Source organism: Chroicocephalus ridibundus, chromosome 1 (assembly GCF_963924245.1).
Source record: "Chroicocephalus ridibundus chromosome 1, bChrRid1.1, whole genome shotgun sequence".
Lineage (NCBI taxonomy): Eukaryota > Metazoa > Chordata > Aves > Charadriiformes > Laridae > Chroicocephalus > Chroicocephalus ridibundus.
In genome coordinates, this window is record NC_086284.1 from 181,500,562 (window position 1) to 181,644,740 (window position 144,179).

Genomic DNA, 144,179 nt, shown 5'->3' on the forward strand with positions numbered 1-144,179 from the left:
AGAAATACCACAAAATTAAAAAAATTGGTCCTCCTCTTGACATCAATTTGAGAAAAAAAAAATCCCAACATAACCAACAGATTAAATTCTAACTAACTGTATTTTTAGTACAATCTTTATTCTGTACTTTTGGTCGCTGTTTCATCTGTTTTATCAACTCCGTTTCCTTGTTTAAAAGGTACACTAATGTATGTCTTTCCCAAATCATTGCATTAAAGGAATACCTACAGTTAAAGGCTTTCCCTTGTCAAATGGGCTTGAAGAGTAGCAGCCAACTGCATGTTATGGATGAAAAGGAGAACTGATGGAGATGCTGCCATTTTTGCAGGACCTAGTTTATGTAAACTTAACATGTCTCTGTTACTAAAGAAAATGGTTACATATTTGTAGTTTATCAGTCTATACACCTGTGGGCCCAAAATAAATATGATCTAAATACTGTGGAGAGATTTCAGCTGAAAACTGAATCCTAGATTACAGACACTAAATCTAACATCACAGTCTTTAAAAGAGACCGAATTGAAAAAAAAATATTTACCAAGTCTCAATGGGTAAAGTGCATTGCAACTACATCTACTTCAAAGGGCAGAAAATAAGGAATGCTAAAGACAAGTAGCGTGAGTAACAGGGACTACCCAGTATGATCACAGCGTACACAAAACGAGAAAGCATTATCCCACCTGTAAAATGTAAGTGGGTAAAAAAATAGTCCTGGAGAATATATTGTCAGACTTATTAATATCATTAAGGCTACAGAAAGTTGAAATTTCAGTATGTTCTCAATTCTGGGGACCAGAGCTAAGAAAACACCCCTTATGAAGTACTGTGAAACTTGCAACAACATTAAAAATTACTCAGACCATCCCTTGTATCTGAGACCATTCAGGAAAAACCGGAATTAAGAAGGGATATGTTTGGTGGTTGTAATTTCAGCAGGTCACTTAGGATCTATCTTAAGCCTCTGTTTCCCTATTTGTCAGTTGGGAATATTACTTTCCTGCCTCACAAGGTGTGTTTTAAGGGTCAAATTAATTAGTAGTTCTGAAATAACCATACTATACAGATGAGGACCAAATATGTCTAGGCAGCCAGCTAGATCAAACACGTTTGCCTCAAAACACATGCTGAAGCATTAGCTCAGCTTACAAATTGAAGTGAGCTATAAGGTAAGAACAAGAATCACACCAGTATCATTAACCCAGTAATTATTTCACAATATCTGGTACTTTCACTTCAGTACAGACCAAGACTAGGCCGCAGCACAAGGTGAAGCAATGGCAAAGAAGTGAAGGAGCACTAACACTGCAGACCTGTAAGATGTCCAACTCTAGGTAGTCATCACCTTCTTGAGTACCAAGGTCTCCCCACAAGTCAACGAGTCTATCACAAGAGTATGCATATGTTGACCGTGAAATCATTAATGAGGGTTTTTTTAATCTCATTTAAGTTCCTCATAATGGTCTCAAGGACTCCCATCTTTTACTTCTGCAAATTATGTTCTTTGTGCATCTGGTCTTTCAGTACCATACAATCTGTAAGGAAGAATGAAAGGCAGAGTGAAAAGGTTGTCTGATATCCCTTAACGGTGTGGCCAGACACACCTATGTCAGGCGCTACTACTGCTGCCACTACTAAACTGAGAGAAGACCAAAGAAAAAGTTAACAAAGGAACAGGAATACACTCCAATTTAACTGAAAATAATTGTAGTTTGTTTTTTTACAAAACTTCAATTCAAATATTGCATGAAGACCCTTAATTCTTTTTCAGATCTCCAAATGGCTTTTCTTGCGTGTTTTTCCTCACTCACAGTTCAAGGGTTATTTTACATCACATCAGTTCACACAAGCGTCAGTTCATTTGCAATCACAGGCTCAAGAGTAATCTCTTCTGCTGCTAGTACCAAGGTGCACCTGCAATACTGCCAGAATTCTAAAATTATTCAGAGTATTAAAAAAAAAAAAAAACACTAAAAAAAAACCCCCAAAACAAAATAAACACAAAAACTTCTGCTAAGGGTGCATCTGGCATATTTGACAAACAACATTCTACCTGGATGTACCTGTAACACTGAGCAGCCATCATTGTAACCAAGTTCACCAACTGCAAAAGGAAAAGAAGTATGCTCGTAGATAATACTACCTTCAGATAATTTACTACATATCTTTCTAAATTAAAGTATACTATCAACTATGGATACACATTGCTAGAATGTGCAATTTTCTATAAAGAACTAAGTCCAGTACCCTGCCTCCCATGTAACCTGTGTCTGATGCTTTAGAGGAAGACAATAACTGCATAATAAGCCTTTCCAGTTGTGCAATAATGCATGCTGCTGGAGAGCTGGGATATTTCTGTCAGGCATAAAAAAAGTAGAACACTGGACAAAGACAACCATTTGACCTTCAAGAGATTTTCTTTGTCAAATGCAGAGAGTAAGACAAACACATAAATGACCCTGAACAATAATTAAAGCTATGTACAAAATTTTTACTTTTAAAACAAGACTTTATGGAACAGATAAAGAAACAGACAAATGCAAAGAAAGGAAGGCACATTGAACTAAGAAATTACAAGAGAACCTTAATTCATTCAGCCAACCTGTGAATTCCTTCACAAAAAAAACCCCAAAACTCTAATTAGAGATTAAAATTCTGTCAGATTTCACAGGGAACTTGATACGCCACTCAGAATTCTCTTCTAGCGGAAGGAGCTTAAGGCTGGGTTTAGATGCATTTATAGCTCTGATCGCCAAACTTCAATGTGACCTCTCTAATATCACACAAGTTAAGAAAATTATTGGGAAGTAGAGGCCTTCTTGCCCATATGGTCTTAAAAAAAAAAAAACAAAAAAACAAACCACACACACAACACAACAAACTAACAACCAAAAAACAGACAAAAAAGGTATGGTGTTTATATCCCTTGAGATGAACCAATACATCTTGTGTACGTCAAACTGAGTGAATTAATGCATTACATACATTTCATTCTGGAGGAGCCACTTCAATGAGGAATGAACATAAGATGGGTATCTTGAAAGATTAGGTTTACCTGCTAATAATGCACATATCAAGAGGCTTTAAAAAGTGTTATAAATGCCATTAACAAGTATAGGCACCAGACCAGAATATTTATAAATTCAAAACTGGCATGTCACTCAAACTCTAATCAATTTAAAGAGGCACTGTGAAAGGTGGTGATGCTGCTATGCAGTAATTACTACTACTGTAGAATGAAATAGTGTTACCTAAATGAATACTTGCTCTACATTAATTCCCTTTAGTTAGACAAGTACATGAAGTATGCAGAAAAAGTTCTATTAGTCTATAAAAGGCGTTAGTGTTAAGAAATGCAAAGTACTTGCATCTTCCATTTTATAAACTTCACAAAAGGTGCAAATGATTTAATGCTTCCCAGGCTCACATAGGCAGGTCAGTACTGTTATGTCTAGTTTTCCTAGAAGTACCATCATCTCGGGGCAGTGCTTTTTGCAAGCTTGACATAGCAGCAGTTCTTTCAATGTCTATCACAGCATACAGCTCTGTGCGCCTGGTTGGAGTTTGCGGAAGTGGAGTGGTGGGGGTTTTTGGAGTCTGAGGGTTGTCGGAGTCACTACCACCTTCCAAGTCAACCTGTATATAGTTGAGCTGCCTGTGTTCTAAACTTGGACGCCTAATGTCAAAGTTAAAGACTGTTGGGGTACAGTCCCGACGTCGTGAAAATTCTACTTTATGAGCACTTGCTGGTACTGTTACATTCTCTGTATTGACATAATTATGCATTGGATCTAGGTTATTGTGGTAGCCATTCAGAGATGGGGTCTTTGGTCCTAAACTGTCATCTTCGTCTCTACTCAGCTTGCGGGCTTCCCAAACAGGAGGCAAGGATGGCAAGTTCTCATAGTTCAACAGCGCAGTTCTCCTCTGAGCAGAGTTGTTAATGTTCTGGGTGTCTGAGGTACTGGTTGATGTCAAACGACCTCTCCTGACCCCTGAGGCACTAGGGATTGATAACCTATTTATATTTTCATACACAAATTTATTACCAGATGGTGTTTCTCTACGTTCATCACTGTCGTACCCAGTGTCCCATTCAGTGTTGTTTGTGCTGCTGCCGCCGCTAACTTGGTCTCTCCCAAGTTGCTCCAGTTTCTCTCTTTCCATTAACTGCCTTTGAACAGGTGTTGGTCCTAAAACAAACTTAACTCCTTCAGGCTCCAGGAGAACCTGAGCATCTCTGTCATCAGTACACATCTGATCATCTTTCATTTTAGTTGTTTCAGTGTTTGAAAGCTTTGATTCCAGTGGCGCATGCACACTTGATCGATTTTTTCTTTCTTCTTGTACCCCAGTAGTGTTGACGTAAGTGTGCACCTAAAAGGGGAAGAAAAAAAGAAAAAGGAAATTCAAATGCTATTTGTGCTTTTTCTTTTCCTCCAAACTTCTTTCCTTCTTATCTCCCTGCTTTTCTAATCAAAATACCTGAAAACCAAATCTTGTGATAGCAGCTGTTTAAGAGCAAAGGTCATCTCTCACGTTTTGCTGAACTGTGCTCAGTTTGGGGTTTTTACCTGAAATTTTGTTGTTGGTTTTGCTAATGTTATTCTAACAAAAGAATAGAACTTACATCCTACATTAATAATTATTTTGATTTGATGTTTTATCTTAGTTGTGCTCTAGTTACAGTTTTTCAGGTTCCATTCCAGCTTTGCTCTGGTGAGGGCAACCTTGGGCTGCTACAATTTAGCTCATTAGTCCACTTGGACAAATCAGCGAAGCAGAGCTCTACTTCATTGCCCCTTACCATGACAGTGACCAACAGTTAAATAAGCAAGGCGTTTGACACAGTCTCCCACAGCATCCTCGTAGGGAAGCTTAGGAAAAGTGGGCTTGATGAATGGACAGTAAGGTGGATAGATAACTGGTTGAAAGACAGAGCTCAGAGGGTAGTGATTAGGGGCACAGAGTCTAGTTGGAGGTCAGTGATGAGTGGTGTTCCCCAGGGGTCAGTACTGGGTCCAGTCCTCTTCAATATATTCATCAATGACCTGGATGAGGGGATAGAGTGCACCCTCAGCAAGTTCGCCGATGACACAAAGCTGCGGGGGTTGGCTGACACACCGGAAGGCTGTGCCACCATACAGAGAGACCTGGGCAGGCTGGAGAGTTGGGCAGAGAGGAATCTTATGAAATTCAATAAGGGCAAGAGTAGGGTGCTGCACCTGGGGAGGAATAACCCCATGCACCAGTACAGGTTGGGGGCTGACCTGCTGGAGAGCAGCTTGGTGAAAAGAGACCTGGGAGTCCTGGTGGACAACAGGAAGACCATGAGCCAGCAATGTGCCCTTGTGGCCAAGAAGGCCAATGGCATCCTGGGCTGCATCCAGAAGAGTGTGGCCAGCAGGTCGAGGGAGGTCATCCTCCCCCTCTACTCTGCCTTGGTGAGGCCGCATCTGGAGTACTGTGTTCTGGGCTCCCCGGTTCAAGAGGGACAAGGAACTGCTGGAGAGGGTGCAGCAGAGAGCTACCAAGATGATTAGGGGACTCAAACACCTCTCTTATGAGGAAAGGCTGAGGGATTTGGGTCTCTTCAGTCTGGAAAAAAAGACAACTGAGGGGGGACCTTATCAACACTTATAAATACTTAAAGGGTGGGTGTCAGGAGGATGGGGCCAGGATCTTTTCAGTGGTGCCCGGGGACAGGACAAGAGGTAACGGGCACAAACTTGAGCATAGGAAGTTCCACCTAAACATGAGGAGGAACTTCTTTACTTTGAGGGTGGCGGAGCACTGGCACAGGCTGCCCAGAGAGGTGGTGGAGTCTCTGTCTCTGGAGACAGTCAAAACACCTGGACGCGTTCCTGTGCAACCTGCTCTAGGTGACCCTGCTGTGGCAGGGCGGTTGGACTAGGTGATCTCCAGAGGCCCCTTCCAACCCTATGATTCTATGAATAGTTGCTTCAGCTAAATATATCTTTGTAATTTCCACGCTACAATGGAAATCTACTGTACATTTAAAAAAAATCCCCAAAAACAAAACACCGCAAAAAAAACCCCACGATCTCACCTTGTGTATGACTTAAGCAGTAAGAAGAGAGGTTGGCTCTACTGAAAGAATAGTCTGTTCTTTCTCCAAGAGCCACCAGCCTCCTAATACCAGAAACTGAAGTAGAAAAATATATAATTCCATACAAACTATGGCACTCAGAATTAAAAAGGAGCAGGAGCTGGCACCAGGTGCCACTAAGAAAGGCAGGAATACACCACTGGATTGTCCCTGTGGTGGATCAACATATGGCTGAATAGGAATGACTGGAGTAATGGATTCCTTCTTTAAATTTTAATTCTGTCTGGATACCCAAACAGCAAAAGCAGTACTTTCCAGCAGCAGGCACCTAGCCTTCCCAACTTTTCTGTCAAGCTCTACAAGCTGAAGTGTTATTTACAGCTCACTGGACTCCTACAATGACTCCGTAAACTCATTTACTCTTCAATAACTCCAACAATAACACTTGGGATTCTTCTTTGGGGACTCCTAACAAATCCTCTCCCACAAGACAGTTCACTGCACTTTGCCCTGGTTACCTTCTCTGGTTTCCAACACTGTTTCTTGTCACACATGGGAGTCTTCCTAAACCACATTATATTTTATTAAACTTGACTAACATTTTCATCAGAAATCTGAATGATGAGATAGAACACACCCTCTAAAAGTTTTCAGTCTATCCCAGATTGGTTGTGTTTCCACTGAAAGGGATTCTCAGCAGCCTGGAGAATTGACCTCATAGAAATCTTACGGATTTCAGCAACACCAGATGCAAAGTCCAGTGTCTGGTGTGGAACAAACCCAACAGTACAGGCTAGGCACCAACTGACTTGAAAACAGCCTTGCAGAAAAGCACCAGGGGTCCAGGTGTATGGTAAGTTGAATATGAACCAGCAGTGCGCCCTTGCAGCAATGAAAACCAAACGTGCACTGGTTTGTGTTAGCAAAAGCACAACCAGTAGATTAAGGAAAGTGATGGTCCCATCAATTCAGCACTTGTGAGACTGAATCTGAATTCCCCAGTACAAGACAGACATCACCATACTGGATTAAGTCCAGTAGAGGGCGATGATTAGAGGGGCTGGAGCATGTGACATACAAGAAGTTGAGAGCCCTATCCTTGTTCAGTCTCAAGAGGAGGGCAGGAAACCACCTAATAGTTGTTTTCAACTACCTGAAAGATAAAGAAAATATAGAGACAGACCCTTTTTGGAGATGCTCAGCAAAAGGATATGGGTCAACAGACACCAGCTGCAACAGGAAAAAATCCAATTACATCTTAAGGAGAAATGCTTTCCCTGCAAAGGTGGTGAAACACTGCAACACATGGCTCAGAGACACTGCGGAATCCCCTTGTTTGGAGTATTCAAAGCATGAAAGGACAAGGCTCTGTGCAGCCACCATCTAACTTTGAAATTTGACCTGGAGGACTCTAGAGGTCCCTTCTAACCTAAGTTATTCTATGATTTCTATTCACCAAATAGAAGATTTACATGTAAAGAAGCTTTTTGACCAGGATCTCTCATTATAAAGTACAATTTATGCATTTAAAAATAATAACATTTTTGAAAAGAGTATGTGCAAATACATACTTTCTATGTCTTTATTTTCATATAAATATGAAGAGCAACTTAGTTACTTTTCCTCAACAAGCTACACCATGAAGTACCATTTCAAAGAGACGAGGCAAACACTTTTCTGAGGTAGTTAACGTAACAGTAGAAATACATTACACCTGATACTGAAAAACACAAATGAAAGCCTACAGAACAAGCATCATGAAAATCTGAACTAACATAGAACTGAAGCTATATGAGGGGAAAAAAAAATACCCACTTGCTCCTCTGGTACAAGTAAAGGATGTGTTGATTCTTCACCAACAGAGGGGAGCCGTGCACTTCCGACAGAAGGATGTCTGCTGGAAGGATGCGATGAAGCATCTCCAAAAGATGGATATCTGGGATAGCCATTAGGTAAACTTTGTGCATTGAACCCAGGAGCTGATTCAATTAGAAAACAAGCAAAACCATATTAAAATAGAACATTTTACTGTATATGAATAAGATGCTTTATATCTTCGTTTTCAATTTTCAAAAGAGAAATTACAATATGTAAAACAGTATTAAATATTCACAAGACTCAATTTTGCTGGGGGGAAAGAAAGGGAAAGCAAATTGCAGAATATAGCATCCCAGTATTTACTGGGAAACATGTCTGAAGCAACCACTGAAATCTAGGTTGTAGTACACAGCATAGTCCTCCCAGAAAACTCGCTATCCAACTTCTCTTTCTACCATTAACAACATGTCTCCCTAACAAACAGGGTCTTAATTTACTTAAGCTTCCATTTCTCTGAAATCAACAACCTGGAATTCCTAGTTTCAACTATCAAGCCATCTGCCTGAGATTACCTAAAATTCTCCAGTATTTTTGAAAGGACTTCACTCTACTCATCCATCTACTCACAGCAAAAGAAAGATTCCAAATCCACTGTCGATGTGGTATCACCATTACTTTTCCCCCCCCCTTAAAAAGTCTGGAACATTGCCCAACATTAACATTTCTCAGAAATGCTACAAGTAAAACATGATAATATATTACAAAGCAATTCAATTGGTGTATTCCTAAGTGTTCATAAGAACAGTGCTTCACTGAAGCACTGTTCTTATGCAACAACTAAGTTCCCAGAACTTATTTCTTAAAGCTGAAGAACTTGACTATGGCAGTTTTGCTCCCAGGATTTAGTATCTCAAGTATCTTTAGTATTCAAGAGAATGCATTACTGTAATTAGCCTCTTAGCTTTAAATTAGCTTTCTTTTTAATTACCTAAAGATTTAATGCAAATTAAATGCTATTTTCAGCTAAGTACCACATTACATTCAGGTATGTCATCTAACAGTGTAACCATTACTTACTGGTAGGTGTTCGAGGGGTTCTTGGAGCTTCCAATTCAGTTTGATGATTATTCCTTTCTACTACTGGTTCTTCTACCACATTTATGCTATTATTCTGCATTATCTCTTGCAACATATTAAATAGCTCTTCTGCACGGGCACATTTAAAGGCAAAGATTCCTATAAATACACAAGAAAAAAATCAAAATCCTTTAACATAAGAAACATGCCTTACAGTGTATGTAACTTTCAAAAAATAGAACTGGAATCCACGTAATGAATACCTGTTAAAGAAGCAAAAATGTTAAGAAATTTTTATTGTGCCAAAAACCACAAAATTACTGTGAGAACCTTTAAAGTGTTTATCTAATAGAAGAATAAGATTCCCATGCACCGAAAGTGAAATTAGAACAGCAAATTGGTTCAGTTAAGAGCAAAACTAAGTTTTGAGTGGTAAATGAGGGGTAAAAAAAAAAACAAACAACAATCAAACCACAAAACAAGGCAAGAGTTGGGGTTTTTTTTAAGCTGATCAAAAGGAAACCTGTTAAATAAATATATTTTTTAAAAATCAGAAAACACTACATGAAACTACTCTGGTGCTACAAGGTCATATTTTTTAAACCAGATTTCTATTAAATTACCAGAAAAATAAGATACCTGCACAACAAGAAAGAAGGATTTAAACACTGGGTAAAAGTTTAGTTTCTTTAAGAAGATTAAAACGAAAAGCTAGTGAGACAAACTGTGTGAAACGGACAGTAACGAACCACTTGCTTTAGGCTAAAGGATAGACACAGAACACAAAGTTAGCAGCAATACCATGTATTTTGCGTGTGTATTGTGCCACTTTGCCTTTAAACAGCAGGGAGCGCCCCAACTTACCCTCACCAGCAAAGTCGCAGCTTTGGATTATTCTTCCATTGAAAGCATGAAGTTAAAGTTGACATGCTTGTTAAACGTGGGTGCAGGTGCTCATTTTTTAAAGTGAGTATTACAGTCTTAAAACACTCTTTACTAAAAACTACCTACCTATATAGCTAGTTCTGTAAGTGCAATTATGTTAATATGCTGGCAATTACTATCATCATATATTTATTTAAGGACGCAGAACTGTGACACATCAGAACTACCAGAAATACTCCACACGGCAGAAGTTCACAAAAACCCAGCTGGGAATATACCAAACGGGCTAAGAGGAAGGACACTCAACAATTAATATTCAGCTGGTGCAGTGAATAAGCTTCATGCTTGCAACACAGCAGCTGTAGAGCTGCTTCTACTACATTTCCCCAACCCACAATCCAGCTCAAGTACAATAGTCCATGTTTAATTTTTTGTGTATTTCTAAAAATTTACATTAGACACTTAAATCTTAGCAGACAAAAATAAAATAATTAGGTTCAAAAGCTTTAAAAAGCTCCCAGTATGTTTCTGAGAAATTCAGCTGCCTTTGTCCCTTTGTTTAAGAAAGGCGCTTCCAATTGCTGATTCCTTAAAAGATGAGGTGAACTAAATTGGCACTGAAACCTCAAGCAAAACCAACTTGATGAAACCTTGATTTTTGTTAAATACACATTAAATACAGTGTTATCTGTCACTAACACAATACGGTGACACGTCAGCTCCTTCAAGCATTCAATCCTAATTACCTATTAGCTTTGCTCCCAAAACACGTCTTCAGGATTTTTAAAACCTAGCACAAACTCAATGTTTCACCATCACTGCATTCTGACAACTTATCAATAGATATCATTTGAGATTAAACAGAAAACACAAACAAGAATACTGACTAATGTAATCAGTAAAAGTTGCTGGGCAGTATTCAGGGTATTCTCAAATGAAAAATTCTTGGTCATCTCGCCAAGTGAAGATGAAGTTTTGCAACTGTGCCCACAAAACCCAGTGTAGGTCTCAGGAACAATGCTCCATTGCAAAATGGCAGCAGGGAGAACATATTCTGCCAGATTTCTTTTTTCCTCAATATTTGCAGTATTTTAGTATTACGTAAGGAAGGCAAGAAACAAAAGAGGGAGGAAAGGGTTGCTGCTCACACAGCCTGCTTAATCTTCTCTATTAAAAAAAAAATAAATTAGGAGGGAAGCAGAGAAGTCAATTAGACTTAGACTCAGTAGACAATTTTGCAGACTTGCTAATAGGCCATGGAAAAGAACCTCCAAAATAATATTTTCAATCGAATTTTATTAGTATTTCTTTTACATGTTTAGAAGAAGCAGTAAATTAAACCTGCAAAATCAATTAAAGTGTTTTTCTTCAAAACAAAGTTTATTACTTTCTTCTCAGAATTCTGAAAATTTAGTTTAGTATGGAATATACTGTAACATTTGAAAACATCTCTATTTCTCATTAGGAGATGAGCTGAGAATGCCTTCTAAACTTTTATAACAACAACAACAAAAAAAAACCTGTCTGCCCTTACCTCTGCTTGGACAATGAAGATTGTCCAGCTTTATGATCAAGTTCATTCATCTTCGTGATTTTTTACAGTGAAAAAAAATATGAATTAAGAATTGCAACTGCTAAATAGCATTATTGATAAAAACAGTAGTAAATGCTAAAAATCCACAAGAAAAATAAAAATGCAACTTAATTTCACAGTATATGAATATGTAAGAACACACACAGCTATATCACAGTAGAAAGGTGCAAAATAAGGCTGAAACCTCAAACAAAACAGCTATTCCCTCGGGGACTGCTGCAGTGAAGAGAAAGAGAAAAGCCTGCATCTTTTCATGGGGAGCCAACCTTGGCTAAGGCAGGCGTGATCTGGGAAGTGGAAAGGTAACCATGTTTTTCCAATTAAAGCCACACAGAAAATAACTGAGCAGAGCTGGAGTTTACACGCTTCATATAAAAATGTGTCAAAATTTGAGAATGATGTCATTGATATAAATGAAAGTGGTATTTGTTTTAGGAAAAGGATGAAACACAAATGCGTTACTGAAGACAATAACAGGGTAGGAATATTCAGTTCATACCAGTGCTCCAGTCTTTTAATAATCTGAAAGTAGAGAATTCTTTGAATTCTGAGAAGATTCTCCACAGTTTCTGGTTTCACTGCCCCTCCCTGAAAGTCAAGTCAACCTCTGAGGCAGGAGAGTTTCCCTGTCAAAACCACCTCCTAAGTTGACCCAGAAGTATCCACACATGCAAGCATGAAGTGCTCCAGACCTACAATCCCAGAAACTATGTGCAACTCAAATCCTCATTTTACCATAAAACCATCGCTCATGCTTTTTTTTCCAGAAGCCACATTCACATAGCCTTTACAATCCTTGCCAAAGGACAGGCAAATATATATATATATATATATATTTATTTATTTATTTTTAAAACAAAATTGTCTTCCAACATCAAATAAATTTCCACAAAGCTTTATATACAAAAATTCCACATACCTTGTCCAGTTTGACACCTTCGGCCACTTTCAAAAGAGAAAAGATTTGAGTCATAGCCATAGCGACGGAGACAGAGGTAGTGCCATTTTACAGAGTCCCTTTTACGGGTGTACAAAATTAGTTCTGTATCTGTAAGTTCCATTATGCCAGAACCCAGTTCATTACCATCATCATCCACGTTAATAACCTATAAAAAAGGCAGTTCAACAGCATTAGGTAAGTACTCTTTTCAGCACCAATACCACTTCTGATAATGCTTCACTGATGTGCTCCATCTGCTCTGCCATATGAGTTACGATCCTGAAAGGTTTTTTTTTAAAAAAAAACCAAAAACTAAACCTTTCCAAACCAGTTCCTTTGCTCCCCCAACCCAGAATTAAAATAATACATATTTAAAATCAATATGAATGAGATTGCATAACATTATTGTAAAATCTGAGGAGAAATTTTAAAATAGATTTGTAAGTTTAATTTTATTTTTTTAAAACTGGCTTTATGTACATATTCTAGTATTTCCACACAGATAAGGCATACCTCAAATAATGGAATCTTTCAGAGCCCCATTTCTAAAAAAAAAAATATTTGCTTTGTCATATAACTCCACTTACAGTTGGGAAAAGGAATGAAAAAGGATAAGGGGCTCCAAGATAAAGCTTCCTTCACATACCTGTATAGCCTTGCACTGTGCTGAATCACCAGACTGTTTTAGATTTTTTTTCTGCCTTTTTAAAGCCAACAAATAGTTCAAATACCCTATGGTCACCTTGCATGAAAACATGTGTATAAAGCTTAAACTCTTAGTCTTTCTGCTTTTAAACCAGTTGGTCATCTGCATCCTTTATGGAAATCAGACAATGTATATTTTCCTCCGCATATATTTTACCTCACGATACTGCTTTTAGTGGGATTCCTTCTTACTCAATAAAAAGGCTACCAAAAAAATCCTCCCTATGGTATCAATTAATGTTACTCCTTAAAGAGGCATTTTCAACTTGAAATCTAGTCAATCAAAAAGAATTAGGAATAGCTTCATCTGCCACCGAGGCTTATGCCAACTTTTTTCATTTTGCAAATTACATTCTTTCATCTTCTCCCCCCTGCTGCTAAATCAGCAACCCACACAAACAATAGAGAAATTCTACAATGAGAAAAATAGGAACTAGTTACACAAAGTGATGTCAAATTCATAAAAAGCAAGAAAACAGAAAAATATTTTATCCTTCAGCTTTTTGTACTGATAATATTAAACATTTCCAGAAATTCCCATGGCTTTAAAGCTCATTTCAGTGTTGCCCTAAGGCAACGCATGAATCATTTTTCACTATGGAAGCATTACGTTCCTTTGCCAACTCACGAAGACAGTTTGGAGCACAGAAGCAAATCTGACTTGTGTGACTATGCAAAGGTATGTTTACTTAAAGTCACTGACTTCAGCAGCTTCGTGCTAAGCATGTTAAGCGCATGAACAAGTGTTCACAAGCTTAGAAATTCCAGGCATATAAGGGACAGAAGCTTATTTATAAATAAAATTCCTTCAAGTAAAGGACGAAAGTTCTCAAAATGCTACAATCAGTTGTGATCTTCAAGTAAAATCCTCCATTGGTGACCCCGCACATCCAGGTTTGTAATCACACTTCTCCAATAGCTCTTCCCTTACCCTTACAACTCCCTTCCTAACTTCCATAATCTCCCAGAAGCAACAACACTTACTTGGGCCCTACCAGCTGAAATGCAGACAGACCAAAACCACAGGGCTTTTTCCTCCTTCCTTAAGATCAAAACTGTCATAAAGAAGCCTACCCTGTCTAGAGAATTCCTGTCACTGCTGGTAAGAGAGATTTCTAAAGGGGCAAGAGAAACCTGTAGCCACAGACACGTGCAACTGTGCAATGTTTGACCCGTTCAGTAATTCTCACCCTATTTTCATATAAATTTTTTCTATCGCAGACCTACTCTGCAAGAAAGCAACAAAATAATTCACAGCACACCGCGTCAGTTGCTTACCTTAAACTTGTTTCGATGGTTATCTGGGACAGTTTCTTTATCTGGACAGCTACAACAGCTACCCATGACTTCTTTAGAAGACCATGTGATCTCTAAAGGAGAAAAAACCACCCAACAAAACGATCATTTAGTTGAAGCAAAAACAGTATCATCAACAAAACAATGCAACACAAATTGCTCTCTGAAATTACAGTTCTTCGTGATGAACTTTGCAGTCATAAGTAATAAAAAAATCAACATAAATAACACAAATATTTTTAAATATTTAAGTTAAGAGAAGTTAGATTTGGCATTAAGGAGCGGCAACACCAAGCTCTTGAAGTCCTACCAATAACTCAACTTGAGGTTACTACCAAACAGACCCACTGGATTTGCCACCTTTATTCCCATGGTAGCAGCTTGGGGGAAAACAAAACCCAACAACTTACTGGGTGCGATTCTCATCTCCTAAACCAGGGCCCTTTACACAAGGCAACTACCTGGATACCAGTTCCATCTAAATGAGCACTCCCCAGCTTAGACTGCTGAGCACAGCCCTGCCCTAGTGACGCCCACACAAGCCCTGGGCTGTAGGAGGTTACCAGGCAGAGGCAACACAAAGAGCCCACATGGCGATGATCCTGAAAGGCTGCCCTGGCTCCGGCAGCTCCAGGGCTGGCTGGCAAGAGAGGGTGGAGGTGTCCCAGGCCTGCAGGCAGCCCTGTGCTGGCACCCATGCGGTGAGGCTTTCTCTGTGCTTCCACTTTTAAATACTTCCCATATAGCAATGTATATAAGACTATGTAATTGAAGTCAAGGGAAGGAAAAAAAAAAACCACGCTCAACACTAATATTTTAAAACTTGGGTTTTTTTTTAATTTCTGTTAAGTTCCATTTGGATTAAATTGTATTACACAGTCTACTTAATTTGCTATAAAACAGGAATTCAACTAACACTGAACAGCATGGCTAAATGAAGGAACCCAAGAATAACTATTTGATATTTTGATACTTTCATTTAAAGACTTTTGTATATATGGTAAAACTTTCTTAAAACAGTATGATAAAATATTAATAGAATCAAGTCTCACAACTTGTTTCTCCTCCTTCTACCACCTTGCAGAGGGTTGTAAGTCTCATGTTTCTTAAATACACGGAAGTCAGATAAAAGAAAACTTAACCCATTTACATCGTCTTTATATTGGATAAGAACTAAAATTTCCACTACACAAATGAGAAGTGAGGCAAAATCCTGGAAGACAGCTACTAAGGCAACAAGAGATATGATATTAGGAATCGCAAAGAAGGAAGACAAAACTGGTTGGTAACTTGTCCTGACCAAAGGGGGAAAATATCTGACGTCACCTTAAGAAAACCAGGACTTGCTTTCTAGACAGGCATTTGTATTAGCATACGGCAGAAGTATCCAAGTAGCACTTCAGTCTGCCAAGAAATAAGGTGCAAGGAATACAATGAAGAGCAGCTAACTCTTCCCCTCTTCTTGACCAGAAAAGCCACTCAAAAGAGATACTGCTACCCTGGAGACTGTATAAATCTGTGTAAATTTTTTTTGCTTATACATTCTGCTCTTTTTGTTTAGAAAGGGAGATACAGGTAATAACACTTATTACTAATTTCCTAGCCTGGCACCCCACAATGCCTCACTACAGTAATGTTCAGATGTTGGTCTTGTTAGCCTACTGATGCTACCCTATTTATTCTGAGAATCCACTGCTAAAAAGAGCAACAGGTAACAATAGCTGTAATGCAGATTAACAATGAATATATAAGTTTGCAGCAAACACTTTCAGGCTCTGGTCCACACAGTAGTCTAGCTGCAGACGCTTCTAGCAGCCTTCAAGAACAGATGCTTGCACTTAATAAAGCACAGTTGTAGACCTCCCCAAACAAAGTGGAAACAGAACTAGAGAGCAACATGCTGTTATAGTATCATGACTTCCTTTGCATTCAGCATAAAATAACTGATCAAATCTGTTGGAGGCAGATGCCTACAAACTTAAAAAATAATAATTAAAAAAAACCTTAACTGCAAAGTAGTTTGGGAAAAATCACTAGAGTTGCAAGTAGAAAGCTGTAGTATATGAAGATGTATGAAGTATAGCCACTGTATCTCAGAAATGACAAAGAAAGGATATGTAATCAATAATCATACAAGCTTGTTATTTTGTCTCCACTATATTTTAATGTTAATACTTCAGAAAACCAAGAACTGCAATGCCGCTTCAAAGGAGAGATGTGAACCAAGGCTACAAGGAAGAAATGAAACAGCTAGGGAACTGGCAGAATTAAAAATCACTCACCTAGATTTGGCCATTAATATTCCCAGCCTTTCCTGCAGCATCAGGGCTTCTGTCATACTCAAAGTGTCATGCTGTCTTGTCACAGAACTAATCATTTGACCTAGAACTAGAAGAGCACACAAAAACATAATTTTTCTTGTTTTTGTAATTCCAGGTAGTAAACTAACAAAAATACTTTTTTTTTTTTTTTGGCAGCATTATGCCAAGTGAGATCTTCATGGCTAGGCTGCATCTTGAGTGGAGTTTTAGAAGAGAGACTGATCTATTAGAGCTTCCCCATCACTTCAGTGCCTACTCGTAAGAAAATAATCTAGTGTCCCTTTCTGCCATGTAGCCTGTCACACTGGGGACTTCACTCATTTCCCCACTCACTCTTTACCCAATTTGGTGTGTGGAAACGACAGACGCAAAGCTCCCATTATCCTTAGCACATACCGAACCAAACCACAGCAGACAAGCAGAAGAACACATACAACTTACTCTGCTTAACTCCCTCTTGCTTATCCCACTGAACATATACAAATGCTGACTTGTATGGCTAACACATTGCCCTTTCTCTACTTCCCTCATGATTCTTGCTCCATGACATTAACCATAAATTGCTTGCTTTCACTTCCCCCGCCCTCCAGATTACTCTCATACTAACTATCCACTCACATAACACCGAAAACTCAACTGCTGCTTCCATCAGGCTAACAGTTGGCAGCCTCCATCCCCTGTTTGTAAAATTGCCAAATGAGCACTTGATGTTTCCTTTGACGCTGCTTCTTGAACTCAAGAGAAGGGCTAAATTCTCAGAAAAATACTTTATTATTAGCCTTTCTTATCAGCCTCTTGGAATGTCTATGCAAACTTGTTTAAGACCACTGCAGCTCTGCTTATCCATACTGCTGCAATTCTTTGTATTCATCTGCTGTACTCTGCCTTACGCCTGGATTAAAAGCGTTTTGGGAACCCAAAGCACTCTACTTTTTTTGCATAGTATCAAACGTAACATAGTCCCAAACTCATCCCAGGTCCTAGGCATCATGATAACAGCTGCAGAGCACTCTTACCACTCCACCACTACTGTGGAGGTAACGTGCAAGGGAACAGCAGAAATTCAATACTGGTAAATACAAAATAACACACCTAGCAGAAGAGCTCCATCTGTTAGGAAAGATCACTCATGTAGTCATGCAGTTCAATGAAAACACTAGCTCAAAAGCTATCATAAAGCAAACAAAACAGAATTGCTCAGAAAGAACCAAAAGAGCCAAAACAAAAATTCAGTTCTATTGTATGAATCCACAGTGCACCCACAGATATAGCAATGTATGCAATCGTGCCTCCCCCATCAAAAAAAAGGCAGAGCAAAACCAGAAATATGCTACTTGGACTGCTCAGCCTGTAAAAACGGACCACACAGGACAGAAAAGATGAGTATAGAAGTATAGGTGACATGAAGAAGATAAATAAAGCACAACGATTTTCCAAATGCAAGCATGAGGGAGCAGCAGTTGATATTATTAAGGGGCAAGTTCAAAAAAACTACACAGAAGTACTTTTTGCACATAGTATGTAGTTAAACTTTGTGACCTACATCTTGTGGGAACAAGTTCCAAAAATTTAAAGATTCAGGAAGTAATTGGACAAATGCAAGCTCCATGAAGGGCTTTTAAACTCATGGGTGTTACATCTGGCTCAAAAAGTCTCCAAGCTGCAGATATTTAGAAGGGTCTTAGGGAATGAGCATAAAATGCTCCTTCTTACTATTCCCTTCCCTAGAGATTTACTATTGGCTGTCAGAATTTACTCTTTACTGTCAGAAACAGGAGACTGTACAAACCAGTACTTCAAGTCTGACCCAATAAAGCCATTCTGGTTAACCTAAAAGGATGACATGGATGCCACATAAGTTTTTGAGCGCACTGTCATAAGACATTAAAAAAGGAAATAATTAACAACTTGTATTTAACTTGAAACTAAAATCTAGATTTCACAAAGCTACAGAAGGATAAACTTATTGAACTGCTTGATAGATAGGTATATTTGTATACACATACTAAACATAAACATTCTCTGCTGTGCATAAATGGTATTTAGTATCAGGAACTTGCTACAAGTCACACAACCTTCCTGTAATTTATTTACTTGCCCTTTAGCCAAAAGCTTTCTCGATCTAGGACAAAATTGTACACAGTTGTATTCAAGATCTATCCATCTGCACAGGCTCTGGTTCTATGATGGCCCTACCCAATCTACCTGGCATTATTTAACTATGTTTTTTGGTCAGGTTAGGTTTTTGTTGGCTTAGTACACCACACCAGCTCAGCAGAGAGTCTAGCAAGTGCCAGAGCCAGTGGGGGACAGAATCCCAGCCTTAGGCACCTCTGCTCAGTTTTTAGCAAACTTAGCCCCTTCACTAAGTACTGAGATTTACTTAGTTTACCAAATTAACTACTAAAATCTTCAGGATGGGAGATAGGGAGCAGAAAGTCTGACCCACCCACTCTCGTGGAATCTTAGATACTCATTAGAAAAATAAGAAAATTAAAAATTTTCACAGGCAAGTTACACTAATGCAGGTGTGTTTGCACTGGTATTTACCCTGATATTTTTCTAGTAAAGTTTTAAAGCCTTCCTATGGTTTGGCTACCTAAAGCAGACTAGCCTGTTTCAGTTACCTAAGGATGTTTCTTCATTCATCTAAACAGAGTTTTAATGGATAAAAGAAAGCATATAAATTTACACCACCTAACTTCTTTTAAATGTAAAGCAATAATAAAATTCTCCAACCAGTTGTTTCCAGTTACAAGTTGGCGATTTACTCTGTTTGGGATTTTCTTAAATCTTCCCAGATTGCAAAATATTTACCCAAACTTAAACATACAAGCAGAAGTAGACATTTTCACAGTCACAACCCTAAGTGTTAATCTTTCCAGTTATTTCTAAAATGTCAAATTTAGGAGCTGTAATTTCCCGTTCGTGAAGCATCAGTGGTGGCTGGATGCAGTCATGCAAGGAGGGGAAGGGGACAAAGAGTATTTTCTGCTTTTCCCTGACACTGCAAGGTAAAAATCCCAGGCAAGACAAACCAGGACCAGCCCTTATCTAAACCTTGTTAACAGGCGTGAAAGTTAGGAACTGCCATAACTTCACTGAGATTTATTACATGGCTTTGTAAAGTAAAACATCTCTCTTTCCGTCATAGACTAAGCAGTGGCGACAAATTATGCTAATATCAAAAGTCAAGGATCTTGACTGTGTGCAAACACAGCAGATGCTCTTTTAAAAAAAAAAAGTCACACTCAAAAGCTTACAGAAATTCCAACATTTGCAATTCTCCAATTTCCCCAGGTTGGGAACGGTCTGAACAAGAGATGCTTTCCCCTTGTGTAAGAAAGGCCACATGGACAAGCTGCAATTGTACTTCTTTGGCACATGATAACTGGTCACCCCATTAAAGTCAGCTCACGGTTGCAAAGCTGATCTAAATACTGGCATTAATTTAGTTCTGCATGCTCTGGTTGCAAAATCAAACATTAACTTTGAGGGATATTTTCTGTACGCATTAATTCCTAGTACACACCTTTTAAAAACCAGGGAAGGAAAAGCCCCAAATGATAGCACGCCTCAGAAGAGGTCGGGAGAAGCAAAAGGTGCCTTGTCTGTAAGCCAATCTTTTGCACATATTATTTTCAAATGAAAAAGTGGCATTGCAAACCACCAGCTGCCACAGTGCTACATCCTCTCTATGCCTTGCTCTTAGACCTACAAGTAGAGAGCACAAAACATAACTACAGTGCATCAACATAATTTTAAGGTTTTTGATACCACAAAATTGCGGTTTAAAAATAAATAAATAATAAGAAAAGATGACATGGGCTTTTCCCTCCTTCAGAAATTTTAACATGTAGAAAGCCCAATAAATACAATTGAATAACTGGAGAAAGGTGCCTGTGTACAGGCTGTTAGCACTCAAGCTGACAAACACTTGAACCTATTCGTTCACATATTATCAAGCACTCAATAATATTTTGATCCCAGCTAAGTGATATAAACACATACTTACACTGTCATTTCTGCCTATTACATTCTAAATTGCCCAATGTAGAAGACTACATCTACTTTTAAAGTGTCAGCATCAACCATTTTCAAAGACTGTTTCTTGTACGGCCTATGCTGTTGGGGTGAGGGAGAAAGACATAATCCCAACCACTAGAACATCGAACTCCTCTGCACTTTTATTTCCTACTTGTATTTAAAATATTTGCTTTAAAAGGTAAAGAGAAGTATTCTCAAACCCTCTACAAGTAACACCAGTTTCTGTGGATAATAAAGCAGTTATAATAAAAACCAAGCCAACAGAAATGCTGTGAAGTATATTAAAATTGCAAACGCATTGACACATGGATAAAATAAAAATCAGGAGTATTTCACCTTCTTCTTTAATTTCTTTAAATAATTCTATTTAGCACCGTGAGTAGAATAACATTTTTCAAATTGTTAAATATTTTTAAAACTTGAAACTGCCTGGCACGTCATATTTCTTTTTTCTTCAGGAACAAAACAAGGATGTAACCCTCATAGTTTAGACATTTCTCAAAATGGGTTCCATAACCATAAAGGGTTAGCCATGGTTTACCTAAATTTGAAATATGTTATTAGCCACCGTGTTTTATACCAACACTGAAATCAATCATTACAAAAAATTAAGTCCATTTAAGATATTTTTTTTCAGCTGCACCAGCACTATTTGAGTATTTCAAATAGTATACTATTTGAGTATTTCAGAACTACAGAATTGCGTTCTCCCAGCTATTTACTATCAAAGAAGGATCAAAAAGACTATATTCAATTTCAAGTTTTATTAACACACTCTTTAAATGCAAGTTATATGAATGGCGTCAATACCTGCTCCTTTCTTAACTTCATAGTTAATGCTCATATCAATCAAGTAAACAAACAAATAAAAAGATGGAAATGAATTGTACTTGACAGCTTCAGGAGAAATTCAGTTTTTTAAAGGGAAAAGCCTAATACTTGGGAGAAGAGTGGAGGGAACAGACAATGTAGTGGTTGTCATCTGTACCAAGGTTAGGAAGGTTTCAATATCATAGCTGCCTTCTGTGACATAAATTCAAGTTGCTGTCTAGTGGGAAGACAGTCAGCATGACAAGCATGTATTTATTTTTAAAAAACCAAGTTCTCCGATATTTTCATGTTCACTTTTTCAAATTGTTCTTTTAGCTGCAGAGTTTTGTTTAGTAGCTCTTTTCAATTTAATGTTACCTGATCATAACAGTGACAAAGCAGGAGACTAACCATTTCTTTTCCTCCCCATTTCGGGTCCTCTTTAAAAGTTAAAAGTTTTTGGGAACATTAGATACATGTATGAAAAGACAACTGTTACTTAAAAAAAAATACATATTCTGCTGAAACCAGCATTTGTGGGAGCAAGAAAATTTAAAAGTGACTAGCATGTCTTCTTCCTAAGTTCTTAAAACTTTGAAAGAACGGACTTTACAAGCTATTTCAAATTCAGATTGTGCCATTTCAATTTACATCTACCATGTAAAAGACACTTTACCACAAAAGAAGTAGTTTTTAACTTGCACACTACTCTCCATCCTAGAGTCATCAGTGTTGGGCACTTCTCGTCATGAAGCATTCTCATCGCAAGAACAAGTGGCAACAGCCCACACAATAGAAATACACAAGTTTACTTAATACCTAACAAAAATAGTACCTTTCACAGAAACCGTGACTTTGCAGATAGAACAACTCGTGTGAAGTGATGCACATTTGGCTGAGAGCCAAATTTCGTCCTTCTGTTTGATGGCCCTAAGAGCACTAGGGGGACCAGACCTCCTAGGAAAATCAGAAGGTTCCTGGAAAGCCTTCCTGAAGCCTTCAGAATTGCCTTGTTGTGGACCTAAACTGTATGTCAGATTGGAGCCATATTTTCCTGCAACATAGCTGAATCTCTCGACATTAACTGTAGCACAGGGAAGCTACGAGCAGGTTTTTTGTTCCTTGACTTCCGTTGTATGAGCCTCTTTGAAATGGGAGAACTTGAGTGTGCCCCTCCTTAACCTCCTTTCAGGTAAGAGAATGTAGCCTCAAATTACAAACTACAGAAGCAAGTGGGAGACAACAAAATATTTTTTTTTTCTGAAAACCCATAAAGTCTCTGCTAAGAGACACGAAGGCTGCTGTATCTGCAGCTTAAAGGTAGAATTAGCTCTCCACAAAGGATTGTCCCAAGCCCAGAAAGGGCTCTTTCTCCTGATGCCTTGGAGTTCAAGAATTATCAGATGTGCTGACAATGGGAAATTATTTGTATTTGTACAAAAGTATTCACAAATTGCTTAGTATTAAGTAAAACTCCCCCTTCTCCTTTCCTCCAAGCATGTTAATGTTGTCATCTCTTACAAAACTCCTTAAAAACAAACACAATTCTCCTCAAAACTATTACTTAAGAGAGATAACGCTTAAAATACTTTGTGCAGGAACAGACCCATCACATTTCAAGATTTTCCCTCTTACAGACACATTTTTTATTCCTCTCTCACCTTTTTACAGAATGATGCTGAATATAAAGTGATTTACTTCAGATTTGACATCTTTCAATACTTCATATTTCATTATTTCCACCTTTGCATACAATGTTAAATATTTCTTGATATTTGATTTTAGCTGGTGCATTTAGATTTAACAGTGAATTTTCACTTTGCAAAAATCTAAGCAGCATGGATGGGATGCAATTTATAAAGCAACCTATTTTGCTCAGGATACTGAGGACATAATATGTTAAAAGCAAAACATGCTTTAAGAGTTACTGCATGAATTGTGGATTAAATCCTCTATTTAAAAATTCACCCCAAACAATGGCAAAACTTCCATTGCCTTTACCAGCCCAAAATCTGCCTGTGACAGAACCTGAAGCTTACATACTTGATTCCTTCGAATGCTAGCAACTCCATTTAACTTCTGTTTTCTGTTTTTCAGTTTGCCCTATGATGAGCCACACAGCATAGAACCTGCCCCTCCCTGAAGCTCATTCCAGTACATCTTTCTCCTCTTTTAAACTCTCACAATGGGAAATATTTGAAGAAAGCACAGCCAAATCCCTACGGATACATTATGATAAGTAATTTTCTCAGCTCAAAGTTTTTGAGCACTCTTGATGCTAATGGTTATTCTACAGCATGGAAAAACCTCCCCTGGATACTGTCACCTCAGAGATTAAGTACAAACTGAGAGTATAAACCTGAGCATTTCAGGTTATATATACATAATTTCTAAGTAACTCATTACATCCTCTGCTCATTAACCAGAGTTGTCACTACAGCAAAGCAGCTTTAATTTTTCTGCACAAAAAAAAATTTTGGATGAAAGTGGAAGTCCTACAGGCATTTGAAACAGCAAACAGACTAATAAACAGAGGAACCAACTTACCATGCAAGAAAAATGTTACTGAGTAAAATAATGGTTGTTTTATTGCCATGTCATTCCTTCTAGAATACAGGTGAAGGCGGCTGAAATGATACTGCAGTCAGTCCTTTTAGTTTTGCTGGTAGCCGAACACTATTTCATAACTGGCTAATACAACGGATTAAATGGATAACCTACTCATCTGATGTGGCAAATCCTGCGTCTTCAGAGTCATGATGTAATCCATGGTGGCAAATTCTATATGATTTAAGAATTCTGGTATCCTACTTAGGACTTAAAATAGCCCATGCTTTGACCTTCTATTTATTTTGGCTAGTGTATCTTCGCTACCATGAAGCCAAGTTCTTTGAATTGGAAAACAAAACTTAGGTTTCTGGAACATGGGACTCCCACGTACCAGACCTCACATGCACATAAGAGATGCAGCACCAAAATAAAGCATTTGCCCTGAACTAGTAATTACTGAGTGTGGTCAGCTCCAAGGGCCTCGTTCCCCCAATGGTCACAAAAAGGACCTCTTCGCTTTATAATTAGTTGGAAAAAAAATAAAAGATTTTGGTACATCAGCAAAGACTGACTAATTCACTTTAATGTTTGGAGACAGAAAGACGTAAGAGGTGCCAGAGCTGGAATGTTGTCCCATGGAAACACAGGGGTTTAAAGGGATACGAGTGTTCAGCAGAACAGGATGAAGGGAAGAAGAAATACAGCAAAAGAAAGGGCACAGAACTCCTTGCCTGCCCATACATGTGGCCATCCTTCAAACCAACTCCTTTCAGGTGTCCTGGAAGGCCCTTACCTTGCACAATCTGACAAACAACAACGTAACAATTCACCCCCAAACAGCGAATGTATTTTGGGGAGATGGCATTTTAGTAGTAAAGCAAGCTGAACTAAGGTCAGACATAATCCTTGCCCTTCATCCACTTGGCAATGATTACTAAGAAAATGAATATTGAAGGTGCCTCAGTAGTAGAAGGATGAAAAAGCAGCAGGGCTAACAAACCATAACAGAGTTAAAAACGACAGTGAAGGAGAAAGGAGATCCAAGAAGAAACTAAACATGCTGAGAAAGAGTTTGGTGCTGCTGGCTGCAATTATGGAAAACAAAGTATGAATGGTAGAGGTGAAGTTGCAGAATCTAGTTTCTAACTTCACTTATGCTAACAGGTGGAGTTTTACCTTGAGATTTTTATTAAATGAGCATGTTGTCAGACTTATGGTTAAAACACAGTAATAAGTGTATGCTGGTTTTCTCTCTTTAGCCCTTTGGGGGTGTGTGTGTGCGTGTGTGTTAAAAAAAAAAAAAAACAACAAATGCAAAACCAAAACACAAAACTGGCAAAACCCAAGCTAAACTGTAAAGCCTTCTGGCTCCTGTGAAAACAACATTATTGCAACCACACACAAGCTCCAGCACACAAGCTTGCTGTTTCGGCGCGCCGCCCTCGGAGCCCTATTTGAACAGGCGGCAAGGAGGCTGATGCAGGATCGCGCCGAACTCGCCCGTCTCAGCAGCATTCCTCCACCAGCACCTCCTGCCCCTGCCAGCCGCCTGCTCCTCAAACTCACGGGAGACTCCCTTTGCTTTTCTTACTCCTCCTTTTTAACACCCAGATCCTCAGGACTCAAGCTGGTTTGCTGTATATGTTTCAGTATATTTGGATTCAAAGTGGTCAGCAACTTTTTACTTCTTCCCCCTTTTTACTTCACCCCACTTCGGTCTTGGTGCTATACAAAAATACCCAATAAAAATACCCAATTGAAGAGTCACGTAAAATTTTTGAAATGGCATGTTAGTATTAAATTTATTCTCTCTGGGTCTCCTTAGAAGTGATCATTTTAGCAAAAAGCTCAAATTTAGGTAAGTTAGTTAAACATTTGTTGGAACACTGTTCATCAGAAATTCCTTTAAAAAAACCATGCTCCTTCTGACAGAGAAGCTCTTGTATTCGCCACAATTACAGTAGGACTGAAGATTAAAGACCAACTCAAACAGCTGAGTTAGATGAGCAGAGAGAACTGCAGCAGGCAGCGATGCCATGCCAACACTGGAATACTTTATGACGTTTAAGACTGATTTATGTGACACTGATCCCACACCTCTCCACTTTGCTCTAACCTGACATTTTAAGACCCGCATTCTCTTATCATCCTGGGGTGTGGCACCCCCTATTTTGGCCTATCCTAAGGCAATATAAAAGACACATTTCATCCAAGTATTAGGTTGACACAACTGTTCCATTCAATAGGTTCATAAACATATATATATATATATACACACACACACAGGGCATTAAATGGAGTTTCAAATCTTCAGCTCAGCACATTTTGGAAACTCTAGGTCTTTAATGAACATGCACCTTGAACAGGAGCACACAAGCTGTTTGCTCCACCATCCCCATTAATCTTTCTGAGGATGTGGGACAACGTTCCTTATTCTATTCTTTAATCGCTCTCCAAAAAACGTTCCTCTTACTCTAAACTTCCAGGGAAACAAGACTTATATTTTACTTGGTATCGTTTTTAAAACAACTTACACACATGTAAATATTTTTCAATTTCTTACTAAAACAATTTCTCCAGATCCACACCACCATATTGTTTTCTGTGAATGTCTGCCAGATTAACTACATCCTTTTAAAAGAAACAGCCAGAACATCAAACTCCAAACCGCGACATTAGGTTAAATAAGCAAGCACTACTAAATTATTTCATTCTTGGAAATTCTCAATCTCTTTAAAAATGTCCTCTGAGGAACAGCTTATACAAAAAGCATCATTTTTACAATGAAACTGAAGACACGAAACTGAAGTTTTAAGCATTTTAAAGTTTTCTGTGTTATGTAAAAGCTTTTTGGGTATAGGATCAAGGAGAAAGGCAAGGGCTACAACAAGTCAGTCAAGTAATGGGGTCTAAGAGGAAGAGAGAATCTAGCATAATTCTTGAAAAGGATGCCTGGCTTGAAACTGTTTAAGTAGTGAGTCAGCTCTCCAATATTTAACCACAAATGCCTCCTAAAACTTGAGGCCCACAGCTCTTGCCAAGTCTTCAAAGCCAGCAAAGTGCCAAATTTTGTAATTAAGTAAGTGGCATTGAGTTTATATTTTGTAATATTTTAATCTCTGAAATATTGTTCATTCAGACATTTCAGGAAAGGTTAAGTTTTGCTTTTATGGTTTTGACACATTTTGCACACAGTCTTCTAATACATTAATAGAAACAACACTGAAATGCCTGCAAGGTCTTTCTTACCGAAATGTTAGGCAGTTTCTGTAAGATGTTATCAAAACCAAGCCCATGCCACTGTGCTTTATAAAAATAAATAAATAGATAAATACAGTTTCAGTATGTATTGTCAATATGTGCCCTTCTTCATCCATCCATTGGTTCCTCTTTCACTATCTGCAAGTTCTTAGCACTTGAATACAAGGAACCTGGCCTTACTGAACATTTAGCTTTTATACATGGTTTTTGTTTCTTGGAAAACTGACAATCCCATCATTATCCCAAGATATCATTAAATCTAGGTTCTTTTAAAAATAGTTTGTCTTCTGTATTTATTATTTGTCCCTTTTCCGTACGGAACTCTTGTCATCACATTTAAAAGACTTCTTAATTCTGTTTGCATGCCTCCTCACATGCTTCTTGTACATTTTTTCTTCCCACTTTAAGAATAAATTCTAATAATCATTTAACTTTTCCTCCCCTGTGATCCCAATTCGTTGTATAAAAGAGGAAGATTAGCAATAGCTATTTACTATCTATAGTATCTATATATATATCTATATATAGTTTATACTAGCTATAAATCAAAACTACATAAACTCTTCACTGGTATCTGATACGAAGTGAGATCCACAATCTTTTGGGTACCTTTTGTCACCACTGAATTGGATCTGCCAAAAAGCAGGTTTAGGTTAAATTTTTTTTCTTTGCATTTGCAATGAAAAAAAGCATAAGCACATTTAGTTAATGTGGCTGATTTGTTAAACCATGGTAACCTGACTGTGTAGATGCCTGTCTGTGCTTCAGGCTACACCAACTCATTAAAATTCTGATTATCAGGATCTGCCTAGTACATTTAAGTAAAACCCAAGTATAATCATATTTCTGCACCCAAGAAACCATTTTCTTCTTTTCACTGCTGAATCTCTTACAGTTAATTTCTATGCAATTAAATAACTTGTCACCCCCGCTACAATATCTTTAGTTTTGATTACTCCTTTGTTAGTGGTTTAACAAGCTCCCCAGTAGTCTAGCTGATCCATGCCCTAAAAAGTGGAATGGCATGGATCAGCTAGAAATGGGAATGAAAGTTTCCAAAAAACATAGTTTGACCTACCTGTACAGTAGAGAGCAAAGTTCCATTAACTGAAAAATTTCTTACTGCTTTACAACTAACACAGCAAAAAGGTCCATTTCCTTGTATTAGATTTCCATTTTTTAAAAGAGCTCCTTTCTGGGTCTTATAAAATGTTTATTTCTTGACCATTGGTGAAACACTACAGAAATTTCTGTAGCAACCCAGATCTCTCAATATAGAGCCCTGCAAAACATTATTCTGTTGGATGACTATTATACCACATTACACAACTGCTGTCCCATGTTAACATCATGCAGCATTTTATTTTAGCAAAAATAAACATACCTTTCTACAGAACCCATTACAAATTGCCCGCTTTTATAAATCTCTTCCTAATATTGTAAAGATCTGTAAAAGTAATATTAGGAGGATATTCAACATGAATGGAAACGTGGGTGTTTGTGTGTGAGAGTGTCAGTGCTTACACACCAGAAGAAGGATTAAAGCTTAGCTTGTCCTGATAAGAGCGAGCACTGTTCCCACCACAGTTGCCACAGCAGTAAGGCTTGTCCTCTGATCAAACCACAGCACAGACAATTTGACAGTAGTAAAGCCTGCAGACTAACACAAGGAAGATAGCACTGAGGTTGCATCACATTGCATATACCATTCCTTTTCCTCTTAGCCCATCCTTAAAACAGACTACTGGCACATACTTAGAACATATATTAAAAAAATAATTTAAAAACAGACAATGAACAGCTGCATGTCCTAAGATTTATGGAAGCTGAAGATTGAGACAACCACACCACAACACCTAGTGACAGTCAAAAGATATAAAAAAAAAAAATCAAAAAATTAGTTTGGCATTACCAGTCGAGAGGAACAACAGAGATGTAATGAGGATTTGATGGATTTTGTCTTGTCCTGTGTCATTCACAAGGGATGCTGGCTAAACCAGTTGGGCACAAGTCTTTCTTCTTGTTGAGCAAGTGGACACAAGAGACACATGCAAATTAAAACTGTCAGAGAACAAGTGTCAAGTAACCAAAGAGATCAGAGAAACAAATACCACTTTTGCTCCTCCATAGAATCGTGCACTGAATTTTGTTATATCATTCTTCCTAAAAAGATAAACTAATTTTATCTTTAATTAGGATTGTAAAGTAATTGTGACAGAAGCACTGGTGTCATTACAAAGCTAGCCTGAGTAACCATTTGCTCTCTCTTACTTTTCAAAATAACAGATTGCAAACCCATGGCTTGCAAACCCAGCCACATTTTAAAATTCCTCAATAACATCAGTTGTGGACCTCATGATTTGCTACTATTTACATAATTACTTTTTCCCTGGGACACTTTTCTAAATCTCTATTACCAACTATATCTTTATTACCTGGAAGAGTATTATCTGGGGTGAGATGATTGAGATGGTGGGAAATGAAAAAAAATCTGATTTTATTCCTCTTTTTGCAAGACTTTACTCTTCCCAAGACATTACTGAAGGCTATTCTTCAGGCATTTTATTGTCCCAAATTTGTAATTTGAAAGACTGTTTGTACAGTGAAGGTACGCATTTTGAAGAACAGAAGTTTACAGTAAAATGAAGCTTCCCTCACCAAAAAAGTGATACATACTTTCATTTAAACAAGTCCTTCCATAAGATTCCTTCCATTAACAAGTTTGATTAAGTATCATTTAGAAAATAATTTCTGTGGAAGGTTTTCAGGATTAAACTGTCAACTTTGTGTGTCACATGATATTTATAAGCACTGGTAGCTTCAACTACACAGAAAAGTCATAGTCACTTTATTGTACTGAAATTATCACCTGTTATCTTAAGTGGCAGATCGTCTTTAAGGATAAAAAAAAAAATCCTTTCTGGCTTCTTGTCTTGATAACACATGCATGTTTTCTGACCAACAACTATGATGCCTGAATATGTGCAGCACATGCTCTCACACAGCAGTCATCCCAAGACTGGGATTCATACGTACATACAAAGACAGCTGTAATCCCCTCTGAATGAGCAAGAGAGTGACACAACTCATAAAAAAAAAAAATCCTAAATGAAAGGCCTAAGAAGTGCACTGAACTTCTCTGGTGGTGGCACAGTAGCCTTAAGTTTCAGCCTCAGACTTCACACACCCTCACCCCTCCTTGGCTATGGGGAATTCTGAGTACTGTACAGTGTCAAATATTACCTGAAATACTGCAGCCCTCAAAGCCTTCATATAGGTCTTTTGTTTGTCTACCAACTGCATTCAGTTGTATTCTCTACAGATGAGTTCACACTGGCTTTATGTTTCTGTATTATTTTGTGAGCGAATTTTTTGTGATGAAACTTCTGCAACTCCTAGATACTAAGAATGAGGTTGATGTGGTTTAAAATAAAACTTGCATATGGAAAACAAGCTGATTCGGTTTATAGCTAGCATGGACAAGCTGGCCCTTGCCCATCCATTTTGCTAGCATCTGATGGCTATATTGAGTGCTCGTTTTCTCCTATAAAGGAGTAATTCGAAAGGCTGCTGAAGATCCAAGACTTTATTACCATTTCTAGCCATGACTATGTCAAAGCAGCACCCATAGCACCCTTTGAAAGTGGTATCAGTTCCACAACAGGGTTTCGTCTCTACTTGGGACTAAAGCCTCCAAACTTTATCCTCTACAGCTACACAATTTATTTTTTTCTGATGAACTTCCACAGTGGAAAACATGTACATTGAAGGCCGGGGGGACACACCACATCAACCAACACGTGTGCTCCTAGGGTGCACTACATTAATTCTTCATTTCTTTCATTAATAACATTACCCAAACAGATCACACTCTTGTTATTCTGTGCCAGCTGTGCTATTTAATGGATATTGAAGTACTACCACTTGGTAGAGTACATTAGCTTAAAAGGTACAAACAGTAGCTCTTCTATTACATTTTTTATTATTAAACTTCAAAAATGTACTACTGATGTTCTGAAAGCCCTGCAGACCTCCGTGGGAGTTGCCGATCCTGAAGTATTCTTGACATTAACTGCTTTATTGGCTAAAGCAGACAAGTCGTCTCTTTTATGAAGAGTCACTATTCATACACCAGCCACCATATATCTCCTAAACCAGCATTCCTCTAACTGAACTCCACAAGCGCAAGGCTCATTTCACCTTCCCATCCCTCCTCCTCTCCCCTCCAGTCTGAGCGGCACTTTGCAGGAAGCGATGGAGAACTGCAAGGGTGTCAGGGGAGCAGAAGGGAGAGGTGACTGCCAACACCAGGCAGGGGTCATGCAATGGTAGTGTGGAGGGACAGACCGGCAGTGCACAGAGCAGGACAGCAGGGCTGCTTAGAAATACGTGCAACCACTTTTCAGGAGGTCACACTCCCGCTGTCCCAAGGCTACACCATAACATAAGTCTGAGGTACAGCGATGGGCTCTCCTGCTGCTCCCGGCCACAGGTGAGCTCTGGCTCTCATTGGTCTCCATGATGAGCTGCTTCATGGAGTAAGGCCAGCAGAAAATATATTTTTGGAAGGTTACATTTCAGCCAGTTTAGCTTCCTGAGCTGCCTTCCTGCTGGCCTGCTGACAAAGCTGGCACAACCTAGAGAAGGCAGGAATGTGCAGAGGGGAGCAGGACCACAACCAGCTGCGTGCTTAGCTCAACTGGGACTTCAAGCCATACCCAGATCACAGCTTCGTTCCCACAACTTGACCAGAGATAAACTGACTTACGTTCCTCCTCCAGCTCATATGTACATCTCCACCTAAATGTATGCAAAATATCATTTATTGCTGCTGAGAAATAAAATACAAACAAAAAACTAATAAGAAAACCCCATACCCACCTGAATTCCAGCTATCTCAGGTTTCGCTTTCTAGAAATGTTTCCTCAGTTACCCATCACTTCCAGACACCAGTATGTCACTCCTAGCTGTTCTGGGTTAAAAATAATCATTATTTTCCTTGCACAGTTCTTTTTTTTAATCTGGACCAGCTTCCTGATCAGGTTCACCACATGAACACCCAAACACAAATAAGGGGGTGGCACCATTTATACCAGTGGCATCACAAAGAGAAATGCTCTTTGAAACTACACCCACGGGTACACTTTTGCAGTTACTCTATTCTCTGCTGCAGTTAAATAATCAATCACACCTTATTGTCAATGAAAAGTCACAGAAAACCTGAAAGGACAGAACACAGAAGAATTCAGATTTAGGAAGGTTTATTTAAACAGAAACGTTTTTTTAAAAAATGAATCTGACCCATCCATGGGACTTGCAGCTCAATTTTAAAGCAGGTGCAGTGATACCACCGCAATGCAACAATTTTCTAGAAGAGGAGAGAGCTCTTTAGTTAGATCCTTTAAACAGCCAGTTTGCTGCTTCAGGGTGTTAGAAGCCTGCTGAAAGATGACACAAAAAACAATCGTTCGCAGATTCTACAACTACAGCATTTTGTGGGTGAAAACTCAGTGGTCTCTAGCAGAAGAGCACAATTTGTTTAAAAACATCAGCTGTAAAATGTTTTGGCATAAAACTCATTTAAATAACAAGTCCATAAAGCTTGCTGGCACTTACTTAGACAAGAATGAAAAGAAAACAAATATCTATTCTAATTCACTCCATTCTAAGAACTAGATTTGTATTTTAAATTTCGTATTAATTTATATGATTCAACATCCTAAACTAGAGACAGTGTGTACAAGTGCAAGTTAAAAAACAATTCCAACGCATATTTAAATTCACTTACAAAGTCCCTTCTAGATTTACTCTGTAGGCGAAAACTCAAAGGAGAAAAATATCTGTATTATGTGCTGACTTCCCTTGTTTCTCTACTCCAGCTTATTAGCATTTCTGCAGTGAACTATCCATTTTAACAATTTTTTTTTTTTTTTAAGTAAAGGAAACTGCTTGTTACCATTGTTAATATTCAAATTCCTGTAAAAAAGTTAAAAGATCTTCTCACTCCCTACAACACATTTCAGCTGCTCAGGAAAGGACAGGGAATGATACACCTAAAGTCTAAACCAGATAAACTAAACCACCACTGTCCACAGAGAGGATTTGTTTTTACTGGTTATCATAACAAAATACAGCAGTTTAAAACTAACTTCTGAGGAGCTATTTTTTATATATTTTATTAGCTGAACACTGTCACCTGAGATCCCTGTCCGGTGTTTTTTTCTGTGAAGAAATGCACGAGTGATTTTTGAGGTGCTCTCTTGTGTTCGAGAGATGTGGGGTATTGCCAGATAACCTGAGCTGTTCTATCCTAAGCAAGTAAATTAATTACAAATGGATTAAGATGGGAATTCTAGGTTTAGAAGTTAGTTTAATAAATATTCACACCCAAAAATCATTGGTCAAATGGGAGGGGAAAAAAAGCTTACACATCAAGATGAGATAACTTAATAGAACCTTTGAGAATTAAAAAAAAAAGTTCTTAAAAACCATTAAGTAACCACCAAATAATTAAACATATAATAAATACATCGTAATTAATGTCTGTAATAAGCTGACAAGAAAACCAGTGGAGCTTTGATGTCTTGAGTAGATCCAAAATCAAGGTCAGAAAACTTTCTGGAATACATTATTTAGGTAGAAAGTTAACTGCTTTCAGTTCAAGAGTAAATGGGTGAGATGTAGTATCTTATCAGAACACAAAGGAGTCAGACTAGGTTCCTCCATTCTAGCCTTAAGCAACTTATGACTAAGAATAAATGTTGGCATTAAACAAACAAACAAAAAAAACCTAAACAAAAAACCAACCCTTTCTCCACTATTCAAAGATTTTCAAAAGCAGGTTTAGAATAAAAACTACATTTGAACTTGGTGTTGAAATATATTCCTGCCAAGGACTACATTTTAAAATATCACTGCGTTATGTACAAGACTGACATAAATTACAGCAGTGATTACGGAGCATCTTAAAGCATGGAACAGTGGAAATAACATCAATGAACACACACAGTTTGGAAGTATGTGCATCTTTGGATAGAAAAATAAAAATGTTTGCTATGTAACAAAGCTACAAAGTCTGAAGTGCAAACTTTAAGGTTTCATTAACATAACTGGTACTTCTGAACTAGTGTATTTGATAATGATTTTCACCTATTTAATAAAATAATACCTTTAATACCTTGCTATACTGCATAAGAGGTTTTCCAGAAGACACAGAGTTCAGGTAACAGTTTTACATGAGAATTGATTCGTAAAGCATGATTACTGAACACGGTGTTCCTTCCTTTTCTGTCTACCTCAATTATATTTTTTCCTGTCTTTTCTATAGTGTTCCATCTCCAGCCACAGAGACTGACACTGGGAAATACCCTGAAAAGAACAATTAGCCCTTGTGTACCAACTCTGGGGTTTAGCGAATCAGTAGGGTGATGAGTATCAATCACCACACTGCCAATTATGCTGTCCAGTGGAGACGGACAGTCAGATGAAGACAGACAAGTACCCCAGGTGACAGGGCCAGAGGCGACTAAGGCCAGCACCTTTGGTTTCCAGGCCATTTGGAAGATTCTCCGTACATCTCACTGACTGTCTTTCCTACATTCTCTTGACCTTTACTTTCTGCTAGTCTTCATCTCACTTCCTTGCTCCTTCTCCTCTCACCGCATCTCATCATTCCATTTTCTTGGCTCAGCTCATCCCTGGTCCATATCCAGGACCTTGCTCCCACCATTGCTGTCAATCTATAATCACTTATGTAATACATGTATTTTTCTTATTTTGCATGCCTCTCTCAGCCATTTAGACCATAAACTCTAAAAAACAGTTGGTAATCCCTGCCCTAATATTTATACTGCAGCTACCAGAAGAGAGATGCAACTTCAGCTGAACATTACACACACTGTAACAGACATGAAAACTCTGAAGTCCAGACACAATTTTTTGTCAGGAACACCTCTGCCAATCTCCATGTTTTATGGCACCGCTAACTGGTTGCTTTCGTCTGTCCCCATAAAGTGAATACATTTTCCATCCAATAACTGGCAATGAGCAGAGTCATTTCAACTATGTTAAAACAGTGTTATGCTCATCATACAATTTAAGTGCCTTGCACTTCACCCTTAATTTGAGTACAAGTAATGAGTTTTTATGTGCAATTCTATACTTACAGAGGAATTATTTGCTATTGTACTGCCTATAACCCTTCAAACCCAAAACTGTAAAGACATCAAACATAGAGCTGATGAGTACAGGCTTGTAAAGGGGAAAATATACAACATGTCAGTAAAGCTGGCTTACACAAAGCTTCCTTAGGAACACCAGCTATACCTTCCTTAGAGTCAGATAAATCCACTTTTTTTATTTTTATGTTTAAAACCTTTGTCTGCAATAGTACAAGAGACAAGGAAAGAAAAATTAACAGTGGAAGTCCTTGAAATGAAGACATTCTCAAGACATGCTGTGCCAAAGTAGTTTAGTTTACTTACAGGAACTGTATTCTCAGAGATAATACAACTAGTGAGTTTGAAGTTCCATATATAGGAGGCTCAATCATGTGCGATTAAAATCTTTTCCATAACCATTTTTAGAGCTTTGCTCATAGATACTAAGGCAAAAAGGGCACCTCGTCAAAAAGTCTCCCACCATTCCCTTACAATCTGAAGGCTATGCAAGGGAAAGTCTATGTGGCAAGGAGAAGAGATGGGTCAGGAGAACCCATCTCAAAACACTGTTCCTGCATGACAAATGAAGCATATATCAGTATGGATAAACAAGCAGTGAGAACTTCAATGAATAAATAATCGTTAGGACAGTGCAACTTATTTCTACCAAATATACAAAAATTATCTCATCAGTCTGACCAAGTGGCCCACCAAGTTTGTACTTTTGGATATTGGCATGTTTTTTGTAATTTTGGATATTGGCATGGTTTGGAAACACATTGGCAAGCGTGTTCGACTGGTTCAAAGAACTTTGGTCATTAGTTAGACTGAAACATCCATTAATTACTTTGTCCCAAAACACACAGAATTATGCGAGTTAACAGTCTCTGATGCAAAATGTTTAATCTTTACCAAAGCTACACAATAAACAGGCAGAAGGACACGTTATATTTGTGCCCACTGGCATGGTAATACAGACACAGGCAGTGTGTCTGAGCATGCTGTTCCTCCTTTCCAAAGCTTTACTATACACAAAACCCCCCCAGTTACCCAGTGTGACTGATTTTAAGCAGGATGGGTTTTACATGTGGTCTCTCAACACACAAATACAGTATGTGCTCCACAAATTCTGAAATTGGTTGCCAGTCTTCATTTCATAAAAAGGAATAGTCTCCTTGAGCTTTATAGAAACTTTAAGGCACAAACTGCCTGCCTGTGACTCCATCTCTTCGCTGCAATTGCTGCCTTTGCTAGCTAGATAAATCATGCTACTTATAAAAATAAACACGGATTCTCCTGAATTGCAACAGACCTGTGAGGACTAGCATAAAGATTATCATTTCACACTGAGTTAACAGACAAACACCCCATCAGAGCACCACCAAAAATGGTGAAATTAACAATAGCACAGGCAATGTATATCATACTCTGTGCACCTTTTCTCATACAAATTTACCTATATACAAAAGATAATAATATTTTAAACAATATCAAGATAAACATGAACCATTAAAGGATGCCATTAAGATTCATCTGTATTTTCCAAGCCATTCCTTAAAAGACACATCTTTAGTTACCAGAAACCGGTGCTTTCAAATTCAAAATATTTAAGTGTTCTCACTTGTTTAGTCTATCCAGAAAAAGACAGCAGCATGAATTGCAAAACCAGATGTTATTAATAATACATAATTAACATCACAAGCTTGCTAGCAATCCAATGCAACCTCAGAAATCTGGGGTTTCTGTTGTCTTCAAGCAGATAGGATACCAGAACAGATAGGACATTTTTGGGCACAACAGAGGGAAAAAAAAAAAAAAATCCTGTGAACAACTGTACCTAAGACCACTCCCCACAGTCAGTAAAGCTACAAGTTAGCATTAAGAATTTAAGTTTGATCTAATAACCTTCCCATCATTCTGAACAGTGAGAAGTCTCAAAATAATCTTGCATCTTAATTTACTCTGCACATCAAAGGAACAGCACTAATCTAGGCAGAACATAACCAAAAGCACAATTATTTTATAGGCAGCAACAAGCCTTTATAGTGAAAAGGAAATATTAAGGTTAAAGAAAACACATGCTTTTTCTACTCTTATAAGCAGATGCTTATGTTAATAAGGGTCACATTTTATGTCAGAGATTTTAACATTACAGGCAGACAGCTTTCAAAACTGTTGGAATTGTGAAAGCTCTTTTAATCATATAGTCAAGATTAAAGCTAAACTTTTAAAAGTTTTGAGTTTCTCTTAAATATTCTCTTTCACAATTTAAAAAACCACACTACATTAATTGTGTCCCAGGAGCCATATTTAAGTATGTGTGGTACAGGAATGACTGGGAGGTAGGGAGAAGGATGTAAAAAATCCTGTTTACAGAAGAAATTCAATTGTACTCTATTCATGTATATATTCTATTATGCATAGTACCTATGTACTTTAACATGACTATTTTTTATTAGTTACATAAAGGGAATAACTAGGATGACTGTACACCTTTTTAAAAAAAAGCCAACAGTGAATATTGGTAATCGAAACAGTTGTGTAACACTCCCAAAAGGCCATCTTAAATACTGCAGATTAAATATTGGGCTACTCCATAAACTTTTACACTGACAACCCCTGCTTGCTTCCCTGAACAAAAAAAAAAATTCTTACTACTGTTGTGAAATCCGAGAAGTCCAAATGAATCAATACGAATATTTTCATATCTATATCCCCCTCAACTTGTTCTTCTTTATATGTTAACACTGAAGCCCAGAAAAATGCCAAAAATAAATCATTATTTTAAAAATTTGTAACTCTCTACTAGAATTATGTCTCCTAGAACTGACAGGAGGTAAGACATAACAAAAACACCTCTTTCAAAACCAAGCCTACGTTTCTTAGGTAACACAAATTCCATTTATAACAAGGAGATGTTGCTTCTTCTCATGTATAGAAAATAGGTGCATGGCTACCAAGTAGTGTGAAGTTTTCCTTTTGTGAATTAAACAGTCATTGTGAGATGGGATATTTCAAATTAACTCCTGTGCTCTTCTTTCTCAGAATGCTATTTTGTGTTACCTTCAGCTGATCTAAAGGAAACTGCAGCTGAAAGACATGGTCTTTCCTGCTCTGTCTGTCTTCTAATTAGCCAGACAACCTTCAATACAAACCACTGCGCTGATCTTGCTCATCAGAAGGCCACACTGTTAACTACTGCCAACAAAAGGCAAGATGGACCACAAAGCCTAAGGAGAAATCATACTCCTCTTTTTTGGCAACAGGTCATACTTTGACCATTTTAAAGTGGTCATGAAAATACAGCTTCATTGTAATATAAAGAGATATTACAGGGATCTGCTAAAATCGATCAATTTGTATTACCACTTTTACACAAACCTACAGAACACCTAAAGGAAAGAAAACAGGCTGTAGCCTCTGAAACTGCTTTCTTTCAACACATTCTATGCAAAGGTAAGTTCATATAAAGCTACAGTTATGTGTGCAAAGTGTAATTTCAAGCAAATACTGAAATCTGTTTAACAGTTGGGAAAAGTAAGATTTTTATAAAATGCATAGTATTTCAGTTGCAACATCAAGAATGATATTGATAAGGCTTATTAAATCTAGAAATCTAGACTTATGCAAACAGCATGTTGGCATTCTACAACTTCTAACAGTGCTATTTCTAACTTCCATTTACACTGCAGTAAAAGTGTCAAAAATTCTGCACAAACACTGCTTCAAAAGTTCCTGAATGTTTAGGAACAGGATGAGTGACTATTTAGCCCGTACAGTTTAAAAAAAAAAAAGTCCACTTCTGCATTTTCTTTAAAATAAGAACGTAAAACTTCACTTAAGTGTACAAGTTAAGATTAAGTTCCTGCCATTTAAGCTGTTTCACTTGACCAATGGAAGTCATTCCCATCATTTTTCAAGAAGTCAACTAGATGTCAAGCATCCTTACAAACTCCAGCTCAAGCATTATCCAGCTCAATATTAAGTTATACTTCACATAAACACACAGCATGAAACCTTCAGAAGTTTGTGATTTGCCGAACCTGACTATTAAAGTGTTCAGCAATGATAGCTACAAACAGTAAGATATTTGTCTCCCCCCTCCACAAAAGATCGACAGCATAAAGATTAATTTAGAGCAAGAACATAAACTTTAGGCCTTCATATGAAGTAGCACATTTCACATCTAATTTCTAATGAGAGTGCGAGATAAATGGCTTGCTTTCACCTTAAAATTAATATTCAGTAAACTGGAAGGACAGTAGTATGTTTTAAAAACTTATTACGCTACTTAGTATTTCAAGTTAAAAGGATATCTTTGAAATTATAACTATGTATTGTTTGAAAATATTTTGGCGCTGGCACAGAATCTGCAAAGAATAGCCCAAGCTTTAACTTAATTATCCTTTTACAAGAATTGTGGTTTGAGAAAATACAACAGCTTCATAAACATAATAATCACTAAGCGTAATAGCCTTTGGCAATAATGTTCCAAAGCAAGTTTGGATAATCCAAGATAAACCATGACTCCTATTCTTTCTCTCTGTACTTTTGCAGTTAATACAAAAAATTCAAAAGCAAATGAAAATGGTGTGCCTCAGACTGTACAAGCAAACAAAACACAAGCTTCTGTCAAAGCAACACATTACATCCAGCAATAATTGAATTAGTCAACAAGAGTACGTTACAAAAACTGCAATCCAACAAAATAATCTGCAAAAGCTACATTATTTTCTAGAATAGAAATAGAAAGCAACTGAAGAAAATTTAGACACAGTTACAGAAGCAGTGTGAAATAATCGTTATGCTACTTAGGGTGCACTTTAACCCCTGATATTCTATCCATTTATTGCAGCCCTTTTGTCTACACTGGAAGACACCCCAAAAGAAAAGCACAGAAGCCACTTATCCATGGCCTAACAACACTCCAGATATTTTGAAAATAATTTAGAACTAAGAAGTGTGATAATTAGCTATGGCTAAGACAGTAAAATACTGTAATTCAAATTCTATACATAATAGGTAGTATTAGGATAAATTAAATCAAGAGCCAAAAATTCAAAATATTCCAAAAATCAAGCTTCTTCGTAACTGATTCCTAGTTCCCTTTCTTTATCATTTCCCATTCAATTCCCTATGCTCATCCACCACCTTATCTTGTCTTGCCCAGCACCTACAACTTCTGTTTAACCCCACCAACATTTAGGCTGCTCGCCTACATGAAACACCCCAGGTTTCCATAGGTCCAGTTCTACATCTGAATCGGATGTATTCTCTGTAATAGCTGATTATTACAACACACCAATAACTTGCTTATTCTAAACATGCCACATGCTTTGATAGGGTTGTACAACTCCAAGTAAGTTATTTAACCCTGAATATTTCAAAGATTATTAACCTAACATCCCTATGCTCCTTCATAAATTCCAACCCACTTATGTTGACTATCTGAATATGCAAATCAATTTCTGTACATTATCCCCTAAAAATTACAGTAGGAGAAAATTGTTGGTTTTCATTTAGAAGTCAATACTGCTTAACTAGTGTTCTGGAAAATAACTAGAGAAACAAGAACATTATGCAGAGCACGTGTAACTGATGTTACTTTCCTTGGGAGGAGATAGGACTTAATTTACATTATTTCAGTCACCTTATACACATCTATAACATCACAAGTGAGAAGGCAGCAAACTAGTGCAGAAGGGAAAACAAACAGTTAGAAAAGACTTAAATAATACATGATGGAACCACAGCCAGATGATATTCATCCCTTGCTTCTGCTGTGCCAGCAACCGAGAGCCTGTGCTGTGCTGCAAGGAGGGCTGCTGTCAAATTCTGAAACCTGCCTAGTGCTGCGAACTGATGCAAATTCTTCTATTGCAGCAGAGACTGACTTTTGCAGGCAGCCCTATGGCGCTAGCCTACTTCAAACGGGATCATGAGCATGTTACCTTTCCCCATTCCAACAGCCCTACACAGCAGCAACGTGCATCAGTTAGCCCCAGCGGTGTAATTTTCACATTATTCAATCTAAAATGCATTAGTTCTTGGTTGCCGAGGTGATACATTTTGTCTATTATGTTTACGCAACTAAGGTCAAACTGGGTATGTTAATTTTAGGCATTTTTCTAACTCACAGTGTACTGAAGCGATAGCCGAGTTCTTTAATCTCCAGCACATCTACGCTTCCGTGCTGGCCATCAGATAGCCGAGGGAACAAGAAGTAATCATAAGATTCTCAGAACTCAAGTTTACTACTTGTGCGGTACATGACTTATTTGGGTTTCCCTAGAGAATCACCTATAGCTAACACTTTTGAGAAGTTTAATTACAAGTGTTTAAAATCTCTGCCAAAACTACAGACTTGCGCCATCAATAGTGAAATATAACCTTAGATGACGCACATCTAGTAGCTTAGTAAAAAAAGTACTAAAATAGATGTATAAATAATGCATAAAATCTGTATGAAAAAGTCGCAGGGCACCACATAACCCACTGATAAAACTAATTACATTAGGCACAGGCCTAATGTGTGCTTGTGAATGCACACACTTCATACGGAAGCGTTTACAAATTTTCTTGGAAATAAAACTAAGTTCTGGGAAGTAGCAACCACCATCACCAAGGAGCCAGTGGATAAATTCACTATCCTCACAAGGTGCCAACCCCCCAACAAAATCCCTACCTCATTTCAGGAGACAAACACTGAACCACTCACGAAGCGGCTGCTAAATTGCTGCAGTTCACATCATGGCCGCTTAAAGCAAGCAAACAAACAAAATACTGTCAGGCATACTGTAAACTGATTTAGAAATAATTTAATCATGCATGCACAAGATAATTGTGCAAAGCAAACTGTAGAAAAAAGTGCACTGCGTGCCCCAAGTTACGCTGTCACTATTCAGTTTGTAAAGAGATGGGATTTTAGCTCAGAGCAAAAGAAACTCAGCTTCTAGGTTTCTGAGATTTTTATGCAATTTCCATTCAACAATGGGTTTACTCTCATTAGTAGCATAAAAGCAATATATTCACAAATACAGATTTGAAACCCAAAGAAAGTTTAAATAAAGTTTGTTATTAGGGTTAGCCTATGAGTAACCCAACAAGTAGCTCTTAACTTACAAACTTTAACATCAAGCATTTTGGTGACAGTTTTAGTTAGATTTTATTTGTAACTCCAGACTTGCACTTCAAAAACAACACCCCCTTATTCTTTCTAGTTTTATGTTCTTTTTACATGCCCCTATGTAGTTACAAAATTTCCCATAACTACCCACCTCAAAATACTCCATTCATAATGAGAGGTAATCAATGATGTGACTTCACTGAAGTTGTGTTTGGTATTGAAATTAATTCATGGAAAGCCTTTACAATGAATGCAAACCAAGATTTCTCTCAAATCACAAACAGTCAGCCCAAAATATTTACTATTCAAAGTAATATGTAAAATACTTCTGCTGCTCACCATACACTGCTAGGCTTTATTATTCCATCATCTCAAGCATTCTTCTGTGATATTTCCTTGTTCATTCTGAAGTCAAGAATACAGAAGGCTTTCTGAAGCTACATTTCCTTGGTATAGCACACTTGAGAAATAACATTTCATGCAGAACAAACCTAAAATCTAACTACTTAAAAACCTCATTAATACAGTATTTCACTTATTCCTCCTTAGCTGACAAGGAGGTTTTTTATATTTCATTATACAAGAGTTTACATTCTTTTCAGCTCCTGGGTTATGTCCAATTTTTGACAATTTGAATGCTAGCATTTCTACAGACTAATGATGGAGCAGAACATAAAGCTGAAAGCACACAAGTGATGGAAAAGAGCTGAAGATTTTCTTTCTATAAAAGAATGAACACTAGCCTGTCCCTTCCCCATCCTACCCCCCACCAATAATTTTAGCTATTAATCAACAATAAAAGCTATGTTAACTTGCATATCTCCATTAAAATCAAAAACAAAACCCACACACATCTAGGTCACACAATTTTATGTGGGGCACTGGAAGGCAACACGAAGAAATACAATCTGCCTATTCTAGACATTTTGACATCTAACAGCAGGATTAAAAAAAAGGTCTTATTTAAATATGTTTATTTTCTGTAAAAAATTCTAGAACTGTACGCAATCAAGCACTACAGCAGTTCACAAAAAACTGCGTTGGACAATTTCAAAATAATTAGCTACTAAACGCATAGCATGCTGAAACGAATACTTGGGCTTTTGCACCAAAAAAGCTAAAAGTACATATTTCATGTACAGTATGAAAACTTATGCTTATGATAGGACACTTCATAAGAATCCAATGCACCATCCTTAATGCACTTTATGAGTCAGCACCAGAGCCAATGAACCTAACAGTACCACTGCAACCAGTCATCTTACAGTCAATGCAAGAGCAGTTTGATGTATCACATAACAACTGGTTAATATCACTCTACTTGGTAACATAAAGTATCTCATGGCAGTCAACATTTAATCATTTTATTAAGAGCTTTCCCTAGAGTACAACAATAAGTACTTCCGTCTGTCCTCAAAGCCTCAGCTGAATAGGTTTCCTCATCTTCAGACATCTTCCTACTCCAAACTGTCCTTCCTAAGGAGAGCTTATAACCAGTAAATTCTAAACTGACCAGCATACGCTTAAGTTGAACCTTATTCTTCCAACATATATCGCTAAGTTTTGTCACATATAGTTCAATGAGAAGTCAAAACAATAAGCAAAATCTTACATGAATCAAGATCTAAATAAATAAAGAGCTGCTCAAAATTGTGCTCCAATTTACTTATCAATAGATAAGAGTATAGGAAAGTATCATAACATAAAACTTAATTTAACTGCATGCCAATTATATTCATTTATTTATTTTTACCCTGTGGTAAATTGAAGGTTCTTATGCCCTTCGGGAGGTGAGACAGGACAGGTTTAGTATAAATAACTATTGATTTATTTTAACATCAGCAGTGAAGAATTCACAGAAAAATGCTGAACTGATACGGTATTGGCACAATCAAACCTTCAGAAAGGCAGGGTGGTGGTTTTTTTTTAATTTCACACTACTGGCAACGTTAAGCTACTTTTTACTTTGATATGGAACTATTTAAAAAACATACCATTTTATATTAGTAAGTTACATCCATTTAACAAATAGAATTCTATACTACAGCTGACATAAGAAATACAAACTCTTCAAGAGAAGTAAATTTAAACTTAGCAGACAAACATGAAGCTGTGCTCTACAGGACCACTTTGTAGGGACTTAACAGGGAATCCTGAAGCAGGAAGAAATAAATATTTATTAAGCAAATGTACTGACACCTAGGGACTAAAGTCATAGTAGAAGAAAACACGTTTGTGAAGATCAGATGATCTACATTCACTGTAGGCACAGAAAATCCAAGACAGATAACTTGAACTTTAAATTTTGAAGGGCAATTTGTTGCCCTTTACTAGTAGAAACATTTCGAGACCCTAAGTGGCCATAAGTATCTTAAAATAACAGTAATAATATACACTTAAACCCAAAGAATCTTACAGATACTAGAAGCTTATCTAAGTTTCTGGTATATGTTGTACCTCTGAGACAAAACACACATTGCTCTAGAACTAAAGACCCAGAGGACAAGCTGGAAATGCTCTCCCTACCTCTGTTATCAGAAAAACTTCTGGAACTTCGGGAAAGGGGATGTAAGCACTGGATAAGAAAGGCTCACCCACCCACCTGTCTACCAAAAAAGGGAGGAGGGAATAAAAAAAATAAAAAAAGAAAATAGTTTGTCTGAAGCCTATGTAGCACATTCCCTTTTTCCCTTCTTGTATACATTCTTTTCTAGTCCAGCAATTTTTAGGAATGGAGCACTCCCTGGAGTTGCAGGATTGACCGATCAGCACGTATTACTCAGAATTTCTCTAAATATAGGCACAACAATGTTATCATAATAATACTAAATAAATACCACAAAGTTCAAGTTTAGAGAACAAATTATTGGATAATATTGTATTTCATATTAGCTTGTTCATAACTTTTTAAGAACTAAAATGTCTTAACCAAACGCCTTTCAATAACAAATATTATCATAATGGTATCCTTCCCAGCAAAATTGCAAGTACAGAGAAAGCGCTCTGGGGAACTGAATACTATCACCTAAAACTTACACAGTAAATGAAGAAAGAGACAGCTATCAGAAAGATAGGAAAGCAGGCTTTCACATTCTCTCAGAGCATCCAAACGTTTCCCAATTAAATGCTTTTAGGAACCTTAAATTAGGGGTCAATTATTTAAGAATACCTCCAGTCTAGCTGCATAAATACTGTATAGACCTATACAAAACATCCAGCTAACTTTAGCATTAACATTTGTACACTTGCAAGAATTAACACTAAAACTACCACTGCCCTAGTCCTTTTATATTTAGGGCAATACAAATTGATGAGTAGCATATACATGCACTCAACTTCAAGGCACGAAAGTCTACTCAGTAGATTTTAAGAGAATGAAACACAAGGCAGCTGCTATGACCCAGAAGAGATTCACAACAATTTAACTCTACTATCCTAAAATATTTTCAAGGCAGGTATAGCAAGCTGTATGTTAAAATTTGTTATTTTAGCTATTATAATTGTTTTACTTTTTCATTGTTTCACCAGCCAAAAACATTCAAATAATGAGGAGTCCCTAAAGTTTAACTTTATTAAAAAAAAAAAAACCACAAATACAACCAAACCACACACCAGAACACCACAAACAAAAACCAAAACACAAGCCACAAAAATCTTGTGACCCATAGTTTCATGAAACATGAAAACAAAATATTTAAGAGTTACTTGGCTTTCCTTATTAAAAAAAAAAAATATATTACCTCTGTTAATATTAGCTTTAGTTCTGTAATAAGTCAAGCATAGGACACAGCACTTAATACTTTTATTGCCAGTTTAATTCAATTTGTATATCATTTAAATAAAAGCTGCAGATTACATCTGATTTGCCACACCAAAGAAACCTGCCAAGTGTAGAAAAAAGTATTTACTAACTGAAATCACATACGATAATAAAAGTCCACAAAATCTGACATTGTACTCTCACGACAGAGTTTAAAGCATGCCAGTAGCACACTCTGCTTACTCCAAAGTAAAAAGTATAGTCATCAGACAAGTGAACCAGATTTGGAAAATATACAGCAACATACGTTTCACCAGTCTCTAAGAAAAGATCTAAAGGTAACATGCATCCCTGTCAACTTTGGTAAATAAAAATATAGTTCATCTATATAAGCAGAGAGAAAACAGGATACTCTAAGACCAGTGAAGAAAAGTCAGAGGTGCAATCGTCTTCTCTTGCAGTAGCATTAACATATATAACATACAATTATACTCAAAAGTTTCCTTAAATAAAAGTGAAGAATATGACACAAAACATAAGTAAAGATGGGGGGGGGGGGGGGCGGGGCGGGGGGAATAGATAGATTTGAGCTCCAAGACTAGCAAGGAAAAAGAATACTATGACGCGGAACTACAAGATGCGGGTTTTCAAATTCAAAGACAATGAGCTTTAGCTTGATGAGGAAAACTAACAGACAGACTAACGAAAAATTGCACCATCTGTATTTTAAACATTTTGCATTTTAAACAGGTTGCAGAGATAGGAATATCAGGAGAAGAGGGAGGAGGTACTTGAACTACTCCAGATGACAGATACAGGCCTAAATTTCCTTTGTAAAGACAGAAAAAGAAAACGTGGTCTTGAAAATGTTGTTTGGACAAGGAAGGAGGAGGATATGAATAAAGCATGACTGTGGATTCAAGGAGAAGAGGAGAAAAAGAGGGCTACTCCCAAACAACTGCCCTGGGCAAGAGAGGATTATATCGCTGTCAGCAGCATCACAAACAGCAACCAAACGAGTTAAATTTGAGAGAGATGATAATGAGCTCTGAGACATTCAAAATGTTTATGATAATAAGAAACACTGCAAGGAAATGCAGGACTGAATGAAGGCACATAGAGCCACAAAACTCTACAAAAGAAATGCAGTAACCTAAATAAAGGCCATAGCATGCAAGATTTTTATGAATGCTCTACACCTTGGGATTAGTGGGAAGAGGGTACAAAAGAAGGAAGATGCTTGCAGCAAGCTGTACCACGGATGTTGAATAGGGACACGGTTGGGACAGCCAGGCAAGTTTCCCTACGTCGCGTCTCCTCTTACATCCACAAAGCTAAAGCAGCTTAGCTATACACTTTACACAAAGCGCAACTACGCTTTGAAAATGTAAATAATTTTTTTCGTTTTATTATTGTACCACCTGACAGATGCATAATAACAAGTACTTTCAATTACAATTATTGTGGTGATTCAAAAGCAATAATATATTTTATTTAAAATAAAATTGGTAATCTAATTACATGCTTCAATCAGTGTACTGAAAAATACAGACAACTACAAAGAAAGGCGTATTACACCCTCTACTTCTAATGGTTGTCTGAAAAGGCTAAACTTGTTGAGTGACATCAAGGGGGGGAAAAAAAAACAAAGTCCCTTATGTTCCAGTAAGATTTTTTTTAAAAGAAAAATAACAACAACTGTGCTTTAAAGGAGTAATTCAAAGAGATATCTTTTTTTTTAAACATAAATACAACGCAGTCTAAGATGTCGGAAGAATCTTAACATACTTCCCTGAAGAAGTAGCCCTCCCTGTGTTTGCTTGGTATCTTAATTTGCCTTTGGTTTCAAAACTCTAGGCTTGCCAAGAGCTATTCCTTTCAAAACCTCAGGAATTCCATTACTAGTTTTAAGCTAAATTAAAGGAAAATAGAAGCATTCAACGCATGGCAAAAGTATGCACAAAGTGTTTGTTGATACTCATAAATAGACTGAAAAATTTAGACATGTCTGAAGGATAACTGCTGCACAGTCAGCTCTGTTTTGCTCTGCTGCGCAGCTAAGCAAAAAGCTACTGCTGTCGTTTCAGAAAAGCTCAGCATAAGATACATTGCTACCAAGATCGAACACAGCACTAGAATGTTCATTTTTCCCTTGAAGTTTATACATAAACCAAAGTTTGCATTTCTGCGGGGGCGGGGGGGGGGGGACGGGGACGGTGGTGGAAATAGTGGGAGTTTCCCCTTTAAAGCTACTGCTTCAACATCTGCATTTGGGAAAAAGATGCCACAGTGTCCTAAGGCATGGCAAAACCAGCCGACTCTCCACCCTGTCAAACGTCTTGCAATCCATGAAATAAAGACATTCCATCTCAGAAATACATCTAATATTGTGCTGATGAGTATCTTTCCAATGTTCACATAATAGGTCCCTTCCAACTTGCGGTATTCTGGTTCTATGATTCTAAACAAGCAGTATGGTAAGAATGAAATGCCCCCACCTGCATATTGTGCCAGGTGTCATACCAACGCACAAGAAGATAATAACCCTATGCAAAGCATTTAAGAAAATTTGCTTGAAAGACAAATGCTTCATTTGTGTCAAGGTGAGTAATCCCAGCAGGTAAGAACTACTACACAGTTTAACTTCTTTGGCAGCAGCCACAGGAAAACAGTAGAAATATCAACACACCAGTTTAAACTGCAGCTCCAGTGAGAGACAGATCAAAGTTCTGTATCTTCCATCAGAAACACGGAATCCAGGTACCGGCATACGGAATAGAGAGTCTATTTTACCCTTGAAAAGGCAGGAAATTAAAGCAACTTTTCACCATTGAGTCAGCACACAGTAACGAATCAGTGGTTTACAGTAACCATCACCACTGTATGAATGACAGCAGTAGCTTCTCAACCCTGCCAGGACAAAAATCATTATGAAGAAAAGCCAAGGGAAAGAAGTCAGTTCTTCAGACTAAAAACACGGTGCCCCAGTCTCTCCTGAGTTTGGAGTACAGTCCAGGAAAACTACCTCTATCACTATCTCAGATATGCCCTATAGTTCTCAGCTTTTATTACAAGCACAGACAATTCATACAGTATTTCTGAATCACATTTTCCTCAACAGAAAAGTAACAGAGACATGTAGAAGAAAAAGATGAATAGCAAGAAATACTTGAGTACCTTTGCCATAAGATACACACTTATCATAAACAAGGGAAAAGAAAAAGGGTAAACTAAACCCTACATTTGGGATCTTTTTTCAAAATCCCAGTTCAAAAACATACCAACACAGAGGTGTTTCTACCAACAGCCAATACTGAAACTGAACCTTTACATAAAATAAACAAACAAACAAAAAAACAGCCCAATAAAAGTCCTGTGAAGAGAAGTGGCAGGTCTAGTAACTGCTTGATTCTGGAAGTTGAAGTAAATAAAGGTGGCCTTCCAGCATGGGCAGCTATGATAGCAATGACATGCAACACAACGATTTTGCACTCGCAATAATTCAGAGGAACACACTGCCTAACAGTATTACTTTGTTGACTAAGATTCAGGCAAAAAATTTAGGGATTATCCAGGACCACCTGAGAAGTCAGTGACAGATTAAGTACAGTTCATGCGACAAGAAGCTTCTCATCTCACTACCCCACATATGGATGTGAAAGCATTTTAGAAGAACAAATGACATGAAATTAAAGTACTCTAAGACAACAGGAGTAAACAGTCAGTAATGACAACGCCATTTCCACTAATTAGAAAAGAATGCATATACTCAGTCCCAAACATGCAATAATCATGAAATTTTATTGTATAAACATCAGAAATAAGTTATTAGTTCTTTTTATTAAGGCCAAGGGATAACTATTTCTGTTGTCATTTCAAGCTTGAGGGAAAGACTGAAATTCTGGAGAATCACATGGCTCCAGGAAAAAGGGCCTCAATAAAGAGGGAGCTAAATTGGTTGTCATGATTGTTGCCACCCTGCCAGAAGCAGTGAAGAGGAAACTTTGAAGAGTATGCTACACTTGGAGAATACATAACATATACACACACATCTATATGCATACATACTTATATGAGAAAACACTATGCACCATTTTATCACCAGTTCAAGTCCAAAAAGAATGTTCACATCTAACACTGATTAAATAGAAGGACCAACAAGAAAAAATGATGCTTAAGAACAGAAAATTCAGTCTGTTATATTAGGGGTGCTGGTTTACAACTTACACACAACTAAAATACCATCTGCATACGCTGCGCAAAATTACACATCTCTGGACAGCAGTTTGCAGCCAACAGCTTCTCAAATAGCTTTGATGTAAAATTATGTTATTCAGTAGCAAACAAAAATGAAACCCATTACATTTGTTTCAGAAAACGTCACTGAAAAGCTGCAGATAGGTCATCTCTTCCAGCAGTAGCTACTGCCCAGAGTTATTCATCGCCACCCAGCAAAGAGAGGTTACCACCCATACAGACTTGCGACAGAGTGAACCGTGTAAGAGCACACTAATCCACTTCAAGAAAGACTAATCAAGGTAACTGACCAGTGAAGGTAGATTGAGTCCATTTAGCTGCTGATTATGCCTAAAGCACATAATGCTGCATAGAGCTTCCTTGGTGGAAGGGATCATTAAGCATGGTAATCTGTGGCACATCAGTAGAGACAAATGGCTGGGGGACACAGTATCTACAATTTTCACAGATGTTTGGAGGGGGGGGAAATCAATGCCTATCCATATTGTGAAACATTAGAGTACAACTTCTGTGATAGCCTGAAAGCCTTAAGATAGATTTTGAAAACCGCTAACCATTAAATAGTTACTTAAGAAGAAAAGTCGCACACTGCCTCCTAGGAAACTGTCTGAAGTTATAATATATGTCTTAGGTAAGCCTCATAATTTTCATACGTTTGGTCATTTGGTTTTTTTAATCTACTTATTACTGCATAATACCTCACAGTTTTCTTAGTGGACACTGTGATCACTATCTTTTCTGAATTTAGTCTTTTAAATTTAAAAACTCAATATACATGCTGAACGAATTCATTGTTTCATGAATTTGACGGATGAACAGCAGTTATAAACATGAGCATATTTTTTCCCATTAAGTACCGCTAAATGAAACAGTAGGTACCAAATAAAAATACTAAAAAAAATTAGTTAGTATACAAAAGGCCAGATTCTTCCCTCAAAATCCCTTCAAAGAACATAATGAAATCAGAGACACACTGCCATGGATTAAGGGGTCTTAGGTGTAAAATATGCCCACGAACCATGACTGAACAATGTCTTCAAATCCTTGATGCCATATGAGCTTAACCTCACTGAACTGGCCACTACCGAACATACTTTAAACTGGCATAATGTGTCACTGTCACCAAAAGAAACAGACACACCCTGCTCCCCTTACTGCTTGCTTCCACCCCCATCTTTGCGCCAGCACAAATGTTTGTGCAGCAAACTGATCCAGCTTAAACCTAACCCTCCCCTCCCTGCCCCTCCCCCCGAGTCAGTTCAAACCTCAACCCAGTTCACCACATAACCATACAAGTATTTGCCTGCACAAAGGAGGAAGCAGCAGAGCGGGGTGGAAACAAACAGGACCATGTTTTTCAGTGGTGGAGCTGGTCCATGCCAGCTGTATGCCAGTGCAAAGCACTGGGTCACAGGCTGGGGTCCCCTAACATCAGTCTCAGCCGTGCAGGTCACTCTTCCCCTCCCTCTCCTCGCATCCCACCTCTTTGCTCACACAGCCACTGGCAGGTAGGGAACTGCTGGGTGAGTCAGTGCAGGCGCTGAGTCTTTTAAAAACTAACTCAAAAAAAAAAAAAAAAAAAAAAAGAAAAAAAGTTGCTAGTTTTCAGCCAGTTCAGCCTCCTGAACCAGCTCCCAGTGCCATCCTTACCGACAAAAGGAAGAAAGAGGAGGAAGAAGGCTGAGAAGACAGAAGGTCCAATTTTGATCAGCTTGTGATGCTGTGGAAACACACTTGTACACCACCACATTTTAAATTTATACTTGCCAGAGCAGCTGAACATGATTATTTTAATTAATTTGTTCCTAAGATTAAGTCTTGTCCCGATTTTTTCCAGAAACCTAAGCAGCCATAGCCTACTTGGGCACAAGCAGCAGGAAGTGAGGCTGGAAGTTCACTACATTAACCAGTTTCACTCTTTGTGTTTAATAAAATGAAGATAGAGCATTAGTTACTCTACCTTAATGATACTTTCACCAGATATTCTTCTAAACATCACTGATTAAATCACCTCAGATATTTGCATAGAAAGAACATACACGTAATAAAACCAATGCAGTCATGTTAAGTATTTTCTTAACTGTAGTCTAGTATTTACATGGAATTTAAACAATGGTTCAGGTGATTAAAGTGGTCTTGCAAACTGCTCTGCTCAGGAGTAAATTTCATCCATGATTCAAAAAGTTGCTTTGCTTAAACTAGAACACCCAATGGTCACAGAAGCAAACAAAATTCATTTCAATGAGTTCAGAATCAGACCCACAATAAACATGGATATAGCTAGTTTCAAGCTAATTTTTGAAAAGTATTGTACGTAGGAGTACAGACAGACTGTTAGCAATAATCTTGCTAACTTCCAAGCAATAGAATTTATTACCAGATTGTTATATTTAGCAGGAAATTATTTCCATGGCAAGTAAATATATTTGTTTATATATCTTGTTAACAAAGAAAAGAAACATCATATCAATTCAAAAGACAAAACATACCAACATTACAGTTCAAGAACTGTGTAACTGAAGTGCAGAATAAAGATTCATTTATCCACAAACCAGCCTTCCCAAGTGCCATATATATTTTTCCAGTTTATGAAACTTTTCTTACAAAGATAGATTCTTCCACAAACTACCACCTGCCCATTGCAACAATTTACAACAACAGTTCTTTCTTTAACAGAAATTTCTTGTATGATGAAAAAGTGTTCCAAACTAATCTGCCTGTAAGAATGACACAGAAATGAGCACAGTTTGAGTACAACTCACCACCAACATTTAAGACAAGAAACTCAACTGGGAAGCGAGCAAAACCCTGGAAAGCCACTTGCCCAGATATACATGCAACCGATGGCACGACATTTCAACAAGCATTTTCAAAGCGTTCTTGACACCGAGGCAAATAAAGTCAAGGAATCTCAGTCAAAGAATAACGTTCTTAATCACTTTCCATTTGGAATGGAATTAATGGGTTTGGGACTTGAACTGGCGATTTATACTGATATATGCTTCTTTTTAAGCAGGCACAGACAGATGTGCTTTTCAAATCCACTTGCTAATTGAGGAGAACAGACAAACAGTTATGCGGACTTTAACAAGAAAATAGGATGCTTATTGGATTTGAACCCATGTGTCTTAATACCAAATCACTTTTAATACAGCGATAAATCTTAAAAAAAATAATTTTTCATTCCCCTAAATACAAATATGGTGTAGAGCTAGCAGAGCAGCTGTAATGACAGATTCCTAGTATAGAATTACTGCTAACATTAACACCATTAAAGAAAGATAACAAATACTTATTCAGAAAACTTTTTTCTCATTACACTAAACATCACTTTGTTGCTATTTAAGTAAAAAAAAGAAAAAACCTAAAAAAAAAAGCTAAAAAATTTCAAAGACTATTCAAAAAAAGTCACAAATAAAAAACTTGTTTAAAATATTACTAAAATCAAACAATGGTTGGCAACTTTTTCAACACTTACTAGAATCAACCCTCGTTTCTACAGTATGTCTTCACTGCAACAGTACTATTTTCAACTCACAGTCCAACAACACTCCTAGTAATTTCTAATTGTGATTATCACTTCTTATGAAGTGAATAAGATGCAGTGTCCAGGAAGATGAGAAAACGCTCTTTCATTTTCCAGAAAAATCAAGTTTAGATAGAGAACAGAGTCAAACGAGTAGCGAGACACCTTTTGACCTTTGCGACTCTTCAGATCTATGCGTGCTACCTTCGCATCTATGGATACGTCAGAGGAAGGGGAGTTTAAAATGACGGGCATGTAAGTTAGGTGTCATTTTCATTCATACACACAGCACCACTTCGGAAAGCCCAGAGGACGCCCATCCCCCCGGGAGGCTCTGCCTGCTGACCCTAACCCACTGACCCGACAGACTTCTCCATTAGTCCCAGGGCTCACACCTCGGAAGCCCGTGGACTTGCCCAGCGACGTGGAACAGAAAACGCACTTGCCTTGAGAGGCATGTGACAGAGGCCGCTGACCCAGAGGAAGATGCGACCGCTTGACAGGTCACCCCAGCCGAGGAGACCAAGCTATCGGACACACCGAGCACCCAACAGGCAGCCGGGACCCAGACCCGCCTCCGCCAAACCCACCGCCGGGCCAACTTTAACGGCTCCTCTTTTGTTTTTAAAGCCACGCTCCGCTCACCGCCCCCAGCTCCCCGCTCACCCCCCCGCGCCACAACCCCGCAGCACGGCGGTGAGCCCCCACACAAACAACCCCGGGCCGCCTCCGGCGCCCCCGCCCCAGCCGCCCCCACAGCGAGCCCCCGCACCCCGGACGGAGCTCCTACCGCAGGGCACGTCCCAGCCGGGCTCCCACGGGAAGAGGAGAGACACGGGGCTGCTCCCGCCCACGGGCGAGCCGGGCCCAGCCCCGGGAGCCTCCGCTGCCGCCCCCCTCCCAGCGGAGCCGGCCGGGCACCCCCGCGAGAAGGAGCCGGGGTGGGGTATGGGGAGGAGGGGGGAAGGACCAGCACCCACCTCCGCCATGAGCCCCGCGCTGGCCGCCGCGCCGAGCCGGCCGGGCCGCCGGTGAGGGGCGAGACGGCGGCCCCCGCGTCGCGCGGCGGGGTAACGGCTGCGCCTCCCGATAGCGGCAGCGACAGGGCCTCGCTCTGGGCCGGACTCTGCCCGCGACAACTTCCGGGGCACGGGGCGAACGGCTTCCGGAGGCAGCAGCCAAGGGGGCGGTGCGCGGGGGGCCGCTGAACGGTGAGGGGAGTGAGGGTGGCGGCGGCGGCTCTGTCACCCGGCCCCGGCTCTGTCACCCGGCCCAACACCGTCACCTGGCCCCAGCCCTTCATCCGGCCCCGGCCCGTCACCCACCCGGCGGGGGAGCCGGCAGGCAGCAGAGAGTGCACCTCAGAGCGGTGCAGGGGCCAGCTATGAGGGGAGGCGTCCGCGAAGCGGGTCTTACTGGTTTCTCAGGTAAAAATAAATAAATAAATACATACATATATACATAAATAATAAAGAACTAAAGCTGTAATTGCACGCAGGTCTTTGGAAAGGATTGGCTCAGTCGGTTTGGCGTGGTTTGTTTTAAATTTCTTGCCAGGCAGCCGCCGTCGGTTGTGTTGTAGCCAATGTCCCAGTGTTACTTTAAACACTTGCCGTGGTAACTCGTCTACAGCCACTGAAGGTGCTCTGTTTTCATGAAGTACACAACGTGCAACTGAAAGCAAAGGTAAACGGCGTATATATTAAAAGAAAAAAATGCAGCAAAAAGAAATGTGGGAAAGAAGAAGGAGAGAGGGTGCCACACCTGCATGTTGTGCAGGTTTGTGGAAACACCACTCCTGTAAGCCAGTGCAAAAAACCACCACACATTTGTTCTTACTGTCGCTACCCATGCGTCATCTTGTCCGCTGCCTGTTTACAGACCAATACGTGTGACAGGTCTTGGTCCAGAAGACCTTGTAATTTACAGTTAATCTTGAATGTGTAATTACTGTCCCAACACACGCACAAATCAAACGCATTGGTCTCAGAGCGGCCAGCAGCCTGCACAAAACTCTCAGCTTTGTCTCAGATCGTGCTACACTTCCCTGTTCCTTGGCCTTGCCCTAATATCTGGCCTCTCCACCAAACAATGCATAACACTGAGTTACTTCACAGAACTGATCTGTCTATCTTACTTTCTCAGGGGTTATGCAACTCATGTTTTGACTGTGTTTCAATTTATCTAAAGTCTTCGTCAGGGAGAATGAATCTTGCTCTGGCAGTTGTTCACCTTTCTTCCCTTCCCTTGACAGTTACTGGTTCGTAGCAGAAGTGGCAGACGCAAATGGATGACAGTACTCCACTTCCCCAATAATCATTTAATCTATAGTTGTATGAGAGCTGGAGAAGCTGAAGTCCATGCAGAGATTTTCTTCAGCTGTACGTCCTAGAAAGGTGACAATATCTAGAAGGAAAGGGAACACAACTGTGGTTTAACGTTTGTACCATTGCAGCTGTTGGCTTCTGTGCATGTGAGTCAGCGCTCAGAGAGCTGGATGGATAAAGCAGAGGGAATGGGATTTTCCTATAGCTGAGTCATGTAATATGTGAAGTCATGTAGCAGACTCTCATCTAACAGACTGTATATGTTCATATCCCTTCAATGTAATATATCAATGGGCTACAAAGCCATGAGCGGCTCTTAAGATAAACATCTGCAGGATTCATTGTGACCTTCAGGTCCTCTGTTACGCAGACTTGCCTTAAAGTCCCCTTGGCTTCAGTTGTTGATCTTGAATCCACATCCAGCTAAGTATTTGTACATTGCAATTTTTTCCATAGCCCTCTCAGCAGTGTCTGGATGAGCAAGGAATAACGTCTGTTTTGCTGGGTTATTTATTTCTTTTTCTACTCTCTCTAGCTCTCAGCATGCCTTTACTAGCTCATGTGAATGGCTGCATTTAAACTAATATCTGGATTTTTATTAAATTTGGATAACACAGTGTCTCTTCGACAGTCAAGTTCAATGTCTTCATCAAAGGTGAAGTGCCGGTTTTGTTCACCTGTCAAATTAGTCATCTTCACCGTTTGCCTGAGTGTTATCTTACCCAGCTCACCCAGATTTACTGCCAGACCAATTCTGTATTTAGATACTGGAACTTTGCCGTGCTCTGTGGCTCTCATATCTTTTTCCAGGTGGTTCTTTGGCTTCTTTAGACCTTGCTGTGTTTCATTCCTGCTGAGAATTTCTAACTGGTCACGTTGTTGTTCCTTCTCTTTCCCACTTCATAGATGTTTTGGATCCATGACATATTGGTTGCTGGTCATATCTACAATAATTTTTGTCGTCCCAAACTGAGATTATTGCAGCTCTGCCCAGTTGCTCTATCAATTACTAGTCTTTCAAAGATTGCGTAGCTGCTTGCAGACTTCTGCAAATACGGAACTTGCATTGCTTTAAGTCCTTTGATGGCATCTTCAGTTCTGTTTTAGATCTTCCTAAACTTTATTTCGATCAACTTTGAAGTCAGAGATCTTCTCTGTTGTTTCACTAGAGCTCATATTCTCTCTTTTTAAAAATTAGACGCTGCTGACACCTTTAAAGCTTTTCCAGAAGCGGTTAGCCCATAGCTAAAATTTGTAAAATTATTATTTTAGTAGCTAAATATTTCAATTTGTTTGCTTCTGCATTTCTTATATGGTCTTATACAGTGGCTACTGGGTGTGCTAAATGCATGGCTTTTCTGAGGCAACAAAAGTAATCATACATTTCATCATTCTCTGATACATAACTGTTTTACCCAATTAAATGTTCATTTTAAAGGTGTTAAATTTTAGGTCTATTTAGAATTAACTCCTTTATTAATAATGAAACTTTCACCCCAAATGAAAATTTTCAGGTTAACACCTCATTTTTATTTAAAAATTAGAAGGTCATATAAATATTTTGGAAAAATTCTTAGTCTTTGAAGAGGAAATAAAATTGAACCGCATCAGATATACTGTAGCTTGTATTTCCAGAAGTTCTCGTTTCAGTGTCTTAATGTATTTCAGTGTCGGTTCATAGACCCCTCTTGTTCCAGTTCCTGGATTCTTACAAGATAATACCAACATTTTGTGGTGGGTTTTATGATGAAATTTGGACTCTGCTGCAGGTCATGTGCTTTTGCCTGTCACCTACATTGATTTAGGCAGTGTTCGGTTCTGTAAGCAAGACAGCAGTGCAGTCACATACAACGTTTTAACAGCAGATTTATCTGATTAGGAAAGTGATCCCTTATTTATCCGGTATTCTTTCTTAATGCTTGGGCCTGACAAAGAAAAGAGGGAACTCCAAATTCTGCATTATGTTTCTGCAATTTCCTTTCATATGTTGTTCAGAGATTCATGGCAACAAACTTCTCAAGGGTATAAAGTGAAGGAGTTCTATTTCTTCTTCCCAAGAACTTTGGAACCTATCCCATTTCATGAATAGTTTGTTTCCTTGTCCGAGAAGTCTTTTCTGCTCAGTATGAGAGGTGTATACCTGACCATGAAGCCTGGATGTATTTTTGGAGATGGATACTGATTCAGATCCTTAATGTTTCACCTCTAAATTCTACTCTTGAAGTAAACATAGGAGAGTAAACAGTTTCTCTTAAAAATAAAACCATAGCAACATCCTCATTACAAATCATAGAACCTTGCAGACACTTTGTTTTGTAATAAAGGAGGCCTTTGATATTGCTATAGGCACCACCTAACCCAGCTATAGGTGAGGGTTCTATTATAAACACTGTCTTTCAGGGTTTATGACTCAGCAGCAAAAGCATGTGTCTGGTTGAAATGTGGTACAGAAGCTCACTCTGCTGTAAGAGGCTACCTAGAGTGTAATTTTATTTTGACACACACACCCCTCTTTCCAAATTCCATTTGACACTGTGTCAAAAACTTATTTAAAAAAAAACCGCACGCATTCAGTCTATAACAACATTTCAGGAGCTGGAAAACAGATTTACAAAGAGAGAGAGTTGGACTTAGTGTGCTAGGTGAACAGAGTAACACCAGTCACGTCACGTTCTGCCTCCCCTCATGTGTGGCGTGCTAAGTAGAATGACTCTTTGTATATCAAATCAAGAAGTTTTTGTTTTCACAATTGAACAAATCCCTTGCATACAGTAAGGGCTATATAGCAGCCGCTTATGGCCTGATCCTGCACTTCTTAAGAAAGAACACCTCCCCAGTAAAGTTAATAGTCTTTTCTTTTTTCAGAAGGAAGTACAAGATCGAGCCAATAATTTAAACCAGTAGTTCACTACTTCCTTAAGTATTGTCATCATTAGTTAAGTTGTCATCATTTCAGTTAAAAATGGAAAAAAAAAGAGTTCAAATCCAACAGTAAATAAAGGCGTCTTGCAGCTGGACATTTTAATTCACATAATGAAACTTTTGCTGAAATGACTGCTGGAATATGACAAACCTTCTGCTTTTATTCCTGTGGTATCCAGGAAAAAGTGGAGCAGACCTGGTCATTCAGGAATTCCTCATGTGGCTGTCTGTATTGTAATTTGGTTTTTCTCAGTTGTATAAATTGTCTTGTTCTTGTACAAATCTACCACTGACATGATTAAAAGATCCATGAACTCTAAGTAATGTACTGTGAAGGAGGGGATACTTCTTGTTGTGACAGTTGGTCAGTAGACTTTTAAAGGTAATACAATGAGCTGCAAAAACACAATTTTAAACTTAGGTATTTTCTCTGATCTCATTTTAGGCTGAGCTTGCTGTCTGAGATGCTATGTATTTTAGTCCTTGAGATATTAGATATTTGGTCCCTTGCCATTTGAATATTGAAAGCCTGAAAAACACCATTGCAAGTGAAGCTGCCTTTTGGGTCTCCCAAGTATATATACAAATTCAGTTCTCCTCACAAATTAATGTTCTGCTTAACCAAATTGAACTGTTTCCATTCCCCTAACAAAGGCTGCCACACGCAGTTCGTGTAACTTCTTGCTGGCTGTTTCCCAGGAGGAGCATCAATGTGTTGACTGCAGAATGTACACACGTCTGTTTCCAACTAGCCTGTGATAACCAAGTGGGACGTAAATCTAATTAAATGCAAAAAAGCTTCAGTGTGTTGCAATAACGTTCAAGATCTGACTTCAGCTGACAAAAGCAAGGAAATTCCAAGTGAAGATTGCTGCTATGTCCTTACTTCACCCCTTTGTATTTCAGTTTCAGGACCTCAGAACCGTGCACGCTTGACTATGTGCTATGTACAAAACAGTGTTCAAAGACCATTGTCACAATGTCAGACTTTTAAAAATTAGGCAACTTGTGCAACTGTAATTTTGACTCCCTTATAGGCTCAAAGTAGGATGGAATTAAGTAGCCTATCATATACCATTTTTCTGTTTTGCCCCTTCCTCATTCAGGACACAGAATAGATAACTCTTACAGGAGAAAACAGCTGGTTATTTTAAATTTCTGCATGCAGCAAGTGCCCTTAGCCTTAGTTATTTATTCGTTTAGGGAATAACTACGTAGGTATTCTTTGGGCATTTGTCATTGTGTTAGTTGATACTTCCTTAGCATTTGTGGAATTATTTCTGTGTTTCCTTTAAAAAAGGAGAAATATAGTTTCATTTTACTTATAAGGGAGCGGAGATTAGGTCTACAGAGGGTCTTGGTACTGCACTGCTCAGATTTGTGGCAGTTAACATTGGATAGCCTTGCTGCTGGGTGAAATCAATCGCAGCTAGTTTTCTAGAGGGAATGGCTTAAAACTAGAGATGGGACGATTCAGACTGGACGTTAGGAAGAAGTTCTTCACCATGAGGGTGGTGAGACACTGGAACAGGTTGCCCAGAGAGGTGGTGGAAGCCCCATCCCTGGAAGTTTTTAAGGCCAGGCTGGATGGGGCTTTGAGCAACCTGATCTAGTGGGAGGTGTCCCTGCCCATGGCAGGGGGGTTGGAACTAGATGATCTTTAAGGTCCCTTCTAACCCTAACAATTCTATGATTCTGTCCAGATTTCCTATATGATACAGGGTGGAAGCAAGTGGGGGAACGGGATCACGTGGGATCCACTCTGAACAAGAAGCTGGCTAAACTGAAGTCACAGTGCTAAAAGATGTTGTAAGATGCCAGGCTTGTGTCCTGTTGTGTCCTACGAGCAGGTATTATGACTGCTATTGGAAAACTGGCAGATGGACTGTGTGCCTTTGCCTCAGCCTCTGTGGTGCTAATTCAGGAATGTTGTTAGGTCCACACTGCAAGTTCATAACCAGGACACTGACAAATAGTCCGTTTTGCCAACGCAAATGGTATTTCCATGCAGAGGCAGAGCAGGCAGGCAAGTACAGCTGCAAAACTTACCAGTGTGTCTCTCAACATCCTCAAAACTAACTGATTTGGAAGGAGCTGCTTGCTCTTCTTGGAGTTCACTTCAGTAAACTCATGTTAGATGCCTATAAGGGGGTTGCTCTATACAGGACATGAACATTTAAGGGGTAGGAGAAACCATCCTGTCCTTTCCCTATAGTTCAGTGATTAGAAACCCCGGAACTCTGCTTGTGGAGGACTTAGGTTTGGTTTCATCGTTCATCTATGAACATATAAATTAACATTTTCTTTCGCTCAGGGAGTGCTATAACCATCATATGGCTATTACAGCTTCCTTAATCCTAGCCACTGAAATAGTTTAGTTGTGACTGTCTGGGCTGGACCTTTAGGAGTAGAATTATCTTGCTGGCAAGTAAAAGAAGCTGTCAGAGATGTTTTGGGAACCTCACCGAAATAAGAATTTATGGAATGTAAGCACCTCCATAGCTGGAAAGCAACTGGATGAGAATTTTGAAGGCAGTCATTTTGGATTTAAGGATCATAAGTGTTAATTTTCAGCATCTGAGTCCTCTTACTGCTGTAGTCACCGAGACTTGTCTCAGGTCACGCAAGCAAATCGGTGACAGCTGGGGTGAGGCTTCAGCATACAGACAAATACGTCAGACTATGGAAAAATCAACATGGGTTTTTGTAGATAGAGAAGCTTTGTCATAATTATGAAGTTCTGTGACGAACAACAAACTGATAAACCAGGGTGATATATTCATTGTAGTGATTTCAAAAGAGCTTTTGGCACAGTCCCTCACCAGTGCTGCTAAAGAACATTAGCTGCCATAGGTTAGGAAGGAAGGCTGTCTTGTGAATTAGTAACTAGCTGAAAGAGAAGGGTTAATGGGGTAGCAATAAATAGTCATTTTTTACGCTGCGGGAGAGTTACGATTGGACTCCCACAGGGATTCATGCTGGGACCTGCACTAGTTAGCATACTCAGAAATGGTCTTGGAAAGGGAGTGAGTAAGGAAGCAGCACAGTTTGCTGCGGATGCAAAATCCTTTACAGTAGTGGAGTATGAAGCTGACAGCAAGGAGTTGCAAAAGGATCTCATTCTGCTGAGCAGCATGGGTGTTAAACTAGAAATTGAAATTCAGTCTCAATCAATGTAAGGTAACGCATACAGGCAAACCCAAACTTAATTATATGTGCCTAGTGCTGAGTTCTACATGTGCTGTTACTGCTGTAGAAGGAGTTCTTAGAGTCTTTATAGGTCATTCTTTGGAAACTTAATTTCCAGCTCCAGATCAAAAATACCAAGAATTATTAGAAAAGGAAAACAGAATGGAGCAGAAAATGTGGTGACCTCTTTGTGGAGATCAGTGGTGTGGCCACATCTAGAGAACAGTATGAAGCTCTGGTTTCTCAGGTCAGAAAGAAGGTAAAGGTAGAAAATAATAATAAAACAGAGAACAGGTTCTGTTTAAAAAATGAACCTTTCAATTTGAAAAAGACAAAAGTGACAATGCCTGGATGACTGAGGGAAGATAATTTAATTATGTAAAATGGTGGCTTGTGGAGAGAAGGTAGGGAGCTTTTATTCACTATTTCTAGTAAGCGGGTACGCAGGGGAAATCACGGACAGCAGGTTTAAAACAACCAAAAGGTAGTCTTTTTTTCAGATGCTGCAGAACTAAAGTATGGAGCTCACTGCTTCCAGAAATGTGGAAGCTAAAACTATAATTACTTTCAAAAAGGGATTAAATTCAAGAGGGAAGCAGTGCATTGGCAGCTAGTAAATGGAATGGAATACAGTGTCCTTTGGTTCAGATTTTCCCTAACCAATGATTTACTGAAAACTGATTACGTATCAGGAAGGATTGTGCTATACCTGACCTGTTCCTTATACTCTCTTCCTGACTGTTCAGTCCTGGTCATTAAGATCAGAAGTGAGTTAGGCATGCCTGTGTAGGCTGATGCAGTATGGCCATTTTACAGATAATACAGGAGAGAGATGCCAAGATGGTCAGGGGACTGGAAAATGGTGTATTGTAGAAGACTGAAAGAACTGAGACTGTTCAGCCTTAAGAAGGGCGGCTAAAGGAAGAACTTACTACTGTTGCGTGCATGGAAGAGCAAGCCAGATTCTTCTCAGGTAGACTGAGAGGGAATGGACACAAGTTGCAATATGGGAAATTCTACTTAGATACAGAGATTGATTGATTGATTGATTTACTTACTTACTTACTTACTTACTTACTTTTACCATGAAGGTGGTCAAATACTGGAACAAGTTGCCCAGAGAAGTCGTGCAACCTCCTTCCTGGGAGATTCTCAGAGCTTGACTAGACATAGTCTTGAGTAATATCTGCTCCAACTGGCCCTGCTTTGAGCAGTAGGTGGCCCGCGGTGGCCTCCTGAGGCCCACTGCAACATACGTGGTTCTGTCTTCTTAAGATAGGTTCTTACCACGTGCTTGTGCCCTAACTATACAGTATTCCATGTGGTATATTAATTGACAAAAGTGGAATATATTTGGTCTGGGTTAACTGATATACATTAAAACTCAGTGCAAGAACAGAGTGGGGACAAGACACTTTGGATTTGCTATAAAGAAAGTCAGAGTCAGCTGTGGTGCTTTCTGTCTAGTGGCTTGACAGTACTCATTAAAATACTTTGTAAAAATACGTCAAGAAGAGGAGGTATTTGTCAGGGTGCAGCTATAGCAGGACTCACTGTTGTCCACACTTAGTTTTTGTTTTTTACTTCCAATGTCTTCTTTAAACAAATGATACATAAATAGTTTGTCAGATGCTGAATGATGGGGAACACCTAGCGTAGCGTCTGCTGCCATGTCGCACGCTGTCATTGTGTAAGTGCATGTTCTCTGCATCTGGATCAGACCCGTCTCCAACAAGAAAGCCGGTAAAAAGGTGTTGTTCTTTGCCTTGATTTCTCTACGTAGGGTCAGTGCTTCTTGGTATTTGGGTTAAGATTTTTGAAAGATAAGATAGCGCTGTTTGTGACTGCTTCTGTTCAACAGCTGGCATGCATGGCATGAACAAACAATTCAGACTACGAAAATACCCCAAACTGCCTGTTGCTGTTTTCTCCTGGAATAAGAACTTTTATTTGTAAGATGCAGACTCTGCTACAGCTCAGCAGCTGAGCGACAGTGTATTCACCAACAACACTGACGGAATAAGCTGAGTCCTATAGTTTTAAAGAACAGATGCACTTCAACTTAATTGCAGTCAGGCCTGAATAAAAATTAAAGGGTTTGCATGTCTGCTAGTCTATATGTGGGTAGAAAGGCAGTGAGGTTAAGATAATAGGCTCAAAATGTATTCTCAGAAAACATTTAAAACCACAGCAGGGTGTGATTGTATGCAAATAAGTATTTTTGCAATAGCAGATTAAGCACCTTATGGAATTTGTACGGAAAACTACATGCTTGTACATGATGCAAAGTATGATTAAGCACCAGTGTGTGGAGTTTTTGCCTTTGGTAAAAAATTAAGGCAGATTTAAATCAATCAATGGTTTTCTCAGTCTTTTCACAGTGTATGTTGTAAGTTATGAATGGTGACTACTAGAGAGAAAATGTTAAAAATAACACTACTTTTTTCCTGGAGCCTGCATCCTTGCAAGAATACGTCCTGCTACAGTTTCCAGTCAAGAAAAACATTGCAGTAGCAGAAAATTCTGCCCATAGAATGGCAACATATAGGATCTGAGACAATGAGAAAAGAAAACTAACTAGCAAACTGATGTAAACTTTTACTAGAACAGCTGTTACTGGTATGTATTTTGCCATCCGTTTACAGAATGACTTACAGAATGTTTTTTATAAAACCCTCAAAGTATCTTTGTGATGGTTTTCATGAATGGATGGATTAGTCATTCTCGGTTCCAGGACGACATTTAAATAAACTTTTTTTTTTTTCACACTGAGAGATTGCTAAATTGACTCTGAGGGGGACCCAGTGCCTATAGGGGCAGCAGGTACTTTCAAAAAAGCCAGCAGCGGTGGAAAGACCGGCATTGGTGTAGGCAGATAATCGCTGCTCTGCTTGGTCATTTGCCTAACGAAGGGACATTGTGGTGGGCAGAATGACTGAATTGTCTTTGGGAAGTGGTCTTTAAAGTCAAATTCTAATCTACTTCACAGACCACAGTTAGGTATCTGCCTTTCTGAAACTCCTTTCTCTGACACACAAGTTGTTGTGTCCGGTGCAATGAAAGAGATACCCTGGCTTTTTCAAGAAAATTGCCTTTTGGTGTTCTCAGGAAGAACATTTAAAGGAACATTTAAAGTTGCAACCTGGATTTTTTCCCCTAGTAGCGATGGATCCGATTTAGCAAAATCAGATATAACTGTGTTTGTTTTCATCCAGGGTTTTTCCTATCTGGAGTAGAAAAGATAAAATACATTACTTCAGATTAACTTTGATGTAAATAGTGAAGTAAATTGGACCCGCAGTGACCTTCAGTGACAGTTTCTCTGGGGTGGATATATTCCTTTATGCAGGAAATAAAAGCTTCTCTGAAGAAGTCAAATTGTCACATTGAAAAATAGTGAAACACGCTCTCGTTCTGTCTTCCAAAACAACTCTGCCTGCTCAGCAGTAAATCTGCAGAGGGAACCCAAGCTCACACTGGCAGGATTATTCTTCTTTCCTGCCTCTTAATCATAATTTGTTAGTGAAAGCAGTGGTCAGAGAAAGTGCAAGATCAACAGTTCTGAACACTGGTGCAGCAGGCTTCACTCTCCTTCATTCATGTGCCTTTGTCCCACGTACTCCAAAATCGCAGCTAGAAGTGAACGGGTAACTCAGCATCGTGATTTACACAGACAGATGAAAATCGGAGGGCTCTGAAAGATGTCACCTGCCCTTCTCTTAGGGTCTCACCCCTGCTTGGAGGAAGGCTCAGCTTCTGAAGCCGCTGCTGAACTACTGATCACAGCCTGATGTTTTAAAAGAACAAAACCATAAATGCCAGGGTTTTTTTTAATTTCTCCCCGGTATATTAGGAGTGGGCTTCTTCAGGAAAGCAAGAACCTTCTTACTATGCGGGCAGAAACCACTAAGTGAGGGTAACGGGCCATCCAAGGTGAGGAACCACTCCAGTCCTTGAAAAAATTACTTTTAAAATTAGAGTTGAGACAGCCAGCATAAAAATCTGTGAGATAACTTCGGGCAGTTCCCTTAGAAAAGGCATAGAAGAAGAAAAGACGAAGTATGGCAAAGCAGAATTATTGGTAATGGAATGTAAAGCTGCTTTTACGGTGCCTCATTTTGCAGCCAGTGTATTATTTCTCACTTTTAGGACTGCCTAAATTCACACATAAAGCTAGTAGAAGCAAACTACATAATTGCGTGAAATAAGGGAAATAAAAGCAGACTTGCTAATTTAATGGTATTTTAAGCAATAATTATTTTAAGCAGAAACAATTAGATTTCCCTTCAATTACGTATAATAGCATATATTTTAAGCCAAATCAGGGACAGAATGAAAATACATACCAACATCATTCTCTCACGCAGAAACAAGTATAGGGAAGAGTCTGAAGGATGGAGACCAAGGAAGTCCCGTTCATGGAATTTTTCCAAAGCAGGTGGGACTAGCTACTGCAGAGAGGTATTTATCCCAATTGTGTTTGTTATTCCATACTGCCTCTTAGCAGGGGGAGAGGAAGACGACAGGACAGGTTTTGCTTTTGTGAAGCATTTAAAAAAATGGCTTGTGTTTATATTAAAGAACACAAAAGAAATAGATCTTTAAGCTGAAGTGAGAAAAGCTGGAAGTTTATGAGTCTCGGGGAAGTTCGTTCCACTGCTAAGGAAGCTTCGTCCCCCTCATGGAAGAGAGCTTCAGTGTGGCAGAAGAACCAAACTGGTAACTGCGGACCATAGGTGATCTTTGATGGTTTTTTTCCTTCTCTCTGTCATACCCTTGGCCTTCCCTGAGATGTTCAAGTAGTTGCTCTTTGTGTTAGAGCTCAGGGCAGGCTGCGTCTGGTGTTATTTAAGACCCACTTGTCAGTGCAAACCTCTATGAAGCAGCCTGAAGTATTTGGGTTTTTTTTGTTCTGCATTCACAACCGGCGGATACAGGCTTATTTCGTCAAAGTAATGAAGCAAGATGCTGAGAGTTTTTGTTCTTAAGTTTTCTTCTCCAGGCTACTTAGTTCTGTACCAAACAACTGCATGCCCACTCCAGCCCTCAAATCAAAGCCTTTTTGATGCAAATGGGAGATTTGCAGAGCATTTTGGCTCAAGTCTTATTTCCATCTCTCCTTTTTTAAAACAGTAAGAACAATTTTCATGCAAGTGACTTGCAGGAATACTAATTTTTTAAAAGCAGCCTATTTTGTTAAAGCTGGTGAAACCCATAGACGGCAGTCGCTTCACTTACCCACTATAATCAGACTGAGTTGTGTTGCCACAGGATGAGAACTGAATGCTTCTTCAGTTCAAAGTGGATGAAGGGTATAATTTTAGAGCTGAAAGACGTTGCTTACAGTTCAAGTAAAGAACTGCAATTTATTATACCACCCATCCTATATTGCCCATGTAGATTGAAGGCCTTCAGGCCTGGAACTCTGCCTGTGCATTTTGCATGTACAGTATTCTCAGGATATGATATAAATAATAATATATCAGCAGGGGAGGGAATAGCCCAGTGGAGCAATCCACAACTGAGCGAACCTCTCAGATATTATGGAACAAGGCCAGCATTACTTCAAAAACATTTTTTTTTAGACAAAGTCAGTCAAATGCCTAAATTAAAATCCCACTCAATTGCTTTGATCTTATCAGATGCAGTATCTGTATGTTCATTTAATAAGCCTCTCATGCATTTTATCTTTATGCTTAATTTAAATATGAGAAGCAAACACATTTTATATAGTTGTTATTCTCCAATTACTACAAAAGCTTCTTAGAATCTTTGATCATGAGAATGTTATTTCAAATCTAGTTCTGCTTCACAATTACAAAGTGTCTTTACTGAAGTTAGTTTGGATGCAATTCTAGTCCAAGTGGAGTAAACCACAGTCAGTCCTCGAAAAACAGATATGACTCCAGAGCAGCAAAGAGATCAGAAGACACCCGGGTAACTGAGTTGATTTATTTGGTGGTGGGTTTTTTTTAAGCAGAAATTCCAACCAAAGCTGTAATGATAACAAGTAAGTGTCTGACACAGTGCATCAGTGATTTAGCACTAGATGCAGTTTACAAAATGTTACTAGTATTAAACTACTGTAGGTAAGCAAATTTTATTTTTTGTGTCAGGGACGCTACAACAGAGGTTCAGCCACAGGGGTTTGGGTTTTGGGGGTATTTTTACACAAGACCACGGAGAGGTGACATGGGTGTAAAGGCTGATAACCAAGTTGAACGTGCTTGCGTGTGGAGGGCTGTGAGATGATTACAAAATGTTTTAAGAGTTGTCACACAAACTATCTCTAGACTTCGGTAAGGCCCTGAAGCTAGCACTCTACAGCAGCAGTGTCAGATAAAGCTCTGGAAGGAACAGCAGCAGCAAAACCAAGTTATACTTTTGTATAACTTTTTGCTTTTTGCCTTACAGATCATTTTGCTTTAGTGCTCCTTGTTGAGTAGTGAAGGAGCTGTAGCACAGAACTGAGGAGAGAGATGGAACTTATAAAGGGCAAATCTTTGGGTAAATGTACAAAATACTACAAGAAAATATTTGTACTGCAAAGTCAATAAGGGGGCATACAATAGCAATGGCTAGGTGACATATTGAAAAAAAAGGTTTGTTTTAATTTATGCGTAGATACCTATCAGACTTCCAAAAGCCGTAGCTTAATACTTGTAAAGGAATGCTGTAAATATCATGAAATGTAAAACATTAGTGAAGTGGCCCTTTTCTCAAGTGGCCCTTCTACCATGAAAATGTGGCTTCTCCATTTACTGCTTTATTGCCTTCATTCACCAGAGGTCTGATTGGAACCTACTGCCTTCACAAGGGTTGAAGATCAGGTTTATTCAGTACTAAGTACTAAGCATTCAGTACTAAGTACTAAGCATTTCCAGCTCCAAATGCAGAGGCAGGGCACTTGCAAGCATTTAGTACCATATGAGGTCAGATTAGACTGTGAACGAACTTTCACTAAATTTCACTTTTCAGATAATGAAACCATGAAAAGTTTTACTGCTTTTCCATCTTAAAATATACATAGTGTTTCAGCTTGTTCCAAGAAAGTAACACTGAAACTCGTACAAATATCATCTTTACAGGAATGACTTTGTTTCTGTCTTTTATCCTTGAGGGGGGAAAAACCAAACACTAGAAATAATTCACAGCCTTAGGAATCCATCTTCTCTATCCTCAGCAAATGCATGAGGACAAGGACTCATTGCTTGTTCATTAATAAAAAGTAAGTAAAACTCAAAACACAGTTTATTTTTAATTTAGCTAGACTGGATTAGCTATTTGAAAGTGCAGACTCATGACTGTTAAATACTGCAGACCGACTCTAGCAGGAAAGAGGACTAGCAGACCGATCGGCCATGAGATGCTCAAAGAGTACAAACTCCTACCCAAGAGCAGTGGCCGCAGGCTGACGTGCAGGCCTGGCAGCTGAGTCCACAGCGAATCAGTTTTTGCACCCTGACATTGCACACAACGTTCTGTAAGTGATCCGGGGCCGTGCCCACGTTCATCTAACTCTGCAGGCCCTGGCTGTTGCTGATAAGGACGGAAAAAGGAAGATTCAGAGCAACCACAAAGCTTTGCAAAGCAGCGGAGGCTTTGATCATTTCCAAACACTACGTGGGAGGGTGGCGGAGTCCAGTCTGTCTAGTTTAAGTGCCTGTCCTGTGTCTTGCGTCACCACGCACATGTGCTTAACCTCTAGCAAGTAGGAAAAAAAATCAGTTCCAATTTGTCCCGTATATACATTTCTTCTACAATCCCCAAAAGGCGTGTAACTTCTGAAGGTAATGGGAAATTAATTCCATTTAATTTACACATGTTCATTTACTAAGGATCTAACCCTTTTCTGAGATGGTGGCTTTATTCAGCTTGAAAAAAAGGCGCTCGATTTGTTTTCTCCAGTGCCCTAATTACGAAGCGCGGTTATGGTTTTCCTTTGCCGGTTCCCTCTCCAGTTCTAGAGAAGTCTCGCAGAGCTGAGCACACTGAGGACAGCAGCGATGGAGAGTACTCTCATGGCCTCATGGTTAAGAACTTCTAAAACCATGAGATGCAGATTCAGTCTTCCTCAGGAATATTTAGTTTATGGAGCAAATGGTTTAACTACTACACAGACTTCCATACAGAAACCACGAAATAACACCAAAAGTGAAACGCGAGCCCCTCAAACCAAACTTCTCAAGATTCTCCATACTACCTCTGAACCAGAGTCCAAGTAGCTTAGTGGCTTAGGATCTGAATGGAGCTTTAGGTGGGGCATAGTTATCACTAATCAGGGCTGTGATTAACACAAAAATGACCTGCATTAATTCTTGCTTTAATAAAGATAGACAGAAAAAAGGAGCCCCATGCTGGCCCTGCTACGTTGAACAGACCCAGCACATGGAACAGGAGAGGGCTGCAGCACTATTAAATCTACAAATTTTAAGTGCAAAAACTGATGCCCTTCTTACATGCAGAGGCATAAACTATGTTGTTTTAGCCAGTTCTTAATACCTGTATTTACCCAGCGTGCTTGTGCTTAAAGATGCAAGCTTAGAAAGTATGGTTTAACTGTGAAGTGATTGCAAATCTTTTGTTTGGAGTCATTAAACTGAGATGAAGTTTTGTCTCATCAGTTCAGCAGGTAAAGAAGACCTTGCTTAGCCATATGTCTTGTTTCTTGATCCTGTGAATAAAGATACCGGAATGTTTCACCGAGAAACTTGGAAGCGTGTTCCACCGTGTGCTTTAATAACATTCTAGATCAGAGGTTCAATGAAATATGCTATTGGAAATAAAGCTGAATTGTAGAGCGTGGAAAAAATGTGAGATTTGCCCGAATTAGATATGGAAGAAAAAAGCTATTGATCACTTCAGGTCAAAGTATTCCCAGAGCAGAAGCAGTAGATCAGGTGAAATTTGTTTCTGTCCTGAAGTACAGAATTCTCCACAGCTGTGGGAATAAGAAGTGCCAGCCACTTGTTCAACACATGAACACCTTAAAAAGTATAGTAATTATTAGGGAGGGAGTAGGACAAATAACTGCATATTCCAATGCTAATGAGTTCTTTTTGTGGCCTAATCACTGGCCATTCCAGAGGTTTTTCCCATGAAAATTGAAATGTAGATTTTAATTTTGGATGTGTATTAGCTATTTGCATAGGCAAGACTTTCACTAGAAACTTGCATGATTTCATGTTCTAGCTTAAAACATTTAAAAATGGAAATAGTATAAATGTATCATAAATTAACATTGAAATAAATCCCAAGTAATTATATCACGATGCATATGTAACTAGAGTTTCTCATCGTTGCTATTCTTTTTTACCATCCTAATTCTCTCTTCTTCACCTTGCTTAAGCTGTTCTTCCCTACTGTATTCAGGAAAATTAAGTTTTGACATAGTTGGAAGCCAAAGGTTCATTCCTAGTATTCATTAAGCAGTAAGTAGTCAAAGAAGCTTAGTAACTCTATTAACATTAAGTTTAAAAATATAATTACTTTTACTTGGGGAGAATCAAGCCATTTTGCACCTCCAGTTGAGTGCAAGCGAAGTATGCAGTCCAGTAGAGTACCTAAGTTATGTTTTGTTCATTCATACTGTCACACAATCTTGGCCTGAAAAAGAAAAAAAAAACAACTAAGAACAACCTCAGAGATTTGTATTTTGAAAGCCTCTTCCTTTGCCAAATGAACAAAAATGGCAAACAAACATTCACACCTTTTTTTGCTTCCTGGCGCAGCACATCATTGGATTTGCTCACAAGGCTGCCGAACAGTTTCATAACGTGCAAGAGAGAATTTGGTCACCCCTACAGAAACAAATACAAGTTGTCTCATCGGATGATCAAGTCTCAAAGAAAATGAGGTCAACCAAAGAGATCACAGAGCTGCCAAAATCCCAGTAATTAAAATGCCGTTGGGACTAGAGAATATTTTGGACATACCTGCCACCTGGTGTTTGGAAAACAACCCGATGTCTGAAAACAACCTGAAATGCTCTTAAATCTGTATTCCCATTAAGAAGCAAACAAACGCTGATGTATTTAATATGGATTAAATGCGTAAGCAGCAAAAGTCTGTTTAGACTGGTGTTATTACCAGCATCTGTCTGTTCCATCCAGTCCCTTCTCTACTAACCACAAAAATTCTCAAGTAAATCTTTGAATTAAGTGTATTTACGCATCTCCTGTCAGATAATGGCACCTGTGAGGAGACACCTCCTGGGCACAGCCTCACACAGCTCCACGCTCTGTCTGTAAACTACCGGCTGCCAAACCCAAAGGCAAAGCAAAGAAGTTAAGTTATATGAGATGGAGCTAGGTAAAAAAGGGACTAGCGATAAATACTACTGGGTAGTAAGTCAAGTAAGCGGTCAGTGTCTGAAATTATTGCGGTGACTATTAAAGCGTCTTAGCTAAAATACTTAAAACCCCCAAGTCTTTATAGTGGAAGCAGCAATGGCTGCAGTAACTACCAGTTTTGCATGTTTGGTGCCTGAAGTAAACATTCTTCATTGGTAAAATTGGTAAGAGTAAGTATATAAACTGAGAAAAACCGTGTTTTGTCTTTACCTACCAAAGGGTTACTTCAAGTGGAGTGTAAAGCTTCGGTGTACTGTGCAATTCAGCGATATCACGCTGGGCCTGCAGCACAACGACAGATCATTTTTTCCCCCCTCCTCTGCAAAGCAAATGTAAATACATCTGCATTTCACAATTATAAGTCAGGATGAAACCACAGTCTAAAGTCAGTCTCAGCAATATAAATAGCTGGTGTTTCACTTTAGCACCCCTGGCAAGCACGAACTGTAACTATTTGTCTGGACTCACATCTTTGCAGGGCTGCCAAAAACAAAGCGGAGTGTAGTGTTTGGGTTTTTTCTTTTTCTTTAAGGCAGCGGAGGTCAAATGCAGCCACGTCCCTACGTGCCCCGCTCTATTTCAGCTTGAGTAACTTTGAAAATGGTACACGCTAGAAAGTCACCCCTATGTTGTACGTTTGCTGTGTGCACATGCTGTCTCAGGTGCTTGCATCGGCAGCTCTTAACAGCAGAACACGTAGGTCCCAACAAAACCTATTGATTTCACGGAGAACCATGCAGTTGCCTGTAGAGAAGGCAGCGATAAGTTTAATTGTCAAATACAGGAAGGTCGGGGTTTTTTTCACATTTATTTTCAAGCCAAAATCCTAAACCACTTAAATCTCATGCACTTTTTCCAGAGTTTAACTACTGCCTAATACAGGGCTCGGTTACTTTCTCAACATCTGAAGAAAGTATTTTCTAATGGAAACACAGAACATCATAAGGAACTTTGTAAAGCAGAAGATATTCTTCCTGTTTTCTGTCAGCAGTAACTGCTCAGCACGGACACATGTTGGGACGATTTTCTTGCCTTGTTATTAATGGGGGATCCTAACAACTCTTGCGTGATCTTTACAGAGAGCACAAAGCAGTGGAAAAAAAATACGAAAAGTTGAAAGAAAAACCGTGAGGAAAAAGACCCGCCAACCACGAACAAAAATTACATCACTGGTCTAGCATGTTGATGGATACCAACGGTGGAGCCAGGATCGTTGCTTCTGTAAAGTCGAATACTCAGCTGGTTATTGGATGTTATTAAAAATGTAAGCAAAAAGAATACTTTAGGCTCCTACAAAAACATTGGATTCAAAAGGTACCACTCCATTCTTTTTTGGTCTGTTAAAGCCCATTACAGCAGCGTAGTCACAGCTCTTGCAGAACTTATTTAATATTCCATCTGACTTACTCTACGTATTATTTTAACTGACAAATATGAAGATAACAATGCTGCATACAACCTAGTATCACCAAAACTGTGCTTTCCGTTCCCATTTTTGTTTCAGCATGTGCAAAAGGAGCTTAAAAACCTCCTCTGGAAATGGAATAAAAATGCAAGAAGTTAAGAGAATATGCTTGGAAGGATTCACTTTGTGCTAACCCTATTATATTTTTCCTTAAAAACCTGCTACTGATGGTTGTCACAGACAAGGAAGCAGCCAAATACTTTGAATAAAAAGGTATCATGAAAGAAAATGATACGAATTTTTTTTAACTTTTCTCTGAAAGGTGTTCTTTCACCCTTAAAATCTGTAACATACTGTGGCCTGTGCAAGTCTTATTTTCAATGCACAGCTCTGAAAATGGCACCTTTTGCTGTACTCAAATTGCCTAGCACATTCTTCTTCGGCTGCTGCTTAAAAGACAGTTGGCTACTGAATCGATAAACCAAAACAATTATGGAGCCAGAAAAATCTGGATAGGCTGCAGTGCAGACACCACCGGTACAAGCTGTTCCTCAACCTACCTGTTTATGTAATACCATAAACTAAATATGCCAAGTTTTAACAGTTATTTTTCTTAATGAAAACTTAAGTCTAGATATCAAGTGTTGAAACTGTTCCAATTCTAGGTCTTTACCAAGCTAATCATGAAGAAAAGAATGCTTTGTTCTCAAAACATCAACATTGTTTTCCATGGGAGAGGGGATGTTGGATGTTTGATTCTCGATAGCACAGTTTCCTGCAGCGCGGTATCTTGAAGCAGTGGGAAAGATGCCCAAGCCTTTTCAAAACCTGAGGTAGCATCATCTCTATCAGGCTCTTTTACCTCTAGAAAAGAAAAAAAAACCCACAGGATGTTACAGGTAGAAGATAATGTACTGATTTTCCAGGGGGAACACTTGCTAGTTACTTAAGAATATGTATTAGGCTTGTGTGGCAAAGTTTTGGTAGCTGTGGGGGCTACAGGAGTGGCACCTGAGAAGCTGCTAGAAGCTTCCCCCCTGTCCGACAGAGCCAATGCCAGCCAGTTCCAAGAGGGACCCGCTGCTGGCAAAAGCTGAGCTCATCAACGATGGTAGCAGCACTTCTATGATAACATATTTAAGAAGGGGAAAAAAAGACCCCAGCGCAACAGCAGCTGGAGAGGGGAGTGAGAACATGTGAGAGCAACAACCCTGCAGACACCAGGTGACTTCAGGTCAATGAAGAAGGAGGGGGAGGAGGTGCTCCCAAGCACTGAAGCAGAGATTCCCTTGCAGCCCACGGAGAAGACCATGGTGAGGCAGGCTGTCCCCCCGCGGCCCACAGAGGTTAATGGTGGAGCAGATATCCACCTGCAGCCCGTGGGAAGGACCCACGTTGGAGTTCCTGGAGGACTGTCTTCCCCACACGGGAGCAGGGGAAGAGCACGAGGAGGAAGGAGCAGCAGAGACATCTGATGAACTGACCGAAGTACAGTACAAATATGAAACAAACTTCTACAAACCAGAAGCGGAATAATTTCCTGCCTCTGAGCATAACCTGTGTAACTGATCCGTTTAGATGTGTTAAAGCAGACGGGCTAGAAACTCTTACCTGTAGATACACAAATTATTTAAAATCCTCTTTTCAGGATTTTAGTTTTCAGTTTTTTCACTGTGCTGATAACAGACAGACATGCAGAAATCACTCTAACCAGACTTCAGCAACTTGCATACCATTGTATTTCAACCTCTGCCTTAAACCAGGGTATGCTATTTACAATTGTTCTGGAAGCTTACAACTGGACAGAGACAAAAAATATTAAAATAAAAAACCGCATATTTTATTTTCAGCTTTAAAGATGCATCTCTAAACAGTCAGTAGAAAAAGCAAGTAAAAAAAGTAAACACCGGCATTTTGTAAAAGCACATTGAAGTAATACAAGACTTAATACAAAGTTTTTATATACCACTTGAAAGCAATTAAAAAAAAAAAAAAAAAGTAGTCTGGTCTCTAAGACCCCTCTATTTGAAATAAGTCATTAAGTACCCACAGATTTTAACTATAATGCAAGGATACATCCTTTCTTTTTTCTGCCATTTATGAAGTCGGTTGCCACGTACTTCAATCATTTGCAAGTGAAATTCACACAGTCTGTTACAGAATTGAGGAGAACACATACAATTCCACAATTGAGGTCCTTCCGTTTTCAGTACAGGCTCTTATCAAGTCAACACTCGTCACATATCTTTAGACTGATCATCTTCTTCAAGTTTTCTGATTTCATTTTTTAAACAGTTGATGGTTTCACGACTTGCTTTTAGTCTTTCTTTAAGCTCAGCAATTTCAAAACTAGTTTTCTTTTTGGCAGCTTCCAGTTTTTCCCTAGTTTTCACTTCAAGATCTGCAACTGTGGTGGTGAGAAAGAAAAATAAATATTTTAAGTACCATGAAAAGGTGTTGGGTTCTATTTTCAAATTGCAACAGTAATTTGGATGGTGTGTGTCCTGAAAAAAATATCTATTACTGTTAGCCTTAAATATTCAATGATTGTAGTCAAAATCGTATCCAAATAAAACCATAGAATTAAAAAAAAAAGAAAACAAAAGAAAGCTTGTTTTGTGGCCTCCTTCAGGCCATCAGTTTTGTGGATGGAGTTACCTAATTCACGAAATCATTTTCCAGATTAAGTGGGGAAAAAAAAACCCTGACAAGGCGACAGCAAATAAATGGGAGATTACAGAGAATTTCTAGTAATTTATAAGTAGTGTCCAGTGACAGCACATGAGGCCATGGGCACAAACTGAAACACAGGAGGTTCTCTCTGAACATCAGGAAACTTTGTTGTACTGCGAGGGTGACCGAGCACTGGCACAGGTTGCCCAGGGAGACTGTGGAGTCTCCATCCATAGAGACATTCCTTAGCCATCTGGGTAGCCCTTGCTTGAGCAGGGAGCGGGACAAGATAAGCTCCAGAGATGCCTTCACACCTCAACCGTTCTGTCATTCCTTTTCAGCGTACTGTAACCACTTTCTACTCTCTGTCTCACTGGAGTTTAATTCTATATATCTAAAAGATTTAGTGGTACTTCCTTTGCTCTTACGAATATCTGCTTCAATAGCACATTCTAAGGAAATACGTACACAAAAAAAAAAAACCTAAAAATTTCTATCTATGCTAGGGAGAAACATCCAGGAATTTTGAGAAAAATTTAAATTTGGGCAAGACTTTTTTATGATGCAAATTATTAAACATTTTCTACTCAAAATAGATAATTTTTTACTATAACAAAAATCCACCTCAAGGCTGGCTAAACTGAGGCAGAAAATACAAGCAGCTCACACGTCCACACACCCAAACGGACCTAAGGCAAATTGGAACCCTAACTTTGTAGAGCTTCAAACTCATAACCACTCTTAGCTCTAAGTATTCACTGTATAATAATACCTGACGTTTGTGTCAGGAGAATATACAGACAAGCCAAAGGCCAGGTGAGCTGGACTACGATGACATTACAGTTTGTACCTAACAAGGTAGGATTTTGGCTCAATAAATATTACATTTCCTTTCTGAGTAGAAGATAAGAGATGGGATTAGAAGAGAAACCATCACTAAATGCATTATATTTTATGAATCAGTGTATTTTCATTTAATTTCTTTAATTTTCTTAATATTCTGGTTTATATTTAAAGACAGATTAGATAAGGAGGCAAATAACATTAAGCTATACTGAAGAAGTATGTTATGAAATGACCTGCAGTTAAAGAATTAGAAGGGAAAAAGACAGGAAAAGCTTTCAGACACCTCGCTACCCCTACAGGGTTGCTGCTTTGACTAAAACTGTACTAAATGTTCCATATTTCAGTGCTTAGAGCGTGATCATTGCTTGCAGTTAGCATCCCAATGAGCTGAACAGAACTTTATCACAAATACAGTGGCCTTAATTTATTCTCTAGTTTAACTCATTTCAAAGATGTTAAACTAGGCATAGATCGTGCCATCACTCTTCATCCTGAGTAATTCAGAATTCCTTTTTTTCCAGCAGGCATACAGATCAGAAAAAAAATTTTCAAGTAAGATTAGTAACTTTGTAAAAGATGAAGCTAATGTAATCCAAAAATACAGCTGTTTAGCGGCATCCAAAACCATTGTACTGTTACCTCCCAGAAAAAAAAGCCACTAAAACCAAACACAAAGAATTTCTAATATTAAAATATTTTAATTTTCAACTTACACTCTGTTTCATGCTTATAAGCACCTAGCGTTAGCTGACGAGACGTCGTTAACAGCTGCTGCATCATTGCAGTAGGATCTTGAAATATCTAACAGAGAAAAATACATAGTATCACTAATACTCTTCAAAATAAAGTAAGGATTACATTAAAAATTTTCATACCATTTCATCATAGAATTCAGATACTACAGTTTTCTTTCCCAGGATGGCATTGGTATCAGACTGAAAAAGCTTCAGCAAGTGATACAAGGTGACCTGTACAAAAGACAGAGTTTTATTAGCTTGACTAATATAATAATTATTGACTATTACTGACTATTAGCTTTATTAGGGAAATAGAAGTCTTATAGATATCAACAAGCAGTATTTGTTCTTACTAAACAATTGTATAGGATTTAAAAATCTTACAAGAATGTAAAAATAAGTGTCATGTAACTTCAGTAGAATTACTTAAATTTAATATTCAGTGTTAAACACACCAACTATCCAACAGCTTCCTGATACTTTAATAGCGTCTAGGCAAGTGGTTTGGGAGCAGGCTATAAAAACTGCTAAAGAGACCTTCTCATAAACATTTCCAAATAGGTGATTTAGTTCAAGCCAACTTTGATAATTAATCAGTTAGTGCTTTCTGTGACATTACTATTCCTTCTTGTGAAGGAAAAACACTGGGGGCGGGGGGGGTGGGCGCTCTGCATAGCTTTTCACTGAAATTTCTCTCTGTGGAGTTACTCTTCCATTACTGCACCGCAAACGGCAGGAGCTGGAGAGGAACGGAAGACCTCTGCAAAGCCCTGAGGGACCACTGACCACTTGGACCACGACCTGGGAAGTGGGCACACAGCCCACAGTTCTTCCTTCCACGAACAGGCCCGTGGATGAGAGCAATGCCTTGCTCCGGTTGGTACTTCCTTGAAAGGAAGAACACAACAGGCACCGAAACAGCCTTTCAAGAACAGCCGTAAGAAAAAACACTAAGGAGAGCTTTGTCAAGCTGTGAACGGAATTAATGTAAGTCAGGATGCCACGGAGCACAACAGCACAGGAAGCCCTTTCTAGTCGAGGATCAATTTTCACGTATTCAAGAAAAACAGGAAATTCAGTTTTCACCTCATTTGGCAAAAAAAATGGCTAAAGCAAAAGGACTGCTGTAGCTCATGCAACAGAAGGAACCCAAGTCTTTCCAGAAATAAACATCCCCGGCCCCTAAAATATGGCAGTCAAGTTTCCTACCTAAACCTGGATAAACAAACCTGCAAGATATGTCTAAAACAGGATGGGAAGAAAGAAATTAATTCCAATCCTTTGTTCAACTCAAGAAGTGTCTTAACCTGGTTTTCTTAGGAAAGAGACTAATGCTACCATAGTACTTTTGCTGCTTTTTGACTGATTTTGATGAAAGCTGTTAGGCGCAAAAAAAAAAAAAAGGTAACTAAAATATTCTAAAACCTTAAAACTAGGAAGCCACATAGAAGAGAAATCCTCAGTATGTACTCAGCTCAGATAAGACACAACATGTGGTCACGCATTAGTAAATGTCAGAGAAGCCAAATGCAGAAAAAGTCATCATGAATACCAGTAGTAAAGCAGAGAAACAGAAAAAGTGGCCAACCATTAAATACATGTCCTACAAGAACAGGCTTTATTACTTCCACGGCTGACAGGACTTATTTTCACCAGCAATATCCTACAGCACAGCTTAAGGCCACCATAATTAATTAATTAAGCGTTGTTACAAGTTCAATGTACTTACAGGTCTTTCATTTGGATCAATAAAAAATATCTTAATGATTATTTCAAATTCACCCCAGCCTGTTTCGGTGATTTCGTATGGTGGTTTGGTAACAACTGCAGTAGGAAACAGAAGGGTTAATATGCGCAGTAAAGCCTCAATGAATTAATCAAAAAACCCCAGTTCTAGGAACAAATGCCCAAATGCAACACCCACCTCTTAAAGGATTTCCATAGCTTTCATGCAGCTTGAATTGAATTTTTTTCACATAGGCAGACATATCCTAAAACAGAAACATCGTTATTTCTGATTATTTACACAGCATGACAAACAACTGTTTACTCATTCATCCCACATGCCTATCATTTCTTCTGACATAACTACCTTTACAATCAGTAGGAAAGCAAGACAGTAAATCCAAGAATCAGTGCTGCTGCCCAAGTCCGTCAGTATTTTGTCCCCATGACTGCTCTCCAGTTTTCCCCAGCCTGGAAAGATCACTCCAAAAACACTCCAGGAGGAAAAGTGTCTTCCCTCTCTTTTTTCCTTTTTGGAGACCCACCAGCCTTCTGCCCTTGCTGCAAATCCCTCCCTCCCTGTTGCGGGGTGCTGCTGGGTCCACCGCAGCGGGGCTGAAGGAGCCCCACACAATGACACCAGCATTGACATCCTTCCGCCACCCCTTACGAGGCCGGGACGACCACCCCTGTTAAACCCCCACCTCGTTTCTGTAGGGCTTGACGTAAACCGTCCACTGGTGCGTGTGACCGTCCTCTTCCCTCTTCTTCCCGAAATACCGAGCGACGTTCCCATACACGATCGGCTTCACAATGGTAACGCCCTTAAATAAAGAAACAGATAAATAAATAAATGAAAACAGATAAATAAACAAACAGATAAATAAAACAGATAAATAAATAAATAAATGAAAACCCTCAAAATGACACGTACTGACAAGCATTAAGCTGGTGCCTGCAGAGGTCCCGCTCCTCCCTCCCGCCCGCCCTCCCGTCAGTCCTCCCGCCGGGTCGGGCCGAGCCGGGCCTCCCTCCCCGCCGGCCGCCGGTACCGGTTCCGCACCTTCACCCTGCCCCCGGAGTCAGGCCCGAACTCAGCCATTCTCTTGAACATATTGCCCCGGGGGGGGGGCGCCGCCCGCAGCCGCGCCGCCCGCGCTCAGCTCCCTCCCCGTCGCTGCTGCCGCCGCCGCCGCCGCCAGGCCCCGCCGCGGCCCGGCCCGGCCCCGCCGCGGCCCTGAGGGGTGGCACCCGCGCGACCGCCATCCCCCGCGGCTTCCGGCGGCGCGCTGGCGTCACGGCGGCGCGCGGGGCGGGGCGGGGCGTCAGGGCGTCGGCCGCGTGACGCCGCTGGGCGTTTGGCAGACGCGGCGGCGCGGAGGAGGTGGGGGGTGTCAGGGAGGGCGGCAGGTGGCACTGTCTGCCTGGGCTCGGGAGCGCTGAGAAAAGGAAGCGGGGAATTTGGTCATTTTTTTAAAAAATTTCTTTTCATATTTTTACCGTAACAGCCTTCAGACGCGCCCGTAGGCAGCGCGTGCCGTGGCCAAGGCCCCAGACGGCCCCGGTTAAACGAGACAGCCCGCACAAAGGGAACGGGCCCAGCCCGGGGAAGGTACGTGACAAGACGGGTGCAGTGGGAGGGAACAGCCTGTAAAACACACAGAAAAGGGCGTAAAGGAAGGTGGCGGCTGGGGTGATAGCTGGGCAGCCGCTCTGAACTTCAGAACGTCCAGTCTGTGTGCTGACTGCTCCAGAAACCTGTTCATAGAATCATAGAATAGTTTGAGTTGGAAGGGACCTTAAAGATCATTTAGTTCCCACCCCCTGCCACGGGCAGGGACACCTCCCACTAGACCAGGCTGCTCAAAGCCCCATCCAGCCTGGCCTTGAACACTTCCAGGGACGGGGCATTGACAGCCTCCCTGGGCAACCCGTTCCAGTGTCTCAGCACCTGCACAAAAAAAAATTTCTTCCTAATATTTAATCTAAATCTCCCCTCTTCCAGTTTGAAGCCGTCACCCCTCATCCTATCACTGCATGCCCTTGTAAAAAGTCCCTCCCCAGCTTTCTTGTAGGCCCCCTTCATATGCTGGAAAGCTGCTATAAGATCTCCCCCAAGCCTTCTCTCCTCCAGGTGAACAATCCCAACTTCTCTCAGCCTGTCTTCATAGAAGAGGTGCTCCACCCCTCTGATTATCTTCGTGGCCCTCCTCTGGACCCGTTCCAACAGATCCACGTCTTTCCTGGATGCAGTACTCCAGGTGGGGTCTCACTGGAGTAGAGGGCCAAAATCACCTCCCTCGACCTGCTGGCCACTGTGGTCATCCCTCTGGGCTGCGTGCGCACGTTGCTGGCTCACGTTGAGCTTCTCATCAACCAATGCCCCCAAGTCCTACTCAGGGCTGCTCTCAATGCATTCTCCGCCCAACCTGTATTTGTGCTTGGGATTGCTGTGACCCAGGTGCAGGACCTTGCACTTGGCCTGGTTGAACTTCATGAGATTCACACAGGCTCACCTCTCCGGGCCTGTCAAGGTCCCTCTGGATGGCATCCCTTCCCTCCAGTGTGTTGACTGCAGCACACAGCTTGGTGTCATCGGCAAACTTGCTGAGGGTGCACTCAAGATGTCATCTTTGGCATACAGAGGTCGCCTTTTGGTAAAACATCATCCTGTCATCTTCTAGGAAATGGGAACCGAAAGCCAGAGATGTGTGGCAATTACTGTGTGCTGCTCTTTCTGAGGAAAAGCAAAGAACTTTCCCCTGGCAACTGTCAGCAGAATAGACACAGAATAATCCAGCGAAGCAAGTCCACAAATGATGCAAAATAAACTAGTCTTCAAGAGGATGCTGTATCTCATGCATTTATCTTTGGAAGATAAAATGTGAACGTCCAATGGCCAACACATAGATTGCTCCCCAGGCCCAGGATCAGAGCCCATGCATGCTTCTTTCCGAAGAAAATGGGTTTGACAACAGTCTGGTCCCACAGCAGTGCCTCTCCCAGCCACCTGTCTTGCTTCGCGCTCCCACTCCTTGCTCCACAGCTTCGCCCGCTTGCCCCACTCCAGCAGTGTGGCTACTACAGGCAGAGGACGGAACTGCAGCAAGTAAAAGCAGTGCAATTAGGAACTGGGGAGGTACGATGAGATGGGCTGCTTCTAGGAAGGGTTTTCAGATGACCATAGCTCAATTCAACTGTAGAAGAGCATCAGGGAAAGAGAAGGTAAAGCTGTAGAAAATACCTGCAGTCTGTGCCATCAGAGATGGACTAACCCGATGGGATCCTAACCTCCAAACTCCAGCATTCACGGTAACCTGCTCACTGCAACAAACGTTGTTAAATGGAAATTCCCACACTCTGTGCCTCCTAGACTTAGAGTGTCCCAGGCTGCATCCCCAAAAGTTATTCAGTCCAAGATGCTTCATAGCTGCTGCTAGCTCACACCTCTCTTAGACCTTCCCCGGAGCAGCCGGGAGTAGGAGGCAAAATGCAAGGACAGGCCAAGACTTGATGTTGCCGGGGTAGTGCACACGTAAAGTGCCTCTTAACGCTGAGACCGCAGGCGCTCCTGCACTTGTCTCATCTCTTAACCTTCTCCCACCCCTTTTTGGTTCCTCTGCTCCGTAGTAACCAGAAATGCAGCCTCTTCAGCACATGGGCGTTTCCCAACACTTAACACATCACTCCAAAATTGTCAAATTTCTTATATAATGTGGAAAGCCATAGGAGGACAGAGCAAAATTATCTCAGAAGAATTTTGTTTACACTCTGTCACAATACCTACCAAGGAGGGAGTTGGCTGTCTAAACTCTGCTACTCAGATTTATTATGAAGTTATTATCAAAGTCGTGGTCTTATTGCTCATCATAAATCTCTCACCATTAAAGACCCAGCAGTAAGCTGAGTAACAAATGGGGTACTTGAAGCCATGCTTGGAAATTTAGGGTATTCACAGGATGGCTGAGGTGGGAAGGGACCCATGGAGGTCTTCTCCAACCCCTCTGTGCAAGCAAGGACACCTAGAGCCAGTTGTACAGGACTGTGCCCAGATGGCTTTTGAACATCTCCAAGGATGGACACTCCATAACCAATCTGGGCAACCTGTGCCCGTGCTCGGTCACTCTCACAGTAAAGTGTTTCCTGATGTTCAGAGGGAACCTGCTGTGTTTCAGTTATGCCCATTGCCTCTTGTCCTGTCAGCCTGTAAACCTGTGTAATCGGAGATTACACCAGCTATGGCCATGTACAGGAGTGAACGCCTTTACATCACAGCCTGCAGCATGAGCAGGGTAAACACCTTGCCCATTAGAAAGGTGAATAAACCCAGCCCCAGCAGGAATTTGACTCCTGTTTGAACCGATACCGCAAATTCCTATGAAGTCTGTCAAAACAGCCATGTGTCACAGGAGTTTTTGTAAGGTGTCCATGAAGCATATTCCCGTTAAGCCTCTTAAGGGTGGTGCCCTCCAATCACCCTGCCCACTTCTGCTTAAATTAAAAGGAAACAAAATCCCAAACCTCCTTTACCCCCCTCCCTCCAGGGCAGCCCGTTACCACCATCAGCACCTTCTCCACAGCCCATGGCCTCAAGCCCTTTTACCTCCACCTTGCAAACAACTGCATGGTCCTACCCTACCTTACGCTGTGGTGGAAGGGAGTAGCGTTGTGGGTGTTGTCCTCTCATTGTCTGCTGATCCCCTCTTTGTTGGTATTTTGTAGGGAACTGCATTCCCTTTGCTTCTTCACAGGGCTGGACATTCCCCAGCCAGTGTCTGCAGCCAGGAGAGGGTGTGGGGTCTCCAGCTGCAGGAGACACTCGGAGGTGGGTCAGTGAGGACCAATGGTGGCCAGGGCTCCAGGCTCCCTCTCCAGGACCATTCCTCCCTGCTCCGAGCTGAGCTGGGAAGAGGCTTTCAGGACACCAGCAGGAACGTTCTGGCTACTGGTGAGGGAAGGGGCTAGGATGGACTGGTGGTGGCACATCTGCAGCGATACACTCCCCAAGAGCATTCCCTGGGGACAGCTGTCATTGCAGTGGCAAAAGGCCCCACGTACAGTAGCTGCAGTAGTGGCCATCAGCCACTTTACACCAACCACAGGTTTTTGAGGAGGGGAATGGCAATAAAGGGTTACACTTGTAAAGTTGTTTTAAAATGGCACGTTCAAATAGATGTAGGGCTCCTGTGCTCTCTTACTGTAGAAACAAGCCCAGGTATTTATCCCTTTCTACTTTTATAAACACTTTTTAATTCAATTATCTTTGCCTATTGGGGAAAACGAAATACAACTCTATTCTTTCAATTTTTTCTCTATTTAATGAAAAGTAAAATTTTCCTTCATGAAAGGTTACCTCTAAGAAAGGTCCTGTCCTGCTCATCACAACTCCCGTAAGAGTTGTCAGGGGAGGAACTGAAGGTCTGGGTAGCTGTAGGCATTCTTGATAAAAATTCAGTGTGAGAATGCAGAGTAAGCACACTGCAAATTCCACTGAAATAACGAACACTTAAAGTAATTAGCAATATTAACATTTTAAACATCATGTTAAAACTCCCAAAAATTATCTCCAACTACAGTCATCTGGGAACTAACCAATTTTCTTGGTCTTCTGTATAGTTGTTCCACTTTACTTTTTGAGCTGGAAAATAACACAAACACTTCCCAAAGGAAGTAAAACTCAGAAGTGTTAAGTTTTACTTCCAGTCCAGGTTGACTCTATAAACTTGAAACATGTTATTCAGAATGTGCATTTGTCATGGCTAAGTGAGTGCATTCACCACCCACAGACACATTGGGGCACTCCTGGGGCTGCAGCCAGAGAGTATTTTCCAGCCTGTCTTAGCCTTCGTGATGGATGGAAAATGCCACTTTCTCCTTCATTTCTTTGGGGCGGAGGAAGGAAAGCAGAAGAGGAGAAACTGCCTTCATTTAATGTCACTCACACAGTCAGTCTAACACTGTCCTACCATGAGAATACTAACTAGTAGTATCTTGTCAAGAAACACTCTTCTTTTTCAAAAGTTGCATTTAAAGAAGCGTAATAAACAGTTTCTGACCATCTTTCAGACCCTGAGGCTATGAACCTTTATTTTGTAGGTGTGACAACTCCCCCTGGGCTGAAAAGAGCGCTCCTGTTCCTCTGGTATTGAAGGTGTTCCTGAGTGCATGAAAGAGAGAAAACAGCAAAGGCAATTCTTCATTCACGCACAAGAAAAGCTCACAGGAAGCATGATTCTTAAAGGAAGATCTGGCCTTGGAGCTAACAGATAAATTCCTGACTATACGTTCCCTTCTAATCTGGCAGTTCTGACTCCAAATCAATTTCTCCAAAGAGAAATAAGGACGCAACGAACTACATGTAAGCACCCATGAGGCATCAGTCAGACCAGTAGATAAGGCTTGATGATGCACAGAAAATAAGCAGCTTTGCTTCAGCTTCGGCATGTTCTGTGGATGGGCTGATGCACTCCTAGGTGACATGAATGACCAGGCAGGACAGTGACCAAATGTCCCTGCCCACACCACCAATCAGCAGAAATCATCCCTCATTTCAGGTGTGCGGATGCAAGTGCAATCACCGCTTGGATGGCAGAGCCCCTCAAGCAACAGGTGTTACTCTGCTGTCTCCTATTTTATCATTTCACTGTGTGTCATGGTTTAACCCCAGCCAGCAACTTGGACCACTTGGCTGTTCACTCACTCCCCGTCCCCAGTAGGGTAGGGAGAAAAGAGAAAAAGGAGAGGGAAAAGTTAAAAAAACCCCAAACACGTGAGTTGAGATGAAGACAGTTTAATAGAACAGTAAAAAAAGAGGAAAAAACCCCTTATTGTAATAATGGTAAAATAATATATAAAATAAAGTGATGTAACACAAATTGGTCTTGGTTGCCCAGCCCATCTTGAGCAGTGATTGCGGATTCCTGCCCCCCGGCCAACCCCCGTTTATATACTGATAGATACACCAAAGATGACCATGACACCTATGGTATGGTATGGAATATCCCTTTGGCCAGCTTGTCCTGTCTGTGCTCCCTTTCAGCTTCTCTGGGAAGCTGAGAAAATCCTTGACTAACGTAAACATCACTTAGCAACACCTAAACCAACGTGTGTTATCAGCATTATTCCCAAACTAAAACCAAGACACAGCAGCTACTAGGAAGAAAATTAACTCTACCCCAGCTGAAACCAGGACACTGCAGTAAAGCAGCAAGAAACGCCGTGACCATGCATCGGGAAAAGCGTGCGTGTTTCCATTAAAGGAATATATATTCTCTCTTGTTATAGGAAAAAATAACTGAAAGGCAAATATGCAAGAACAAGGCAAGTTGGTGTAACACAGTCCTAAAGGCAGCAAGAGCCTCCTTAAACAAATTCACCAAAATAAAGGCAGAGGAAGTATTAACTAGTTGTTGTGAATGTCTTAAGGGGTGAAATACAACAGGAAGGAAGGGAAATAACTAGATAGAAAACAATATCAGCACAAGATCAAATTAATATAATAGCCAAGAAGAAATTCAGGCAGCAACTTTGAAGGTTTGTAACCCCTGGAGCATGGAAGGAGTGGGACAGCCTTCCCGTAGGAAGAGCAGGAGCGAACACCCCAGACAGACCCTATGGGGTTGTAAAATGAATCTTGGAAGGGGTTGTAAGACACAGTTATCTGCCCCAGAACGATATCCCAGGCGATATTTTCCAGTCTGTATTGCTACTTTGCTTTTTCCTGTGGTCTTGCAAGGAAGGATGCAAGGCTAAAAGACACCCACCCCACTCCCAACCCTTTTTACCTTTCATTTTTTTTCACCTTTCATTTGCCATGTTGGGCATGAGTTCTTCTCAGCATAGAGAAGACTGATATGGGAGAATGAAAAAGAAGTAACTTCCATTTTTTTAAACCTCCTACAAAGATTTTCACCAAAAGAATATTTAATGGATTCATTGTCTGAATGTTCACAGGCACAGTAGCGCATTTAAAAAAGAAAAGAAAGAAAAGAAGTGGCAGAACTGGAAAAACTGGCACTGGACACATGCCTACCAAAATGAAGGAAATCACCTCAAATGGGGCAGTCTTCAAAGCAGTCACTTTCAGAGTCACCAGTAGGTTGTGGCATAGGGCCAGCTACAGGGGAAAAGCTTTGCTTGAACAAGTGGAATGAAAAAAATCTGTGTAACAAGATGACACGGGAAAGACTGGAAATGGCCGGGATTGTTTGAACTGGACCATGTTACCCAGGTTCCCGTCTATAGCAAAGGGCTGGCAGTGCCCTGAAGACAACAGGTGCTGAACCTGCTTCTACCAACCTATTTTGGGGGGCTGCTGCGCATGATCTGCCACCATGAGGTAGCTGTTGAGCCCAGCCTCTGCCCGAGCGTGCAGTTTAGGCAAAGCTTTATCATATGCCGCTGCTGTGAAAGAAATGAGCCGCGTACAGGCAGGTGCTGCTCCTCAGAGAGCAAAGTCCTTCACCTGCCAGCTGCCTTTATGTTTCACAGCTCCCTCAGACGGCACACGGATACTGGCATATTTGATAAATAAAGAATAACTTCCAACTCCAGAGTCTCAGCAAAATTACCACGTGCCTCAGCATCCTTACCCAGGTTAGGTCAATGCATGATTTAATTCCAGAACAGTGGTTTTAAATTTGCCTTCCCCCCCGCCCCCCAAAAAAAGTTAAAAAGAGGTGGGAGCATTTTTATTCTTGGCAAGGGCATTACATACAGGAGCTGACCTTGCACATGTGTCGTGTAAGACTTTTCCTCAGACTTCTTCCAGTCCTGGATAGACGAACCCGAGCAGGGGAAGAGGCCACTTGCTCCAAGGATCAGGCACAGCTGGAGGGAGCACAAACCTGGCTACAGCAATGGCTGTCCCTCTTGCTAGCCCCAATGGTTTTAACAGGCTATTATTTTAATTTGGTGGTAACACTTTTTTTTTTTCCCTTGGTTTTGGCAACTCACCAGTTTTTTTTTAAATAAAGACTTGAATTGTTAGAAACCTTCCTTCCTTCTTCAGTAATGCACCGACACCCCTTGGAGTTAAAAATCTGAGCTAGTTATTCCTGTAATTATAACAAAAAAAATTGCTGAAGGAGGTGATAATGGAGAGGTTAGAAGTTTTATTTTGAAATTAATTTTGAGTAAAAGGCATAAAATCACCTATTTTTTATATTACAAATAACTTAACTGAACGGAACAGTCGGGGACAATTTAAAATTAGGAGGGCACACTAGGGATCCCACATGACAAAAAACCCCGTTATTTTTCTGAAGTATCCTACCGTTACCACTGTGAAAAACACCAAGAAAATTTTCCTGGACTCCTGCTGAGATGGAAGCCAGCCAGCAGATAGCTTTAATCATTATGGAGAATTTATACTTACACAGAGAAGCTCAAAATACAGCTTTTCTTGTAGAGAAAAATGCTAATCACTCTCATCTATTTTTATAGCTGCTAATAAAACATTGGCCGCCTCTGACCCTTTTCATTCAAAGCACTTTATGTATTAAAGAAAGAGCCCACCACACAATTTAGACGTTATTTCCAACAGTTTCTTCTGCTGCGCTCTGTCGGCCATTCTACACCGTTCACCATTTTCGTTACCCTTACAACTACAGCTCTTTGAGAAAATGGGGGCTGTGGACCTACATTTTGCAAAAATTCCAGGCTACACGATTTAGGAAAGCGAGAACCACAGTTTTAATTATGTATAGGCTCCAATTAACTTTTTTGAGGTGGGAGCCCAAGTGCCTTACAGCCTGATCCATGAATAAGGATTCTGTTTGGGATGAATGCTCTCTGTTTCCATCCCCTCCCACCAGTGTGGAGCTGTAACACATCCAGGCGGAGCCACATGTTTTTTAAGCAAAGCACAGGCTGCAGACTGTAAAAGGCAGTGAGGGTGGCTGCCCGTCTGTCAAAAAGACGCAGATGGATAAACAGGGAAAGGGGATACCCAGGGAGCTTTAGAAATCGGTTTTAAGCACTGGTTTAACCATTCTGAAATCCAGCAACTCTGTAGGGCTCCCTGCTCCTTCAGAGGTGAACGCTGCCCATTCCACACGGGAACCCACCCGTCTTCTGCTGGGTTTTGGAGACGTGTTCAACTACAGACAACATGTTCTCTGCCTGTGTGGTCAGTATCTTCCACTGGTTTCACTGTCAAAGAAAGGCTTCTGAGCATTAAAGTATTTCTTTCATTCCGAGTGTACTATATAGGAAAACACGCACAGGAATTTAACAGCAGCACACCAAAAAGATATTCAAAATAATATGCAGAAAATAGAGCAAGAAACAAGGACTTTTTCATGAGGTTTGACACCTCATGAAGGCAAGGACCAAAAAAAAAAAACCAAACCAAAAACAACAGCTTGTTTATTTTGTGGAAAAAAGGGGAAGAAGCGACTGCGATCTTATCTTCTTAAATTTAGGACAGTTGAGGATTATCAAACTAGTTCTGACGAAAAAGCTCATAACTCATAAGGAAGTGGATATGTGGGATAGATGACCAATGTGTGGACATTACAGTAATTAGACAAACAAGGGTCGCATTCATTCATGAGGTTATGAATTAAGCAAGGAGGAGTGGAGAGGGTTTTTCCTGCCACTAGATGGCAGGAGGAGACCCTTTTACACCACTTGGGCACACGTGCACCATTTCGAGCTCCGTTTCCTTGTGTGACAGAGCGCCCAGGGGCCTAACTTCACCATTAATATACAGGATAAAAAGAGAAACTCTGCTCAATGAGTACCAGTGCTAAGTAGATTCAAGCATTTTGGAAAAAGTGTTCAGCAATGTATATATTTTAACACAGCTGCTTACACTGGGCCATTTCTGTAAAATTAGGAAACCCTGTTTGAGAAGAAATTAATTATGTCTGTTTCCATTTCCCACTTACACATAGGGCACAAGGTTTACAAGACTTATAGCTCCTGTAGTCTGATGGGAAGCAGAGTGCCAATATAATTTTCTGCAAATTGTTCAGAAGAGATGGATTAACAGATTCAGATAATTAAAAGGGACAGCAATCTTCTGCCTGCAGCACAAAGACCTATATTTCGACTAATAAAAATGGTCTGCAACTGTTTTTCACTCTGTCTCTCCAGGAGCAGTAAAAGCACAGAGAAAGAAAGGCAGAAAATTTTTAATCGTTTTTGAAAACCATATACTTTGTCTCTCAGCATTAAAAGCATGAGCTGACCAGCACCTCACCGCTTTCTATATTACACAACCAAAAGAAAAGGGAGTTTCTTCTCTGACTCACTTCCAGCTCCAGTGTAATCAAGGGAAGTTCCACCTGCCTCATTAGCACCAGCCCTTCTCCCTCCCTCGCCCACAGACAGCATCACACCTCTCAGCATGCAACATCCTTGACATTAAACCTGCCGCCCTCCCCTCGCTGCTGCTGTGCCCAGCTGCTTCTGCGCCTGCCACAACTCCCTCCTTCCGTCTCCAGCCTCAGAAAGGAAATATATTCCCACCTCACTTTGGCCTCTTTCTGTCGCCTCTCTAAAGGCTCTCTCTTGTACAGCTCCCAGCAAGGTACTTCTCTTGGATGTGGAACAGGCTTATCATCTCTTTCCAGCCATTTACTCACATTTTTCAGCAGTAATCACTGGCTTTTGTATCTTTTAAGAGGTGAAACGGATAAAAATTCAATGAAACTGATAGACTTTCCTCCCCTTGCACTCCCAGTTAACTGCCCATCTCTTACACAGCAAACCCTCCCAAGAAGCAGCAGCCTCACCTGCTCTCGTAGAGCGTGAGTGAATATCAACTCTTTAAAATTTAATTCTTTGCCATGTTTGGAGTAATCTGCGTTGTTAGCCAAGATGTATTCAAAAAGACAGGCAGACGTGTCACGCATTAACTACTTTAGGATATGCCCATCCCACTGTCAGAGATGGAGGTGCTGAGCGTGCAGACTACATTCCTTTAACAAATACGCCATGCTACCAGCTGGCTGTCTTTAGAAAAAGAGACCTTAATTTGGCAAACATCTTTCTCAGTTGACTATCTGAGAGTGTGATGCTACAGGCCTTCAAGAGGACTCAGGTAATTCCCAATGCAAAACAGAGGTTCTGGCCCCAAAATGATCCAATCAGTGTTTCCTTGATATTTCCTCCCATTTCAAGATAAATTGGGAATAAAGACACTCAGGTACCTGCATCTGATTTTCCTGTAGTACTGTTTGTAAAAAAGCGATCTTTATGATCATAAGCTACACAGCTGCTACAACCTCCATTTTCCTTTACTCAGCCCGCACAAACTTGCCTTTCACAGCTTCATACAGACTTTGCTGATTTTGGAATCTGATTTGCTTTCTGCTGCTCTTGTCTTTTGCAACTTACCATCTCCCCTGGACCAGCTGCAGTATCATGAAGAGGTTTGAAGGATGAGCCAAGGGAGGATAAAAAGGTTAAAGAACAGCACTAATACTCTGAACTGGAGCATCTCTCGCCTCCCCAAATGTAACAGGGGTCAAAAAGGACACTTCTAACTACTTACTCGATTTCTGCTTCCCAGCAGGTGCTTCAGCATCTTTCATTTCCACAAATTTCAAAAACACACGCCTCTTCCCAATCAATAACGCTCCTCTGCTGTCAGGAAATGAAGCGAAATGCCAGCTTTGCAAGAGGAGAAAGTTCACAGGAGTGCCTTCAAGTGAGGCTGGGTCAGAACAGGTGCAGCAGCAGAAGGGGACTTCCTCTTGGCATGAAGCCATCCTGGGGACTTCACTGTCCCACCACCTGGGCTGCAAAACCCACAGCAGAACACCTGCATAAGAACTCCAGAGCTACCTTACAGCAACAGCTCCTGCAGCCCAGAAATCTCCCTTCAATTCTAAGAACCCAATGGCTGACAGAAGTGGCTGTTTCAGGCACCCTTGAGACCTCACCAATGCCTTCCACCTCCCTTCTCCTCCTCAAAACCTGCCAGTCGATATTTAGGGGCACGCAGTGATGTTACCCAGCCAGGTGCAGCTGTGCTCAGGAACAGCTTTATCCTGGTGGAGGTGCTTTTCTGTTTTCTTTGTGGTTTTTCTTTTTTAAAAAAACCCGCCAACCCCTATCCCTCAGAGAACAGGGTAGGTGGGAAGGGTGAGCTCCCTTTTCTGAGGCCGCTCAGCCTGCATGAAGAGGTGGCAGAGAGGAGGCTTCTGCACCAGTTTCCACACTGCTGGGCACTGGAGGAGGAGAACAAGCAAGGACAGTTAATTCTTCTCCTGAAGCCTGGATTCCAGCAGGGTCTCTCCCCTTCAGCTCACCTCAGGCTCTGGGCCTTTCAATCTGCAGCAGCTGCGGAGAGGACACTGAGAATGCCAAATACAAGGTTCTTTCAAGTAGAACTGAAGAAGAAACACTTTTCCTAAAAAGCGTCATCAATTTCCTTGTCTCCAAGGGATGGTATTTTCCCCAGAGAGCTTACATGGAAGAAAAACCAACCCACATTCAGGGTGCTTACCGTCCTCGTTCTTCTGATACCATTTCAAGTCAGACCTTGATCTGGCATCCTGGTTAGTTAACCTATGCTTGAGTGCTTCCACAACGAATTCATCCATGTACTGAATCCTCACTGTGTTTGTCTTAGAGTACACATCCTGTGTTTTTGGGGACAGGATGCTTTACAGTTCTCTCCCATTCAGCCACAGGAACTGCTGACCATCCTAACCTAGAGGAAAATTGCAACGAGGTATTTTAAAATAAAGAGTTAGGCATTATTTTCCCCTGTGCCAGGGGCTGACCCTCCACCCAGAAGGAAGCCTGGAGTCCCTGGAACCCCACCAGCCCCAGGCCAACGCTCCTTCCACCTCTGTCCAAACCTTCGTTCTGTCAGTGAAGCCAAGCTACAACCCACATTCTTCTAGTTAAAAACCCAGCTTAACTGTGAAATTCAGACATAGTGCAATCAGTGGCCAAGTTAGTTTTCCTATCCTGTTGCTTGCTATTATGAACAACTAAAATTGGAGTCCTTTAGAGTAAGCAACTCTTATTTCTGTTATTACAGGTTTAGAGCACTAGCCAAAGAAATTCAGGTTCATTTTCTAATGAGTGTTTTGTTTCCTCTACACAGACCTATACAATCACCCTCTTTCTTTCAAAAATCATGTTTAAATAAAATCACAAATGTGATTTTTCCAAGCCAGTGAAATTGCACTTCAGGCTACTTTTTGAATCTATGAAGATTAGAACAAATGTTTTTCCCAAGGGGAAAAAAAATATCAGCTTTCTCACATAATCTTACCACTGCCAAATGCTGGAAGCTCAGCACAGACAAAAGCTGTAGATGAAAACACTGCAAAACGGTACCAGTCATCTAAGATGGTACAACAGCTATAGCTCATTTTGTGCTACAGTAAATGAACTTCAACAAGTACTGTGAACTACGAACAGTTCACCATTAGTATGGCAATGCTAATGACTTTTTGTATTTAAAATACAGGTATGTGTTTTACATATACGATGTTCTGATTTAGTAGCAGAGTAAAGCATTTGGCCATGAAAAGCCCCAGTGCCAAAAGATAGTTTTAAATCATTCCAGGGTGGATACTGTCATTGGTACCAGACCAACTGTCTGCATGAGGTTCAACCTGCCATACAGCTGTTATACATGTTCTTTGTAATGATTAACATCTGCCAGATTTAGTCAACTCAAGAATTAGATTAAAATAAAAAGGTTTATCATCACTGGTTTAATGCCAGCCCACAGCTCCAAACATTTGTACATGTTTGATTCTGAAAATGTAATTTTAAGAGACCAAACGTGCTTTACACAGCCGGCTTTTGGTGTTTTCTTCAGCTGACACATTACACATGGGTCACTGCACTTTACAGAAAAATGACTGACAAAAAAAAAAGAGCTGGCTTTAAAAGAAGTCCACACTTCTCACTAATTTTAAACTCTGCAAAGTCTCTACAGGCCAGATGAGGACAAGAGCTAGCGTGAAGAGAACTATTTCTAGATTCAGAAATAACTGTGGCACAGAATCTAGCTATAACTACATTAGAATGTCCATGCTTTAAGTTTTAATGTCTGAATACCTGAAAAGACTCTAACACAATGAGCGCTGCAAAGATACTAGACAAGCTGAAATGAAGACAGACAAAAGTAATTTTTTTTAATATAAAAATGGTCTTTATTTCTTCAATACAAGGTAAACTACTATTGCAGTTTAAGACCAACACAAAAGTTGGACAGCAAATTGCTTAACAGTCTCCTAAAGGCTGAAAAAAAAGAAACCCATGAAAGCTAAAAGTTATGCAGTATTTCAAGTATAACATCTAAAAACGATGAAATGATCCCTAAACTTAACTAAGTACCTCTGCTGAAAATGTATTAAAGTCTGCATTTGCTAGGATACCATCTTACCTTGTTGAGAAATATAGGTCTCCAGAAACTCAAGTATTCAACAGACTCTTCAGCCTGCTGGTATCAGGAAACTGTTTACTATATATATATATATATAAAAATCCTTTGGAGTCAGGCATTCTGAGAGACATCCATTTCCTTACATTTTGCATTGCAGTTCTGCAGTCCAACTTAGACAAGCCCCCCTCCTGTATTTCAAAACCATTTCTTGAATAGTTTACTCGTACATCCTTGTGCAAAATGGGAATCAGGAAATGGAATGGTACAGGAAGACAATACAGCCTTTTGTTTAGGAAGTCAGCAGTGCTGGTTATAGTCATAAAAACGTTAAGGTTTACCAAACAGGAATGTATTTCACCTTTAAAACACTTGGGGTTGGTTTTTTTTTTTTTTTTAAATTTTAAAAAAGGATATCTGCAGTAGTAAGGAAACTGAATTTGCAATCACTTCTATTTATAAAAGCACACACATTCCTCATTTTCTTACATTTGAAGATCAAGGGAATGTCTGTTTCATAATGTCGTAATAATATGCACAGATTAAAATATTTTCTATTACAAAATACAGTATACAACAGGGTGAGGACAAAGTCTATTACTTGAATATACTCCAAAGTGTTAGCACTGAATCATGTAAAAATCACATCACATCGTATGAATAGATGGGAATTTTTACAACTTAAATGCTCCATTTCATTGGGATCAAAAGGTATACTGTCTACTATTTTCAAAAGACTTAAATAAAACTAGTGTATTTCGAAAGAAGATTTACGCACAGACATAGGTCATACCAGAACCTAAAACCTGCTGCAATAACTGAGGCTACAGAAAGGATTCAAGAACTAACAAGTGCATAACATACAAATAGAATGAGATGCTTTATCATATTTTGTCCAACATGGGGAAAAAAAATCCCATGAGAACACCAAATTGAAGAACTTCTATGCTCCAAACTGCTGCTTAGTAATTCATCCTCTAAAGCTAATATGAATCTAAAAGTACACAGTGTGTCAGATTTTAATTTTGGGTGTGGGGCGTTGGGTGGGAAGGAAACAGCAACAAAACCCAAAAACCACCTCAACACCCCAACCCATCCCAAGCCTGTCTGCAATATTAATTGCAAGGCATTATAGTTAATAGTTGCAAGAGACAATATTTCTGCATAAGCATCATGACTAATTAGCATGCTGCAACCATTACGTGTGAGACTTACGCAGTCAATTACCAAAATAATTTAAAGCCTAAACAAATCCATGTTGCTTCTTTCCTACATCAAAATACTTATTTTGGAAAGAATCCAATCTTCAAGTATATGCACATTGACCTGTACTTTCCTTCTCTAAGATCTTGAAGGGTTTATATTTCAATGCAGAAGCAATTAGTGTCTTGGATCTCTGAGGAGTACCAGTCTTAAGCATGCATGTTTTATATGTGAATCTGCATGACCAACACTATCTTAATGAGCATTATGTTCAGAAATTTAAGGCTGTATCTCAGTTTACACAAGAACCAATTATAACTTTAAGACGCTACGTATAAAATTCTATAAATAAAAATAGGAGCAAAGTCTGTTTAACCTGTACACAGAGAGCAAGTGGATAAGAAAAGGAAATCAGGAATTAAGTATTTCTATAAAGAATGCCATGTATTTTTACTAGAAACACAGATGACAAGTATATACAACATTTAAATCTCCAATTATCCACATACAACTAGGAAAACATTTACACGGGTTTGGGTATGCAACTAAACAATCAGGTAAAAAAATACAGTTAGAAAAACTAAGCCTCGCCAATTTAAAATGAACAAAAATAGAATACACTCACTCCTTAACAAAAAAAAGAAGTCAAGCTAATGCCTAAATTTAATAATATACCTTGTTTAACACAAAAACAACAGCTATCCAAGCTTATAGGCCACACTGTAAATAAAAATTTGCAGAAGTTCTGACAAACTTTTTTCAAAATGCAATCAGAACTAAAATTCTTGGCACAGAAAGCAAAAAGGGAATGAGGAAAAAGACTGTACAGTTTCCAAAATGCTAAGTTCTTCTTCTAAGAAGTATTTTTGACCTGTCAAAACGTATAGTCCAGTAGAAATTTTACTTTAAAAAACCTTCTACTTCTAAAAAACAAACCTCCAGCAGAACAACTGCTGTTGCTAAAGCACTGCCACCCCATAGTCACTACTTGTTGGTTTTGTCTTTCAAGATAAAGGACACAGCCTTAAGATGTTGTTTTCAATGTTACTTGTAAAAATCAATATTTGAAAGAAATAAAGTATTTCCTCACAGACTATTTTGTCTTTTCATCAGCAAAAGGAGATGAAATACAATTGGATGAATATCAAAGAGCACAGCAGTAGCCACCATGGCATCATCACCAGTCAGGGAAGTTACCGAACTGCTATTTCCCAAGAGTGCACAGGAAATTGCCAGTAACATTTAATAAACCAAAACCTGGTAAAAATTCTATTACAGATCCAGTTATACATGATGTGCATTAGACATATTCCTTTTTGGTGTCTATCAGGGTCTTTGGATTTTTTCTATACATTTTTTTTGTTTCATTTTCAAAAAATCTAACAAATGAAACTCGCAACAACAAGAGAGTATTATCTAAATTGCAACACAGTACATCTATCAGTTAAAACTAAGTATTCGGAGAACAGGCAGAAATAAAGGGCTTCATATGGGGACTTCATCTCTCAAATCACAATGATCGCTCAAGCTTTACTTATGTTATTTTCCCCCTGCTATTCCCTCCCTGATACTTCCATTGCCAGCAATGGAAATCTGTATGTGAGTGAGAAATTACACTTTGTGTAAAAAGAGCAATAGTCTCCTTAAATCTATTTCAGTGTGGAGTAAAATATCAGTTCCTGCATAATATGCTTGTAAATTTACTTTTTTATTTTAAGATTTAATAGATCTATGCAACGGAACATTACTTACCTGCTGCCTCTCCAGTATTAGCTATTCCCCATGTAACAGCTACAGGCAGGTTATTTCTTCCTTAAACTTATTATACACAGCAGTAAACAATGTTTTTAAGTAAAGAAAAAAAGAATTACAACAGTGCTGTTTTTTGTAACCAACACCTATTCACAAAAAGCAGGAAATGAGTCACGACTTGTTTGATACAACTTTCAGTTTTACAAAATTTTAAAAGGCAGCCTTCATTTGCAAACAGGATTAAACAAACATGTCAAATATCTTCTCAGTAGCAAAGAGTTCAATAAACACCAGTGATCCCATGCATGAGGAACTGAGGTACACGATTTAAGGGAAAGGGGGGAGGGGGGGGCGGGGAGGAGAGTCTGAAGCTGTAGCCAAGTCCAACAGCATCAACCTGGCTGCAGGAAACCTGGCTGAGTGGTAGGTGACAAAAATTAGAGCATGTCAGACTTATGCAAAACTTTTGCGGTTGCAAAGGCTACTGGTCCCAACTCAGTAAAGCAATAAAAATCACTCACGTATGCAAATAAGGTACTTAAAGCATATGTTTACACTCCTTGAAATATATGGAATGTAAGCACATGCTTTACATGCTCTGGAAAACCAAATGGACTTAAGTGCTTTCCTGAACAAGGTAACATTTTAGGTTGGCTGTAAAATCTTCAAAATTGGCAAAAAAAAAAAAAAAAAAGAAATCAGGAGTTGTCTAAGAGTTGCCTCATAAAGCCATCTGAGGTCTTGAAACTTAACTTAAAACATTAACTGCAGCTATTTGAGTAAGTGAAAACTCCAAAAATAAATCCGTTACATAACAATTTCAATAGAGTAAAAAGGAGCCTTTGTGCAAGGCTGCCAGAAACTAAGTTTTTGCAACTTATATGAACTTTCTATTCACTTGCATTTCACACTTAATGAAATTTAAAACAAATTCTTATAATTCAAAATCAACTTTCACTGTGAGCTCCAATAATTTGTTTTTAGGTAAATTTACAAAACCTCATCTGACAGATTTAATGAGCGCCACTTTTTGCTAAGACATTTAAATATTGCCCATCACTGAACAAGGACATACAAGTGTACCTTCTCTTTTATATGCATGTGTGAATAAATTCTGAAGTATTAAGAAAATACGAAACCCATCAAGTCTGAAAAAATGGGAACATCTGGTTTCTTCCGGCACATTTCTAATATACAACTATGTACACACTGCTACGCCTTGGGGGTGGAGGGGGAACACACACAAGCACTATTACTATAAAACTGTAAACAACTGCAGAGTTTTGTTTTGTTTTTTTTTGTTTGTTTGTTTGGTTTTTTTTTTTTTTGTTTTTTTTTGTTTTTTAAAGCTAACCTTTCCACCCCTTATTATGGACAGTTTAAGTTCATATGAACAGTTTATATAACTGTAACGTCAATCAGGATCAAGGCTGTATGAGAAAAAGTTTTCAGCATGCTAAAATCACAGACCTGGGACCACCTCTCCTGAAAACAACCGACGACAAAGAACTGCAGTTTTTACAGTTTTATATGCCAATTAGCAAATTCACAAGCCACCTAGGTAAACACTGCTAGAAAGCAAAATAGCATTAAAGGTTTTATGCAACCACCTATTTTCATATCAAAATCGAATGTGTGAGAGCAACATTAGTATGTTTAACTCACTGAATGCAAGATTAGGTTGAGGCATATGCAAGAACTATTGCGATGTTTTTAGACAGCATCAATGTTTTCATTGTAACATTATCTTTAAATATTGCTGAACACAAGACTTTCCCTGAGGTGTAAACATCAAATAACTTGAACAGCTTTACACATCAGCCCCATTAAACAGTTTATTACAACACTACATCTACTGTAATCAAAGTGGTGCTGTGTACAGACATTATCATATGAACAGTTTAACATGAACAAACTACTATAAAAACAAGCATTTACTTGACTTTTTCCAATTGCTTGCACATTATAATTGCCAAATGTATATAACCAGTAATAAAGTTGCAAAAGCTATAAGGTTTAAATCACACAGGTTTCCCTCAAATAAAACAGTTAAGCAACATAAAAAAGTAAAAGAGCTACTGGTTACCATGTATGCAGATTTGCTTTATTCAGATCTATTCCTGTTCATTTTATCCATGAATCCTTACAGGCTCAGTTCAATCACATGAAGCAAACTGCTGGACAAGCATCTTTCCTTGAAGAATGTATCTTGTCTTGCACGCTGTTCCTCTTCCTTCAGCTGTAATGTGTCAAAATTTGTGATGTAGATTTTGCTAGTCCCCATAATACACAGAAAATTGTTGGCTTATCTATACATACACAAGTCGTGCATCTACTTCACCATAATGTAAACTAACACAAAATACCCAGAAGCAGTAGCTACTTGTTTGTGCATGAAGTTGTTTTCTAATACAATAGTTAAAAATAAAATTAATGTTGTTGTACAAAAAAGTTTAAAGAATATGAATTTCACAGTTGAAGTACTGAATGATAAAGGAAGAAATAGCTACTGTTCCTGTGACTGATGGAAACATTACGTAAACATTTCCTAAAGTATGCATCTGCGAGAGTAAACAAACAAGCACGTAAGGTAAGTTTGCCACGACTAGATTTTTTACATTTTTACCTGCCCACTTACAGAAGTTTTAAGCTGGTTTGACATTTAAGTAATGTACTGATTGTATAATGAAGTGGATGGCTCACGGCTCAGTAACATTTAAAAGTGCACACAGAATCTAATACCAGTACTTCAAAATTTTTAGACTAGTGGCAAGCAAGATGGGCTTCACGTCTAAAAATACACGCTTGCAGTTTAATCACAAGAACCCACTTTTCAAATAATACAATATAATTTGCAGGTTTCCTCACCTACTTGCCCTAGAAAAAAAACCCCAAGCCCTAATTCCTACTCTCATCTATTATGGCAAATAAGGAACCACACCATTCAGAGTTAATTACTGTAAGAGTTCACAAAATACTTGGGATGGTATAATTCCATACACTGGATTTCAGTTGAATTCCATTACAAAACAGTTAGCTATCTTCATTTCATTAATAATTCACAATTTCAACATTCAGTAATTTCAAAATAGTTTAAATCAAATTGTTCAAAAAACCAACACATTAAGTTGTTCATTTGAAAAACAAGACATTTAGAGGAGCAATTTCATGAACGTGCACCAGTACACAGCTGTCAAATAGTCTTCTACCAGTATAATAATCTCAAAGCAGGTGGGAAAACAAAGTACTCGATTTTCGCATGAACAATTGACACATTTCTTCCTTTCCTCAAAGTGACTGTTAATAATTACTTTAAAAAAAGTATAACACAGTCAGCTCCAGATACTACAGTATGCACATAAACTAATCCATATCCAAAGCAGTGACTGGAATTTCTTTTCTTAGTCACAGACTTTGTTCCCAAGTCATGAATGTTTCAACCAGTAACTACTTTTGGGGGAGCTCCTTCCCCACAGACCAAAATTTCCATAGCTGTTATGTACTTTAAAAATTAATTAGTAACAAAGTGTCAAAGTGCTGCTTCCACAAGAAGATGGGTTCAGAGTTGTGAGCTAAATTAGCACAAAGAGGCAGGGGAGAATCTCAGTTTTTTAGTGGAGAAAGTTAAGTATATGACAGCTGTGAGACTGCATGTCAGAATTTGCTGCTCTCATCATACAATTGCTGCGGCAAGAATTATGGATCTTTATCACTTCTCTGGCCACCGTTAACAGATCCAAAGCACCATGTATATGATTTATAATACTAGCATAAGAAAGCTTCAGTTCCTGGGACTAATTTGCTAGATTTCTAAGGGTACTTATGGAACTACAGGAACTTTAAAGAATGAGCAATAAACTGGATTTAGGATTAATACTTTTCATTATAGGGCTCTTAAGATGGTCAGCATGACACTGAACCTGCACTTTAAAAAACATGGCCAACTAAAATCCAAGTATTCTGCCACTATTTCTTGGCAAAACCAGAAACCTTTGTGGTTCCAAAAGGAAGAAATAAATCCATATGGTTTATACCTTCATGCTCAGCCCTTTTCAGTATTCTACAAGCAAGTAGAATATTGAAGTAAGAAACAACTTTTTTTTAAAAAATAAGTCTCTAGTCAGTACTTCTTGGCAATGCTGTTTTCCATCTGCCTCAAGCTATCTGTCCCAAGCATGTGTTAGGTTTGTACAATTTAACACCGTAAAGCAATCAGTTTCTCAGCATTTCTACTAATAAAACCCAAATTTCAGACTTCTCTGTTAAATAGTTATTTTGTGGTTTTAAAGTTAGGGGTTTATGCCAGAACATTTTACAAATGAAATCCCAGAACTTTAGTAATCAAACATTTTTGTATTTATGCAAGATGCAACTTGAGCATCACTTTTCACAAAGACAGACTCTTACAACAAAACCAATAGATTTCTTATGTATATAAAGCATCTTGCAGTAGCAACTATTTTTTCCTTAAATTCCAATTATCCAAATAAGCATATCAAAGCTTTAAACAGCTTTTAGAACTGTGAAAATTCTACAGTAGTTTAAAGCTATATGTGCATACACCCAGGTTTAGTTATAGTAGTGTAGTGTGATATTTTCAGAGACTGAATTTCAATCTCCCAACTTGATCACATTTCATTCATGATATACATTTGTCATTATATCCTCATAGCACCTAAGAATTACTTCATGTAATTCTCCTTTATTTTATTTTATTCTATACATAAAGAAAAAAATACACAAAGCAAAATCCCACAGAAAATACCAGCTTGAAAGCCAAAATTTGTTTTAACTTAACCTACATTCCAGAACAATCACAAACCTCCAAATACTGTGATGCTTTAGCTATAACACAGTGAGAAAGAAGGAATTTCAAGCTCAACTGGTTATTTGCCTTTCTGCATGTAAGCTGAGGTACATATGTGATTCTGTTCATCATACATGTACAAACAGACTATTTTACCACCACTAGCACCTTCTTCCATTTGTTGCATTTCCCCCCCCACCCCCCCACCCCCCCTCCATTATTAATGTACTTACCTGGTATCTTTGGTCAATTTTAGTGTATAATTTAAGATCAACACCAGAACAAGTTCCTGATTTTATAAATAATTTTACACGGGAAGAAAAATAACACTCCCAAACTAGTTTCATTCATCACATGTCTTTCTCCTACTATCCCAGCCTGTCTATTCACCAAAAATAATTGATGAACAGAGAGTTATGTTCAGAAAACTCAATCTTTAGTTTACAAGTTAAAAAGATGTGAATTATCAGCAAGTATCTTTCACATTAATATACGAGGAAGACACAAAAAGGTAGATCAGGCTGCCACAGGAAAACATGAAAATGAAGATCTCTCATTTCTCTCTCTCTCTTTTTTTTTTTTTTTGTAAAAAGAAATCTTAGTTCTCAAACCACAATGAGCAAAAGGAAAAATCAGAATTTTTTCATTCTTTGGAGAACACTGCACCAAGCCAACATTTTCACTTGCAAGTAACTTTTTTATGTTTCAAATCCTATAAAGCCTTAAAGTTTCTCGGGGAACTTTAACACAGCTCAAATTTATCAAAACTACTGATTTGACAAACAAAACACAGGATGTGAGGAACACAAAAATATAAGCGTGTCTACAGACACCTCAGAAAACAACAAAATTACAGCAACATGTTCATGGAAAAAATTAATAGAAGTTATGCAGTTATGCATGTGAAAATAAACAATAGCATAAGATTTTCAGTTCATTTTTGGATTCATCTTATCCTCAAGAAAATGAGAGAAATCACTGAACATTAAGAAACAAATTGTATGTTTCCATAAAGCACCAGAGTAGTCATAAAGTAGACTTTAAGAAGCCCATAAAACGGTGGCACTGCTTGCCTCTTTCACGCTATGGTGGATTTCAGATACTACATCAGATGCACAAAGCATGATTTCTCTGACGAACGCTAGATGCAACAGAATAATGCCAGCCCCACATATGCTCTTCCTCAAAAATACACATTTTAAAAAAGAGATGTTAGGTTAATACTAATAAGATCTGAAATAATCTTAGACAGGTACGTATACCCAGGTCTTGAACAATGCTACCACGACTCACTTAAAATTCCATTATTCAATAGAGCTTATTATTAAAATAACTTACAAAAATAGGCATTTTCCTATTCATGTACAAAGTGTCTTAAAAGGCTAATTTCATACTTCACTTGGTGTTTAAGTGGTTGCTAACACAGTTACAGGACAGTTCCTATTTATACAAGCAAAAATATAATGAGTATTATTTAAACTATCAGTACCATTTTCCCCTCCTACTGACACCAAAAAAATTCCAACCATGTTAGTTCTTAGATCACTCCAAAGCTGAAACTACTTCAGAGAGCTGAGAGCAGTTTCTGAAGAAGCATATGAGCCTCGGAAATACATTAGACTTTAAATTATTTTGCTTACAGTGGTTTGAGAGCAAAAAAAAAAAAAAAAAAAAAATCAGAGAAAAAGCATGAAATATGGAATACAAAGTCTACATACATATCAACTGTTACAATGTTAGTGTGTTTTTGTCTTTGCAATTCAGTCCAAATCCAGTTTAAATAGGAAATAATCAGTCAGTCAACCCAATAACAAAAACATAAAATGAAAAACTTCACATTCAGCAGTTATAGAAATTCAGACAGATTAAGATTGGGACAATGTATCAGCTAGAAATACATCATTGAGTATCCGTTAAGCTAATAAAAAAAATATAATAATTCTGTCTATAAAAAAAGACTCATGCTGATGAAGTTACATTACTATTCTGTTTGTACACATTAATTTTGCTGTTAATCCTTCTAAATATCATTCTATTGGATTCTTACTTTTCTTGACTAATACAGGTTAGACATTTGTCTTACATCCATTGTTCTCTTTTATATCCATAGGCTTTCTACAAGCAAAGGCAAGATGTTTCAAGGAAACACTCAATTTAAGGTAATTCTGTAGAATGGATTATCAATGTACATGAAGCCTTACTCAAGAGAAGGCACAGAATCCTGCAAGAATTTAATTTGAAATCATGAACTGTACAAACAGAAGTGTAAATACCTGCTATGGTACATCTAAACTTTTAAATAGAGCTTTATTGCTGTAAACACATTTAGTAAGTTATTCCAATTTAATCCATCTCTATGAATGTAATACAGTACAAACTGAATTTCACTGTATACAAAAATGTTCACAATGGTCCTTTAAAATACTTCTAAACTAGATGTGTAACACTTTAAAAAAATATGCCAGTACAGTATCACCGTTACGACTATAGGTACACAATAAGGAGAAGTATAGGTGCCATTCATAGGGTGCAGGCACAGAGGCAACTTCATGTTATCTGGCAAAACACAGTAATATGGGGAGTAACTCTTTTCAGCACTGCTGATATTTATTAAATGACTGAGACTTAAATCCATTTATGAATATTAATCAATGTAAAGAACAAAACAAAAAAAATGTATGGTAACATACATCTTAGTGAAAATGAAACATACAAATCAGGAGAGAACTGTATTTCTTTTATATATGTGTATGTGTGTGTGTATATATATATATATGTAAAACCAAAACTACAATAAAGCCTTTCTTCATTAAGACAGCAACAAGACAAAATGTTTACAACTTAACTTTAAAAAAAAAAATCAAATGCTTTCATTTACATGCAGAATACTAAATTTTCCCTTTAAATCAAGTTCTTACAACCTATTTTCTTCTTTCCACAAGGGAATCTTACCTATGCAACCCCTCTGAAAGAAAAGAGAAGTGCCAGCACACAACAAAGTTGAGGGAAGTTGCATATATAAATCTCACCTGAACTGAGACTGAAACCACAGTCTCATTTTAAAATTGTGCTTTGGAAATTATAAAATGCAACCTAAAGCTATTTGATATGTTTTCTTGGGATGACAGGGTAGGGAATCTGTACTTGGCACAGAGTTTCTGTATGCACAACACTAAATACACAAAAATTAAAGCTAGATTAATAAACTATGCCAAGGGTAAAAAAAAATATCTTAAATTCCAAGTTATTAACAATTTCAATTACGGCTTGTTCGTCTCCACCAGAAATCTCTGGAAATGCATCCATCACTCAGTTCAATGGTTACCTCCTATTAATAACACCTACTTGCAAATATCACAAATACCCATTTATTGTAAAAGGTAAAAATCCAGTTCAACAAAAGAAACATTTACTTTTGTTAAATCTGTATTTTTTTCCCTGATATTTTACAATTAAGAACCACAGTTGCTATTTTTATGCAATTCCAGAAATATTTCTACCAATCCATTCTTTATGACCAAGAAGTGGCTTTAACAGACATCCACTCCCAACTTTATTTCAGCTGCCACATTTCACCTTCCTGTTTAAGCCTTTGCCCCCCCTGCTCTAAGTCGATTACAGTTTTGTGTGTCCCAGTTAGTATGTGAACCCAAGACAACATTCCACTTAATACTCAATAGACTAAAGCATTTTGTATCAGAATTTGTTCTCTCCCAAAGACACAAAAGCCCGACTGAAAAACTGACACTTAACTAATACAACATTGTATTTTAACTTAGGAGTATACTACATTTTATGTGATTTCTAAAACGTTTTCCTCTATTTAACTTGTGTAAATTAACTTCCATGAATAAATACCACATGCAAATCTGGAAACTAAATCTGAGGGTAAATTGAAGAAGGAACTTGGGCAGATGGGAAAGCCTGCAAGCTTCAATTTTAGTGGAGATGTAGTGGCAAATTCTTTTAAAAAGGGAAGACTGCTGAAGAGAAACTAATAGGTAGTGTTTTTTCCAATTGTCAAATATAGGGAATCATGGGTAGCTTGAATTCCGAGTCCTCAAAATGGTACATTGTATAATGTGATGAATATTTCTTGGTATTTTAAAGCTCTCAGCAGTACACTGAAAAAAATATTATTTAGCATGCTATTCTGTAGCTATCTAGACATTTGATGCAGGCAAGACTGCAGATACATGAAATGAAAGAACACATTAGTTTGAGAGCAACCAGAAAAGAAACAATCCTTGTATCATACACGTGTTTACTAGTCTTCAGAAAATAACTTTCCTATCAGAGAGGGGAGGGAATGAAAAATCAAGGTGGAGGGGAACAACTGATCATAAGTCTTATTGAAGATAACACCTGAATTTAGCTAGAAGGAAGAAGATACTGACAGGTCACATTTCATAAAGTAAAGAGCAAAGACCGGCTATATTTCCTGAATTTGAGTAAAACTCACCGGAAAAAAAAAAAACAACCAACAAAACACCACTGTACTCGTGCAAGGACAGCAACTGTATGTACATGTGTTCCCTAAACTGAAATAATCCACATAGGATGTACGAAGGGCTAAACACTGCAGTCCTTACAGAAGTAGATTTTAAAATACAAAATTAGCATTTTAAAATTTAAGTAAGAAATACAACCATAAATTTAATATTATCTTCTATGATTACAAAGAGAGCAGACTTATCAGTCTGGCTTACTGCTTTTTTTAAGAATCGGTTTAATCGCATTTCTTAAAAACAGCAAACATTAATACCACCTAAAATTAAAACACAGCATGCAAACTGCAGAAGATAATCACACGAGCACTCCCTCCCTCCCAAGACCAGTTACCTGTTGTTACTTACCTATGTTCATGTCAGATGCTGCAAGAAGAAAGTGATTCAGTATATATTGCAGGACCATTTAAATGCAGATATTAATGGTGTAAATAATCCCAAACCTAGTTACTTTTAGTAAGTCAGTAACAGTAAAGTTCAAGAACATGAAACAAATGCTCACCTTCTTTAACGATGGCGATACTCTCTCTCTCTGTCTCGTTCTCTGTCACGATCTCTGTCACGATCACGATGCCTCTCTCTTTCACGGCTTCTTTCCCGATAATAGTCATCATGACGATCTCTACTGCGCGATTTGTGGCGCCTACTTTTTTCTCGTGACCTGCTATGGTCCCTCTCTCTGGATCGCTCACGTCTTCTAAAAGAAATTACTTCATTAAATTTTTCTTCAAAATACAAGCCATTTGCATGCCAATTTTGTATTCTGTTTATGAGTATGAATTTCATCAAAAAAGGATAGGAGAGAAATATCTGTTCAACGTGATGCAGATATGTTTTTGTATATAACATGAAAGATAGCTGGTATAAAAGGTGATGGCTAAGAACTCAGTTACAGATAGTAAGGTGCATCCACTTTCTAATCTAGCAAGGAAAAGTGAGAAAGTACATACTCAGAATGGAGGACAAGATGGCTGAAATCAGCTGGGGGAATGCACCATACCTCCAACGATCACTACAACATGGCTGCTAATCTGCATACTGAAAGTATGTGCCAAAACCAGCTGTCTTTATGTTTTTAATATTCAAGGCCAACTACACTACTACAGTATCCAAATGAACCAGAGGCTTGGTGTTTGTCCTAACTCTGAAAGGGGCATTATTTAAGTTTTGAAAGAAATATCAATCTCTCATGTGTACTAGGTAGAAGAGTCCATGAATTTCAAGTCTACCTACTCTCTATTTTTAGATTGTAGGACAAAGGACAACAGGCAAAAATCATTCTGCCCAACTTCCCCCTCCCACCCCGACTCAAGTGTATTTCTACTGTGGCAAGTGTGGAGAAAATTACTTTTAAGCAAAATGAAAACTGGCATCAAATATCCTCAACCTTGATTTTCAATAGCAAGTTCTAATAATAGTTATGCACTGGACATCTTAATTGATAAAGGATAATTCTATTTTGAAGTCTACACATTGTGAGAGTACCATGTAGGAAAGGATACTAAATAAAGCTAAGAGTTGAACTTAACCTGGTCAGATCAATTTTGAAACGAGGGTTAATTAGAAGATAGCTAAGTTCAGGAAACCCCTATTTGATTCTTTCCCACACTTCTTGTGCAACTCAGCAAATCATTAAGCTTCTTACATGACTTAATTTCTTCTCTGTGAGCTAGTCCTGCACTACACCTCCCATCTTGTAAGTAACGGCAGATGGAAGAGGAAAGTTTTACCTGGATCCAGAACCATAAGACTTGGACTCAATTCCATGAAGGCAGTCCTGAAGAGAGCTAATAAGTACTTTACAGCGATCATCCGCAGATACTTTGGACTGTTTAATTAAGGAAATTGCAGTTACCAAGGTCTCTATAGCACTTCCATAGTCACCTGAAAATTATATAAGATCATGATCAGAAAATTATGCAAATTAAAGCAAAGATTTATATCTGTAATAGTATTACCATTCAAGCATCTTCTATTCAACAGCCATCCAGATAGTTTACTGTAGAACCAAATATTAAAATACTGTCCAGATCAGTCCTCAGAATGCATTCTCAGAAACTAGTAATTGGAGCACAGTACAAAATCAGTCATAGGTTGCACCTAAATCCAGCTTCCCATTAGGAAAATGTGGCTTCAGGGCTGCAAGTTTCCTCACAGAAAAACTATGAACTCTTTTGAGCTGGGTAGAATAGCAAACACATTGAGTTTTACTAACCAGCACTGGCATCTGATACAGCTCTCGAAATGGCACTGCTTGAGATCGCCCTATTTCTATTCATGATTTCTTCAAATTCTGCTTCGCTTAGAGGTGTCCTTGCAGCATCCATTTCTCTGCAAGCAATAAAACTAGTATTTAACAGATTAAGAAAAACTTACGAAGATATCATTGCAGTTTTAACAATCCAAGTTTGCAACTTTAAGCAAAGTGACAAACAGAAAAGAAAGCGGGATCTGGGTTTCGTTTTGGTTTTTTTTTGTTAAGGACCATGTTACAGTATAAAATCCTGAAAGCTAAAAAAAAAAAAAAGGTAAAAAACAATTAAGACATTGCTGTTGTGCTTTACAAATATTTATAATTTGCATAAAATCCTTGAAGTAAGTAGATATTATCCCAATTGAATGGATGTGGAAAAACATGTACATAGGCAATGCGACTTTGAGCAAAATTAGAGATCATTTTTATAACAATACTGGAATTAGAACTATATGATCCTGTTTCCCAGATCTTAACTAAGACCAGAATGCTGTAACTTATGAAAAGCAAACATAATCTATCGTCTTTAAAACACTCGATTTTCTGAATGATACTTCAACATTTTGCAGCTAATTTTGCTTGTTTGTTTTTTTAATTTCTGGTCAAGCTCAAGGTGCTCCAATTTGATCTCCAAACTGGTCACGGTAAGGAGGAAGCAATAAAGCAGAATCCTCACACTCATTACGCTTTTGTTTTACTTTTAATTATTAGCTACCTATATAGGGTTTCCAAAGTAACAGAAGTCAGCCTATACAACAATTTTCCCAAAAGTTTTGCAGTGTCCTATTAGCCAGTCTCTGTATCACATAGAAAATTTTGAGAAATGTGTTAGAGAAACGTTGAGACTGTTAAACTGGCCCACTGCTTGATATTTCTAGAACAGTGTTAGTTCTTCTGGTAGAAAGAAAATGCAGAATAAATAATAAGCAATGCTATCCTCTTAATTGCAAGAAGTGGAACAAGATCCTATAGCCAGTTTAGCATAAGAGGAAATGTCTAAAAATTCATACCTCCCTGAGTTTTGAGTATTATTTTTCGTGTGCCTCCCATAGAATGGAATATGTAATTTTTCTCTTATGGACATGTTATTTCCAGTGAAACGCCTATGATATATAATTAATGACAATTTAAATAGTTATGGATGATAGTTTTAACATTATTAATGAAAATACTGGACAGTAAGTTAATACTGTCCTATTCCCACTCCTTCCCTCCCCAGACATTCTATAAACTGCAGACAACCTCAATCCTGTCCATCAAAAAAACAACCAACACCTTATCGGTTTATCATATTGCAGGCAAGTAAGCCAAATGCTTGAATTTCTATAGTTTCTGTATGAACATACTACACACAGATGCGTGGAGTTTTTTTTTTAAACTTTGTGATAAAAGAAGTATCGAAGCAAACTGTCTTTGCAGAACATTTTAAGCAAGAGAAGTCTCTCTCATGCTAGCAGTAAAATCACAACTGAAAAATCCAAATGTAACTGTAAAAAGTGTCCTTCTTACAATTTATCCCAAAATCTTCTGTGACAAATACAAATATGATGACAATCAAGAAACAGCAGCAAGACAGAGATGCTTGAAAGCACAGATGAAAAAGATGTTTCAAACAAGATGTGAAAAACTTGACAATTCAAGTCAGAGAGACTCAAGAACTCCGTCCCAGATCAGATTAACCATAGGAAAAGCCGCTGCTACAAACACAGCAAGACTGCACCAAATAAGCAGAAGCATCTTGACAGGAAAGGAAGATAAAAGTCTTGCAGTTAACTCATGCCTGGCTTTTGAGACAAAGACTAACTTTGAATTGAATCCTGAAGAAAAAAGGGACAAGCAGAGCTGCTGAAAGATGATAATGGTATGAGCTTGGCACAGCACTGTACTTAACATACGCACATATTCAAAAAGGAGAACTCCACAGCGTTCTAAAAAGACAGCTCGCAAAGCATAATGGTAAAGGTACACGTCAGAATTTCAAGTTAAGACAGAAGCACAAGCAGAAGCTGCTGCATAAGAAGTGATATATAAGTTTACATGTAGAACACATGGAATGATGACACTGCCAAATACAAACTGAAGACAAACAGTTCAGAGCTGAAAAAGGGAAACTGAAATTACTGGTGTTGCATTTCAGGATTTTCACACTGTTACCAACATGTTTCTGAGAGATATTTCACTGAAAGAAGTGAAAAGGGGAAAATAAGATGACTGTTGGGATCCCTTCCAGTCATATTGTTCATTATTTCTAACATTTGCATTAAAAGGGAAAATAAATGCTTCCTACAAGAGGAGTAAAATCTGCTACCGAGCACATTGCACCAAAAGCACTCACCTTCCAGGCGGCCCATAGTCACCTCTGTCATATGGTGGAGGTCGGCCATACGGATCTGTTGGAGGTGGGCCACGGCTGTCTGAAGTAGGTATGCCACTATTGGCAGGTGGGGGGAAGAAAGCTGGATTCACATGTGGTGCAGGTGGTGGAGCACCTGGAGGTGGCCCAGGGAGATGTGGAGGAGGAGCAAGAGTTAGGGGCGGCCCAAGAGGGCCAGGCGGACGAGGGGGAAATGGACCCGGAGGTGGAGGTGGACCCTGCTGAGGTGGTGGCGGACCTGGTGGTGGCCCATAGCCTGGAACTGGTGGTGGAGGGCCTGGAGGAAGTGGCCCAAGTGGAGGCTGACCAAAAGGCTGTCCTGGAAACAGAACTGGTGGTGGTGGACGGTCACCACGATTAGGAGGTCCAGCTAATGGAGGTGGGAGGACCTGACCAGGAGGTGGAGGACCTGGTGGGCCTGGCGGGCCAGGAGGACCTAAAGGTGGACGTGGGGGAGTTTGTCCAGCTAGAAAGATGGGGAAAAAAAAAAAAAAGAGTTAATAAATATAAAGAAATAAAAGACTCAGCAAAATAATTAATAATTCTTGCATTTTTTAAATTATTAAAAACCACAAAAAAGCCAAAACCAACCCTCACTTAAAAATTTGCAACTTACATAAGACATGCATGGTCCCACTTTGGGTCCAGTAGCTTAGAAAATTTTTAACAGTTGCTTGACTATCAATATCTAAAGAGAACAACATTAATTTGAAAACTGACAACTCGCCCCCCGGCCCCAATCACTTAATCACCTGCTATTGTTACCAAACCCCCTAAAAGCTTACAAAAACTAGAAAACATTGCATCCTGCTTACACCTGCAGCTAGTCTTTCATATGGGGCATAAGATACAATATAAATTAAAAATACAGGAAAAACTATATTGGAGAAGGTAAGGTAAATGCAGTATCCAAATCTACTTTCAGGTCCTCATTAGTGTTTTTTTAATTTGACCATGTCCCTTTGACTGTTGTAGATGATTTACAACTGAATGACATTTATTAAAAATACTACAGCTGAAATAAGAACTTCACTGCAATGTAAACCTGATTGTTTAAGAGTTTTCTCCCCTCAAGGGATACCTGACTAAACACAAACACCTCCTCTTCAAATTTGTGGTATTCTAAGTGACAACTAACTGACCCATCAGTGGGTGTGAATCAAAGCTGAATTTCTGATGATGTGCAAACTTGTAAGGCATTAATGAAGAGAGTTACTTTATGCTCTGCAACAAAGGCATTCTCATCCTGTATAGCAAATCAGAAAATCTGAACTGCACTGCACTAAAGACAAGTCTACTTGCTAACATGATCTTAAATTTTTTCATGCTTCAAAAATATGCACACTGACACATTATAAAGAATGTCTCTAAAAAATGTTATTATACTGCTATGAAATTTAGGAAGTACAACTCCCTGTTTGAGTATCAACAAAGAAATATTGTTGAATCCTACAATCAAGCTGTGAACACTGATTATAGCACATTACTGAATTGCCTTAATCTTTATCATTTCCCAAAGAAGCATGCCATATTAACAAAAGAAAACTCAAATGAAACTGAAACTCCACCTATGAATTATTTTACCTGGGAAGGGTGGTGGTGGCCCTCCTGGCCCTGCTGGTCCAGGGAATCTGTCTCCACCTGGAATGGCACCTGGAAAACGACCTCGCCCTCTATTACTAGGTGGAAATGCTGCTCTTGAGCTTCCTCCTGGGGGACCAGCTTTACCTTCCCCAGACATCTGGCCAGATTGTGTGGCTGCAATGGAAAAGCAAAAGTGTAATTACATAAATCGAAACAGGTTAAAGCTTTTCAACACTTGATTTAAAGTTTTATGCAGTGGTAAAGCATGACCTTAGGAGCACCAACTTATTCCTCAGTACTCAAACCCAAAGCATTTGGGGAGGAAAAAGTGCTTTGCTAAAATACAGCAGTGTTCCAGTATGCTCCACAGTAATGCAATAGCATCTGGGGAGACTGTCAGTCCTCCTTTTAATGCAGCCTAAGGCCGATATTAGGACTGGGAACCACAAGACGATGTGCTGGAGGAAAGTACAAGACAGGATCTCTTTTCCCCATTCTGCCATAAGCGCAGCCTATTCAGAAATCAGAATTTAGTCCAGTTGGTCTACAAATGTTAAATTTCTAAATGCTCTTGTGCTTTTTTTAAAAATTACATCCACACAAAATTGAGAAATCTTCTCCAACTGTAAGACAAGAGTTTCACCAAGGTGTAACCTTCTTACAGTGAGTGTTATCTCTTGCCAAAACAGCAGCTCTTCAGCGTATTAAGTGATTTTTTTTATTTAAGAGGATCATCTTTGTTTAAAGATACAACTTCATTCACCTGGACTAGAAGATTTTATAGCTATTTTAAACTACATAGAAATTATCAGATGCTGAGAGAAAAACTGCTATACTACTTTCGATATAAACTTCTGTTTTTTCAAGACAGCACATAAGAAAGGCTTACTTTTCCTTGACTGCATTTCAAACTGACTCAGAAATTGCTTATTACACGGAGTTACAACGGGATTCTGCCCATGCAATTCTCTTTTAGGCAACAAATCCATCAACTTTTTGGAGGATGCTTCCGACCCCACACCAACCAGAGCAAACCTGAAAGGAAGAAAAAAAAAAAAGTTACACCACAGTTTTTCCCTTTCCTGCATATTCTGATGCCTCATGAAAAAGGTTACACACAGTAAGCAAAAGAATAATTGAAAACTAGATACAGAAACTGTCTCACAGGTCTTAGTCTGGTTTTCAGAACAGATAAACTAACTCCTTCTAGGACATATACGAAGAACCAAAAGTGCAAGTACAAGATGCATCGAAATATATCACAGCAAAGGCAGCTTTTTGGTAGAGTATCAATACACTATATTTGAATTCATATGATTAAGTTAATAAGCATTCACTATGTTCTCATTACTACTAACTAGAGAGAAAGGCACATTCATGCAAGGAAGATTACATTGCCAGTGAAAAACGGGCTCAAGCGCTCACTTCCAACAGCTAACTGAAAATAAAGATGCAAAGAAAGATTTAATAATGGAGGTTGAGGGAACAGTATTTACACTATGAGGAAAAACAAGTATCACCAACGACACTAACTGGTGAGGGGTCTAGAGAACAAGCCTTACGAGGAGCGGCTGAGGGAGCTGGGGTTGTTTGGCCTGGAGAAAAGGAGGCTGAGGGGAGACCTTATCGCTCTCTACAGCTACCTGAAAGGAGGGTGTAGCGAGGTGGGGGTTGGTCTCTTCTCCCAAGTAACAGGCGATAGGACAAGAGGAAATGACCTCAAGTTGCACCAGGGAAGGTTTGCATTGGATATTAGGAAAAATTTCTACACCAGAAGGGTTATCAAATACTAGAACAGGCTGCCCAGGGAAGTGGTGGAATTGCCATCCCTGGAGGTATTTAAAAGACAGGTAGACAGGGTGCTGAGGGACATGGTTTAGTGGCGGTTTTGTCAGTGTTAGGTTGATGGTTCGACTCGATGATCTGAAGGGTCCCTTCCAACCTAGACAATTCTATTATTCTATGAAATATAGGAATAGTCTCAATGAAGACGGCCAACAAGATTTAACTCACAGAACAACATGACACACAATACCATCGTGAAAATTTATGTCTGAAATTTAAGTCATTAGTATGAAATTACATACCCAATCATTGTTGGATATCAATTAACAGATTATCAGTTCACATCCTGATAGTTACAAAAATTGGGAACTCCTTCCCCATTTCCACCCTTCCAATCTTCAGTCCATTTACAGAAAAAACAAATGACAAGTTCTTACCCTTTAGACTGGCCATTAGCACGATTTTCAAAAAATTTTATCTCCAAAATATCATTTACCCCCAGTGAATGAACTGCTTCAGTTAAGTCTTCATCTGTTGTCCACTGAAAAATATTTTTAATATTCAACTATGAAAGCTTATCTATAACACCAGGAAAAGGGCAACTAAGTTTTCCATGGATTTCTGTGTGTGCATGAAATCAGTCAAAAGGAATACTTAAATCATGTTGTCAGTATCTTCTGACTTTTGGTAAGCAGTCATTTATATTTCACAATTCTCAGAAGACTAACTTTAAAAAATACACTAATACTTCTTTTCTTCCTACTTCTGTAACTTCATCATTTCTTTAAATTTCATATGGGAAGCACAAAGCAAACTTTCAAGATTCTGTACTACTTATTTGATCTCCCTCAAATCAAGGCTTCTTTTAAAAATTCAACACATTACTTCGCTGAGAGCTAAACGCAAAGAAAACAAACACAACAGCAAACAGCAATGCTAAAGTAGATAAACACACTTTTTGTGGATAACTTCATTTGTGAAGCCAAATAACGAGCAACAGGTATGCTGAACGTTGGCCTACGTGCTTTGTAAACTGTGATATTTGATTTGGATGAATTCAGCTAATTCATGTGCATTTTACTGATTCCATTCATATATTTTAGAACGGTACAACTGGTAAGTCAACGGCTCCTTTACTTACCTATTAGCTCCTGAAATTAGGATACTGTAATAATTAATGAAAAAACATCTATGCACCCATAAAGCGTTCTTTTGCAAGTTTAGCACTAGTAAGAAATTAATCAGAAGGGAAAAAACCTTGAATGACAGTTTTGCATGTGTGGACCTGGAAGAATTGGATTTCAGATAAACAGATAAAAACTCCAGTTAACTCAGCTATTGACCACATCTTGCACTTTGTTTGCTTAACTGCAATTGATTTTAGAATACTTTAATGCTAACAAAAGTAACTGTCTAAAGGGCAACTGCAATTCAGTGAGTTATCCTAAACCTGTTATTCCTCAGACCGCAAAAATAAGCCTCAAGGCAAATACCTGAAAATAGTTGTGTTGTAAGAGTCACTGCCCTGCAAAAAGGGAAGTGGAAAAAGGTCCTGGAAAAATGTAAAAAGTAATTTCAAGAAAACCCCAGAGAACTTTCCAGCTCCTCTTTAAACTAAAAACTTCAGCAAGAGTTTACTAAAAAACAGGTTCCTTCAGTAGCCTTAAAGTATCTGCAGGCATAAAGTACTTCACAGCTTAAACTTGTTCTCCTCTTTCATTCAGTTCTCTGAAGACCTTTAGAAGACAGTAGCACAAATATCCCTTCATAACACTTAAAACATGAGAGGAAACTTTAAAGTTTACATTTACTGAAGATTTCCTCAATTTTTTAGACATCAAGACAGCTCCAGACAGGCTCACTAAATTTCAAGTAAAAAAAAGAGAAAAAAAAAAAACCACAAACAAACACCAAAACCACTGCTTTGCTGTACTTTTAATAGTTCACATAAAACAATTTTCAAGCCAAAAATATTTACAAAGAAGTAATAATTTTAGAATTTCTGGCTACACCTAAATAGTAATAAGATACTTACCCAAGTAAGATTTCCAATGTACAAGGCAATTCTCTTTCCAGTATATGTATAGACAACATTTGGTGCAGCTCCTTTACCTACATCATCCCCAACAGATGGTGGCAGAGAATCCATGTAATCACGATCTTCTGGAGCATCTCCATTATTTGCAGATGGAGAAATTACATCATCATACAAATCAATCTGATCATGTCCACCATATTCAGCTTCCTAAAATACAAGACACCTTGATTATATTTAACATTAAACACTCTTAAAACTTACTTGAAACGAAACACTGAGATAACTGTTAGGTTCCACAGAAGTGACAAGTATGATCCAACACCTACACAACATCCCTTATGAAAAGCCATGGCCCATTTTTATCCACATTAAAGTGTATAAAATTCTTATGATTTCTACTATATTCTAAACAGACAGGGTGGGGAGGCTGGATATAAAAAAAATATACTTCTGGCTACTGTTTTGCATTGCAATCCTTTTGCCCTTGTAATATAAACAGAAATCCAAAAACCCACAAGTCCTACTCCCAGAATTAAAGCCATTAGCAAGCATGAACAACGTGCAAAACAAGAAGCTAACATCCACTCTCAAGCTAATCTTTTTTCCACCAAAACTCTTGGTAGAATGAACTTCTTGGTAGAATGAAGCTTTCTAGAGGAGCCCTACTGACAAACACAGCACTCTACCTTTCAGATTTCTATTCCATTCCTAACTTGATTTTTATCTCCTCATTCACAGAGGGGCTAGACAGGGACAAAATTCTATTTTGTTTCATTAAATTCAATAAACCCAAGAGTTTGTGTTTATTAAACATTTATTTATTCACAGGCTACAGAGGGACATCACGGCTGCCTCTGGAACGTTTTGGTTCACAAAAGCATTGTGGGGTTTTGGAGTGAATCATTCCCTTCTCCCTTGGGGTGGTACACGTTACAGCACAGTTCTGGCCAACTGAACTAGATTCCTTTCAGAGGGAATGGAAATATGAGATTTATTTCCAGAAGCTCTGCTTCATGTGCTCAACAACTGCATCCTACCTGCTAAATGGGAACAGATGGCTCAAGATCAATCAGTGGTCCTTCAGACAGCTTTGACTGTGTGGTAGGAATACTTGGTCCAAATGGCCAGACTAAATTTAATCTGAAGTAGACTATGCAAACAGAGGGGCCTGAGCACCAGCTGCCTCAATCTGCTGATGTGCTACTACCAAGCCGTATTACTTTTTATAATAAAGGCAGCTGTACTGTCATCACCAAAGGCAGACATCTAAGAGAAGGGTAAAACACGTTGACTGCAAGTGATAATAATCTCCTTCACAAAACCATGCAAAAACTTTTTTTAAAACACAGTGTAACCTTAATCAGTGGGATCGCTTAATTCCGAATATGGAATGAGTGTTGTACATCTGCATTAAGGAACTATTTTTAAAACAAAGACTTCTTTTAATACTTGCTATTTTTCCATCTTATATACTGTCACTCATCATATTCAATAGTGATCAATTCCACAATGGGATTCTGCTGTCCTTTTTTATTATCCTAGCAATCACTTATGATCGAACAACGCAGTCTGTGTGAGAGAGAAGCACCTTCTAAAGGTCTACTGACAGGAAGGCAGTAATTTCTCGGTAAACAACAGTGGTCTGTCAAAGCTTAGGAAAGCCTAGTGGTGTTTAATGTTAACCTTCAGCTTTGATACTGACTTTCACAGGTTGCTTTGCCACATGCAAAAATTGGACTTCCAAAGCCTGCAGAGGGTTCCTGGACTCTTCCACCCTGATCCAAAACAGAAACTGCTTCATCAGATTTTCTATCAGAGATATTTCAGCATCCACTATCTTGTGAATTTTTATCTAGAAACCCACATGAGCATCCTAGATAGAAGAGTTCAAGGTACCAATATGAGAAACAAGCTGGATTCCACAGAAAACAGGCTACAAAGCTAGCAGTCTTGGCTGAAAACTCACTATACCCACAACCATCATGAGATGATCAGCTGCCTTAAAAATATGAAAATACCATCAACTGCTACTCATACAGAGAGAATATCACTAAAATAAAATAAAAGGCAAACAACACCCCCCCCAAAAAAAACCCCAAACCCCAGATAAAACTAAGTTTTCACATTGCCAGTCTAGTAGACTTGATCCTCAGTAAGCTGCACTGTTGCAATACACCCTAAACTTCAACAGAAAATTTATCTCTCTTACAGTAAGTTTATCATCATTAAATTAAGTAAGGGTTTCATATTTTCACCTAGTCTGTCCAGTTCTCTGTCTCAGTTTGATTCCTCCTATCACCACAGCTAATGAAAGCACGTTCAAAGAACAGCTTGGGACAGGCCTAAACACGACATCGTACAGAAAGATTAAGGATGATGTCACAAGGCAATTAAGGAAATCCTCTGCTAAACATGCGGCAATTCTAGTCATCTGTGTGTATGGATGATGACTTCAGGGATGCGGAATTTAGTCTTGGTAGACAGATACCAACAGGCAGCTACCAGTCTTGCAGCAGATGCACACAAACCTATCTCTCCGAGAAGGCTGAGGTCAGCATTGCCAAAATGCCAAAGCAGGCAGCAGTCCACAGCTCTGCTGCGCTTCTCTAGTGGCAAGAAACTCCTCAAACAGACCAAGTTTCTATCACATAGACTTTCAGGTCAACATCAAAGGAGGGAGAGAATTATCAGGACAGCACAGTCTGCATGTAATTTTGGGGAGGGGCACAAAATGCCCAATCACATCAGTGTCTTAACTGAAATCAATAAAGATAGAATAAGCAATAATTAAGAGAAAACCTGATGTTGTTCACCATAATCTCTTCTTACATCACGCTGGTTTTGCGGCCAGCATGGAATTCATTTAGTTACCAGTCTGTCAACAAGGTGTGTGGTTAGATGAGTAAGAATGATCCAAGTCAGCAACTGCAAGTGTAGACAGAAGACAGGTCTTGATGGCAGTTGCACAAGATCCAACAACCCTTCCTCCTTCATACCTGTACCATGGAAACTTACCTAAACACACCCCTTTTTCCTAGATGCAGAAGAGTAAGAAAAAGAATACAGGAAACGTTACTTCTCTAGTCTTAGCTGTTCAGCAGATGCTCTGCCCATACCAAGAATTGGTTTTGACCTCTTCCGACTTCCTCAGTTAAGAGAAGGACACCAAGCATGAAGAGAAATTATTTCTGCTCAGTTATAGTCATTCACAATCTTACAGATAAACATGCTAAGAAACAAAGTCAGCATCATTATTCTGGCCCCCTCTACAACCGACAAACAAATAGCAATACTTCTCCAAAGCCCACATTTTAACTAGACCACAGTCTGAAATGTTAGATCATTTGCTCTGGAATATCAGGACTGCAACTCCACATTCTGTGCTTTTAAATGGGACCACGTAAATAAAAAGGGTACTGAAAAGATACGCTCTTCAAATATGCATGCCAGACTAGCTGTTACGTTTTCAGTTACTCAGCCCTTCCTCAATATTTTCTATTTTAATTACTGTTTGCAATGTTTTCCAACATTCAAATATGAAAGCCATAAGCACATGGAGCACTACAGTCACATCCAGAAGGGTCAAATTAGAAGTGTTATTTCTTTTTGGAATTTAGGAACCATATTTCTCTGAGTTGCAGAGAACTGGTCATTCCGTTTACAAATGCTGGTTTGGATATATATTTTTTTTAAATTAAATTTCTTGAAACTGCACATACATCTGAGACTTGCTTTTTTTCCACGGCTCTGTTCAATTTATGAGTTAAACACTAAAATACATTAAAAATACATAATTACACTAAAAAATAGAAATCGGTGATATAAATAAAATGTCATTAAAAAATCACTATTGTTTCTGAAAAAAACCCATTTACGAAAAAAAAAGGCAAATTATCCACCTTCTCCCTTACCAGGTTTTTTTTCATTCAAGTTACAACATATGTTGTCAAAATACATGTTAGCATCCGCACTTTTAAAAAAGTTTTGAACTCCTGAAGAATTACAGGTTAAAGAGATAAGCAAAAATCTTTCTGGTTTTGATTAGCTGCCCAAACAGAGACAGGAACCTTAACAAAACAGTAGGCCTTTAATGTTTCTAAAATAGCACACTGCTTGTGGCAGAAACACCCACCACGATGGACAAGTTCGTTAGACCGCGAGATTCACGTTTACTCTACAAGCCAAAACACTCGCAGCTCTACAACTGGCACGCCACTGAAATTTAAGCAATCAAATTTGTCAAAAAGAGTAACTAAAAATTCACAAGTAGTCAAAAGTATAATTGAAACGTAGATAGCAATGCTGTTTGCATTAGAACAAAGCTAAGACGTGCCAGATAACATGGTGTCAAGTTTTCTTTGGAGTTTTGATATTTGCAAATATACAAAGGTTATCTCTTCCCCAGGCCCCCGTCAGCTTATCAACAGAACTGACAAAATACATATGCAACAAGGTATTATACATACATTTTATAATAAATGCGAGTCTGCCAGCTTATGTTTTCTATGACCAGAACAGCTCTGCCCTTCCGAGTAGGAATTTATTACACCACAATGTGTCCAACCCCTCTCATAATGAGACAACTGTCCTCCTGACTTAAAGGCAGTTTTTAATAACCTGGTTTATGCGGACATTAAATGTTAGCTTTTATTACTTATTACACAAAAAAAATATTTTCCTCTCTGTGTTACAGACAAGAAGTCAAGAGAATAACTAACACATTCCTAATAATCTGTAGCCACAGAGGTTTCCAGATAATTAGCCCCTTAGCTGCTCACTCCATCTAAATCACTTTTATTATCCAGTTACAAAATACAAAGTCAAAACCCTTTCACTTCTAATTTGTTGGCATTTAAATATCAAACTAAAACACTACAGGCATGTTTAGATGTATCCACAATGCAACTTTGCAAGTATACTCATTAGAGTATAAACAAAGCAAGCGCTTTCTCCACAGCATTAAAATAAGAGATCCTTCTGACCAAGCAGAAGATACAAAACAATTTTTAAGAGCCCATCTGTATACTTATACAAATTTATTTTACTGCGTAGATTACAGCAAATAATAGTGTACAATAAAACCAGTTTTTTACTTTTTAATTATGTGCATGTGTATATGTGGAAAAAAAAAACAAACAAAAAACAACTTGGGAAATGCAAGCTGATCAGAGCATCAGAGAGCTTTACGATGCATAGTCACATCTACATGACTGCAGGAGAGTAACCCAGTTTGCTGGCCAAAGATGCAGGCACCCTTGAGTCAGACCCAAGCTGGCCTCATGCACAGGCTCCTCATTATCTCAGTATCACGCACTGATAGTCTAGGTTTATGTGTACAAAACCACACCCTAATATTTGCCAAAGCAACCCTAATCTTACTGTGGTCTTCTGCCATCAAGGGAATGCCAGCCTTGGCCATTTGTATGCAGATAATATGGTTCTCATGTGCAGCACAGGTCTCTTATCTTCTTGAAGACCAAGAGGCATAACATGTGTAGGGACATCAAAGTAAAATATGCCATGCAATCCTTATTTCTTATAAGTTACAAGCAATGTATGCGTGAAGCATTAAATTTGTGAGACTCTCATCTCGAAATGAAGCTTTAAACAGATACGAAAGACCACTGTATGGGGAAGGCAGCTTAGAAGAACCAAATGGAAAATGATTCAATCAAGTTCTGAAAAGAAAAAAAAAAGAAAAGGCAATTTAAAAAAAAATATAAATACAGCTGGTGGGAGCCAAACTGAGTAAAGCTGTAAGCCAAAGGACAAAGAAGAATACTATTATGATGAACAATAAGTTAATGAAAGGGTAAGAGGCAACACAGACAGACGCAGTTTTGATGAGCTCCAGATGGAATGGAAAAGATGTATTTTCACTAAGAAGAACTGACTTCAAGTTTGTCAGCTCATTGCAACCAACACTGAACACAACCCCAGACAGTTATCAGTTGCCATCCATCTTCACCAGCTTGTAAACCCATGGCTCTGTGGTCTTTACTTCACCCATATAACCTGTGGTTCATTTAGCACTAATCAAGCAGAACATCCCCTCCTCCCACCTTCTCCTGGAAAAAGGCATTAAAAAAAAATTCCCAAACGATCCTCAAGGACAAGTACCTTGAGGCACAAAACAGTCCAAACAATGAAGAGAAGTTCATCCAGCCGCAAGTCCTAAATAACCCATTTGCTACAGATGCAAACAAAAGTTTTGTCCCAGTGTGGGTATAAACACAGTTATACTGAACCCAGAACAACAACAAAGCTAGACAGTATATTTTTCAGTCCCTGATACTGGCAAAACTCGAGGAAAGGGTTCCTATAGTCCAAGTCAAACAAATACTGGTAAGTCCAGTTAACATAGCGCAACACAATCCAAAACCAATAGCTTATGGCTTTACACATAAAACAATTTTTCCTTACAAATACGGTGTTCTGTAAAATTTCACTACATAAGCAAATTAATAATGCAATAATTTTCTCCCTACAGCATTTTGTCAACTTTTATCTTCAACCATCCACAGATAGGCAAAACTACGTCCCATCTTATAAATTTAAGCTGTCAGCTTTAAAACAGAAACAGTAATTCATGAATAGAAGCTTCTAGAAGACCCATCACAATGACGTCAGAATTAGAAGTAGTAAGTAATACTGTAGAGAGTAACAACTAGCTTGCTTTTGTACTTGACAATGAAATGGGAAAGTGCAGAGATGTCAATCTCTCCCAGTAATGCTTTCTATTTCAAAGTAATATAGTTCAACTGAGCAGGTCCTGAGACAAAACGAAAGTCACAAAAATGAAACTTGGAAAAGAACACACCACAAAATTATTTTTTGGGAAAGAAAACCCTCAAAACACACTGCCTCCCAAAAAATCCCCAAACAATCACCAAAACAAACCAAGCCAAAGCCAAGCTGAGGGAAAAGGGGTCCTAGACTCTTTCTCACTTTTCTGCCCTGTATTTTGCAAGCTTCACAAACTGAGGAAGCAGACTGCAAAAACACAGCCCCAGCAGGAGAGCAACTGGAGTGAATATAGTGAAAAGACCAAAAGGGTCCCCTGACTGCTGGAATAAGCTAAATCAAATTATCACAAGACTCATCTGTATCACCAACCTTCCTTGCACTATGGCTACAGGGAATATCAATATTAACCATAACCTGAGTGGATCAGGGATATTGTGAGTGAAACAGAGCATCCCCGTCACTTTTGTTCTGGCAGTATCTGACTGTACAACGCTCATAGCACAAAATTATTCTACTCTGAGGGCTTCTGCACATGTGCATTTACACAAACGCTACTGGATTCAAATTAATTTTTTCTGAAAAACTTAATTTGTTATCAGAGTTTTACCTGGAACTGATTAAAACAAACTCAAGTCATTAAAGAAACTGAAGAGATGCACTCTTATGCTAAATAGTATTTGTGCCAGGGCTCACTCCCATTTAAATTAATATAACGGGTCTTCAATTGTAAGGGAGAAACCTTCACGTGTAGACAAACTAAGAGCAAATCAGTTCTCTCCACTGTCTGCTCTCTAGTATGGCATTTATAGTATACCTTTATGAGATTACTAATCTTCTGAATCACTTGATCGATAAATAGCTAAAGAATTAAAGTTTCCTGAGACAGTTATAAATTGCTATCGAAATTAACTGTGACTTCCATAACCTACTACCTATTTTGCAGTTCTCTGTAGGGCAGGCAAGCATACAATTGGGCACCACTCAGCAAGCCCAGTAAATGTGCGAAAGTGCAGTTGTTCTCGGTTATTTATGTTCTAGGGCAAGAACAATGCAATCTGGGGCAACACAACCTGGAGAAGCGCCGAAGTCACAAACAGGACAGATGGCACGCAGAACCGATAAGAACATCAGATTTTGAGAGGAAAAGTAGGCACATGGCTTTTTGGGAAAGATGAGGGGTAAAAAAAGAGCTAGAAAAGCGGACTACTAGTAATCCAGGGAAGTTGTTTATTTCACCCCCACTTCCTCATCAAAACACGAGCTCCTCCTCTAAAGTTGAGCTGCATGACTTTTTTTTAACGACTAGAAGAGAACAGCGAATTAAAAAAAAAAAAATTAGAAAAAGGAAGATAGTTTCTCCAGCCCTGCAGAGTAAAGCTGCACTAGTTCTGCCTCCCCCGCAAAGAGCGGACGAGAAACTGCTACCGCTCGGCGGCTTTTTTTATTCGTCTGCGAACAATGGCAGTATTTCCCCTCCGCCGCCGGGAAGGAGCCGCTCTCCCCACCGCATCCGGCGGGGTCCTGGCCTCCGCGGCCTCCTCCGACCTGCGGCGCGAGAGGGATCTGCGGCCGCTCCTGCGCGAGCACTTGAGGAGGGAGCGAGGGGAGGGAAGGAGGGAAGGAAGACGCTCGCCGCCAGCGCGCCGCGGCCTCCCTCCTTACCTCCCGCCAGCAGCCCCCCCCCAAAGACCGCAGCCGGGCGCCGCGGCACTCCCCGCCAAGCCGGGCCCCGATAGGCCCCGAGAGCCGGGCCTGAGGCGCGGCCTCTCCCCGCCCCGTCCCGCCGAGCAGAGGGAGCAGATCCCCGCAGTCGTCGGCGGGAAAGCCCGTCGGCGGAGCCGGCCGAACAATGGCGGCACGGCCCGGCGCTGAGGGCCCTGCAGGCGGTGAAGGCGGGCGAGGGAAGGGAAAGGAGGGGAGGGGCCGCGCCGGGCCGGGCCGGGCCGGGCCGGGCCGGGCCGCGCCGCGCGTACCTGGTTGAATTCCTCTCCCACATCGGCGTAGATGTCGATGTGGTCCACGCCGTCCGCCATGATCCCGCCCGGGCCGCCGTCAGCCGCGCCCGGCTCCGGAGCCGCCGCCGGGAGGGGGAGGGAGGGAGGGAGGGAGGGAGGGAGGGAGGGAGGGAGCGGAGGGGCGGGGCAGGGGGGCGTCACTTCCTCCCGAGGAGGGGGGAAGCTTCCGGTGGCCGCAGAAGCGGCGCTTGCTCTGGGAAGGGTGGTCCCGCCCCGCCCCGCCCCGCCCCGCCCCGGCCCGCTCCGGGGGCGGTGGGGCCAGAGCGGCCCGCCCCGGCCCCGGAGGCCTCCCCCGGTGGCTGCCTTAGCGATGAGCTTTCTTGCACCGCCATGTTAGGCCGCGGGCTCGTGGCACCTCAGGGGGGCGCGGGGCCCCGGTGCCGGCGGCGCTAGGCCCTCCCCATGAGGGGTGTGCTGCCGGGCGGCTGCCGGGGCACTGCGGTCTCGGGGGATGGGGCTCATGCAAGCCCTGCTGGGTGCTTTCTGGTGTGTCTATCTGCCCCAGCTTCGAGGAAGGGGCTGGCTAGAAGAGGAAAAGTGGGTTGATTGCCTAATATCCGAGTGCTTTAATTAAACATTTGTAAAACGAAGGAAGAGTGCTGCATCTTCAAACCAGGAGTGCACAGGCTGGGTTGAGGAGCTCAGTATAATGTGCAGAAAGGACATGAACAAGCACACGCTTTTCTGCATTTAGCCAGACGTTGAAATTCCCTGCTGTTGGGGAGCTCGGTTTTAATGTCACAAAGTGAAGAAAACTGGCGTCAAATCAAGAGGTTTGGGGGTTTTTTTTCATGTGCTCAGAACTGTTGGGGTTGCAAAGACAGCTTTGCATTATTTTTGGATGACTTGTACTTACTACCCAGATCCATGTTTAAGCTCCAGGTGATTTCAAAAGCAGTGAGCATCTCCTGGAGCATAATGCACAATGTACGTAATGTTCTAAATTGTAATCATGTTCTGTCTTGTACATTATGTTGCACATCCAAAAATAAAGCTACTTTTTTTACTTTATCATGAGCTGACAATAAGAAGCTTGTGTTTCTCAGAGTGAATTAAAATAATGTAAAAAAATCACTGCAAGGAAAAAAAATGCCAAGTGTTATTTTTAGCTTGTCTCAAAATTTCTTTTTCCATGGCTGGGAGTGCTTCCCAGATCAGCATCTGTGTCCCAAACAGTCCTGACTTCACATTGGGTCCAGGACTTGGGTAGAGACCATCTCTGTCTACCTTGCTGGCCCTGACGTTGTCATCTCCATTGAAAGGAAAGAGGAACAGACCAGAAAAGGGGTGAAAAGTTGGAGTACCACAGCAAGGGATGTGCTGTGAAATGCCAACAATCCAGATATACCTCAGGCATGGAGATGCTTAGGCATTATTCCCGGAGTTCTTATCCAGCTTGTGGCACGTTGAAATTTATCAGCTGCAGCTCTTTTGTGTCATCCCCAGTGTTGATAATTCTGGAAGACAGACAAACAGTAATGGAGTTTGTTTTCAACTCTATTGGAGTTTCCTGGTTAGAGGAACTAGCAGATCCCATACCCTTTGGAGAAGTTGGGGCTAGCCCCTGAAAAAAACATTTTCGAGGTGATAGTTAGGAACAAACAAGCATAATTGAACTTTTGCTGTTGGTTACAATTGTGATTGATAATACTAGGTTTGATCACAGGTTAAAAGTTCATATCTATGAATGCACAAGTCGTATGCGGATGAAAGTATTCATTGGTTTGGCAAGGAACAGTTGCTTTTCTTCTGGATTTGCCACAGTCCATACAGGTATAGTTACAGTGTTGAGATCTAATTGGATTCACGTATTTCCTTAATGATGAGCTAATTTAGTGACGAGTCTTCTACAGAACAAAATGAAGCACTGTGACACTTAATACTTCTGGCTGCACTGAACAAAGTTACTGAAGTCAAGAAAACCCTTGCTATCCTGATGATCTGACAAAAATTCACAGGAGATAGTAGCTTGTGTGCAGTTAAATGTTTTATATGTGTCTGAATATCTTGAGAAAGTTAAGCGTAGATTGTAATGATGTTTAAAAGGGCAAGGAAATGAAATATGAATGAGAAAGTCATTATCGTCACCTCAGAATCCACCTCAGGGATTGCCACTAGCATTTGAAGGACTCCACTGGGGGTCTTTGAAGAGGCAAGAAAAGACTTCGCCTCTTCTTTGCTGTGTAAGGTAATGAAGGGGGATCAATGAAGCCCTTGGACCCCCCTGCATTGTGTTTTTGCGCTCAGGGGGCTTTACCACTTTGGAGCCTTTCTAAATAGTTTGACTTGCTAGATTTATTGCCCACAGGCATTTACAGAATAGGCTATGATCATTTTTATTCTTGTATACATATCATTAAGCAAATTCTGTAAACAGTGTAGGAGACTAAATATTATGCAAGCTGTTCTATTTCTGCTGTGTTTTCATTCTTTTCATGAGTAGACTTACTAAATATTGTCTTCATCTTTCAGCAATAGCTTCTTTGTGAATTATTATCTCTCTATGGAGCATCTTAAGAGTTGATCCACTCTAGTGAAAATGTTAATGCTTCGTGTTTTTTACACATCAAAATTATTTAGACCATATGTTGCCTTCACCCAAGCAAATTTCAGAAGGCTGAGGTAGAGCATAGGCTGAAATAGAAATGTGGTCATGAGAGAAAGAGTTATCAGTGGTACAGCCTGGTCTGGGAGAAGATTCCTGGTAAAGTTTGTTGGGAACAGCAGAAGCCATGGGTTGTGAAGTAATTGCTCACCTTCCAAACTCATAGCCCACCATGAGAACAAGTGTCTTCCATCAGTTCCTCTTTCCCATCATGGGATATTCTTTCATCTGACAGCAACAGCTGGAGCTCCTTTGATATCAAAAGCAGGGGGAAAAAGGGACACTGGCAGCTTTACATAAGAAAGTGGCCTATACATTGAGTCCCTGTTTCTCATGGATCCACAAGAGCCTATTTATTTATATATTGTTCCTTTGGTCTCTTGTGCTGTAACGATGCAAATTCAAGTATAATCCTCATGTTGAACATAAAAGCAGCAGCTGTTGCTCTGAGAACCTTATGACGCATGTTGTGTTAGCCCACAAGACCTCTCCATGCTTTCCTCTTCAAGGCCGTTCGGAGCCTTTTCTACTAGGATGTTACTGCCGCAAGACAAAGGGGAGGAGAACGGTTTTCCCATCCATTTGTATTGTGTGTGATTACTTCAGAATGTATTTAAATGTATTACTTGAGGTAAGAGTGGCAGAACCGGTTTCAATATAACAGCAATTTTAAAAGTAATCTATTTGCGCGAACATCAACACAGCAAAAATAGAACTTGATATGAAAAAAATTAATTTATGTTAGAAATTTCCCAGACGTATTGAGACTGAGAATGGTACAGGAATTTTCAAGCGGACTCGTTATTTTAATATCAGAGCGAACTGTTCATGCAGTAATGGTACAGATCGCAAAGTGAAAAGATAAAAAATAATAAAATGCTGTATTAATCAGGATAGTACTCAAAATTAGAAGAGGCCTCAGCATAGTTGAGCTCCATAATGTATGTTTTGTTGTATAAACTTACGTCCTAGCTGTGTTAGTCCCATTGCATTGAATATGTTTTGTTTCTTTATTTGCAGTCCTGAAGCTTTTGATCTTTCCAAAGCTGCGTGAAGCCACTTGTGCACGTTCTTTTATTGTTTTACTCGCAGTAGAATAATCCAAGTGGTAAAAGTCTGTGCACTCGAAACTGTAAGAAATTGTCTTTTCCACTGAAATGCCTCAGTTTATAAAACTGCTCAGACAACAAGTGAGAAAAAACATGTTCCACATAAGGTGGCAGATAGGCACGAATCCTTGACTGTGTACTTACTTTCAAAGGCCGAAATCACAAGTTTTATTAACTGTAATGTAACTGCCGGCTGACAAGGAAAGGGACAGTCATGTTCCCATTCCCAAAGATAGCAACAGCCTGTGCTGGGAAAGGGGAAATATTACCTCCTCTTTTGGCTGCAGCTCACAATTAAATTGGATTAAGTGTAACATGAAACTGCATCCGAAGGGCATCTACAAGAACTCCTACCAACACAGCTATTGTAGGAAAATAGCTGCTATTATTCATGTCTTGCCCAGAGTTGTCTTTTTGTAGGTATTCAATTGTTCTGGGCTCAGAAATGTAAGCAGTGTTCCATCTTCCCCCCTTGCCCCCATAACTGCCCGTCAGTCGGATCATTCTCTTCGTTCAGCTGTTCACTCTCTGGTTCAGAGCCAGGTTGAAAATTACAGGTAATCAGGAGGTGATTTGCAAATGCCATGGATATTCCAGCCCTCAAGGCAGGAAGGTGTATTACGCTAGTAAGTATAGTGTAAGGGATGATGATAAATTCTGTTGGCCCATTTGAATCCGCTTCTGTATGAGCTGCTAATCAAAAGGCTCAGTTACCTCAAGAAAAAGTATGAAGTTGAATTTTTGGCTTTAAATTGCGTACATTTTTTTGATGGCTTCGCTTTCTATTTGTTTAAAAACCTCTCTCCAAATATCATTTTTACCCTTAAGATCAGGACTAATCTATTTTTCACAACACCTTTCTACAGTTGATCTCTTCTAAATTGACAGAAACCTCCTAAATGTGTTAAGTGCATTAAACATATCTTTCTTTCTCTGAACGGGCTATATGCATATATGAACAAAGGAACAGCCCTATCAAGATCACTTTCAGGTTTTTTTCACTTTGATTTTTCAAAGAATTTAAGCTCTGGGTTAACTTAATTGCATAGGTTTCTGTTACTTTTCTTTTTCCTTTTTAATTTCTGATTGTTTCTGCTATCAGGAGTCACTCTGAATTTGAAAAAACATCTTCACTGCTCACTCATGTATTGCACCTGCCTTAGCACTTTGAGCCCAGGCTGGTACAACACTGTTCTCCAGGCTTCATCTCTTTCAAGCTCAGCTATTTAGAGATACAGTTTCAGATGAGAGAAGCCTCCTCCATAACATTCAGGCTTGGTTTTTTGAAACTTGTATGCTTCCCGATGTCAGGAGTGGCAATATGTGTCATTATTCTGTTATAAATAAGCAGAATTAGTCTGGAACTGGAAAGCAATCTATCTTATTCAAACAGCATGCTATCCTGTCTCACACTGGTCCATGTCTAGGCAGCTCTGCTGAGTGATGTCCGCATGAGGGATGGTCAGAGGGAACGTGCCCATGCCGGTGGGCCTCCTGGAGCTCATTGTTCCTGCTGCCGGGATGGTGTTTTCTGTGGTGTGGCAAGTCCCAACCCCTGTCCCACTGCTGGGATTACAGCAGAAGGGCTGGGTGTCCCACTTGTGCCCCCAAGATTTTAAGGAGTGGCTGTGCTGGGGTACAGCAGCCAGGTGCAGCAGGACAGGCTGCACCAGGCACCTTTGCAGAAATGTGACAAGGAAGAGGGATCGCTCTTGTCTGTGGCTCTCCCAGGGGCCATCCTGCCTGCAGAGTCAGCGGAGTGGGACAGCGGCTCGGAGGTTTTCCTTCCAGCATCCCCTGACAGTGCCCAGGGAACAAGGCTGTGAGATAGCCAGGAAGATTGGTTTTGCAGGATACTGCAGAATAAATCACTGCTGCAAGTCCCACGGCAGCTTCTTTCTGCCCTACAATTCAGGGTGTAGTTGTACAACTCACTAGCCCCAACAGAGGAGCCGTCAACCGCTGCCCATACTGTAAATCACAATTATGTGTGCACTGATTACAGTTCTTACAGGACAAAGGTTTAAAGACAGCAAAGGGAAGCAAATAAGCAGAATATGACTTGATGAAAGCTATGTGCACCGGCGAGCTGACACCATCATTCTGTCAGAATACTTGTAATACAGCAAAGTTGTGGTTTTCAAGGCCATTCTTAAGGAGTGCTTCAACGTTTTTTTCATGTGTCTAAGTAGAACAGGTTTTTGCTGTTAACAGCTTAGTGGCAGAAAAGCATTCCTTATTCTCAACAAGGTTATTTCTTTAGGAATTTTAAGGGTATTTTAGCAATAAATAATTTTCATATGTCATAACTGACTTCTGGTGTGTAAAGTCTCCGAAGTAGCTTTAGCCCAACTTAATTTTGTGTTACATAAAATATACAAAGCACTTGTAATTATTTTGCATTTTCCCAACACTTTAAATATGAGTATATTATATAGTTTACAAATGTTATATTCATTAACTCTCTCTCTCTCTGTAAGTTAGGTAAGTATATACCATGTTTCGTAGTTTAACCCCAGCCAGCAGCCAGAACCATGCAGCTGCTCGCTCACTCCCCCCAGTTGCATTGGGGAAGAGAATCAGAGGAGTAAATGTGACAAAAAACCTGTGGGCTGATATAAAGGCAGTTTAATAGGTAGAGCAAAAGCAAAAGCAAAGTGAAACAAGAAATCCGCTCACTGTTTCCCACTGTCAGGCAGGTGTTTAGACATCTCCAGGAAAGCAGGGCTCCATCATGCGTAACGGTTACTTGGGAAGACAAACACCATCACTCCAAATTTCCCCCACTTCCTTTTTCTTCCCCCAACTTTTATTGCTGAGCATGACATCATATGGCATGGAATAGCCCTTTGGTTAGTTGGGGTCAGCTGTCCCGGCTATGTCCCAACTTCTACTGCCCCCCCCCAGCCAACCCTTGTGGGGTGGTGTGAGGAGCAGAAGAGTCCTTGATTGCTTAGGAACAACCAAAACCACCAGTGCCCTATCACATTATTGCCATCCCAAATTCAAACCCCAGCATTACACCAGCTGCTAGCAAAAAAAAAGTTAACTCCATCCCAGCTGAAACCATGACATTTATTTTAATCAAAAAGAGACATTTGGGCTCAATTTTCCAGAAACACGTATTGAATTTGTGAGAATCTGATACCTAGAGTGCCAGCCGCTGCAGTATTAGCAGAAGTCGGTAAATGCTGAGGGAATTTAGCACCTTTATGTATTTGAGCCACTCATAATTAGGGGACGTTTTTAAAAGCATTGGTTTTCTCTTCCTGCAGGTGTGAGGTCATAAGATATCATCATTCAAGCAGAAAAAAAAAAGTAGAAAATTTCAGAAATATTGGAAGAACACCTCAATCGATGAAAATAATCACAAAGCCCATATAATTTGACTAATTAAAAATGCAAGTGAGTAAATACAAACTCCTGTTTTGTGCTTGTAACCTATCTGGGATGACTGAAGATGAGCAAACTAGGAGAACATATGAAAATCTATATTAGATTAAGTAGAAGGGAGACATAATCCTAATATTAATCTGATACTTTATTGCAACAGAAAAGGAAAAGTATCTATAACTGTAATTTTGGCTTATATGTGTGTCTTAATCGTTTTGTTTGGTTTGTTGTTTTTAACTAGAAATATATATTTTTATTATGAACTAAGCACATATATTTGAGGAGCAATGGAGAATTTCAAGGACAAAAAAAATTCTTATCTGTGTTTCAGGTAGAAGTTATGTTTCTGTCAGACATTTTGCATTGAGATAAAAATCAGACATGAAAGGGAAAAAAAGAAAGAAGAGCAAGCAAAATCAGAAAAGCAGGATCAGAAAACGTGGGGTTTGTCAGCCCGATATAAAATGACTCTAATGTCTGTTTCTATGGCAACTAAAAATGAATGGCTCTGAAGATAAACTCGGGTTTGGTTTTTTTTCAGCAGGGACATTAACGTTGCTGTCTACTGTCACACACTCCAAATTATATTCTCTGCCCCAAACTTGAGCATGTAAAGATTTGGTATCACCATCACATAATTTCACAGAGATGACCTGCAACAACTTCTAAGGACAGGGACCGGTCCCTGCTAGAGTCTCAGCCGCTCTGCCCTGAGCAGTAAAGCAGAGCCCTGATCTTTTTCTTTTCTGAAGTAAAGCCCACCGGTGCTTACCCATCTTTTACGTATGCCAAAGCCAACTCAGCAATTTTTGACTCCTTGGAATCACATGCCCTTTCATTAAGATCAGTTTATTACACATCATTGCTATTAGATTCACGATATCCTTCCAAGACGAGTTGAAGTCCTCCAGGCACTTGAAGTGGACATTGCTTCTGCAATCGCTCCTTCTCCTGCCTGCACCTCCCCTCAGTGCCTGGGCAGGATTACAATATAGTTCACTCCAGGATCCCCTGACCGGGCAGGATGGATGAGACTTTGCTAATTCTGGCTCCTTCTGTCCTATACAGTCCCCCACATTTACTCCGTCCTCATCAACCCTCGCCCTGCCCACGTTATCACAGAGTGCGCAACACATACCCGCTACTTCGCGCAATAAACCACTCCTGGTAAGTTGTGACACAGCCATCCCATTCTTTCTGACTCTTTGAACTGAAAAAAAGCACACAAAAGAGTAATTATATTTTGGGGCCACAACGGCATTATGTGTGATGTGTAGAAGACCAAGGGCCAGGTGTTTTGTGGAGAGGAAGGGGCCATTTTCTGGAGGTGATGAGCCGTAAAGAGGGTAGCTGCAAAGTCCCGCTGCACTGGTTGGCACTCTTAATTAGCAGTAAAGTCATAACCCATGTAGACCATGGTGAACTGGGTCAGAACAGTGGTCTGGCTTGAAATTACCATGGTAAAAAGAATAAAGGTGACACGAGGCCGTATGAGCCTCTGTGTGAGAGATGGGAGTGGCGGGGGCTGTGCATGAAAGGGTCGGGGAAGGGCAGGGTGACCTCTTTCAGTGGCAATTCTGGTTTGTGCCAGTACCAAAACACTGTGAAAATATTGCCTTGTTTAGCACTTTAGCCTGCCTTTTAGGCAGGTTTTAAAGCTGGGGTTTTTTTGTCAGAAATTCTGGTGCCACCATTCCCAATGAAAAATAGCCATTTTTTTTCAGCTATGTGTGCTATAAATGTGCTGAACAAAGAGTGCCTTCAAACAGTAAAGTGTTTTCACTTGAGTTTACTAAAATGCCCAGTATCAAACTCAACCAGCTGATACAGAATTAAATCCTTCGGAAGCTCCATCTGGGACACAACTGACTCACACCGGTGTTTATATGAGATGGCCTCTCAGTGAACTACAATATCATGTGTTTCTTTAAGGTTTGTTTTCCATTGCTCAATAAAAATTCCAACAGGGGAATTGTTCACAATACAAATGAAAAGGAGAAGGGCATACAATGCAGTTCACTGGAAAGAGAGAATTAACCAGCTGTAAATCTCTGCTGCCTTTGCAGTGCAACCGTCAGCTGCAAAATGGTCTGAGGAATAAGCAGAGAGGACAGACTGGTTTGAAGAAGTAGGTAGCAAAAAAACCAAAGCCCCGTGAGTCTAAAACAGAAAGCAGCATGGTCTTGTATTGAATTTGATGTTTGGTGATGTAACCAGGTGCATTTTAGATGTTAATCCTCCTGATTTTACTTGGAAGCTGATGCAAAGGTTTTGAGGAAGACACAAAATGTTATTTGGCTACAAGTTCAGGAAATTAGTGGATGCTCTCTGGAATATGAACAGAAATCATAGACTACAAACGCTCACTCACTCTTCAGAGTGAGTGAAGATTTCTTTCTTTGCGTTTAGAAAACTAAAGGCTGATACAGAAGCAGCGCTGGCACCTTTCTCTTCATAGTGGTATGTGGTGTAGTTATATATTTGCATCGATGTAGAGGGTCTCTGGAACTACTCTGCAGGGCTGTCCAGACTTACAGCAGCACAATGGACACATGGGCTGCAAAAATGTGGGCTGTGTCGAGTGTCCCTGTCCTAAAAGCTGATTGTATCCCAGTCATGATACCAACATGCCAGAAGGCTCTCGGGAGGTTACTCTCTATCTGTCTCCACATTGCTTGAATCAGGGGAACCGTCTCTAACTAGCGTCTGTCCCTGCAATGTGTTGTACTTGTCTCCAAAAAGGCAAGGTTTTCACCTCCAGTTCTGTCTTTGAGATCTCAATGTCAATGTCCTGTGATATTTTACATGTGCTCATCATACTGGAGCACTGGGGGGAGAATGTGTATGGAAATGTACAACTTTGCATCCCTGCTGTAGAAGATGGGCACAAAATTCAACCCTATGGCATCTTTTTGGGGAGGAAGGGGATTAAGGTTAGCAGGGAGTGCATTTAATAGAGCAGAGTACAGAAAAAATCCCTCTTGAAGCAGAAAGGTTTATCTCTTGGGGTATCCTCTTCAGCAGCTGCACTCTCAGAAGTTTCAAAAGAAGCTGTGAAACTCCAGACCTGGCAGGTATAGGAAAAAACAACAGCAGGAAAAGTTCCTTCTAATTTTAGTATTTAAAGCCTGGCTTTGTTGGCCATCCTGAACTCCAAAGCAAGTTATACACCCTCAAAAAGTCTTCATTGTAGTTTGTACATCTGTCTGGTTTCCTAATAGTGTGTTCTAACTATGTTGTTGCAACTCTGGATGACCTTTCTATTTATATTCATATCTGATACTATTTTGAGTGCTTCTAAATTCATAGCTTGATTTGATTACAGCTACGGTGGAAAATAATTGAAAAATAAGCTCAGGACAGGGAAATTTTATAATATATCTGACTACTACAGTAGGTGGCACTATAACTTAAGTCAAATGAGCAAGTCAGCTGAACTGGGATCTTACAGATCTCTAAATAATGGGATTCTTTGTGCAATTTTAAAGAACATTCCAACAACGTAAGCAAGGATCAGGCCTTTGGCCTGCATCTGTGTTGTGGCCAAATTCCAGTTTTAGATTTTTCAGGCCAAATTATTTCCTTAGGAAAATTATGAATCATGCATTTGCACGATAGTTTTTCCATCTGCTTCATCTCTCCTCTCGGAGACATTTTTGTTCCTTTTACTATTTCACCTGAAAACACATACATCTTGTATTCTTTATTAAATTCGGTGAAAATCTTTGGATTGCTATCAGCAGCATACAACATAATGATCTAATCTTGCTATCATTACTAACTAAAACAATCACATTTTGCTGTAAGTTGAGAGGATTGCATCCTGAAGTGATACTGCACATACTTTGGATTTGCACATTAATTTGATCTGTCTGAGCTAGAATGTGTGTCTGACCCTTTTACCCATAACATTGGGTAAACCCCCAAATTGTTTACTTCTTGTGCCCTTATAATATCCCAGGAGGTAAGATGGCAAATTTATTCCTATTTCCAAATAGAAAATCAAAGAACAGAGAAGTCAAATGTCTTTGCCTTGTTCACATAGGGACCATGTTAGAATGGAGACTTGCATTGTATATGGAATATATCTATATCTTAGGTATCCATAGAGCTCATTTTAGTTCCGTATATCCCATTTGAACAGAGTAGTCTACATTCCTTTACATTGGAATTTAGGTTGTTCTGGTGTTTTGCAGAATGAAGTCTTGGTCTGAAGTGGCCAAGACTTGTTGTTAAGCCCTATACACTTTGGAAAAGGCCCTAAATACTGGAGATCTGAAATAAAGATATTTGCTTTAGACAAACCTAAGGCATTTGTAGCTGTTACTATACTTCTTTCCCGTTACCAAAATTCTTTCCAGTGTATTGAAAAAAATCACACAGCTGTAAATAAATTAATTCTCTGACTTGATAATGTATTTAAAAGACAAGTTGAATCTGTCCAAGAAGCAGAGAAAGAAGTAATTCTACAAGAAAGTGTGAGAGATGTAAACCTTCCCATGATGTATCGTTTTATTGTTCAGTGTGTATTGAAATACAGCTGTGGCAGATACTGCATTCCATCAGGGTCATCGCTTTCTTCAAGATAATTTTGGATATGTATGGACCTTTGTTTCTTCAGTAATACACAGCTGAAATAAAATCAGACCTTGAGGTGTAAGGATTTTTGAATGTGTTCAAGAAGTGCAGGAAGGCATCTGTTATTTTTTATTATATTTCAGTGGCATGTATATGACTGTGTTCATCAGACCAATTATGCTGCTGGTAGTACTTCCTATAATGCAAGCAGATGTTTTTCTAATTTAAAAAAAAAGGAATTTAAAGACAGCAAGACCTGAATCTGAAAGTCAGGGAGAACAAGCTATTGCTGCCTTAGGAATATTATCAGTTTGGTAAAAAGCTCACAAAGCCTTTCCAAAAGCTAAATCTTCTGTGATTCTAGTTTGCACTAGGGTACACTAGATTGCCAGAATAAAAGCAGAAAGCACACTTTTATGCAAACAAGGAAAATCCTCAGAAGTGTTATTCATAATGTACATTTTTCATAAGATCATATAGAAAACCTCAAATGAGCAACTATTCAAGACATAACTTGAAACAGTAAAAAAACTGGGCCTGGGTAAGACAAATAATTGAAACAGTAAAAGAGTGAATCTAAATAAATACGTGCAAACTGCAGTGACATCTTTTTTATTCCAAAAAGAGCAGTTACCTAAGGCTATTTTAAAATAAAAATTTACAATGCAAATTTTGAAAGAAAATATATCCACCATGAAATACAGTAGGGAGAGCTCATCTTTAGTTTCACATTTCTCTTCTTTCTATGGAACCTGTCTTAAAAATGAACCTATTGGTGGTTTTCATGTACCTCATATTTAAGGTCTTTGAGTAATTATTGAAAATAAGCTTCTAAGCTGGGTTCCCTGAGCTAACTTGCAGAGGAGCCTCACTCACTTCTTAACAAGAGTGTCCCGAAGTAGCTGCCTTAATTTAAACAGTGTTAGTGTCCTCCTCAGGCTGCTGTGATTTTTTAACATATTTCACTGAAACATTGCATACTATGCCAATAACTTGCTTATTGGATGTTACGATTACATCATTAAACTACAAATATGAAATAAAAGGGTCAGAATCCTTAGATCTAGGGTTCTGCTTTAAGAAATGTGTTGCTGAAAAGTGTATGGTTTGATGTAAGTCAATTATATGTATAAGTGAAAGAATAATCTTGAAAATATGTTTTTGTGATAGTGGTTGCAATTGATTTTATAGTCAGAATGATTCTTTTCATCTGCCCATAACAGCTTTACAAGTGAAAACAAGCTCGCCATGGATGTACTCAACCTACTGTTTGATTCTACTTTGCCAAAATTATCTAAAGTTCTTTATTTCTTCCACAGGTACTGTGAGGTTATGGAAATACTTAAAAAAAATTATTCACTACCAACTCCATACCAGCAGGCAGTGTAACTGCCTTCGTTTTGACCCCCTGAACAATCTGGGATGACTCAGACTAACAAATTTACTTTTGGGAAGGTTCATTTTAAAATGCTTCTATCATTTTTTGAACACATTGTTTGTATGTATCTTTTCTAACCCCCAAAATCTTTCATTGCAGTTTGTTTCCTGAAGAAGAAACTGTCACGTAGATAGTGCCTATCCCACTTGCTTCTTTTCCAGCTGTTCAGCTTTCTCAACATCTGGGGCTGGAAAAATCTAATACTTTATCCTTCTTCTTCAGGAATGCAACACCTATGCAAAACTGGTATTATATTGAGGCCTTCTGATTTGAAATGTTGGCTAAAAAGCTGAATTTGTGTATTGAGCTGCTATACACCCTGACTCAGTTTTAATCTGACAATAGGTGAAATTTTCTATCTATATGATCAGGGAAATGTAGCCCGCAGATCAAAATTAAAATAATTCCTATTATGGAGAGCAAACACATTTTCTCATACAGTCAAAGATGTTTCTTTACCTAGAATTACATTCTTTGAAAAAAGATAAGTAATCATGAGTGCTTTATATTGTATTTAGTGCACTTATCAGAAACAGTAAGTTTGTAATAATTCTTTGATTTCACATATTACTTGATATGGGACCATATTGACCATGACTGACATGGAGTTACTAACATTTTTTTTTTTTTTTTTCTTTAATTTTTAAGGGAAATTCAACATTTGAGTTCTTAGTAGACGTCTGTTTTCTCGTAGACATGTTGATATTGCACCTGTTACGATGAATTTAACAGCCATGAGCCACATGAAGCACATTCACTTAACAGAAAAGCTTAAGAACCGAACAGGAACAGAGCGAAGGCTTCAGTGTGACACTTGCATTTGGAGATGGCAGTAACAGGCAATCACATGGTTTCTTGCATTTGTAACACTTGGTGCCGTGCCAAAGTGAACAGAGTTGTCATCTGATTTTTTCCCAACTTCAAAAGCATCTCCCAAATCTGCAGCATACTCTTTAGCCTTAATTGAAAACACCTCATTGCCTGTGTTTTCTGAAAGGAGGAAAAATGTCAAAATATTTACCTTAGAAACAAATTATTGGACTAATGGTGCCCTGTAGATAATTTGTTGGGGCAACAGGATACTTAGTTGGAAAAAGGGGGTGATTATGTAAAAGAGATTTATGACTTACACAGTTCTCTGCACTCAGTCAAATCTCCTAGTAAATGAACTTTTCTTCTAGTTGTGTCTTGCCCTGTCATTTTAATGCCTACGGTGATGGAGGTGGGAAGAACGTCAGGGAGAAATATTCTGATGAAACAGCAGACATTTCTGTTTGCTTTCAGTCATTTTAGTTAATGCTCTTCCACCTTAGAGGAGTAGATGTGAGCTTTGAATTATTAGTTCGACCTCAGAATAGGCTGAGCACATGGCAAGCAGATAGGAAATCTAAAGAAAAACCAGAAACTAATATAATTGTTGTGGGGATTTAGCAGCAGCGTTCGTAAGACATACAAACCTGAGGATGCAAAAGGGCTTCTTGCTGAGATGACAGACACAAATGGTTGATTAAATCTAGCAGAGGAATAAAAGGGCCATTTTTGCAGGAGGTAGGCGATACCTCTCCCGGTTACAGCGGAGTGCTTGACCATCTTAAATAAGCTTTTGTTATGTTCATGCTCACAAGGGGAATGCTTAATGTGGATAATCTCTCTAATCACCGTGCAATGTGAAAGTTTATTTTTTCTGGAAAGGTCACTGCCGGAGCTTTTGAGAGAGAGGATAAAAAGGGTGTGAACTCTGAGAAGTTGTAGACCGAGAGAGGAGAAAAATCCTGTCCTTGTAGGGCCAAAGGAACAAAAGAAGGAAGGAAGATAAACCAAAGAACAGTGAGGAATACAGCAAAAATGTTCCAAGAGGCATGAAATGTCTTCTGTAAGGGAATCAGTGGGAGTTGTGTGCTATCAGTGTCTAAAGCTGGCAACAGAGACTCTCAGGACAGCAATGAACACTATTTAACTGAGGAAAGATATCACCAGATGTTTCTTCTCTCGTGCATTCATCCTTCTTTTGTCTGTTCTGATTTGTCTCTGGTTTATAGCCTCCACTTTTACCCTTCCGTGTGTGAACAGGTACACCTCAACACTGGAAGCATCCTTAGTCATATATAGTGTGAACTTGCAGTTATGGTAACTGGAAAGACTGAAATATTTTCCCTATGCATTTCGAGGGGGGAGGGGAGGTAAGATAATCTTAATGTGTATTTTTAAGCGTATTTTGTAAAAATATTTACACCTTATCCATTGTTAGTTTTGAATAGTTGAAATTATCACAAACATTATAACTTCAAGGAAAAACAGGGTATTGTATTAATTTCATTGGTTCACACAACCAAGACTTCTAAGGTGTCAGTGTGAGGATTAGCTAATATTTGATAGCAAAAGTCCCCAAACCCACTGAAAAAAAAATTATCTATATCTCCACTGCGTAGTCCTAGAATCCCAGGATTACTGGAAGGGATGTCAGGATGTCTGCAGCCCAGCCTCCTACTCCAAGAAGCATCAGCCATGAGATCAGACCAGGTTACTCAGGGCTTTTTCCAGTTGGGTCTTGAAAATCTCCAAAGATGGAGACTGCACAGCATCTCTGGAAAACCTGTTCCAGTGTCTGACTTTCCTCAATGTGAAAAATGCGTATGTATTTACTGGTGTATGCCAGTGAGCTGATATTGTTCTTCAGGAAGATGTACAGGTCAGAAGCATACAAGGTCTTCATGTTGATACTTCAAAATATTCATGCCAGGATTCCTAAACTAACTTTTTTAATCATGCTGTGTGTGTGTAAGTATATGTATTTGCGGAAGGCTGGTGGTTTAATCAGAGGACTGCTGATTCAAATGGAGAGCCTCAAAAATGCCCAGCTGGCTAACAACCAAACCAGATTAGCATCTAATAGGCTACAATTTGTACGTTCAGGTGAGTATTTTATGATATGTAATACAAGAAACATATGTGGCTCCAGCCAGCTTCTCAGGAAAGGAAGTTCTGATTACAAAGCTGTCATAACAGTATCCACTAATCTATATACTTAATGGAAATTTCAAGGAGACGAGAACACTGAACAGTTCTCACCCTCTGGAGCCGGGAAGTGATGTGAATCGCAACGCTTCAAAACCCCAGAGACAGAACCTAGTGATTCATGAGATTAGTTTAAAAATAGGGGGGTTAAAAATAGTAAATGTTCTCTTTGTTGGTATGCTGGTTTTAAGTCCATATAGTTCACATTTTCTGGCTACACTGGCCTGAAATCTATTGAAGTAAGAGTCAGGCCCAAGGGTTTTAGTCCAAATGGGTCAACACCTTCTACAGCAGGATGATAATTAAACTCACAAAACCTAAGGCATGAGTTTTGGCTTTTTTCACTAACAGAAATCTCATCTCAAGAGAGAAGAAAAGCTGGTGCTTTCTTCTGAAATGCTGAACTCCTGCTCCTGCTCTGTAGATCATCCCTCTTTCCTCAGTGATGTCGAGGGCCCAGCATGAGAGGACGGATGGGTCTGACATCGACTGTCTTCTGCGTGCTGCCCTGCTCACCCGGAGAGCTCGCCCGACTTCAGTGCTGTGTGCTACCACGGTATTTCTGACGTGCCGTCCTCTGCTCTGTCCTTGCAATGCCCTTTGCACTGTGACTCGGTGGGGTTACTGGAAGACAGTCCTACAGCTGTTTTCCTTAGTGCCTGCCCACACTCCATAAACCATCCCAGTTACAGAGTGTTTAGGACTCTTCCAAAAAATAAATTCTTGTTTTTTTCAGGGCATAAAGGTTTTAGGGTGCCGATGAAAAATCTGAGGATAAACCAAGTCCTAACATCCTTCCTCAGTTATCATTTAAATTTTACTCAGGCAAAACTCCCACTGACTTCACTAAGTCTTTTGAGATTTGGCCGTATCACATTAGCACATTGCAATCGGCTATAAAAGCAGCAACAGAACTGAATCCCAAGGAGTAACATCAGAGCAACATACATCATTTCCATCCAAGTAAAAAGATCTTCCGGGATTTTCTGTTCTGGCCAAATCTAAACACATTACTCATCTGTGCACAAGTCTGTTTGCTTTCCAAGCCAAAACTTACTAGAAAAACAGGAAATAATAAGATTGCAATATATAAAACTAGGTTGCTCTGCTCTGTTAATTTGTCAAATCCACAAAATGTGTTTTCCATTAGCTTTCAAGTATGGGGTGAAATGTTTAGTGCATCTGTCCACCCATCAATCCACCCATCCATACATCCATGCACCCATCCACGCATCTTA

At 39.4% G+C, this 144,179-nt stretch overlaps 3 protein-coding genes across 10 annotated transcripts; all 3 read right to left on the reverse strand.

Annotated features, from left to right (window-relative positions):
- Positions 1 to 1,980: 1,980 nt before the first annotated feature.
- FRS2 (fibroblast growth factor receptor substrate 2) lies at positions 1,981 to 55,323 on the reverse strand. Of its 3 annotated transcripts, XM_063322974.1 has the most exons (7): positions 55,180 to 55,323; positions 16,665 to 16,770; positions 14,365 to 14,456; positions 12,361 to 12,547; positions 8,963 to 9,121; positions 7,883 to 8,046; positions 1,981 to 4,374 (listed from the first exon to the last, which is right to left on the reverse strand). In XM_063322974.1, the coding sequence occupies exons 3-7, from the start codon at positions 14,428 to 14,430 to the stop codon at positions 3,421 to 3,423; spliced, it is 1,530 nt and encodes a 509-aa protein (XP_063179044.1). In that variant the 5' UTR covers positions 14,431 to 14,456; positions 16,665 to 16,770; positions 55,180 to 55,323; the 3' UTR covers positions 1,981 to 3,420. The 3 variants fall into 3 exon arrangements, with proteins under 3 accessions (XP_063179044.1, XP_063179045.1, XP_063179046.1); XM_063322975.1 differs by lacking the exon at positions 16,665 to 16,770; XM_063322976.1 differs by lacking the exons at positions 14,365 to 14,456; positions 16,665 to 16,770; positions 55,180 to 55,323 and adding an exon at positions 9,827 to 9,858 and having other exon boundaries at positions 12,361 to 12,465.
- A 20,889-nt stretch (positions 55,324 to 76,212) lies between these two features.
- YEATS4 (YEATS domain containing 4) lies at positions 76,213 to 81,642 on the reverse strand. The gene is made up of 7 exons (XM_063322983.1): positions 81,439 to 81,642; positions 81,080 to 81,199; positions 80,575 to 80,641; positions 80,380 to 80,474; positions 78,789 to 78,881; positions 78,627 to 78,714; positions 76,213 to 76,801 (listed from the first exon to the last, which is right to left on the reverse strand). Exons 1-7 carry the CDS (start codon positions 81,487 to 81,489, stop codon positions 76,632 to 76,634), a joined length of 684 nt encoding a protein of 227 aa, XP_063179053.1. The 5' UTR covers positions 81,490 to 81,642; the 3' UTR covers positions 76,213 to 76,631.
- Positions 81,643 to 93,850: 12,208 nt separating this feature from the next.
- Positions 93,851 to 126,875, reverse strand: CPSF6 (cleavage and polyadenylation specific factor 6). 6 transcript variants are annotated; one of them, XM_063322978.1, is made up of 11 exons: positions 126,762 to 126,875; positions 118,039 to 118,248; positions 116,441 to 116,544; positions 115,108 to 115,253; positions 114,219 to 114,392; positions 112,596 to 113,100; positions 111,271 to 111,363; positions 110,222 to 110,337; positions 109,737 to 109,890; positions 108,509 to 108,703; positions 93,851 to 94,041 (listed from the first exon to the last, which is right to left on the reverse strand). In XM_063322978.1, the coding sequence occupies exons 1-10, from the start codon at positions 126,819 to 126,821 to the stop codon at positions 108,514 to 108,516; spliced, it is 1,752 nt and encodes a 583-aa protein (XP_063179048.1). In that variant the 5' UTR covers positions 126,822 to 126,875; the 3' UTR covers positions 93,851 to 94,041; positions 108,509 to 108,513. The 6 variants fall into 6 exon arrangements, with proteins under 6 accessions (XP_063179048.1, XP_063179050.1, XP_063179047.1 ...); XM_063322980.1 differs by lacking the exon at positions 93,851 to 94,041 and adding an exon at positions 97,365 to 100,930 and having other exon boundaries at positions 108,509 to 108,700; XM_063322977.1 differs by lacking the exon at positions 93,851 to 94,041 and adding an exon at positions 97,365 to 100,930.
- Between the last annotated feature and the right edge of the window lie 17,304 nt (positions 126,876 to 144,179).

What these genes read in the sequence shown, in the direction of transcription:
- FRS2 (XM_063322975.1), bottom strand. Translation starts at nt 14,430, where the DNA reads ATGGGTAGCTGTTGTAGCTGTCCAGATAAAGAAACTGTCCCAGATAAC. An exon ending in ACCATCGAAACAAGTTTAAG is followed by an intron (nt 12,548 to 14,364) that starts GTAAGCAACTGA and finishes CCTTTTTTATAG; the next exon opens with GTTATTAACGTGGATGATGA. An exon ending in AACCCCTCGAACACCTACCA is followed by an intron (nt 8,047 to 8,962) that starts GTAAGTAATGGT and finishes TAATTGAATCAG; the next exon opens with CTCCTGGGTTCAATGCACAA.
- YEATS4 (XM_063322983.1), bottom strand. Translation starts at nt 81,489, where the DNA reads ATGTTCAAGAGAATGGCTGAGTTCGGGCCTGACTCCGGGGGCAGGGTG. An exon ending in CTATGGAAATCCTTTAAGAG is followed by an intron (nt 80,475 to 80,574) that starts GTGGGTGTTGCA and finishes TTCCTACTGCAG; the next exon opens with TTGTTACCAAACCACCATAC. An exon ending in TTGATCCAAATGAAAGACCT is followed by an intron (nt 78,882 to 80,379) that starts GTAAGTACATTG and finishes TCTTTTGTACAG; the next exon opens with GTCACCTTGTATCACTTGCT.
- CPSF6 (XM_063322978.1), bottom strand. Translation starts at nt 126,821, where the DNA reads ATGGCGGACGGCGTGGACCACATCGACATCTACGCCGATGTGGGAGAG. An exon ending in TGAAATGCAGTCAAGGAAAA is followed by an intron (nt 114,393 to 115,107) that starts GTAAGCCTTTCT and finishes TTTCCATTGCAG; the next exon opens with CCACACAATCTGGCCAGATG. An exon ending in GCCACCACCACCCTTCCCAG is followed by an intron (nt 113,101 to 114,218) that starts GTAAAATAATTC and finishes CCATCTTTCTAG; the next exon opens with CTGGACAAACTCCCCCACGT.